Here is a 130,984-nt window from a genome sequence, read left to right as displayed (position 1 = left end):
AGGGCATGTGCCGTCTTCCTGCCTCAAGGAAGTTGCTGCAAACCCAAAGCCCAAGGGAGTGGATTGAAACGCCTGTGCTTGGGAGCCGCTGAGCCCGGGCATGGAGTTTGCTCAGGAACAGAGTTAAAACAGCAAAGAAAACAGGCAGATGCTGCTGGAGGAAGAGCCTTTCTTCAGAGGGAGCTTGAGACATTCAGGACAGAAACAGGTGTGAAATGGAACTAGCATCTAATTCGGAGGCTGCGCCAGGAGAGAAGGGGAATACCTGTGCTCAGGCTGCTTGCAGATCGAGAAGAGAGGGTTGGGAGACTGGCACGAGTCTGACGAGCAGGGTGACCTCAGGGGAGGAGAGCCCCGAAGGTCGCATCCCCACCTCAGGGCAGAGCCAGGAGCCAATAAGTGCAGGTGAGCAGCTGGCCCTGGCCCGAGAAAGGGCAGTTCCTCTAGGGCAGGGCAGGGGGCGGGTGGATCTGAGGGCGGAGACCAGCAAACTACACCCTGTGTGTAGTCAAAGGTAGAAAGAGCCCAAATGTCCGCAGAGGGCGGTCAGTTGGCCCAGCTGTGGTGCATCCATACAGGAGCACTCCTCAGCTGCTCCGAGGCTGGCGCGCTGATTTGCGCTGCAGCATGGGTGGGCGTTCGGTGAAAGCAGCCAGACACAGAAGCCAGTTACTGTAGGGTTCCCTTCATAGGACAGATCCAAAACAAGTCCCTGCGTAGAAACAAAGCAGATTGGTGCTGCCAGGACCAGAGAACGGGGAGCCAGACCTCCAGCGTGAGTGCAGCTCTGAGCTTCCGGGAGGAGATGTGCTCAGAGTGGCCCAGGTTGGCCCTGGTCTCCCTCCGGGCCTGGGGGCAGAGAAAGGCTCCCAGTTGGGGCAGCTGGGCTGCTCAGCAAACACCACCACAGAGGCGGCTTAGAGGCGGCAGTGATCCCCACAGTTCGGAGGCTGGGAGCCCAAGGCCAGGTGCAAGGGGGCTGGAGCCTCCCGGCCAGAGGGCCTTAGCACATGAATGGCTGGGAGCACGCACCTGCGTCTGCAGCGCAGGACAAGCTCCTCCAGAGGGAGTAGCACGAAGCGCTCATTACCTCCATCTGTCATCTTGGCAGCTACAGGCTGGGCCCTGTGAGGACAGCCCCATCTCTGAGTCCCGGCCCATCTGCGGCCCTGGGTTGTGGGGGGCAGGGAACAGAGGTGCACAGAAGGGGGAGGAGGCAGCATTTGAGCGCGTTCTCCCAGTCACAGCAGGAAAACATAATATTTTTGCATTTTCCCGAAGTTAAGCTTTCAATCAGGAAACGGCTTTTTACATCCATGGCCATGAAGCTGAAAATCACCAGTGGTCGTTAATGAGCGCTGGCGCCTTAAGTGATTTCTCAAGTTGATAGCAATGCTGCTTCTCCGCCCGTGGTTGCCAGCGGGGATCAGGGCTGGGAACAGGTGGGAAAGGCGACGGATGAGAAGTACAGATTGGTAGACGCAGAAGAGTCCCGGGTGCGAGTGCAGCATGGGCAGATGGTCAACGATATCGTAGTGAGCACGTGCGGGGCAAGGGGCTGCTGGGCGCACCAGGAGGAGCGCCTCATCAAGTATCTGATTATCTAGCTGCTGTGCTGCACCTGGAACGAACACAAAACAACGACAAATGTAAACTGCAATTGAAAAGAAAGTTTTAAAAATACCAATCATGTGTTTCTCTGATCCTGGCGTGATGTCAGAACCTTTCAAGCTGACCACAGCTGGGTGGGCCGTCGGACAGCGTGCGCTACGGTTCGCGTTTGGCTGCTCTTGTTCCTGTTGAGGAAAGCCGCCTCGTGTCTAAGACACGTGGCAGGGAGTTCACGTAGCGTGCACATGGCACTGCCCACGGTCCTGACCCTTCCTGGCGGCCCAGGGGTCTGCCGGGGAGCCCTTCCCCATGAAGCCGGTGGCCTCGGGTGTGAGAGGGAAGGAGCCGATCCCAGCACTCGCCGCCGGCCTCGCCTCGCCTTCTGGTTAGAATGTCCGCCCTGCTTCTGCCCCTGACGTCGCGGCTCACGGAACCTGCTTAGAGCTGAGCGACTGGGTTTCTCCGGGGGCCACCAGCCTCAGGGATAGAACCAAGCTGTCTGGATTGTGCCACCAGCACAGTCTTTGCCTCCTAGCACAGCTTCCTGTGAGGGCAAGGCGGGGCTCTGGATTGGGAGGGAGCACCCCCCAGCGCTGGCGCTGCTTCCTGCAGCTCAAGCAGGGGTGCCTGTGTTGTGCCCAGATTTCAAAGTTCCCAAGACCCCCAGGGAGCCAGTCAGTCCGATGCAAAAGCAAAGAGTCCTTTATTATGCAAGCCGGCCTGCGCTCCCCGTTCACCAGACCCACCGACACAGCGGAAAGTCCAGTGGCCGAGAGAGCGAGGCCTGATGGGACAGGGGGTTTTAAAGGGGGGTGGAGTGAGGACAGGAGAGGGCACTGTGGGCCCTGCCGATTGGCCAGGCGCAAGTCGGTACAGGATGTGGTCATAGTGATGGCGTGCACTTCCCTTGATCACCATTGGTTAATTCAGAGAAATCCTGGGTGTGGCTAGCAGCGGCTTGTTCCCGTGAGGAAGCACATGGTTCTGTCCCAAGATGGAGGACCCAAGGCAAGATGGAGGGCGCACATGGTTCTGTCCCAAGATGGAGAACCCAAGGCAAGATGGAGGGCGCAGTCCTTGTCCGGCTCCTGCTGCTGCCGCTGAACTCGCCACAAGGCAGGATGGCCCCCCACATGGGGCCCGGCGGCCGGCCCACGCAGGCCCCGGTCCCCCCGACCGGGCCCCGAGGGCTGCACGGACCCTCGGCCTCAGCGCGGGCAAGCGGGGAGCCGACCACGGGGGAAGGGAGGGAAGAGCGAGGCGGTGAGGCCTTCCGCTCCCATGACCTCCCCCGTGGTCGGTCGCCGCCAGGCCCCCACCCCTCGGCCCGCCGCCGGCCACCACGCAGCCCGTCCGGAGACTCGGACCCGCTCCGGGGAGGCCAGGCCCTACGGCGGGCGCGGAGGGATCTCAGAGCCAGGCGGCCAGACTCCTCCCCCCGCACCGCCCGGAGAGGCGGTCGGTGCGCCTTTCACCTGCAGCCCCCGTGGAAAACAGCGTGGAGGGTCCTCAACAAACCCAACCGGGCTGCCTGGCGCCCAGCCTCCCGCTGCTGGGACACATCCGACGGAGCCCAGGCGCAGCTGGAGGAGGCCTCCCGGGCCCGCGCCTCTGCCGCAGCCAGGCCTGGGGCCGCACCGGCCAGGAGGTGAGCGGGCAAGAAAGTTGTGGTACATTCACACCGTGGAATAGTGGCCATACAGAAGAACGAAGTCTTACATTTTCCGCATCATGAATGGACCTGGAGGGTTGTGCTGAGTGAAATAAGCCAGACAAGGACGCATACCCTATGGTTTCACTTACGTGAGGAAGCTAATGAGCAAAATAAACCCTCCAACAAAACTCAGGAAGAAGAGTCTCTGGCCGTGCGCTCCGCCCCTCACACGCTCCTCAGCCCCACCCGCAGGCTTCACGCTGGGCTCGGCCTGGGCCTGCAGCTCAGGAAACGAGAGCCCTGGGGGTCACAGAAGGCCCCTCCTCCGACCCGGCGCCTGCCACCGCCCCGCCAGTGGGCTCTCCTGCCGGCTCCTCTTCCCCGCGCGCGGGCCTGCCCAGGCCCACGGGACGCCATGGGGACGACGCCAGTGGTGACAGGCAGCTCTGCACAGAGGTGCCACCCAGCCCAGCACACTCAGTCCTCACACCAGCTCTCACAAAGGTGCGCCCTACAGAACTGAGGGGACTGCGGCACAGACAGCTCCCAATGGCGGCCCCGTGGGCATCAGACCGTGGGGCCTCCTGGTCACCCCTGGCAGCCGGGCAGCCCCACGTGTGCCAGGCTCGTGCCTCGTGCAAACAGCCCCTGTGGGCTCCAGTCCTGAGGGGGCGAGGGTTAGACTTCTCGGGGCCCATCTGTTCCCCTGCCCCCAGGGGCACAGCCCGGGGCGGGGAAAGGCGGGCTCCTGCCTGACCTGGGAGCTGCACTAAGTCATCCCGCCCTCCACCTGCGGTCCCTGCTGCGGCAGTGCTGTCACCAAGAACAGCAGCACGGAGCCCAGGGAGAGGCTGCCCCCCCCCCCCAGGGCCTGGTCCCTCCAGGAGGGGCTCCCCAGGGACACTGGACTCAGGGCCTGGTCCATGAGGGCTCCGCCGGGCTTCTGCCCCAGGTCCTGGGCAGAGTCCTCCAGGGACAGCCGGGCCCGCTCTGGCGTCCGGGGCCGCAGGCCTTCCCGCCCAGGTCTCCAGGGGAAGGGGAACCGCACACCGCGGGCGAGGCGCCTGCCCTGCTGGAGCCAACCCCCAGGAGGCAGGGCTGAGTCCTCGCTGAGCCTTTCTTCCCGTCCTGCCGGCAGCATGGGAGCAGCAGGTCACCCTGGAAATTCTGCTCTGACCCCCTCGCCAGCGGCTGGTTACATACACACGAGGGGGACAGCTACCTGCAGCTGCTGCCAGTGTAAGGGGGATGGGGAGGGAGGGTCCCCAGTCGGCCTTCGGGAGCTCAGAGGCCGATAACAAGGCGGCTAATGTCCGATGTTACAAACACTGAGCCGTGCCTGGGCCCAGGATGGTCAGTGCCTTCCTCCCTTTCCCACCCTCCTTCCCCCCTCCTCCCCCTCTACCCCTCCCCCTCCCCCTCCCCCTCCCCCTCCTCCCCTTCCTCCTTCTCTCCTTTCTTTCCTCTTCCCCTTTCCCCTCCTCCTCTCTTCCCCGTCCCCTCCCCTTCCTCCTCCTCCCCTCCACCTTCCCTTCTCTGAGGCCAATGAGGAAGGACTCACAGAGCTCCGGGTCAGTGGGGAAGCGACCAGAATGCCAGCCGCACAGTGCTCAGGCCAGCACCCCACTTCCCTCTGGGCCGCCTGCCCCTCACGTGTTTCTCCGACCAGCTCATCCCCCACCTCTCCCTCCTGTTAACTGGTTCTTCTCCAGGAAACCTCGCCCCCACACAGGTGGGTTCTGGTGGTGCTGCCTGATCACATGTTGGCTCAAGCCAGGCCCACCCCACCCCATCCCCCACCCCAGGCACACTTTCACCATCCTCCGTGGACAAACAGCACCATCTGGGTGTGCAGAGGGCTCAGGGAGCCTGCTGAGAACGTTCTAGAACTAGGCAGTATTGTGACTGTGCTGGAAGTCTCTGAATTGCAGTTTTCAATGGCTGACATGGTAAGTTCCACTTTAGATGAATGTTACCACTTTAGCAAAAAAAGCAATTAGGCTGAGTGGTAACGAAGGGCATGGTTTGGCCTGAAGTTCCTCCCGTAAGTGCATAACAATGAGTCACATTCAGAAGAAGATCTACTACATGTCCTGCCTCGGGCAATGGCAGCAAGCCAGACGGAAGGCGGCACAGCTCCCAGCGCGGCAACACCTGCCATGACCGACGTGGCCCGTGGAGCTGTACCTGAGAGAAGCCACGTGCACACCCCGAGGCAGGGTCTGGGGAGTAACTACCCTTCTGGTTAGGCTGGTCATGCCATCTGCCGTGGAGTCCTCAATGGCCTTGGAGATGCAGGATGTTGCGGCCAGAGGGGCCGCCTGGAGGTTGCACAGGTACCAGAGTGGAAACAAATGCAGCATCAGAGAGAGGCAGGCGCCTGGGTTCTGGTGGAAACTCGGGCAGCGGGTGGGTAACTGCCTCTGGGACGTTACGGGAGGTTCCGCCCTGCTCTGAGGGAAAGCAGGGCCACCAGACACAGGGCCTGGGTGACCCTCAGGCAGAGCGGGCACGGGAACAGCTGGCTGTGGGCTGTGCACCGCGGGGCCTTCCCTGGCCCCACCCTCACACCCTGAGCTTCAGCTCTCCCCTCGCCTCTCTCTTGTCTGTGCTGCTTTCCCTGCAGTTCTCATGGGCTCCTGGAGGAATGTCCAGGTGCAGGTGCAATGAGCTGTGAGTTTGCTGTATGGTGGCCAGTGATTGCCTAGACCAGTGGTCGGCAAACTGCAGCTGGCGAGCCACATGCGGCTCTATGGGCCCTTGAGTGTGGCTCTTCCACAAAACACCACGTGCGGGCGCGCACATACAGTGTGATTGAAACTTCGTGGCCCATGCGCAGAAGTTGGTATTTTGTGGAAGAGCCACACCCAAGGGGCCAAAGAGCCGCATGTGGCTTGCCAGCCGCAGTTTGCCGACCACTGGCCTAGCTAGACGTTTGGCCCAGGGGCAGATGTGTCCATGGCAGCAGAGAGGGTCCCAGGTGTCCAGGGAGGGCAGCAACGTGCATCTTCCTGGTCTCCCAGGGCTTCCCCAGCAAACCTGCGCTGCTCACTGTGGCCCTGACCCGACTCGGGCCAAACACTCCAGGAGCCAAACATTCCAGGACAGAACTTCAACCTGTGCTCCTCCCAGGTCACCCCACCTGCAGGCTGACGTCTGCCTTCGTGTGAATGTATTAACATTTTCGATTTACATATGAAGATGAAATACTTATACTTTTGCCCTTTACAATTTATTTAATCATTATGATCAAACTAGTGGCCGGGTGCATGAAATTCTTGCACATTTTTAGAGGAAATATTTTAATATGGCTATTTGCCCTTTCTCTATAATAGAAGTATCAGAGATGAAAGAAAATTAGTAAAATGTATATGAAAATCTCCCTCCTGTCAGAGTCTGGGGTGTGCTGCGGGACCCAGAGTCAAGTCCCCACCCACCACCTGCACGCACTTCGAAAACGCAGGAGACTCAGACCCAGCCGGCCCCACCCCCATTGGGTGAGACCCAGACCTGGCCGGCCCTGCCCCTGTCAAGCCCCTCCAGGTGGGGGGCCCAGTCTCAGGTCCCCCATTAAGCCCTGCCGGAGTGGGGGGGTGCAGCCTCAGGTCTCCCGTCAAGCCCCCCGGGCGGGGGGCGCGGCCTGAGGTCCCTTGCCCCTGCCAGGTGCCATGCAGCCTCAGGTCCCTGCTGTTCAGTCGACATTGTGGCATCCCAGCTAATTTGCATATTCCTCTATTATTATATACTAGGGGCCCGGTGCACGAAATTCGTGCACTGGGTATGGGGGTGGGGGGAGTGTCCCTCAGCCCAGCCTGCCCCCTCTCACATACTGGGAGCCCTCAGGCGTTGACCCCCATCACCCTCCAATCGCAGGATTGGCCTCTTGCCCAGGCCTGACGCCTCTGGCCTAGGCGTCCGGCCCGGGCAGCGGGGACCCACAGCTGCAGCGGCCCCGCGATTGTGGGCTTCGCTTTAGGCCCAGGCAAGGGACCCCTAGCTCCCGGGACTGCCAGCTTCGACCGTGCCCAGCTCCCATCGCTGGCTCCACCCCTACTTCCTGCTATCACTGGCCAGGGTGGAAAAGGCACCTGATTCTCCGATCATGGCTGGGGGGCAGGGCAAAGGCGGCCCCAGGGCCGCCTTTGCCCTACCCCCCCCCACCCCCCCCCCCACCCCCCGCTCTTAGCTCCCCCCTGGGTTTCTGATCACTGTCAGTGGCAGGGGGCTTCTTCCTGCTTTCCCTTTCACCTCCCTGCATTGTGCCTACATATGCAAATTAACTGCCATCTTGTTGACAGTTAACTGCCAATCTTGGCAGTTAATTTGCATATAGCCCTGATTAGCCAATGAAAAGGGTATCGTCGTACGCCAATTACCATTTTTCTCTTTTATTAGTGTTGAGGATTCACCTCTTCAGAGTAATACCTTCTAATTGAGAGATATCTATCTATCTATTCACTTACATATTTTTTAAACTTAAATGGATTTTCAGCTTGATAGATTTTCTAATATAAATAACCCTGGGTGACCTTCACAGCCTTTGAATTCCTGCTTCATTTTTCAAAATGAATGGCATGGAGTTGCCTGATACCATCACCCACAGCCCCTCTGAGAGCCCACGGTCTGCGCAGCTCACTGCAGAGCCGCGTGACCCCCTCAGCGAGCATGGAGACGCGACAGGCTTATTCGCTTAGATCTTGTGGGAACCACGCCAGGGTCCCCGGATAGTCAAGGCCAATGGGAGCACAGTGGCCTTGTTGTCAAAACACCAGGATGGCCAAGGCCGCTCTGAGCATGAGCCTAACTGGGCCAAGATGCCATGAGCGATGCCGGGACACAGGTACACTGTGCCCTCCTGCAGCCGAAGGGTGGGCGTCACTGTGGGCAACTAGACTTCTTTGTCTTTGGATAATATACAGGCTACTGGCGAGAGAGCGGCTGGAGAGCGGCTGGCAGAGCGGAGGAGAGAGCCCGGAGAAGCAGAGGCGGGAGGTGCGGAAGATGTGCAGGAGAGAGGAGAGCTCAGACAGCTGAGAGCTGGTGCTGCTGCGGTGCAAGGCTCAGAGCTCACCGAGAGCCCAGATACCGCCGCCCCGTTACCCAGCCAGTGTGCTGGGCTGCAGAGGCTGCAGTTCTAGGGGGAGTGCAGGCACGATTGCTATGTAAAGCTAGGTCTTGGGGGCAGCGTGCAGCTGCTCAAATAGTACCTGTGGGTACAGGGGTTGTGGGAAAGATGTACGTGTTCACCAGCCGGTGTCCGCCTCCTGCCTGTGCGGGACTGCTGTGCCACTCACTTTATCCACCCACAGCCTCTCACGGCTCCTCCGTCCCAGGAGGTCCCGCCCCAGGCGGGGGGCTCGGACCCAGCACCTGTGACTAGTGAGCAGAGGACAGAGGAGGAACGTGGACTCAGCTCCCAGCAGTTAGTCCAGAAGGACCCGCCCTGGCACAGCGGGCAGAACTGAGAAGAATGCGGGACTCCGCGCAGCAGTGCCGTGCAGGGTCCGGCTGCTCTGGCAGGTCGCGCCTCTGGTTCCTCGGAAGCTTTCCCCGGTTCCCAAACAGAGGGGTTTGTGGTTGGGCCACGCCGAGCAGGGCTTCTCACACGTCCGTGTGCCCAGGAGCCACGAGGAGAGCTAATGAGAGCCACAGACCCGGGCCCGCCCCACAAGCAGCGAGCGGAGGCCGGGCGGGCAGGGACCCGCATTTCTGCGGGCGCTCCAGGCGGCTCTGCGGGCGCCTCTGGAGTTAGACTGTGAGAAAGACTATCCCTGCATAACGTCACTTACCACATGTGCTGGAGGGCGGCAAACAGTGCTTCTGAGCAAACACTTGAGATTTTACCCACCTGTACAATCAGCACCCACATGAACCACCTATTCACATCAGCAGCCACAGGTGGGTATCGTCTAAGAGAAAAAGAACTTTTAAAGTAAAAACAGGTAGAGATTTTTAAAACTTGGTTTGAAAAGGGCCTGCGATGGTGTGATTAAAGAATGGAGGGAAATCCGTGACCGAGTGAAGCTGGAGTCAGGATGAGAGGGACGTGCTTGCCAGGTCCATGCTGCTCCGACAGGTGAGCGGCTCCCACGGGAGGCGAGGCGCTGAGCTCCAGGGCGAACTCGGAGCAGGAACCTGCAGGGGCAGGAAGCTCCTGCACTGGCTTCCGGGGGTTAACTCCTAGGCCCTGCCATCGGAGAGGGAGGGACATTGGAGAGGACTTGGTTTCCCCCCTTTTATGTGGAAAAATATGTAGTATAAATTGTGGTGGAGGATCGTGGGTCATTAGACGTGTGAGCAGCCCTGGGGGACACTGAGGTGTTAATTATGAAACTCTTTCTCAAGTATCTTGTGATCTGTCTTTGGAAAGTCCCAGTGTCCCCTGCCCCTCTCCACAGAGAAAAGGCTGGTGGGGTTGTGCTTCATCACTAATGGGTTCACCAAAACACTCCTGCCCATAAGGCACTGCTGGGGTGGTTCTCCCTGAGCGCCGGTGTTGGTGGTGGACATTGAATTGCTTTGGTCAATACTGAAATGTGAGTGAAAGTGACGTGTGTCCATCCTAGGAGGAGGCTTGAAGAACCAGGACATCATTCACCTCTCTCTCTCTCTCTCTCTCTCTCTCTCTCTCTCTCTCCCCCCTCGAGGCAAACAGAAATGCGCCAGATGGTGGCTGATCTATTAGCCTCACCTAATGAAGAAGACAGGGAGCAGAACCCCCAGCCAGCCCACAGTGGATATGTACACGCGTGAGAAATAAACCTCCTTGGTCTGCACCAGAGTCTTGGGGGGTTGTTACAGCAGCCTGACCTAACACAGCCTCACTGGTTCAGTGGAATGACAACGGTTCATGGATGGCCTTTTCAAGAACAAGGACCTCTTTTCATTTTAATATCCATTGACAAAGAAAATACTTGTTGTCTAAAACCTACTTGGGCCCTGGCCCGTGTGGCTCAGTTGTTTAGAGCATCATCGCGGACTCCAAGAGGTCGTGGGTTTGATTCCCGGTCAGGGCGTATACCCGGCTGCTTGTTCAATCCCTGGCCGGGGTGTGTGAGCATGCGGGAGGCAACTGATCGATGTTCCTCCCTCTCTAAAATCAGTAAATAAACATATCCTTGGGTGAATTTAATCTACTCTGAATTTAATAATATTTTTAATACATTTTTATTAATCATAACCTTTACATATATTTGAGAACTAGTACCAATCCATGGGTGGCAGATGTCAGTGGTAGACAGTTCTTCAAGAGCAGTTTGAGTTCCCCAGGGTTCAGGGAGCATAGCCGTCCCCTGGGAGACAAAAGCCAAGAGGTTCTTGGCAAGCCCAGCCCTGCCTTTATCTCACCCAGCGCTTGGAGACGGCAGTCCCCTCGCCATGCGGGCGGCAGCTGTCTACAAAGCAGCGACACGCCACCTGTCCCCTCGTTCCACAAGGGACCCCACAATAGTGTGATAGTAAGTAAGAATTTTGAAAACAGAAAGAGCTGTTTTAAAGTACATAATATCGCCCTGATCGGTTTGGTTCAGTGGATAGAACATCAGCCTGCAGACTGAAGGGCCCCAGGTTTGATTCCAGTCAAGGGCATGTACCTTGGTTGCGGGCACATCCCCAGTAGGAGGTGTGCAGGAGGCAGCTGATCAATCTTCTTTCTCATCGATGTTTCTGTCTCTCTCCTGTCCTCTCTGTAAAAAATCAATAAAATATTGTTTAAAAAAATAAAGTACATAATATTATTTTCGTTCCCAAGTTTGTGTGTCCTCAAATGACATCTAATTTTTGCCTTAAAAAAATACCCAGTTATCACCAATAAGGGTTTAATCTCCAACATCTACAGGGAACCCATACAACTTAACAAAAGGAAGATAAACAATCCAATCAAACAATGGGCAAAGGACCTAAATAGACACTTTTGAAAAGAGGACATACAGAAAGCCAAGAGACATATGAAAACATGCTCAAAGTCACTAGTCATCAGAAAGATGCAAATCAAAATGACAATTTGGAATCATCTCACACCTGTCAGAATGGCTATCATCAACAAATCAACAAACGACAAGTGTTGGAGAGGATGCGGAGAAAAGGGAACACTCGTGCACTGCTGGTGGGAATGCAGACTGGTGCAGCCACTGTGGAGAACAGTATAGAGCTTCCTCAAAAAACTAAAAATGGAACTCCCATTTGACCCTGTGATCCCACTTCTAGGAATATATCCCAAGAAACTAGAAATGCCAATCAGAAAGGATATATGCACCCCTATGTTCATAGCAGCACAATTCACCATAGCTAAGATCTGGAAACAGCCTAAGTGCCCATCAGCAGATGAGTGGATTAAAAAACTGTGGTACATATACACAATGGAATACTATGCTGTGGTACAAATGAAGGAACTCTTGCTATTTGCAACAGCATGGATGGAACTGGAGAGCATTATGCTAAGTGAAATAAGCCAGTCAGAGAAAGATAAATACCACATGATCTCACTCATTTGTGGAATATAGTGAACAACATAGACTGATGAACAGGGACAGATCCAGAGACAGAGAAGCAGTGATCAGACTGTCAAACCTCAGAGGGAAAGTAGGGGAGGGTGGGGGTAAGGGGGAGAGATCAACCAAAGGACTTGTATGCATGCATATGAGCCCAACCAATGGACACAGACAACAGGGGGATGAGAGCATGAGGCAGAGGTGGGGGTTAACGGGGGGATGAGGACACATATGTAATACCTTAACCAATAGAGAAATTAAAGATAAAAAAATACCCAAAGAACATGGCTTCACCTGACAATTAGATGCACGTTCATTTGTCCTTTCAAAATTGTGTCTCATGCATTCACAACCAATACCTAAACCTCTGAAATACAGACAGCTAAGACTCAACAGTATTTCAAGAAATGAAGGAAGAGAAACTAGACAAAGCCCAAGAATGAAAGCAAAATAATTGAGACATAAACATAGAGAATTCATGGACAGGGGTGGGCAAAAGTAGGTTTACAGAGTGTATTCTTGTAATATTTATTCTTGTATTATGTATTTGTAGTACTGTGCTGGGCTGCCTATCTGGTGCTTCGGCCAGGCGGGGCCCGCTGTGCTCTCTGTTCTAGAACACATGGATAGGAAGGTACTCACTGTACTGATACTGTACTGTGTCGGGAACAAATTGTGTAAACAAGGCTTTGCAACTAACCTGGTGGTTTTTGCAAATAAAAACGCTGTGACTCCTGTAGTCGGCACTGCAGTTCAGCCTCTGCTTCGGCAGGGTGCTGTAACTGTAGTTGCTGGCCAGCTTAATAAAGGCTCCTAAATCTTGATCTGAGTCCCTGGTGGTCGTCTCCGCGGGTCGCCCCATTACAGTACCGTAAACCTATTTTTGTCCACCCCTGTGTAAGCATCACACTAGAGTTTATCATTTCCAAGGGGCAAGGTCAACATCCGGGTACAAAGAAACATCATTTTTAGGACATTAGCCCGTGGCTCTCCAAGGAGGTGTGCATCAGAAACTCCTGGGGCTTGTCCAGGGACGGCGGGCCCTCCTCCCCCGCCCCCGCCCAGGTTTAGGCTTCAGTAGGTCTGGGTGAGCCCAAGAATTTGCATTTCTAATCAATTCCAGGTGATGCCAATAATACCGGCCCTTTGAGAACCACTACAGCCGCCATGGCCACCCTCCCTGCTTGCTTGGACCTGGTGTGCGGGCATCTGGAAGGTTCTGGGTGCCCCTCCGAGGCGCTCTGGGTGCAGACCCATCTGCTCACACTAGGGCTGCCTGCGCCTGAGCCAGCGGGCCTCTCCGTCCCCCCGGAGCGCCCCGGCTGCGCCTCGGGGAGGCAGGGGTCACTAGTCTGGAGTGGGCCCTGGGTTAAAAGCAGGTGGGGGCTCCAACGCCCGTAGTGAGGCAGCGGCTCAACCCTGGGTGCTCACATGCAGCACCTGAGCTCCTTTCAAAGAATCCCTAGTCCTGGCTCCACTCCAGGCACCTTATCAGAACCTCTAGGGGAGGCGGCCAGGGCTTGTCCTGGTTTTGTGGCTTTTGTTTTAATCAATAGACTTTATTTCTTAGAGCAATTTGATGTTTACAGACAAAATGAACAGAAAGTACAAAGCATTCCCAGACACACCCTCCCACACTCCGCCCCTCCTGCCAATAGCGCATTGGTGTGTGTACTTGTTACAGCTGCTGGCCACTCAGGAATCGGTGGACACTGGGGGGTTATGATTGACTAAAGCCCATATTTACATCAGCGGTCACTGTTGTGCAGGTCTGTGGTTTTGACGAATGCATGATGTCATGTATACACCTTGTGTATCACACACAGTGGTTTCAACCTTGCTGTTAAAAAACACCCCAGGAGGTTCAGGGGAACAGCCAGCTGAGAACTAGTAATTTAACAGTTATCATGAACAGGTAACAAAATAACTAAGCACTCCCCCATCTTTGTTATTTCTTTAAATTCCTCATCTGGTCCCCAGTAATGATGAACAGCAAAATCAAAAGGGACTGGAGGTCAATCAGAATAAAAAGCAATAAAGAGATGCACACCAAATAAAGCCACCCGGATGCCATTCTCCGGTGACTCGCAGCGGCCTAACGTTTGCTAAAGGTGCCGCTAGTGGGGTGAGAGCGGGAAAACCTCCTTGGGGGCACATTTTGGCGCTATCTACCAAAGTCCAACTGCACCAACCCTTGCGCCCACCAAGTCTGCTTCTAAAAACCTACTGTGTAAAGAGGCAGAGGTGCAAGGTTATTTGTTGCAAAATTGTTTGTAATAGCAGATTGATGATGATAAGCTAAAGGCCCGTTAGCTGCGACTGGTATAGACGACGGAACATTCATGAGGCGCTATGCAGCCTAACAAAGGATGCTCTTTGTGAACCATCACGCAAAGACCTTCAACAAATAAATAAGTGAAAAATGCAAGGTGCAATGCAGTTGATAATATTCTACCCTTTGGGGAAAAAAGAGGGATGAAAGTAAATATATAAATTAATTTGTTGTATAATTATGAAAGTAATCATATTGGAATAATCTAGAAGAAACTGATTGATTGCCTCAGTATGGGGTAGCTGGGACAAGGGTTGCAAAGAGTATACTATATTTGTACCCTTTGAACTTTAAATCATGAGAACGTATTATACTAAAAAGAATTGGTGTTGTTTTTTAATATGTTTGTATTGATTTGAGAGAGGAAGAGAGAGGGATAGATAGAAACATCTATCGGTTCTTGTTCCTCGATCCCCAGTGGATTGAGACTGAAACCCCGATTGGGAATCAAACCCAGGACCTCTCAGTTCATGGGTTGACACTCAACCACTGAGCCACACCAGTCCTGCAAGAATTTGTTTAAAGTGCCCATTTTCAGGTCCAGCAATTTCAATTTTAGGAACTGATTCTATGAGAGAAGAATCAAATGATTGTGCAACTTTTCATTGATAAGTATTATAAATTTAAAATATTATTATAAATGATAAGCAGAAAAATTACAATATATAAATTATAATACATTATAAATTATAAACAAAAAATTCTGTTTTTATTTATAATATGAAAAATAAGAAACAACTTACGTGTACAAAACCAGGAATTGATTATAAAAGCCGTGCTGCTTTCAAATGCTGAAATACCATGCAGCCATTTAAATGGTCGTGGAGAAGTGCCTTCATGGTATAGAAAAAATGTTCATGAAACTTTGCTGAGTTTTTAAAAGGCAAATTAAACAAACAGTATGCATTGTATTTTGTCATTTAAACAAATATTTACAGGGTCATAGAAACAAGACTAGAATGTGGTTTACCAAAATTTGATAGTATTTTTCTGGTATAATATGATATTTTTAACTTTCTTCAATTTATCTATATCTTATGGATCTTTTTACTTTTACAGTGAACATGTATTATTTTTATATATGTATATATATATATATATATATATATATATATATATATATATATATATATATTTACAAAACCAGGGCACAGACTGTAGCCTTTGAAAAAGCATTTTATTTTTTAAAAGAAGAAGAAGAAGAAGAAGAAGAAGAAGAAGAAGAAGAAGAAGAAGAAGAAGAAGAAGAAGATTCCCAATAGAAATGGCTGCTGGCCAGCCGACTTCAGAAAGCAAGGAAGACAGCTACGTAGCCCATTGGTGGCAGTATGTGGCCTCAGGAAGAGTAACAGCAAGGAACTGGATCCTTGGAGGGAGGTTGGGGATTCATTATTCTGAAAATGGATAAATAAGAGAATTAAACATTTAAATTTGCACTTCTATTGGTTGAGGGGTAATTTTTTTGTACAGTATTCCAGCTCATAAATGAAGAAGGAATGATAGAATTAGAATATCACTACTTTGCAAACCCTTAATAAAATAATAGATTTAGGTAATGACCATCAGTGGCCACTAACATTACAAAACAGAAAGGCACCTCAACATAATGTGCTCACAGATGGAGTGCCCAGCTCCACCTATGAAGTGTTCTTGCCAAAAATCTAAGCTGTATCAGCTCAGACCTCGACCTAACTACCAGTTCTCAGAAAATATAGGGAACAGAAGAATATGCTAAACTGCCATCAGTCAAAATATCAGCCAAATGCAGAAAGGGGAAATTATGCAGGATGGGATTGGAAAGGGACACAGAGCCCAGAAGATCTAGGACATGAATTGGTTAGGGGAGGGCCCAGTGCAGCCCCTACAGGCCTGGGAAAGTGAGGGGCTAGTTTCCAGAAGCACCTCGCCCTGCCTGGCCGCGTGGCTCAGGTGGAGCATTGACTTATGAACCAGGAGGTCACTGTTGGATTCAAGTCAGGGCACGTGCCTAGTTCCAGGCTGCATCCCCAGGAGGGGACAAGCAGAAGGCAGCTGATCCATGATTCTCTCTCATCATTGATGTTTCTCTCTCTCTCCCTCTCCTTTCCTCTCTGAATTCAATAAAAATATGTGTTTTTTAAAAAGCACCTAGTCCTTCCCAAGCTTAAAGCAGCCACCTGGGGCCCACAGCAGATCACATGGGCTCCAAACGGTGCCTAGGCACAGGGCCAGCCCAAGCGCCAGCAAAACAGAAGCTAAGCCAGCAGATGGGGACAGGGACTGGACTGGACTGAGCCTATGGCACAGAACTTCTGGACACAGGCCTTAGAGCACGACAGACAGCTGAGACCTGGGGACATTTATTTCAATCCCAATGAATCTTACCACTAAACCATGTCCTCCCATGTGTGGGTCACAGAAATGCTTTTCTTGCAACTCCGTGAAAAGACCCCATTTCCATCAGCAACAGAATTATGGACAAATTTTTTGTGTGATTATGTTTTTGCTTTTTAAAAATTGTGATACTATCGTGATTCTGTTTTGTTTTTGAACATTAAAATGTTTACAGATAAGATATGATGTTGTGTAGGCAGAGAAATAGTTTTCTTTTCTAAATTCTTCTGGCTGGACTAGTAATCAGATTAACATGAGACAGATTAACAGGATAAAATTACCAAATATATATATATAAAATATATTTTTATTGATTTCAGAGAGGAAGGGAGAGGGAGAGATAGAAACATCAATGATGAGAGAGAATCATTGATCGGCTGCCTCCTGCACACCCCCTACTGGGGATCGAGCCTGCAACCCAGGCATGTGCCCTTGACTGAAATTGAACCTTTCAGTCTGCAGGCTGATGCTCTATCCACTGAGCCAAAATGGCCAGGGCACCAAATATACTTTTGAATGGAGTTTTTTGGGTAAAATGGGAGTTTTTAGGGCTGAAATAGGCAAGTTTAGGAAATTTTAAAAACTTAAGGGGTCCATAAAAAACACACAAGGCCACAGAGTTGCAAAAGGGTACATTTCCATAAGACCAGGGAGCAGCAGAAGTTACATTTCCATAAGAGAAGGGAGCTGGGAGTAGCAAAAGGTACACATTTACAGAATAAAGGGAAGGAGGAAGAAAGCCCAGAGGGAATAGGAGAACAATGAGGGAGGAGAGCCTCAGGTGTCCCACATGAGGTTTCCATGTGAGGTTCAGCCTTTGCCTCAGGAGTTGCTATAGTGACCAAATCAGAAGGGATGGTGACCAATCAAAGGGGACATCAAGGCACAAAGACCTGCAGCCTTTATAGACTCAGTGCGAGTCTGTGCTTGTTCTCCAATGAATTTACACCTTTGCTATACCATCTTCGGTCTGTGGTTTCATTCTTCGACTCCAATGGACAAAGAAGTGGGGAAAAGCCATCCTGCCCAGGGAACACCGCGCGATCCAGTCCAAATTCCCGTCCCATTGTGTATGTACATATGAGACCCAGGACACATTGGGCAGTTGAGATTCACATGCCATTCTGGACAACGGAGAGGGAGGCAGGGGTCTGGGATTTCAAAGGGTCAGTAGGTAATTCACAGGAAGATGAGAAGGAAGCACATTCTTGCCAGGCCCCCCAGAAACAACAGGACACAGAGGGGGTTCCCATAAGACTTACTTGGGCCCTCCCTGTCTGCCGTGCTTGATTCTTACGTGGTGAGGTGAGTATGCTAAGGCTGTCTTCCTGAAGCAGGTCTTTCTATCTGAATTCCTTTGGGGGGCAGGTGGGCAAAGTTCCTAAGTCTTTTTTATCTTAAAAATAACCACCTTAAAATAATCAATATTCCCCAAAGGCATATTTTGGGATGGCAAACTCTGCTTCCCCTCAATATCTGGGATTTCCTTCAAAATAATATCTAATAGTGTCAAGTGGAAGTGACGGCGTGCACGACAGATGAAGTTAGCCATGATTGATCAGTGCTGAATCTAAGTTACAAGTGCATAGAGCTTCATTACACTAGCCCCTCAACTTTTAGAAACAGTTGATATTTTTCCATTATTAAACAATTAAAAGAAAGGTAATGATGCCTGCCTACCCGATCCCCCCACTCCCAGCATAAAGAGTGGTGGGGTGAGGCGACCAGCTTTGCTTGTGGGACAGAAGGGGAGGGAGCTGAAGAGACCGAGCGCACTTGGCAGCCTGTATTGGTGAGGAAAGCCGGCGGTCTGAGTCAGTGGTGACAGCTTTGGGTCAGGAGGGAACCAGCTGAGGTCTGAAGCTGGTCGTGTAAATAATAACCAAGGACTGGAGTGGGCCTAGGCTCAGCAACTGTAGGCCTGTTCCTACTCGCCTGCTGGTCTTCACTGAGCAACATGCCTGTCAACAACCATGAGTCCTTGGCTCCGAAACAGTCAAAAGAGCATTTTACAAGTTTTAGGCACACCTGACGCTCTGCTAGCTGAGGTAGAGTCATGAAAACAGCAAAGACCAAATCCCGACCCTCAGGAAACTCAGCATTATCAAAAGGCTAAAGACTGTACTGGAGAGCAAGACAACTTCAATGTGTGAGCATGGCCTACATGAGCAACATGGAAATAGGAGGAACCAGGGAAGGTCGCACAGAAAAAACAACCTTTGAGTTAAAACTAGAAGACTGCCCTGGCGGGTAGCTCAGTGGATTAGAGCATTGTCCACACCATCAAGCATGTGGGTTTGATCCCAGGTCAGGGCATATGCAAGAACCAACCAGTGAGTGCAGGGTAAGTGGATCAACAAATCAATGTCTCTCTCTCTCTCTCTCTCTCTCTCTCTCTCTAAAAATCAATAAATAAAGAAAATTTGGGGGGAAAAACCCACAAAACTGAAAGATTAAGTCGGTATTTGCCAGGACAAGAGCCAGGAGCAGGATTTCAGGAAGTAGAGAGGAATTTGTAAAACATAGCATGGAACTGCAAGGCTTGTCCTGGGAACTACAAGTATGTTGTTTTGCTGGAACACAGGAGGGGGTCCTAGTGATACCATGGTACTTACACAGCTATTAATTAACTAACAGGAAAGGAGCAAAGGGGAGGCCAGACAATACGGGCAAGCCACTCTCCAAACCTGTTCCCCAGAGCCTGGGGGAAGGGACTGGACAAAACGGAATAGAAGCTCGCCCAGTGAAGCCTGGGAGACAGGGGGAGGCTTGCCTGCGGGCCACGCCTGGGAACAGGGCGCTGGCCAGCGTAGGTGTATAGGCATGGTCACTGCCAGCACAGGAAGATTTGGTATTTAGGCCCCTGCCCTTCTCTCTCGCTGCTCCTGCCCAGCTCCTGGCGTTGGGGCTCTCAGGCTCTGCACTCGACCCTGGGCCCACCGCCGCGTGGACCGCACACGCCATGGACTAATGCACGACAGCTAGCCTGCTGCCCTGCCCACTCAGCTACTCCAGGGAACGAAACTGGACAGTGGCTTTGCTTTTAGCTCTGCTGACCCCCAGCTTCACCCTTCCCGGGACTAGTTTAAGGGAGATGGGACTTTGCAAATGGAGGAATGTAATCCCACTCAAATAAAGATCTCTACCACATCTCATCCTCCTCTGGGGGCCTCCGGAAATTCTTACGCCAGCGGCGCCCCAAGAACACCACTCGCACTAGCAAGGGAGAAACTCCATTCCACAACTCTCTGAGCGCTGCCCCTTGCCTCCCTATTCTAGGCGTGCGATCCTTTCAGCCTTTTAAAACTAGTCTCCTGATGGGAAAGGGAGAGGAAATTTCAACTTCAGGGAAACCTAGAGGTGTGGGCCAGGCTGCATTTTGGAGCACAGTTTTAAAACGCAGTCCAAGCCAGATTGATAACAAACAGAAAATGTGAGGGGGTTTAAGGCCCGACGGAAAGACCTGGTGGGAGTAGCAACCACCTACCTGGCCAGCATAGGGCCCTGTACCAAGGAGAGAGGCGAGTGAGAATCAACTTCTTTTCCTGCAGAGGTTATCAGGGCAGGTTTATTTATGCCCAAACTATTTCTCTTGTCTTTTTATTTATTTATTACTATACAATTTAAGTTTGATGCACTTATTTCAAAACTACAGATTATATATAAAAAACATAATAAAAGGGTTCTTGTGAGTATAATACTTGAGAAAAGCCTTAAGGAATCATTAGCATTACAAAATTGGTAGGAAAACGTTTCTGGGAAATGAAGCTTTGAATTTAATTGGACTTTTAAATGTAAGTCGTTTGCCACAGTAAATTCTCCATAAACAGCCCTGGCTGCTTTGGCTCAGTGATAGAGCATGGGCCTGCGGACTGAAGGGTCCTGGGTTCGACTGCAGTCAAGGGCACATGCCCAGGCTGCGGGCTTGATCCCCAATAGGGGGCAGCCGATCAATGATTTTCTCTCATCAGTGATGTTTCTCTCCCCTCTCCCTTCCTCTCTGACAGCAATAAAAAAATATTAAAAATAAGATGTTTTTTAAAAAATTCTTCATAAACATCCGCTGAGTGGTTTTACACAATCCCGCTCCCACGCCTGGCGGAGAAGCTTCCCGTTTCTGGGCAGTCACTTCCCCGTGGCGACTCACCGGGGCTTCCGCAGCCGCCCCGCCCATTGCCCCATAGCCCCGCCCATTGCCCCCATAGCCCCGCCCACTGCCCCATAGTCCCGCCCCCAGTCACCTGACCCCTGCGCTTCTCTGTAACCCCGCCCCTCCCGTCGCCCCGCCCCCTGCGTTCCACCGGGTGCGCGTGCGCTGCGCTCGCCCACGGTTCGCGCTCTCCGGCTGGCGGCGGACGCTCGGCCCTCTCTCCTCAGCTTCCTCTGGCGCCGGCTTCGCTCCCGCAGGCCCGGGGAGCCCGCGCGGCCGCTCCTCCTCCCGGTGGTGGGGCCATGGCGCGGCGGCCCGAGGCTGGCGGCGAGGCCCGCGGTGCGCTGGCGCTGCCGGCGCTGCTGGCGCTGGCCCTGTGCGCGCCGGCGGCGGGGGGCCAGGCGCTCGAGTGGTACTCGGCCGTGGTGAGCCTGGAGTACCTGGATCGGCAGACGAACCGGACCGTGTGCAGCGTCTCGGAGAGCGGCCGCTTCGGCGACAGCTCCCCCAAGGAGGGCGCGCTGGGCCTGGTGGGCGTCCCGGGCGCCCCGGACGGCGACCCTGAGGGTTGCGCGCCCGACACGCGCTTCGTGGTGCCCGCGCCGGGCGGCCGCGGAGCCGCGCCCTGGGTCGCCCTGGTGGCGCGAGGGGGCTGCACCTTCAAGGACAAGGTGTTGGTGGCGGCGCGGAGGAACGCCTCGGCGGTGGTGATCTACAACCAGGAGCGCCACGGGAACATCACGGCGCCCCTGTCGCACGCGGGTGAGCGGGCGGGGCGCGGGCGGGCGGGCGGGCGTCGGGGACCCCGGGAAGCCCTGGATTTGCTGGCGACCCCCGGGGTGCTGTCAGGAGGGACGCCAGCCTACCCACGGATCACACCTTCGCCTTGGCCCTTTTCCCAGGGTCGTGCCGGGGGGCGAGAGAAATGAAAACCCACAGGGGGGGCGAGTGATTCCAACCTGGAGAGTCTCATGGTTGTTCCTCGCGGGTCCCTTTCCACGCCCCGTCCCCCAGAGCCGGCGGGGCAGGAACCTGAGCGTCCCGCAGGGCACCGCGGGCTGGCGGCCCCGCCCCGGGGAGAGGGGCTTGGTGGCGTCGGTTTCTGACTTTCTGAAAACATGTCTGAGCCGGGAAATCGGACTTACCTCTGAGCCAAAAGGCCTGGATTTCAGTTTGGATATGTTGTCTCACTTTCTGAATGTAAAGGTCATGATACTGGCTTGACTGCCCATCAGATTCGTTTAGCCTTGAGTTTGGATGAAATTTTTAATGCCGCGTTGGTTCAAGAAAAGATCTTGCTTTTTGCCCGGTGAGCCTTCCTACATACACGCATTCCCCAGGGCAGCAGGTTGCGTTTTCAGGAAGTGGCGATCGTTTAAAAGGCTCCTTTTGTGAGGTGTCTTCAGACCGGAGTCCCAGTGCCTTTGACCAGTGCGCAGCAGAAATGTCTTTCTGTTCTTGCAAGATCATGACTCATTCTGAACTTACTGGTATTAAAATCTTTTAAAGTTTCTGCTGCTACTGCGAGTACTTTTGTTTTTCATCCTATTTTGGCTTTTTGAATGCAAGTTCAGAGCCTGACTGTAAAGTGAAGACAGGAAAGTCTTTGGATTTGTCCTATTTTAGAGGAGTGATAGGAACAGAAGTCCGTGGAGAGGTGAGGAAGCGGACACTGAGGCTGCCTGGAAGGGCTGGGGGGGTGCTGAGAGGGCAGGAACTGTGGGGCCAGCCGAGGATGGTGGGAGGCATATTTGAAGCGGGAGGACAGAGGAGGGGAAACCCGCAGAGGAAGGCCTTGGAGAGATGGCGTCCAGGACGCTGGCGGGGCGCTTGGCCTAGATGTAGAGGCACAGTTCCTGTTGCCACAGCAAGGAAGTGGGTTTGGGGAGGAAATGGAGATGTCCATTTAGATTCGTGTTGGGCCGTTATTCCAATGATTACAGGTCTACCCAGTTGTCATTGTACCCAAGCCACGCTTCCCAAGACTCAGGAAAAGCCTGCCCATCAGATCGCACATAACGTTCCAGGTACATCCGATCCACGGTGCTTCCCGTTGGGCGGTTGGGTCAGGATTCTCTGATTCTGGGTCCTTTCAATCACGTCTAACATCCTAATGTAGCCATTTTCTTTCCAATGGCAGGCTCATCCACCTGCAGTTTCCTAAATCTGCATTTTTTTGAAAATATGTTTTCATTGATTTCAGAGAGGAAGGAAGAGGGAGGGAGAGAGAAACATCAATGATGAGAGAGAATCACCGATCTGCTGCCTCCTGCACACCCCACACTGGGGATCGAGCCCGCAACCTGGGCATGTGCCCTGACCAGGAATCGAACCATGACCTCCTGGTTCATAGGTCAGTGCTCAACTACTGAGCCACACTGGTGGGACTTAAATCTGCACTTTCTTATAAAGACACTAACATCTTTCCAGACTAACAGGACTGGTCCTAACCATGGTTCAGCAACCTTGCTTGTATTATTGACATACAGTTTATCCAGGCCCAGGAAAACACTTCTTATTTTAACTCTTCTTGTAAGCATTTGTTCCCATTATCAGTGTCCATTCCAGCCTTCTTGCCATGAGAATAATTCTGTTTGAGAAAAATGAAGAAAGGAACAGCAGTTTTTTAATGTGTGAACGTACCCAGTGCTTAGCATACTGCTCAGTGTTCTCTAGACCAGCAGTCGCCAACCGGTGGCCCGCCGACCACAGACTGCTGGTCCGTGAGGTCCGAAAGATTGGCGACTACTGTTACACAGCGGCTCACATAATCCTCCTGACAGCACTTTAAGGTGGCACTTTAACCCCATTTTTCCAATGAGGAAACTAACATACAAAGAATTTAAATGACTGGCCCAAAGCGACAAGGTGATAGGCCAGGGGTGGGCAAACTTTTTGACTCGAGGGCCACATGGGTTCTTAAACTGGACCGGAGGGCTGGAACAAAAGCATGGATGGAGTGTTTGTGCGAACTAATATAAATTCACAGTAAACATCATTACATAAAAGGGTACGGTCTTTTATTTTTTTTAGTTTTATTCATTTCAAACGGATCTGGCCCGTGGCCGTCATTTGCCCACGGCTGCGATAGACTGTCAGATCATTCTTTGTTGTGGGAGGACTGTCCTGTGCATTACAGGATTTTTAGCCGCATCCCTGGCCTCTATCCGCTAGTTGTGACCACAACATGTCTCCAGATATTGCCAAGTGTTGCAGGGGGCGGGGGCGGGCGGGGAGTGAGGAGACAGGATGACTAAATCATCCAGCTTTTTGAACCACTGACTTAAAGGGAGATGAACAGTTTGGTAGCAGTGTGACTAATGGATTAAACACAAGAAAAACTGGAAGTAGAGAATCCAGTTAGACTGTTGGCGAGTCCAAGTAGAAATACAAGGGCCCAAATGGTGGTGGCTGTAAAGATGGAAAAGCAGGACCCGCACAGAACTTGACCCAGCTGGGGGTAAGGGTACAAATGTATCATGACTTTTTGAGAATGGGATAGAATTAAAACAGTGAATGTAATGAAGTCAGAAGAACCAGTCTGACAAAGGTGAATCTGAACTGTTACACACAGCCCTGAAGGCAGTGCAGACTTAGGCGTCTAGTATTGTGTCAGAATCAGGCTAGAGCCCGTGAAAACCTGGGATGCAGTGCTCCTGTGTAACCCTGGTGTTAGACGCAATCGGTGGAGACGGCCGCTTCTCAAATTGAATCATGAGAGTCTCAGGGAGACTTTCTCCAATTTTTCTAAACCTGTTGCTTGATTCTACTAGAATCCAGTATAAGATATTTTGGGTTTATATCAGTATTACATTGTGGCTCTAAAATAAATCATGACTTTAAGATAATTATCTGTCAGAACAGCTATAAGAAGTGTTACACTAATGCCCAGAGTGGATGCCCTTTAGCAAACAGGTACTGAGCCAAGTATTGTATCTTCTCAGAGACAAATACATAAGACATATACCTGCCTTTGAGGAGTTTGCGCCTAGTGAGAGCAATAAGCAACAATGAAGATGGCTAGAAATTAGTTTGAACATGATCAGTAAAAATTGATACAAGTCAAATAATTAAAATGAAATCTTTTATACAGTACTAGAGGCCAGATGTGCAAAATTCGTGCAAGAGGAGGCCTTCCTTCCCCCGGCTGCCGGCACCCTCACAGAGGGAGGCCCCACCCATCTACCGCAGCCCGCCTGTTGGTGGCCTGGGCCTCACTCTTTGGGGCAATCATGGAGCCTCCCAATCGATCACCCCGTCGGCTGGTGGCCTGGGCCTCCCTCTGTGGGGTGATCATGGGGCGATGGCCGGGCCCCCAACCAATTGCATTGCACCTGCTTTGGCTGGCCTGGTGCCAGTGGCTGTCAGCGTGTTCCCGGATGGTTGTCCGGAAGGTCGTCTGGACAGTCGTTCTGCTGTTCAGCCGTCCAGTCTAATTAGCATATTACGCTTTTATTATTATAAACTAGGGACCCAGTGCATGAATTCGTGCACCTTGAAAGGAACTGTTTGCTGCGAGGCTGCGGTGGGCACAGGGGCAGGTCTCGGCCTATCCTCCATGCCCCTGCCCAGCCCCTCCCACCGCAGGCCCCAGTCCTCTGTCTGCCAGCAGCCCCGCTCCCACCACCACCACTCCCATGCACTGATGGCGCCGGCCCTACTCGCACCCGCTGATGGCATGGACCGGCGCCAGCAATGATTGCAAGCGGCAGCGATTGCCACTCAGGAGCAGGGGAAGGTGGAGAAACCCTCAGGGGCGATCAGGGCTGGTAGCCGCCGCTCACACCCACTGACAGTGCCAAGTGATTGGGGCTGGCGCCAGGTGCCAGCAGTGGGTGCAAGCGGGGCTGGCGCTGTCAGCAGATGCAAGCGCTGGGCAGGACTGGCACTCAGGAGCAAAGAATTTTCAGTAACCACCAGAGGCGCGCCCCGCCTTGGCCTGGCACTCCCGTTCACCTGCTCTACCATCCTGCTGCAGCTGAGGCCCGCCATGTTCGGTGTGAGCCCCCTGGTGGTCAGTACACATCATAGCAACCGGTTGTTTGGTTGTTCCACTGTTCGGTCTATTTGCATATTAGGGTTTTATATATATACTAGAGGCCTGGTGCACAAAAATTTGTGCACTCGGGGGTAAGGGGTCCCTCAGCCCGGCTTGTGCCCTCTTGCAGTCTGGGACCCCTCGGGGGTGACCACTTACTGGCTTAGGCCTGCTCCCTGGGGGATTGGGCCTAAGATGGCAGTCAGACATCCCTCTGGCAGCCCGGCAGCCCTCGGAGGATGTCCATTTGCCAGCAGGGAGCAGACCTAAGCTGCAGTCGGACATCCTTAGCGCTGCTGAGGAGACAGGAGAGGCTCCCACCACCACCGCTGTACTGGCAGCCATCAGCCTGGCTTGTGGCTGAGCAGAAATCCCCCCTGTGAGAGCGCACTGACAACCAGAGGGCAGCTCCTGCATTGAGCATCTGCCCCCTGGTGGTCAGTGTGTGTCATAGTGACCAGTCATTCCCAGTCTTTCTGCTGTTAGGGTCAGTTTGCATATTACCCTTTTACTATATAGGATAGAGGCCTGGTGCACGGGTGGGGGCCGGCTGGTTTGCCCTGAACGGTGTCCCGGATCAGGGTGGGGGTCCCACTTGGGTGCCTGGCCAGCCTGGATGAGGGGATGATGGCTGTTTGCAGCTGGTCGCACCCGCTTCAGGGTGGTGGTCCCCACTGGGGTGCCTGTCCAGTCTGGGTGAGGGGCTGAGGGTCATTTTCAGGCTGGCACGTGACTGAAGCTCCCAGCCTCTTTTTTTTTTCTTTCTTTTTTTATTCTGGGATTTATTTACCTTCTATGGCTGTCACTGGAACTGAGAGCCGGCTCCAGCTCTGAGGCCTTGGCTGGCTGAAAGCAGGTTTCTGGGTTTGTTTAGCTTCTATAATTGCAACATTGTTGCATCTGGAGCTCAGAGCTGGGCTGCGCAGGTGGGGAACCTTGGCTTCCTCCATCGCCGGGGCAACCAAGCCTCATGTTTGCTTCAGCTGCGTGGCTGCCGGCTGCCGTCTTGGCTGGCGATTAATTTGCATATCTCACTGATTAGCCAATGGGATGGGTCATGAAGTTACGGTTAATTACCATGTTTTTCTATTATTAGATAGGATAGATTAGCCTTAGTGTAGTTACTGTTGGCTAATAAGTTGGATGATTCTTTAGCTGAAATCTTGGTATGGCCTTTTAGGAATGGCACTTTCATTCTGTTGATAGTTGTTTACTAAGTGCCAAATATGACAAGGCTCAGAGCTGTGAGCTGTGTTTGGGGAAGAGGCCATAGTTGGGGGTGGAGGGAGATGACAAAGATGTGTAAGAAGTCCTTGACCTTGCCCTGACTTGCTGGCTCAGTTGATTGTAGCATCATCCCATAAACTGAAAAGGTTGCAGGTTTGATTCCAGGTCAAGGCACATACCTAGGTTGTGGGTCCATTCCCCGATTGGGGCATGTATGGGAAGCAACTGATCAATGTTTTGCTTTCTACATCGATGTTTCTCCCCTGCTTCTTCTGTCTCTAAAATCAATAAACATATCCTCGAGTGAGGATTTAAAAAAGAAGTCCCTGACCTTAAGAGAGATGTGCATTTTGTGTTTGCAGAGCACAGTAGTCTTTTATGAATAACACTTTTTTTACTTTATATAATTCTTATTTTTCAATTACAGTTGACATACAATAATGTATGCATTCCAGGTGTACAACCCAGTGATTAGAAATTATATAACTTACTAAGTGATCATCCTGACAAATTTCATACCCAGGTGACACCATACATAGTTACTAGAATATTATTGACTATATTCCCAATGCTGTACTTTACATCTCCATGACTATTCTGATAGCTACCAATTTGTACTTCTTAATCCTTTTACCATTACATCCATCCTCCAAACATCCTCCCTGGCAACTGTCAAAATGTTCTCTTAATCTCTGAGTCTGTTTCTGGTCTGTTTGTTTGTCTGTTTTGTTTTTTAGATTTAAATGTTGATAGATACATGTTTGTTGCCATTTTATTCTTTTTCTTCTTCAAGATGACCCTTTAACATTTTATGTAATGCTGGTTTCGTGGTGATGAACTCCTTAAGCTTTTTCTTTTCTGGGAAGTTCTTTATATGTTCTTCAGTTCTAAATTATAACTTTGCTGGATAGAGAAATCTTGGTTGTAGGTCCTTGCTTTACATCACTTTAAACCACTCCTTTCTGGCCTCCAAAATTTCTGTTGAGAAGTCAGCTGACAGTCTTATGGGAGCCTTCTCGTAGATAACTAACTGCTTTTCTTGCGCTGCTTTTAAGATTATCTCTTCGTCTTTAACCTTTGGCATTTTAATTATGTGTGTTGGTGTGGGCTTCTTTGGTTTCATCTTGTTTTGGACTCTGAACTTCTTGGACCTACATATTTATTTCCTTCACCAGATTAGGACAGTTTTCCAACATTATTTTTTCAAATAGGTTTTTAATTTCTTGCTCTCTCTCTTTTCTCCTTCTCGCATTGTCATTTTGTGAATGTTAGTATGCTTGAAGTTGTCCCAGAGGCTCCTTATACTATTCTCTTTTTTTCTTTATTCTCTTTTTTTGGATTCTTTTTTTCTGTTCTGATTGTTTTCTGCTTCTTTGCCTTCCAAATATCTGATTTGATCTATTGTACTGTTGATTTCCTGTAATATATTCTTCATTTCAGTTCTTTTTTGTGTTTCTAATTCCGTTTTTATGTTTCCTATATCTTTATTGAAGTTTTAAGTTCATCTGCTATTCCCTAAGTTCATTGAGCATCCTTATAACAAGTGTTTTGAACCCTGCATCTGGCAGATTGCATGTCTCCATTTTGTTTACTTCTTCTGGAGTTTTGTCTTATTCTTTCATTTGGAACATGTTTCTTTGTATCCTCATTTTGGCAGCCTCCCTGTTTGTATCTATGTATTAGGTAGAGCTGCTGTGTCTCCCGTGCTTGATAGAGTGGTCTTATGTAGTAGGTGTCCAGTAGTAGAGTCCAGTGTCACAGTCTCCCCAATCACCCAAGCTGGGCACTCTAGGTGCACCCCCGTGTGGGCTGTGTACATCTTCCTGTTGTAGTTGAGCTTTGATTGCTCTTGGCATGTCAATGGGAGGGATTTACTCCCAGGCCAGTTGGCTGCCAGGACTGCCTGTGACCACCATGGAGGATCAGCTGTGCAGGAGCTGGCCCCACAAAGTAGGACTTACTTCAGCAGGGCTCTCATGCCCGCTAAGTCTGCTCCTACAGTGTGGTGCTTGTGGAGGTGGTTGGGTGGTACTTCAATGTGGTCTGAATCTCGGACCTCCCAGGAGTTGCAGGCCAAGGTCAGCCGCCACCTTTGCCCTGCTTAGAGCCACCCATCAGGACCTGCAAAGCAGTCTGAAGATGGCTGCTACTTGTGCTTGACTTGGAGGTGCCCAGGAGAGGCCAGACTACAAACTAAGGCCAGCTGCCACTATTGCCAGGTCTGGGGCAATTTAGTGAGAGGTATGAGGCACACCAAGGCCAAATGCTGCTTGTTTGAGAGATTTTAAGAAAGCATGAGCCAAGACAGGCCATTCGTTTGGAAAAGCCAATAAAAATAGATTGGGTAGACCCACAAGTTGGATGGGGCGGGGCTTCAGGGAATCACCATGGTGGGGCAATAGTGTTAGCTAAGTTGATGGAGGCTCAATTATGGTGCCAACCTGCCAGCTCTGTCGGGGAGGAAAGCTCATCAAAGAAACAATGGCCTCTGCCAGCATTTCTGTCTGTAAGAAAGCTGCCCCTCCAGCTTTCACTCTGACGCTGGCCAATTTAGTTTCTCCCTGTATTTCCCTGATACCTCTTGAGCTGCTGCCCCAGCGCTGGAGCTCAGAGGGAGTGAGTCCTAGTAAGTCTGTGTGCTGGCCCTTTAAGAGGAACTGCCTGGGACTCCAGCAGCCTCTGTCTCACTTAGCCACAATCGCTGCTGGTTTTTACAGCCAGAAGTTTTTGAACTTCTCTTCCTGGCATTGGAACCTTGGGCAGGAGGGGCCTAGTGTGGGGCTGGGACACCTCACCCGTGGAGGGTGGGGGGGCACCGCTGCACCTGAGCTATCCCTCCTGATTTTAACGGCCACACATGGGTGTGGTACCAGCCCCTTTCATTCTGCATCTCTTCCCTTCCTACCAGTACTGATGTGGCTGCTTCTTTAAATCCTTAGTTGTAGGAATTCTGTTCAGCTAGATTTCAGGTGGCTCTGAATGATGGTGGTTCTGCAGTTTTGTTGTAATTTTGTTGTGATTTTGGGAAGATTCAAATATTGTCTCAGCTTAGATTGACAAAGTCTTGATGATCTTTAATGCTCACTCCCACAAATGATCTAAAAATTTAGCTTTGAATTTAGTACGTATTTTGGGGCAATAAGAAGACAGAAATGGCAGCTGGCAGCTTCATAGAAGGTGAAATTAACAGGACAGTTCCTAGAAAGATTGAGCCTTGAAGGACAAGTTAAGATGATAGAGAAAGTGTCTCTGGGGATGTGTGGTGTGAGGTAAGGGTGGCGAAAGGCTGAATGGCTGAAATAAAGTAATGCATTTAGGAAAATAACAGAGTTCTCAATAAGATTGTTAAGTAATATATTCAACAAATACAAAATATTTTTAAGCAAGCCAAATTATCGAAACATACTTTAACATTCCAGGAAGAGAATTGTATTTGTTTTGGGGTCCTCTACACTCTGAGCCAACCATAAAAGTGTAAAATAACTTCAAATTTCGGAGACATTTACATTTATATTTATATTTAGTGTACTATTTCCCCTTATTGGGTCGTTTCAACTATAATACCAGAAGATAAGCCAGTTTTTCAGATTGATTCATTCAGAAACCCTTCTCTGGATCATCACTGTTTGATGCTGGGCTACAAACTAATAAATAAGAACAGGTAGTACTGGTCTAGTGCGGGAAAGAGACCTATAAAGAAATTATAGTAGGTACATAAAAAGAAGCATATCTAAGAGGCTTTCACGCATTGCATACTCAAAGGGGTGGATGGTGCTGAAAACCCTTAGGATGAGCTGATGCTGAACCTTACTTAACCTGAAGTCTCCAGATTAAGGGGAAAAGGTGGAGAGGGTATGGAAGTTTTAAGTTTCTGTAAAAAGAAAACCTGAAAGTTCATGGGGTTTTCTTGGTAGAGCTTTAAAATGTATTTCTTGCTGCCTGGATTAGTTTTCTAGAACAGAAATCTGATCTACTACTTTAAATATTTCAGTAGTTCCCATCTCTTTCAACAGAATGTTAAGATCTACTTTAAGCAGTTTCCTTGGGAGGAGAAATGGCACGCTAGACTCGAAGGTAACCCTCTAGAATTTTGAAGCTATTGACTGCAAACCAGATTTTTTTTTTTCTTTTTAAAATTTTTTAAATTTTTGACAAGGTGGTAGTAAGAACACAGAAATTTGAAAGGAAATGGCAATACATCCAATTTTATTTTGGGCATAGAAGAGTTTTATGGGTAATTTGGCCTGCTAAAGAATACTTTATTTGGTATTTATTATTATTTTCAAGTAGGTTTTTGATTGTGTACTATGTGCAAAAAACTTGTGCTAACGTGTAAGACAAAAATAAAGCAAACTGCCTCAAGTTCTCCTGTCTGATGTTGATGTGTATAGTTTTTTGGGGGGCGGGGGGACGTGGAGGGTTGCACAGATGACTTTCTTAGTCAAATGTGACCAGTAGCAATGGTAAGGTCTCAGGAAGAAAAATAATTCTAAGGGCTTTTTCTCACCTGTCCCGCCTTTAGGTGTGTGTGCCTTAGTTTGAGGGTAAGTTGTGATGTGCTGTCATATGCCACTGAGGCCCCTTGGGAGTGAGAGGTGCTTCAGGAGAAGGGCAGGGCCAGCACCGTCGGGGCTGTGCAGGCAGTGACCCAGCTAGTGCATTTCACTCAACTGCCCTGCCTCCTTCATCCCAAAAATGTCCCAGAAAAGCAAATCACAGGACAGAATGAGTCTTCATTCTGAGTTTTATTAATTTAAAGTAGTTCTCGGAAGTAGTCTTGCTGATGTAATTACAGAATACACAGCAAGTGGGTTAGCCTTCATCCTAAGCACAGAATGCTTTTTAAGTTATTTCTTTTAACTCGCTAAACTAAGATTAATTCCCTGGGTGAAAATTTCAGGTTGCTTGACAAGTGTTTTCCGTTCAGGGGACCCTCCTCATGATGAGTGTGAGTTGCTTCCCCCTCCCCCACTTGAATGTAGGTGTTGAAGAACCTCTCTCCTCTCAGTTCCTTTTTCACCTCTCATTCATTCGTTTGTTTATTCAATAAACATTTACTAAACACTTTCTACGTGAGGCACTAGGGATAATGAGATTAACACCAGTCACTAACCAAACTGGACCAGTTACCATCCCAAATACGTTTTTATGATGGTTTCACAGCCTGGATGGTTTCACAATTTCCTTTGCTTGCTAACCTTTCCTGTCCTCCACAATGTAACTGAAATGCCTGTCACCCCAGATAAAATGAGCACCTCATTTCTGCAGCTCTGTTTTCCACTTCCTTATTAAACAAGTGACAGTTCAAAATAGAAAAATCCTCTCTCCATTTTGTAGCTGAAGACATCTTCTCAGAGAAGATGGATGCGCCTGACCGGACAGCAGTGGCAGAATGAGGTTGAACCCAGGCTGTGGCTCGGAAGCCTGTGTCCCCCATGACGGTATAGGTGCTGATTTTTCCAGAGCCAGCTTTTCTGGGGCTGAGCAACACTGAGCAGCTCTCGAGGTTTCCGAGCCTCCTCTGTAAGACGATCGCGTGGCCTCTCCCCGCTTCCGTGAGCTGTGAGTGGCAGTGCTCCGGAGTGCGTCTCTGCACTGTTTCACGAAGCGCCGCAGCGGCGCCAGGTGTGGTGTGGCCGTCAGCATGCAGAGACAGTTTTGTTTTCTGTGTGAAGGTTATGAACTGAGGCAGGTTCCTTATGTGGTCTTCCTACATTAGTGTGTCCCTGAAAACTTCCACAGAAAGGAGCTTTATATAAAGGCTTTCGGCTTGTGAAGTGCCTTGTGATCACAAGTGGTAGCGCTATCCTAGTTGTTTCTATACTTGTCTTTCCTAGCGACCAGATGTTTCTTTTCCCGAGGCTGGAAATGCCCGGTGGTTGTGGGAGTGCCGAGACAACGTCAGTTCTTTCGAAGTGATGCTTTAGGCCCAGGGCACAGGATCAGCTTCCAGACAGAGCCACTTAGAAGGGTGCCCTTCTGGTGTTTCAGTAACTAAATCCCATGGCGAGGGTCACAGTGGATTTGCAACAGATTAAATTTCTCTCTTAAGATAAAATGGTGTTACAGTGTGGTTTTGGTGTAATGCTGGAGAACATTATATATGGATTTTTAAATTAATTTTTGAGTAGTAATATGTGCACACAGTACAGAATTTTTCCTATGCCAACTCCTCTCATAGAGGCAGTAGGCTGCAGTCTCTGGGGCCACCTTCCAGAGGCGGTCTAGGCCAGCGGTCGCCAACCTTTCGGACGTCACAGACCACCAGTGGTCCGCGGTCTAGACTGGCACGGCCATGTGGGTCTCTGGTCCACACAGTTTTACATGATGCATCGTTTCTCATCTGTGTAGCTTGAGTACTGTCAGTATTGACGGAGCTGCTGCCTCCATCTGTGTGCATATACTGTTGTTATATGTATTATGTAGCTGCTTTCTCACTGATGGATGTTTAGATTGTGATAGCAAAAACAGAAGACATTGGCGATCGGTATGCATATGTGCATATGTATGTATATCTGTGCCATTAAGTTCTTGGGTGTGAAATCAATGGGTCAAGAGACGTGTTTTAAAAAAGTGTTGATACCCATTGGCCTCTACCCCAGATTGTAACAATTCACTAACCCTCAGTGTGTAAGGGTGCGAATTTGTGCGCACTCTTGTCAGTACAGTGTATTGCACAAGTTTCTTTTTGGCAGTGTTACAGGTAAAATGTTTCTATCTCTTCCACAACTTTTCATATGTCTAAAATCCACTTATTGGAGAGAAACTGTACAGTTTCTTTTTGAGGTGATAAAAATGTTATGGAATTAGACAGTGATGTTTTCATACTTTTGTAAATATACTTAAAATTACAGGACTGGACCCATTAAAAAGGGTGAATTTTATGACATGTGAATTGTATCTTGCTAAAGCTGCTATTTTAAAAAATAAAACCCATTTGTATTTTCCTTTCTGCACACTGACTTCATTTCCCTTGTTTCTCTATTGTTCTTTTTCTTGTAGGAAATTAGTTTTGTTTTTGTTATGTTTCATGTATTTCTCCACAGTTGCCCATTTTCTCTTTTAATCTTGATTCCTTGATTTTGCTCTTTAGACATGTAGAAATTTTTCATTGTTATATATGGTTAGTCAAATCCTTTTTTTTTTCTTTTAAGAAAATTTGACGTGGTTTTTCATACTTGGAAAGGTTTTTCTTCAATATTATATATATTTAAATTCCCATGTTTCTTCTACCTCTTTTATATTTACTGTTTAAATATATTTAAATCTTTGCTTCTAAATCTTTAGAATTTCTTTTGGCCTAAATTGTGAGGAAGGGATAATAGCTTTTTTTCTTCAGCTGATACCCAATTGCCCCCATACTTAAAAAAAATAATAATAATATACATTTTAGCCCATCGATTTGAAATTCCACTTTTTTTTATTTTTTTTAAGAGAGAGGGAAAGAGAGATAAAACATCAATGATCAGAGAGAATCATTGATCGGCTGCTTTCTGCACACCCCACACTGGGGATCGAGCCCGCAACCCCGGGCATGTGCCCTTGACTGGAATCAAACCAGGAACCCTTCAGTCCACAGGCCGATGCTCTATCCACTGAGCCAAACCAGCCAGGGCTGAAATTCCACTTTTATCATTTCCTAAACTCTTTCATGTTTTGTGGTCTAAATTCTGGGGTTTTTATTCTGCCCCATTCTCATCATCTCTTATGTTACTATCACACTATTTTAATAACTTTAAATATAAAGACTTGTAAAACACTGTTTAAAAGTTTGCCTTATCATTCTTGATTATTTTTCCCTTAAGTGACATTTTATTGTTCTTGCATTAACTTATAGAGATGTTCATGAACTTGATTATTTCACTCCTTCGCTGTGTCTCTTACTTTCTTGTCTTACTGTCTGTTCATTGTCTGTCAGAGCAATCTATAATAATAAAAGTGTAATATGCTAATTAGACCAGGCAGCCAAACGACCTTCCAGACATCATTCCAGATGTCCTTCCGAATGAAGCCGCGGTGGTGGGGGCTGAGGCAGAGGCGGTTAGGGGCGATCAGGCAGGCAGGCGAGTGGTTAGGAGCCAGTTGGTCCCGGATTGTGAGAGGGATGTCTGACTGCCAGTAACTGGCAGTTGGACATCTTCCGAGGGGTACCAGACTGTGAGAGGGTTCAGGCCAGGCTGAGGGACCGCCCCCCCCCTAACCCCCCATGCACGAATTTCGTGCAACGGGCCTCTAGTGTTAAATAGTAGTGATCACAGGAGACATTCTCAGCTTGCCTCCCTGAGTTTAGTGCACATGCTTTAGGAATGAGGTAGTAGTATTCATACATGAAATTGGGCTGTGTGGTTCTTTTACTTGTTTTTTATTACCAAGTTTGGTTCTATTGTCATAGAACTAATTTTAAAATGTATTTTTTAAGTCTGCTGTGGAACAATTTAAATGTCATTGGTGTTGCTCACCCTTAAGAGGTTTGGTGGCAGAATTCATCCATGAACCGGAGTGGGGCTCTTGTTCTTTGGGGAGGCAGTTCTTACTGATTTATTCTACTTCCCATGTTGTCAGTCTATTTTCTTTTGGGACCACTATGTTTTCCTTAAAAATTACCCATTTTATCAAAGTTTTTGGATGTATATGCATGGATGAGTCATAGTATTCTTAAGTTTCTCTTAACTTTTTATCTTATTTTGCATTCTCTATATTGATTTCTTTGTTCTTTCTTACAGGAACGGGAAATATAGTGGTCATTATGGTTAGCTACTCGAAAGGAAAAGAAATTTTGGATCTGGTACAAAAAGAAATTCAAGTCAAAATGACCATAGGGGTTGGGACCCGCCATGTCCAGGAGTTCATCAGTGGCCAGTCAGTGGTGTTTGTGGCCATCGCCTTCATCACCATGATGATCATCTCATTAGCGTGGCTGATATTTTACTATATACAGCGTTTCCTTTATACTGGCTCACAGTTTGGAAGCCAGGTAATTATGGATAATTCTTTTTAATTTTGCTTTTTAAAAGATAGTTTGTAGATATTTTCCATATATATTGTTTGAAGTTGTATTGGACCCTATTCTTAATTTCATTTTCACTCATAATAGTTAGGTATTAATATGATGGTTTTTCTGCAAATAACTTTTAAATTAAAACATATTAAATTTCCTGTTCTGTGGGGAATCAGATATATTTAAATGCAGGTCACTTTTTGCATGTTTTGCAAACATAATGGAATGACAAAGGGGCATGAGGTAGAGGGGACCTGGTTCTGTTTAACAGGAGAACTCTGGGCCCTACGCTGAGGAAGAGCAGAGGGGCTTCCCTGTCTCCTGTGGAGCAGCTGCAGAGCCAGAGCTCCAACACTGACTTTTACACTCTGGCCTCTGGTCTCTGTCGTCTGGAAAAGTCGCCCTTCCTGACCTGTAGGCATTAGAGGGTCATTTCTGAGTCATCTTCTACCTGTTGGCTAGGAAGCCCCTTTCCTTTTAGGGAAGTTAATAGTTGGTAGCCCCATCCTTAGCTTACTACTTTATTGCCAATATTTAAACACTAGAGGCCCGACGCACGAAAATTCGTGCAAGAGTAGGCCTTCCTTCCCCCGGCTGCCAGCATTGGCTTCCCTCTGGCACCGGGACCCGGGCTGGCTTCTCTTGAGCCACTGGCAGGCACCCAGGACCCAGTCTGGCTTCCCTTGGGCCGCCCGCAGGCACCCAGGACCTGGGCTGGCTCCCTCCAGCCATGGCTTCATCAGGAAGGACATCCAGAATGACGTCTAGCATGTTACCCTTTTATTATTATAGACTAGGGGCCCGGTGCACGAAATTCGTGCACTGGGTGTGTGTGGGGGGGGAGGGGGAGTGTCCCTCAGCCCAGCCTGCCCCCTCTCACATACTGGGAGCCCTCAGGCGTTGACCCCCATCACCCTCCAATCGCAGGATCGGCCCCTTGCCCAGGCCTGACGCCTCTGACAGAGGACCCTCATTTCCCCCCATCACTGGTTCTGCCCCCAGCCCAAGCCTGATGCCTCGGCTAGAGGCGTAGACCCCCATCACCCTTCGATTGCCTGATCGGCCCCTTGCCCAAGCCTGACGCCTCCGCCAGAGGTGTCAGGCTTGGACAGGGGACCCCTATCTCCCCCTGATCACTGGCTCTGGCCCCCACCCAGGCCTTATGCCTCGGCCAGAGGAGTTGACCCTCATCACCCTCCGATCACCAATCACCGGATCGGCCCCTTGACCAGGCCTGAGGCCTCCGGCAGAGGTGTCAGGCCTGGGCAGGGGACCCCCAGCTCCCCGCGGTTGCAGGCTCTGCCCCTGCCCAGGCCTAACGCCTCTGGCCTAGGCGTCCAGCCCGGGCAGCGGGGACCCACAGCTGCAGCGGCCCTGCGATCATGGGCTCCGCTTTAGGCCCAGGCAAGGGACCCCTAGCTCCCGGGACTGCCAGCTTCGACCGTGCCCAGCTCCCATCGCTGGCTCCACCCCTACTTCCTGCTATCACTGGCCAGGGCGGAAAAGGCACCTGATTCTCCGATCATGGCTTGGGGGCAGGGCAAAGGCGGCCCCAGGGCCGCCTTTGCCCTGCCCCCCAGCTCTTAGCTCCCCCCTGGGTTTCCGATCACTGTCAGTGGCAGGGGGCTTCTTCCTGCTTTCCCTTTCGCCTCCCTGCATTGTGCCTACATATGCAAATTAACTGCCATCTTGTTGGCAGTTAACTGCCAATCTTAGTTGGTAGTTAATTTGCATATAGCCCTGATTAGCCAATGAAAAGGGTATCGTCGTACGCCAATTACCATTTTTCTCTTTTATTAGATAGGATAAGAATTGGAATTGGGTTCTTGTTAGGCATGGAATTGAAAATAGTACCTCCCCCCCCCCCCACTGCAGTTTACATTCAGTATTGTTTTATACAGCTTAGACAAACATATACTTTACAAAGTGGACCCCCCCTATATTTCCAGCCACCCACCTGGCACCATTCATAGTTATCTATATATATAAAAGGCTAATATGCTAAGTGTCTGTCGACCAGTAGCTATGATGTGCACTGACCACCCGGGGCAGATGCTCAACCCAGGAGCTGCCGAGCTGCAGTGACTTGGCAGCAGCGGTTCTCAGGTGATGCATCCCGAAACCAGAGAGGAGGGAGCCCGATTCCTCGCGGGGCCACGCGATTCCACCTTCGGCTGTGTGTTATGTTATTGCTGGGGTACTGTCGGCCCGAATCTGGTTAACTGCACACTTGGATTTGTGTTCCACACCCTGTATGACAGCAACTTTGCAGAGTGCCCTCTCGCACTCCGGGATCCCTCGGGGGATGTTGGAGAGCCAGTTTCGGCCTGATCCCCGCAGGCCAGGCCGAGGGACCCCACCTGCCGGAGGGACCCCACTCACTCCGCAGAGGCCCTTCGAGCCACGGCACCACCCCAGGTGCGGCCAGCCGGGGAGAGGCCATGGGATGTTGGGTCCAGGGCGTGTCTGGCCCAGTCCCGCCCCGCTGGCTATCTTCTAATTAATTTCCTTTCAATGTGCACGAACCTGTGCACCAGGTCACTCGTTAACTATATTTCCTGTGCTACACTTTGCATCCCCATGACTAGTCTGTAACTACCAGTCTGTACTTCTCAATCCTGTCACCTTTTTCACCCAGTCCCCCAATTCCCCTTCCATCCTGCAGCCATCGGTCTGTTCTCTGTAACTATGAGTCTGTTTCTGTATTGTTTGTTTGCTTGTATTGTTCTTTAGATTCCACATATAAGAAAATCATATGGTATTTGTCTTTCTGTGACTGACTTATATGTGACAGCATAGCTGGATCTGGAGGGTATTATGCTAAGTGAAAATAAGTATTTTGATCAAATAGTTCAAGTTATATGTGCTTATTCTGTACATTTAGACAAATGGTAATTTTAAAGTTATTTCATTATAGTCATTTAACTTTGCTTTGTAAATGAATTTCTTCTGTAAGCTTCCTAACATTTTATGAATTTTTTAAAATAATGATTTTACACAAATTTTCAATAATAATAATTGTTTTTTCTACCTAAGAGCCATAGAAAAGAAACCAAGAAAGTTATTGGCCAACTTCCGCTTCATTCTATAAAGCATGGAGAAAAGGTAATATTTTTGTGGTTTGTGTTTTCTGTTTTGTTTGTGGTTTAGACTAGACTGTACGTCTGTCTGTGTGTCTAAGTAAGCCTTTCCAGTCTGCTATATTCACAGTGTAGAACGCATGAAGTTTTAACTAGTTGAGTGAATACTAACTCATTTTATATGTGTTCATTTTAGAGCAAGGTTGTCAGAAATAATTCGGTTGCATATGTGATGAGCTTTTCAGACCTACGGTAGCCACTAGCCATACACAGCTACTTGAATTTAAATGAATTAAATTAAACCTAAAATTCAGTTCTTTGATCACACTAGCTACATTCCAATGCTCCAATTAGCCACAGTGGCTGGTAGCTACTACCCTGGACAGTGTTAGTATGTCCATCATCGCAAAGCCTCTACCTGGTGGTCAGTCTTAGGTGATGCTAAAGAAGATAAAGTCTCTACCACAGACCCTTGGAAATTTAAATTCATCTTTTTTGAATCTGAGACTGTTTATTCTCTCAAATTCCTTGGATATGTGAAGGAGGTGAGAAAAGATATTTTTAAAAGTACTCTTTTAGCCCTGACCGCTTTGGCTCGGTGGATGGAGCGTCGGCCTGCGGACTGAAGGGTCCCGGGTTCGGTTCCGGTCAAGGGCATGTGCCTTGGTTGCGGGCACATCCCCAGTAGGGAGCGTTCAGGAGGCAGCTGATCGATGTTTCTAACTATCCCTCTCCCTTCCTCTCTGTAAAAAATCAATAAAATATATATTTTTTTAAAAAGTACTCTTTTACAAAAGGAACATTTTTATATGGCCAACTCAGGACAAAATCATACTAGAGTTGAACCATTTTTAGAATAGGACAGATCCTGGATCTAGAACCTCAAATTTTGGAGGGTAGATTCCTTAAAAGGAAAACATTTGCTAACATAGCAGTGTTCATTCTTTTAATAGTCCATTTTTTGTGCCATGAAATGTTGATGACTATGTTGACAGCTGTAGGTTTGTTCAGTTTTGATCTCCGTTTTATCTCACTAAGTTGAGACTTAATCTATTTCACCCTCTAGTCTCTCCTTAAAAAAACAAACTGTACTTGTATTTATTTATTCCTTGGACCTACTTAAAGAATCAAAACAGAAATAACACATTAAATTATAGACCTTTGGTCTGAAAACTTTGGAATCTGATATTAATGATTTATGTGATGTCTTTCATATTAAGATACTAGAGGCCCGGTGCACAAAATTCGTTCACTCGGAGCGGGTCCCTCAGTCCAGCCTGAACCCTCTCGCAGTCTGGGAGCCCTTGGAAGATGTCCGACTGACGGCTTAGGTGGGAGTGGCCTAAGCCACCAATCAGACATCCTTAGCACTGCCGCGGGTGTGGGAGAGGCTCCTGCTACCGCTGCTGTGCTCGCCAGCCGTGAGCCTGGTTCTGCTGAGCGGCGCTCCCCCTATGTGAGTGCACTGACCACCAGGGGGCAGCTCCTGCATCAGTGCATGCCATAGTGACTGGTCAACCGGTCGACTGTCTGCCCCCCTGGTGGTCAGTTTACGTCATAGCGAGTGGTTGAGTGGCCTTAGCATATTATGCTTTGATTGGTTGAATGGATGACTAGACACTTAGCATATTAGGCTTTTATTATATAGGATTCCTGGAATTGTATTGTTCACTGCCATCCCTTTCCTAAAGCCTTCACATTGTAGTAGCAGTTGAGTTTTAATAGTTTGTGCAAGGTGTCTTACAGATGTACTGAACAGAAAAAGTTAAAAAAACATTTCCCATCTTAAAGGTTAAGGTTGGCCTCCGATTTATAAAGCAAGATCCTTGGAGAGAAAGTCTCCAGTGGTGAAGGCCTGTGACAGCTGCACCCTTGGTGCAGCCAGTGACCTGACAGGCACAAGGTCTTGCGTGCCTCTCGCACTAGGGCTTCCACTCTCCGTGGTGGGAATGAGAAGACAGATTTATATGTATATTTTACTGAGTTGAGTCTTTGAGCACATAAATAAATTGATAGTATCCTGTTTCTATGCAGAACATTTTGGAAAATATACTTCCATGGACTGGTTTTTGAAAGTTGTCAAAATAGTGGTTTAGAAAAGAGGATTCATAAATGTCCCATGATGAATTTTTTGACAATTTTATGTTTTAAACTTGTATGCAAAAATGTTGTTTAAATACACACACACACACACACACACACACATTCTATATAATAAAAGGCTAATATGCAAATTATCTCCTTCGGGAGTTTGCTTCCTATGACATGCACTGACCACTAGGGGCCAGCGCAGAACAAAGGAAGGCCCTGATCGCCAGCCAGACCTAGGGACCCTACTGGTGCATGAATTCGTGCATCTGGCCTCTAGTGTCTAATATATAAAAAGCCAGTGTTCCTAACAACCAAAACGACCAAACGAACGGTCACCAGGGAGTGCATGGAGCACCTCAGTCCCTCCCCCATGGCCCACAGGCTCCTATCACAGCAAGGCTGGCGGCTGGTGGGCAGGTGGGCGCAGCGAGGCAGGTGCAGCAAGGTCATTACACCTCCACCCTGGAGAGAGAGGCAGGGCCTGCTCCGCAGCTGCCCCAGAGGCTGCAGATCAGGCCCGGAGATAGGCCCAGAGAGAGACAGCTGTCAGCGGGACGTTCTGGATTTCCCAGAGGAGCCAATGGCTGCCTGGGAGGAGGAGCTTTTGATGCTGACTGGCATAGAAACCGAGCACTCAGAACCTAATCTCGGTGAACTGTGAAGGCAGAACCTAAGGTGGGGGCTCAGGAGGGGTTTTAAGGGCAACAGCTGTTTGGTGTAAGGTGTAAGAAAGCGGTTCAATTTTTTAATAACTGGTTTGTCAGTGTAGTGCATATGGCTGGCTATCAGTCCAGATATAGGGATTATGTGTTTTTGTCTGCCAAGAGCATCTCCTCCTGCTGAAAAAGGCTCCCCCCCGCCTCCATTTAAGCAATCTTATCCTTTATAATCTATCTATACCAATAAAAGGGTAATATGCTAATTAGACTGGGTCAACCAGCCATCTTCCAGACATCTGACTTCCTTCTGGACAAAGCCATGGTGGTGGGGGCCAAGGCAGAGGCAGTTAGGGGCGAGAACAGGCTGGCAGGGGGTTAGGGGTGAGGTCAGGCCACAGGGGCGGGCAGTTGGGGGCGACCAGGCCTGCAGGGGAGGGCAGTTGGGGGCAACCAGGCCGGCAAGGGAGGGCCGTTGGGAGCAACCAGGCCTGCAGGGGAGGGCCATTGGGGGCGAGGCAGAGAGGCAGGTGAGTGGTTAGGAGTAAGTGGTCCTGGAATGTGAGAGGGATGTCTGTGCAGGGATCAGGCCTAAACTGGCAGTCGGACATCCCCCGAGGGGTCCCAGATTGGAGAGGGTGCAGGCCGGGCTGAGGGACAACCCCCCCACCCCCGTGCACGAATTTTGTGCACCAGGCGTCTAATATATATATATATAAGACGGGAAAGAGACAGGGCGGGGGGGGGGGGTGGGGAACACTAGTTTGTTGTTCCACTTATTTATTCATTCATTGGTTGCTTCTTGTATGTGCCTGACCCCTGACTGGGGATTGAACCCACAACTTGGCGTATTGGGACAACACTCTAACCAACTGAGCTACCTAGCCAGGGTCTTCTTAAATCTACATCTTGGTCAGTTCCGGAGGCTAGTGTCTGTTTTCTAACTTTTCTTGCGGACTCATTCACAGTAATGTATAAGTTTTTAAATCACTAGGGACTTTAAAAATGATTTCATCACTCTTGCATGGCATATGATAAATAGTAGGTGATACTTACTTTAGTTGTAACATACAATTTTAAGTGTTGCTATAAAGTTCATTTTAATACAATCTTTGATAACTATCTACATATAAAATCAGTTTTTATTGCTTACTTGTTAACAACTGATACACATGGTGAAATATATTTTAAAATAATTACGGTCTAACCCCGCCGTGGGCAAACTACGGCCCGTTTGAAATGAATAAAACAAAACAAAAAAAAAAGACCGTACCCTTTTATGTAATGATGTTTACTCTGAATTTATATTAGTTCCCACAAACACTCCATCCATGCTTTTGTTCCGGCCCTCCGGTCCAGTTTAAGAACCCATTGTGGCCCTCGAGTCGAAACGTTTGCCCAGCCCTGGACCGAATTGCATACAATGAACTTGCCAGAGTCGGAGCTACCTGACTGACTGGTGATCCTGCACCCTCATCCCAAGAGCTTGGGATGAGCATCTCCTTGGTCTTCCTGGGTCAGAGGGCCCTCCGGCCCCGCCTGCCTTGGTCGATGGGGTGAGGCAGGTGGGCGGGCCCGAGGGGCCCAGGAGCGTATCTGGGTGGACTCTCAGAAGTGGGAATGCTGTCATTCGCCGCTTCTCCCCTGCAGCTTTTGTTTCTTTTTACCTTGGTTACTGTGAGAGGTGAGAAAATGGTGGCAGTGCAGTTTGTAGTTCTTTCCTCGCTGGCGAGGCCTTTCCTCTTTCGCAGGGTGTGGCTGTGCTTCAGCAAACTCTCATGAACCTGCTCTCGTTTGTCTTTCTAGTGATTCCAGAAAACAAGCAGCCTGCTGGATATTCTTTCTCTATAGATGTCCCTAAGATAATTAATTTTATCATAATAGAGCAGATATTTGCATTTCTAAAGCCCTTAAAACATGAACACTTAAAAAAATGAAAACCATGAACGCTAGCCTCGCATATAAACGCTGTTCGTGTCTGATTGGACAGGCAGTGACTTTACCTTTTCAGCCAAGTTCTGTGAGTGTGCTCCTGTCGGTGGTGCCAGTAAATGCCAGTAGGAACGGCATGTTTGGTTTCAGGCCGCACCCAGGAACACTGAACTGGAACTCGGCACGTTACCCAGGGTGCGGGGCGCTGCCCCGGGACGGGCTGCTGTGCCTGGTTAGTGAGTCCTCCTCTTTTCACAGGGAATCGACGTGGATGCTGAGAGCTGTGCCGTGTGCATTGAGAATTTCAAGGTGAAGGATGTGATCAGAATCCTGCCGTGCAAGTACGTTCTTTTACTTCCTGATTCGGGACTTAACTGACCCGTGGCTTCCGGTCCCACAGGAGTCTCCTGTCTCCAGGATGTGAACACCTAGCTGTCGTGATGCCTCGTGACCGCCGCCTCCTCTAGAAAAGATGGCTCCCTGTGTCCTGTAGCATTGAAATGCTTGCTCAGGAGTCTGGGGGAGACCCTGCTGTGGCTTTATCATGGATTGGCTCTTTCGGGGGTGCTGTGGAAGGAGAGGGAGCTGACAGGCGAGGCCCTGGCCCCGTGCTGGGATGGGGTGGCAGGAGGAGGGGAGGGCAGTGCTGTCGCCTGCACCCTGGGCCTGGGCTCTTTGGGGGTGGCATAGGTAAATGTCCCCCCTTACTCCAGGTACATTAGGGGCTGGATTTTTTTTAGCAACAGGAAGTTATGTTTCCTTTTTAATAATGGGATATTTGATACCTATTTTAAAAAATTGCTTTGTTAGCAAAAGGGTGTGCAAAATTTATATGTTTAAGTGTGACCAGTTTTAATTATACTTCACAGCTATTAGAAGCAAGTCAGGAGTTCATACAGGTGGGGCCAAAGTAGGCTTACAGTGTGAGTACAAGAAACACAGTTTATTCTTGTTATTATTTATTAATTATTGAAGCATTTCCCATGACAAACAACTGTAACCCATCATACTTTTGCCCCACCCTGTACATAATTACATGCTTTATGTTTGCAAAGTATTTCAATATATATACAAGTATTTTATAGTAGATTAAGTTCTCGATAATTGTAGAGGAAATGAATAAATACCAGAATAACAAAATAAAAGTTTCCTGAATAAAGATGTATAACTTTAATCCATAGGCATTTGTAGGGGGTTGGTGCGATGGGTACTTAATGAATTGGAGTCAGTATAATATGTTGCCCATGTCCTCTAGAAAATTTAAAATAATTTTTAAATATATTGATTTCAGAGAGAAAGGGAGAGGGGGAGAGAGAGAGAAACATCAATGATGAGACAGTCATTGATTGGCTGCCTCCTGCACACCCCCTACAGGAGACATGTGTCCTCGATCGGAATCGGACACGGGACCCTTCAGTCCGCAGGCGGGGCTCTACCCACTGAACCACACTGGCTAGGGCTAGAAAGTTACTAAAATAGAAAAGTATTTTAACTCTAGGCTGGTTTAGGACAGGTCTTCACAGAGAAGCAAGCTAAGGCTGATTTCCCGTTTGTGTAGCAGCAGATATATCCTGACAGTGGAGCTGGAGTTTTTACCTGACCCCCACAAGCAAACATGTGACGTGCACACATTTCCTGGTCTCTTTACTGAGATTCTTGGGGGTTTTGACTTTTTCCTCCATTTTCTCTGGTGCCTTATTTAGTGAATTTTCCAATGTGGCCAATGTGTTTCTTTTTAAGTTTTTGTAAAAATAATTCCTTTGGGTGAGTCAGTTTCAAATTGAAGGTGGAAAGGTCAAAAGCGAGGCCGGACTAGATGATGTGTAAGTGCGGTGGTTCTAACCGCACCAGCAGGCTGTGCGGTGCACAGCTCCGGTCTCGGTGCCCAGCACTGCTGCAGGCGCACTCCGTGTGCTCCTCGAGGAGCCGTGGTGCAGGTGCCCAGGCACAGCGCCAGGTCACAGCGCTGATGTTCGAGCCCAGCCTGTCTGATCCAGCGCTACCCTTAACGCCTCACTGTCATCTCATAAGAGCCAACTACGACAAATCAGTAAAAGAAAAACATGCGCATGCGATTTATTTTTATTCTGAAAGTGATGTGTTTGTTACAGAAAATGTTTGTTAAGCCTTCAACCCAAAGACGATTTGTTAATATTTTGCTGTATTTCCAATCATAGTAGGGGACTTTAATACACCATTGACAGCACTGGATAAGTCCTATAGACAAACAACCAGCAAAGATATAGCAATCCTAAATGATTCACTAGATCAGATGGACTTAATAGACATCTTCAGAACACTTCACCCCAAAGCCAGAGAATATACGTTCTTCTCAGGTGCTCATGGGACATATTCAAAATAGACCACATATTGGGTCACAAGCAAAGTATCCCCAAATTCAAGAAGATTGAAATCATAAAAAGCGTCTTCGCAGACCACGATGGCATAATATTAGAAATAAACTACAATAAAAACAACCCAAAATACTCAAACACCTGGAAGCTGAATAGCATGCTATTAAATATTGATTGGGTTACCAATGAGATCAAAGAAGAAATTAAAAACATCCTGGAAACTAATGACAATGAAAACACAACAATCCAAAACCTATGGGACACATTGAAAGCAGTCCTGAGAGGGAAGTTTATAGCTCTACAGGCCTATCTCAAAAAACAAGAAAAAATGGTAGTAAATCATCTAACTCTACAACTCAAAGAATTAGAAAGAGAGCAACAAGAAAACCCCAGAGTGAGCAGAAGGAAGGAGATAATAAAGATTAGAGCAGAAATAAATGACATAGAGACCAAAAAAACAATACAGAAAATCAATGAAACCAAGAGCTGGTTCTTTGAAAGGATAAACAAGATTGATAAACCTCTAGCCAGACTCACCAAGAAGCAGAGAGAGAGGACCCAAATAAATAAAATCAGAAACGATAGAGGCGAAATAACAACAGACCCCACAGAAATACAAATGATTGTTAAAAAATACTATGGACAGCTCTACTCCAACAAACTGGACAACCTGGAGGAAATGGACAAATTCCTAGAAAAATACAACATTCCAAAACTCAATCAGGAAGAATCTAAAAATCTCAACAGGCCAATAACTATGGAAGAAATTGAAGCAGTCATCAAAAAGCTTCCATCAAACAAAAGCCCAGGACCAGATGGCTTCACAGGGGAGTTTTACCAAACATTCAAGGAAGAACTAAAACCTATCCTCCTCAGACTACTACAAAAAATTCAAGAGGAAGGAACACTTCCAAGCTCATTCTATGAAGCCAGCATCACCCTAATACCAAAACCAGGTAAAGACAACACAGTGAAAGAGAATTACAGGCCAATATCCCTCATGAACATAGATGCCAAAATCCTCAACAAAATCTTAGCAAATCGGATCCAGCAGTACATCAGAAAGATCATACACCATGACCAAGTAGGATTTATCCCAGGGATGCAAGGATGGTACAATATCCGCAAATCAATAAACGTGATACATCACATAAACAAATTGAAAGAAAAAAACCACATGGTCATATCAATTGATGCAGAAAAAGCATTTGACAAAATTCAACACGCATTTTTGATAAAAACTCTCAGCAAGGTGGGAGTAGAAGGATCATACCTCAACATAATAAAAGCCATATATGACAGGCCCACAGCCAACATCATACTCAACGGACAAAAACTAACACCATTTCCCCTAAGAACAGGAACAAGACAGGGATGCCCCCTCTCACCACTCCTGTTCAACATAGTACTGGAAGTGTTAGCCATTGCAATTCGGCAAGAAGAAGAAATAAAAGGCATCCAAATTGGAAAAGAGGAAGTAAAACTGTCCTTATTTGCAGACGACATGATATTATACATGCAAAACCCTAGAGATTCCATCAAAAAGCTACTAGACTTAATACATGAATTTGGCAATGTAGCAGGATACAAAATTAACCCCAAGAAATCTGAGGCATTTCTATACACCAATAGTGAACTTTCAAAAAGAGAGATTATAAAAACAATCCCGTTTACCATTGCACCAAAAAAATTAAGCTACCTAGGAATAAACTTAACTAAAGAGGTAAAAGACCTCTACTCAGAAAACTACAGGACGTTGAAAAAAGACATAGAGGAAGACATAAACAGATGGAAGAACATACCGTGTTCATGGATTGGTAGAATCAACATCATTAAAATGTCCATACTACCCAAAGCAATCTATAAATTCAACGCACTTCCCATTAAAATACCAACAGCATACTTCAGAGATCTAGAACGAACTTTCCAAAAATTCATCTGGAATAAAAGAAGACCCCGAATAGTTGCAGCAATCCTGAAAAAGAACAAAGTAGGTAGGATCTCAATACCAGATATCAAGTTGTATTACAAAGCCACTGTTCTCAAAACTGCCTGGTACTGGCACGAGAATAGGCATATAGACCAATGGAATAGAATAGAGAGCCCAGAAATTGGCCCGAACCAATATGCTCAATTAATATTTGACAAAGGAGGCAAGAACATACAATGGAGCCAAGATAGTCTCTTCAATAAATGGTGTTGGGAAAATTGGACAGATATATGCAAGAAAATGAAACTAGACCACCAACTTACACCATATACAAAAATAAACTCAAAATGGATAAAGGACTTAAATGTACGACAGGATACCATAAAAATTCTAGAAGAATCCAAAGGCAAGAAAATTTCAGACATATGCCGAAGCAATTTCTTCACTGATACAGCTCCTAGGGCACTTGAAACTAAAGAAAAAATGAACAAATGGGACTACATCAAAATAAAAAGCTTCTGCACAGCAAAAGAAACCATCAACAAAACAACGAGAAAACCCACTGTGTGGGAAAACATATTTGCCAATGACATATCTGATAAGGGCCTAATCTCCAAAATTTATAGGGAACTCATACAACTTAACAAAAGGAAGATAAACAATCCAATCAAAAAATGGGCAAAGGACCTAAATAGACACCTTTCAAAGGGGACATTCAGAAAGCCAAGAGACATATGAAAACATGCTCAAAGTCACTAATCATCCGAGAGATGCAAATCAAAACAGCAATGAGGTACCATCTCACACCTGTCAGACTGGCTATTATCAACAAATCAACAAACGACAAGTGCTGGAGAGGTTGTGGAGAAAAAGGAACACTTGTGCACTGCTGGTGGGAATGCAGACTGGTGCAGCCACTATGGAAGACAGTATGGAGTTTCCTTAAAAAACTGAAAATGGAACTCCCATTTGACCCTGTGATCCCACTTCTAGGAATATATCCCAAGAAACCAGAAACACCAATCAGAAAGGATATATGCACCCCTATGTTCATAGCAGCACAATTCACCATAGCTAAGATCTGGAAACAGCCTAAGTGCCCATCAGTAGATGAATGGATTAGAAAACTGTGGTACATCTACACGATGGAATACTATGCTGCTGTAAAAAGGAAGGAACTCTTACCATTTGCAACGTCATGGATGGAACTGGAGAGCATTATGCTAAGTGAAATAAGCCAGTCAATAAAGGAAAAATACCACATGATCTCACTCATTCATGGACAATAGAGACCATTATAAACTTTTGAACAATAATAGATACAGAGGCAGAGCTGCCTCAAACAGATTGTCAAACTGCAGCGGGAAGGCCGGGGAGGGTTGGGGGGCAGGAGGTAGTGGGGTAAGAGATCAACTAAAGGACTTGTATGCATGCATATAAGCATAACCAATGGACATAAGACACTGGGTGATAGGGGAGGCTAGGGGACTGTCTAGGGCGGGGGGATAAAATGGATACATATGTAATACCCTTTGTAATACTTTAAGCAATAAAAAAAAAAAAAAAAAAAGAATCAAGTCAATGATTTGAAATGCGAGGAAGCAAAAAACATCCAACCGGAAAAGCAAAATGAAAAAAGAATCCAAAAATGCAAGGATAGTGTAAGGAGCCTCTGGGACAGCTTCAAGCATAACAACATCAGAATTATAGGGGTGCCAGAAGATGAGAGAGAGCAAGATATTGAAAACCTATTTGAAGAAATAGTGACAGAAAACTTCCCCCACCTGGTGAAAGAAATGGACTTACAGGTCCAAGAAGCGCGGAGAACCCCAAACAAAAGGAATCCAAAGAGGACCACACCAAGACACATCATAATTAAAATGCCAAGAGCAAAAGATAAAGAGAGAATCTTAAAAACAGCAAGAGAAAGAAACTCAGTTACCTACAAGGGAATACCCATACGACTGTCAGCTGATTTCTCAACAGAAACTTTGCAGGCCAGAAGGGAGTGGCAAGAAATATTCAAAGTGATGAATACCAAGAACCTACAACCAAGATTACTTTATCCAGCAAAGCTATCATTCAGAATTGAAGGTCAGATAAAGAGCTTCACAGATAAGGAAAAGCTAAAGGAGTTCATCACCACCAAACCAGGATTATATGAAATGCTGAAAGGTATCCTTTAAGAAGAGGAAGAGGAAGAAAAAGGTAAAGATACAAATTATGAACAACAAATATGCATCTATCAACAAGTGAATCTAAGAATCAAGTGAATAAATAATCTGATGAACAGAATGAACTGGTGATTATAATAGAATCAGGGACATAGAAAGGGAATGGACTGACTATTCTTGGGGGGGAAAGGGGTGTGGGAGATGTGGGAAGAGACTGGACAAAAATCGTGCACCTATGGATGAGGACAGTGGGTGGGGAGTGAGGGCGGAGGGTGGGGCGGGAACTGGGAGGAGGGGAGTTATGGGGGGGGAAAAAAAGGAACAAATGTAATAATCTGAACAATAAAGATTTAATTTAAAAAAAAATATTTTGCTGTATTTCCATGCGAGTCATTTTATAGACAGATAGAAGATGCTGTCAGTCTGGTGTTGGTTTGCTGTTGGTTTACTTATGCCACGTTTGTTTCCAAAGCGCTTCAGAAACACACAAATACAACCCAGCTTAATGTGAACGTAAACTGTGATATTTTTTGTAGCGTAAACGGGGAGTTTCTCTGTAAGATTCTGTTTAACATGGAAAATAGACTAGGTAAGAACTTAGTGAATAGACTGGAGTGTTGATTGCATTTTTTAAAAATATTTTTTTATTGATCTCAGAGAGGAAGGGAGAGGGAGGGAGAAACATCAATGATGAGAGAATCATGGATTGGCTGCATCCTGCATGCCCCACACTGGGGATCGAGCCCACAACCCAGGCATGTGCCCTGACTAGGAATTGAACCTTGACCTCCTGGTTCGTAGGTTGACGCTCAACCACTGAGCCACACTGGCTGGATGGGATGTTATTTAATTGTAATGAGAAGATACGTTGTTAGAATGTGTTGTTTCTTAGATAAGATGTAAACGTTGCTTGTAAAACATTAACACAACTTCCTTTTTCAGGCATATTTTCCATAGAACGTGCGTTGACCCCTGGCTTTTGGATCACCACACGTGTCCAATGTGTAAGCTCGATGTCATCAAAGCCCTGGGATACTGGGTTTGTTGCCTTTTGTTTCTATTCAGTCTTTGCCCCGTGCTTCCTGAGGGGTGTGATGTCATTACTGACCAGAGGCCAGAGGGACGGACTGCAGACTCCTTCTCTGAAGACATTTTCCTCTTCATTAAAAATGAATTCTTAAGATACTCCAGAAAACAGGGAATGACCTAAATTTGTGACGGTAGTAGAATACGCTGTTTCCTCAGAGAGTCAGGGATTGCTGAAAGCGGTGTCTTTTGGGATAACGCAGTGCAGAGTGTGTGTGCTGGCCAGTCTCGTACAAACAAGGATCGTGAGAGGTTGGCAGTGGGAGGAGCCTCGGGCGTCAGTGGCTTCAGGTGCACATCCTGCAGGTGAAGCCAAAGCCCGCGCTTCCTGACCACGGTTCCCGAGTCCGGGCCAGAGTCCGGTCCCGTCAGGGAGTGTGCTCTGCATTGAGTTTGCTCCCTCAGCCTGGTCCTTCGGGGGTCATGGGACCTTCCTCCGAAGCAGGCGTCGGGCGTGGTGAGAGGGCAGGTCAGGTACCAGCTGTGGCGGATGCGCGCACCGGTCAGGGGCCTCGCGGCCTCGGGGTGAGTACTGCAGGAGCTCTGTTTTGCTCATTAGAAACTCAAATTTAGGAGATGCTCAGTAGCTCACCAAGGGCACAGCTAGTGAACGGGGAGTCGCTTTCAGAAGCAAGTTTCCTCCATTCCAGGGCCCAAGCTCTCAACTACTGTCCTACCCAAAAGGGGCAAATAGAGGGAAGAAAACAGGTTTTTCCAGCTTGTCCTGTTTTTTATTGTTTTTAGAGTCTTTATATAATCAAATCAATGTTTCCAAATATTCTTGATTTGACAGTCATTAGTTTTGAAATAAAGATCTTTGAAAGAAGTAATATAAATATAAAATATATTTTTTTTCTTCTTGCTAAACATATTTTTAGAGTTGGGTGTTGTTGTTTTTTGCCAACTTTTTATTTTTCAAGTAACATAAACAAAAACCTAATGCCTATTATTTAAAGTAATTTCATAAGATAAAAAGATATTTTAACTTCCAAAATGCAAAATAAACAAGATACTCCTGACAGACAGCCTCTCCATTGATCACATAGAATTTTAGGAGGAACTCACATTGCTGATGGGGTGATCCTAGTCCAGCTGCATAAAAAGACGCCGCTCACGGGCACACACAGCCGTGTGTACGCGACCAGGACGCTGCTCTGCCGCGTGTGAAGATGCGTAGAGGCAGGCAGTCTGTGTTTGGTGTGGAGAACCCGTGTCAGTTACCCAGGCTCTGTTACCTTGCTGCCTCCTCAGTGGGGTATTATCTGAGGCTGCGGACACGGCTGATGAGCACGCAGCACTTGCACTCACACTGCGCGAGAGAAGGAAGAGTGCATTCTCAGCGAACGGGCTTCTTGGAAGTCACATGCTTCCCTGGCACAGTATTGGCTAGAATTTGTTCATACCGTCATATCCATCCGTCAGAGAGAATAAGAATTTTTAGAGTTTCTCGTGGCATTTATTGTACGGTTAGGAGCTACAGAGAGGTGTTTTGTTTTAAATAATCATTTATGCTACTTAACGCCATAATGGCCCTTAAGGCTGAAGGCCTGCTTAACGTGTTCTCTCATCTTGTAGCTTCGCTTATCTGCTGAAGACGGTTGAGAGACCACTACCTACATGGCCAGCATAATTTTCTATGAGTTAATCTCTCAAGTGCGAGTCTGGAAGGCCCTCAGCGTGGTGCGCAGAAGGGTCAGCACCAAGGACAGCTTTCAGGGAACTAAATCTCCTTTGCTTGGAAATTTGGAAAATTTGTTCTCTAGAATTTCTCACATTCATTTATTCATAGTTTTAAATGACGATGCCTCTGTTTAGCATGTCGTGCCCTGCTCTCCTAGTGAACTTGCTCGTCCCCTCTCTGCTCGGGCGAGAGGCTGCCCCGCCTGGGACAGCAGGGACCCGTGGGGTCCGGCAGAGGTCCCTCCCCCTTCCTCCGATGCACTCTGAAGCTCATTTCAAGTAACTTGTTTCATGAGTCAGTGATTTTTGACCTGCTTTGCATTTCTAAAAATTGGTAGAACAGGGGTTTCACTGACAATTAGTATTGAGACTTTAATCCTCACGCGTTATGGTTTTGGAAATATAATTCATATATTAAAAGTCAAGATTCTTCATGTTGCATAAGGTTGGGTTGCTTTCTTAGAATGTTAGCGTCAGAAAGCTAGACTGTATCCCCAGGAAGCTTCCTTTCTTTTTGAAGAACTGAAGCCTGTAGTAACTTTAAATCAAGCCTGTCGTTAACTTGTCTTGCCTTTAACTTTTTAAATCTTTTGACAAGTATGCCATTTCCTGTAGGTCATTGCCCATCCAGTGTTGGGTAGTCGCGACACGCTCTCATGTAGCAACTATAACTCGTGTAACTAGTTGTTTCCGAGGAAGTGTCCGCACAGGGAGCAGCCGCTGTCCCTCACGCAGGTCACGGGTGGTCTTTGGGTTACCAGCTGGCACCACTGTTCTCATTGACTCGGCAAGCGTTTATCAGAGGGGTGCGGGTTAGGGGCTGGGCCTGACCTGGGCCCTGGGGGGACAGGGATGACTAAGACACAGCCCTTCACTCTGTGTGGGCTGGTGGGGCGAGGGCATCACCCAGACCCAGCAGGACAAAGAGGTCCCAGGGGCAACGGGAGGGGGGACCACTGCCAAGCGCAGGGGGGAGGGACGGGGAGCAGTTTCTCTGAGGGGCCCGGGCTGGGTGTTAAAGGGCTTGTCGGGCCGATGAGTATATTGCAGGCTGTGAATATGAGGGGTTTGAGACTGGCAGGTAGTAGGGTTTTGCAGGTATTCAGAGAGATGCCTGGAAAAATGATAAGGATGGGCTGCGCGGGTCTGGCCAGGAAGGCAGGCAGCAGGGTTTGGCGTGAGGTCTCAGAGTCACATTCTGAGGTTTTCACTACTGAGAGCAGCCGTGTGCCACGCAGTGCTCGGGAGGTGGGTTCGAGAACACGGGTGGAGCTGCAGGCCAGCAGGCCCTGGGCCCTGAGAGCCCAGGCGGAGTAGAGGCAGGGAGCGCAGGGCTGTCAGCACAGGTGGCCGTCTCAGCCAAGGCTCTCAAACCCGCCGCCACCCTCACGTCAGAGCCACTTACCCCGCCGTTGTGCCAGTCACAGCTCAGCGTGGGCTCGGCGTCAGTCAGCCAGGTTTCTGGAGAGCCCCCAGGCGTGAGGCTTCAGTGTCATAGCCCTTCTAGAGTCTTGGCCCTCGTTTCCGTTATTTTATTGTCTTTAAAACAGCACATGGGAGGAGGGAGAGTTGGCAAATGGACAGCTGATGTTTTTAAGTGAACCCTGTCCAGTGCTCTGTGAGGAACTGCAGGTAGGGACGTGGCGGGAGCGGGCCAGGCCGGGAGTGGCCGCAGCAGGCAGCGGCCAGCCCCCATCATCTGTTCCAGAAGGCAGGAAAGTGTGTGTAACAAAGCTTCACTTCCTAGTCCACAAATAGTAAAAAAGGTGGCGTTGCTTGTATCAGGGGAAATGGTGGTTAGAATAAAAATGGCCAGATCTTGGGAAGCTGCTTTTTGAGAAGTAATTCACTGATGATGCTAAATAAAGTAGATATCGTGTGCTTTTTGCTATATTCTGTGTATAAGTAAACATTTATGAACAAAATACGATAAATGTGTGAATTATGAACAAAAGATGATAAATAAGCTTTGATCATTTGACTTAGAAAAGACGTTTCCTTTTGTTCTAACTCTCAAGGGAGAGCTTGAGGATGCCCAGGAGGAGCCCGCTGCTGAGGCAGCCCCTGGAGGTGCCGTGGCTGCAAGTGTGAGTGTTACTGTGCGCCAGGAAGACAGAAGTGTCGGGAGCCCCTCCCCGTCGCCCTCCACCAGTGACCCCGTGTCGCAGTGCAGCAGGCATCTTAAAGAAGACGCAGGGGAAAGCACAGCCTTACTCGGTGAGCAGCTTGCAGATTATAAAACAAGCTGATGCCCTAGCCCAGGGGTGGGCAAACTTTTTGACTCGAGGGCCACAATGGGTTCTTAAACTGGACCAGGGGCCGGAACAAAAGCATGGATGGAGTGTTTGTGTGAACTAATATAAATTCAAAGTAAACATCACTACATAAAAGGGTACGGTCTTTTTTTTTTTTTTTAGTTTTATTCATTTCAAACGGGCCGGATCCGGCCCGCGGGCCGTAGTTTGCCCACGGCTGCCCTGGCCGGTTTGGCTCAGTGGATAGAGCGTCGGCCTGCGGACTGAAGGGTCCCAGATTCGATTCCAGTCAAGGGCATGTACCGGGGTTGTGGGCACATCCCCAGTAGGGGGTGTGCAGGAGGCAGCTGATGGATGTTTCTAACTCTCTATCCCTCTCCCTTCCTCTCTGTAAAAAATAAAAAATAAAATATTAAAACAAGCTGACATTAGGCACTGAAAATGGGAGAAATACATAAAATGCAGAAAAACTAAAGGAATAATGAAAACCATCATCGCACACCTGGAAATACTATTTTAACATTTTGATAAATATATTTTCAAAGGTTTTTTTTGTGTTTAATGATGGGGAGAATGTCATTTATGTGCTGCTAGGTAACCTGTTTTTTCTCTTAGTGTCTGAATCTGTTTCTGTATCAGTAGATACATAATTTTGTACAGCTGCATAGTCTTACATTTTGGATTTACTCAAGTAATTTCTTCAAGCCGCACCCTGTGTGGCTTTTGTCAGTACGTAACACCTTCATACCACTTGTCTAATTTGTTTTCTGTCATTCTCATTGATAAAATAGAGTGAATTGCATTTTTAAAAAGATTTTTTTAATTGATTTTTAGAGAGAGAGGAAGGGAGGGGAAGAGAGAGAAACATCAACGTGAGAGCAAAATATTGATTGGCTGCCTCCTGCACAACCAACCTTTCAGTGCACAGGACAATACCCAGCCGGCTGAGTCACCCCGTCCAGGGTGGAATTGCGTTTTTTTGTTGTTGTTTTTTAATATATTTTATTGATTTTTTTACAGAGAGGAAGGGAGAGAGATAGAGAGTTAGAAACATCGATGAGAAAGAAACATCGATCAGCTGCCTCCTGCACATCTCCCACTGGGGATGTGCCCGCAACCCAGGTACATGCCCTTGGCTGGAATCGAACCTGGGACCCTTCAGTCCGCAGGCCGACGCTCTATCCACTGAGCCAAACCGGTTTCGGCGGAATTGCGTTTTTTATTATTCATGAGATTTCCTTCTTTTTGTATTTGTCAGTCATTTGTTTTTGTTTTTTATGAGTTATCCCCTTCATTCTTAGCTTATTTTTCTATAGAGAAACTAATCTTTCATACTGATTCTAAGCACTTTGGTCTTTGTCATATGTATTATATATCACCCCCTCCCCCAATTTCTGTATACTTTGACTTTCTGAGGTATTTTTCTTAGATACAAAATGTAAAATTATATCTAATATTTGTGGTTTTGTATTTTACATTTAAATCTTTATTCCACATAATTTAAGGGGAGATTGAGCTAACATTTTCCCCCAAATGTTTAACCAATTATCCTAATATTGTTTAGTGAGTAACAATTATTTATGAACAACATGTTTTGATATTTGCAAGGCAATGCAAATTCCTTCATCTTTCTTCTTCTTCTTCTTTTTTTTTTTTAATTTCTGGCCTTTTCTGCATTTTTTTTAAGGTTAATGTTGACTCTGATAACTGTTTTCTCCCTATTGGGGCCCTGCTGGCAGGACTGTGAGCCCTGGCAGTGATCTCATGGAGGGTAATGACCTGGTGAAGTTAATCTTCCTTCTGTTACTTGCCTCCTGAATTGGACCTAAGTGACTGTATTTCTTTTTCTCATTTTTAGTATTATACACTTTCTTTATCTTTAAAGTATAAATATGTACACAAAATGTAAGTAAATACAAGGAATTCGCTAAATGCCACCATTAACAATTACTGTGTAAATAAAACTTGTAAGCAGAGTAAGTGCTTGAAGTAAGTGTCCATTGCTTTGAGGACATCTGCTTTATTGAACCACATTTGGAGAGAAAAAGGCATAAACTTTTTTCTTGCCGGATTCCTCTTCCAATGGGTGCACTAGCCCTTCAGCCTCTGGAGACGGGCCACACTGGCAGCTCACACACCGTAAACCCCTGCCTGCCCTTGAGCCTCCCATTTGGGCATACGGGGTTACTCACGTAGTCAGGATAGGACAGTTTTTCTTTTGGTTAAAGTATATTTTCAATTTAAAAATAACTTTTCCTATAGTCCTAAAGATAATGTGTAACGTACCAGTATGCGGTGTTTCATTTGTTTGCATGTACAGTGTCTTTTAGCCCAGGTCTATATTGTATTAGTTAAGTGCTACCAGAAGGTAACAGTAACTAGCATAGTTTTCTAAAGTCTTAGAGCATAGTCCTAGTTTTTACTGATTTCATTTGCTTTGATGACCTTCATATCATGTTATTGGTTTGAGTACATTTGACTTTGCAAAGGTTCGGTAGCATTTGCAAAAGGGTATCCTGAGACTTCAGGATAACGGGTTTCATGGTAGCTTAGGGGCTCACACTATAGAAGTCACCGTTTTAGAGGCCATACTGTTGGAGGGAATAATCCTAAAGTATATGATAATGGAATAATTTATCTTCATAAAGCCATATGGTTTATTTTGAGTCATTTCCTTTTTTTACTTTTTATTTTTTGATTTAATTTTATTTTATTTCAATCTTTAATTTATTAATTAAGGTATTATTGATTTCAGAGAGGAAGGAGGAGGGAGAGATAGAAAGATCAATGATGAGAATCATTGACTAGTTGCCTCCTGCACGCCCCCTACTGGAGGTTGAGCCTGCACGCAGGGCATGTGCCTTTGACCAGGAATTGAGCCTTGACCTCCTGGTTCATAGGTTGATGCTCAACCACTTAGCCACACCGGCCAGGCTCTTTGTTTGGAGAAGATAAAATTATTTTGTATTTCCGTGAGCATAAGTCAAACAGCAGAGATTGGTATAAAAGAGGCAAAAAATATGTAAGTTAGTGTTGGAAAATCAGATTTTAATTTCCTTTAACTAGCTGACACAGTTCTCAGAAAACAAAGTCTGACCTCTGAGTGAAAAACTGATTTTTGTATTGAATTCATACTATTTTGATGTTAAAGCAGTGTCTAAAATATGAATTCACAAATGTAGTAAAATTCATTAATTAGAACTTCATTGCTTCACAGCATTTAAAAACAAAAGTTAAATAGAAGTTTTTAAAAGTTGTAGGGAAACTACTTCAGAGAGAGACAGAAGCCTAGCCCTTTAAAAATATTGTTTGCTTACTAACAGTGTAACTGCAGTGGAAGTGAGCTTCTTGGTGCTTTGAATGAATCAGGAGCATTTGTGTGGTTCTGTGCCAAGCAGTGCCTCTTACTCTTTTGATAGGCTACTGTTACAGCATCCTACCCTTCACATTGACCTTCCTTGGTTCCACTTAATGAAGTTTTACTATGTGCATTTCATTCTGTGGGTTGGGTTTATCTATATACTAGAGGTCTGGTGCATGAAATTCCTGCATGGAGGGGGGTTCTCTCAGCCCAGCCTGCACCCTCTCCAATCGGGGACCCCATGGGGGATGTCCGACTGCCGGTTAGGCCTGTGGGATTGGGCCTAAACTGGCAGTCGGACATCCCTCTCACAATCTGGGACCGCTGGCTCCTAACCGCTCACCTGCCTTCCTGCCTGATCGCCCCTAACTGCCTCTGCCTGGCTGCCTGATCACTCCTAACTGCCCTCCCCTGCCGGCCTGATCTCACCCCCAACTGCCCTCCCCTGCCAGCCAATTTGGTTCTGATTGGTCGGTTTCTATGCCATTCAGCATCTCCGGGCCTATCTCTGGGCTTGATGAAAGAAGGGAGGCCGATCAGCAGCCTCTGCGGAGGCCTGGAGAGAAAGAGAAAGAGGCGCAGCTGCTGGTGAAGCCCGGAGAGAAAGAAAGAGGCAACAGCTGATCAACAGCTGCCACGGAGGCTGTGGATCAGACCCTGCCTCTCTCTCCCGGCCTGATCTGCAGACCCTTCAGCAGTCAGTACTGGGTTGCTGTGCCCGTGGCGACCCAGCACTGACTACAGTACTGACTTCCAGTGTTCTGTCAAGCCTTCAGTCAGTCGTTACGGACCCTGGGTTTTTATATATCCTATCTAATAAAAGAGAAACATGGTAATTAGCATACGACCGCTACCCTTCCCATTGGCTAATCAGGGCAATATGCAAATTAACTGCCAGCCAAGATGGCGGCCGGCAGCCAGGCAGCTGGAAGCTAACATGAGGCTTCCTTGCTTCAGTGACGGAGGAAACCAACGTTCCCCGCCTACCTTGCCTGCCTCTGAGCTTGCAGTTTGAAACATTGTTACAAATATAGAAGCTAAACAAAACCCCAGAAACCTGCTTTCAGCTAGCCGGGATCTCAGAGCTAGAGTTGATACAGTGTCTCAATTATAGAACCGAAACAAACCAGATACCTGCTTTCAGCAGCAGAGGCCTCAGAGCTGGAGCCAGAGCTAAAGCTGGCCCAGAGTAAAAAAAAGAAAGAAAAAAAGGAGCAGTTGGGAGCTTCAGTCACCCGCCAGCCTGAAAACAGCCCTCAGCCCCTCACCCAGACTGGCCAGGCACCCCAGTGGGGACCCCCACCCTGAAGGGTGTGTGACCAGCTGCAAACAGCTATCATCCCCTCACCCAGGCTGGCCAGGCACCCCAGTGGGGACCCCCACCCTGATCCAGGACACCCTTCAGGGCAAACCAGCCGGCCCCCACCCGTGCACCAGGCCTCTATCCTATATAGTAAAAGGGTAATGCCTCCCATCACCAGGATCAGCAGAGCCGCGAGGCCTCCCGGCACTGGGATCAGCGTGACGGGGCAGCGCCCAAACCCCCTGATCGCCCTGTGGCTCTGTGTGTGACAGGGGGCAGGGCCACAACCTCCCTATCCGCCCTGCTCTGTTCGTGACAGGGGAAGGCACCCCAACCCCCTGATCAGCCCTGCTCTGTGCCTGATAGTGGGGAGCTCCCCAACCCCCTGATCGCCCTGTGGCTCTGTGTGTGACAGGGTGCGGCGCTCCAACCCCCTGATCGGCCCTGCTTTGTGGGTGATAGAGTGCGGCGCCCCAACCCCCTGATCCGCCCTGCTCTGTGCGTGACAGGGGGTGGTGCCCCAACTCCCCTATCGGCCCTACTCTGTGAGTGACGGGGGAGCTCCTCAACCCCCTGATGGGCCCTGCTCTGTGCGTGACAGGGGGCAGCACCCCAACCCCGATTGGCCCTGCTCTGTGCATGATGGGGTGGCGCCGCAACCTCCCCATCGACCCTGCCTTGAGTGTGACGGGGCGGTGCCCCAACCCCCCAATCGGCCCTACCGTGTGCGTGACTGAGGGTGGCATCTCAGCCTCCCGATCGCCCTGCTCTGTGCATGACTGGGGGTGGCGCCCCAACTCCCCAATCGGCCCTGCTCTGAGCCCGACCAGGGGCTGCACCTAGGGATTGGGCCTGCCCTCTGCCACCGGGGAGCAGGCCTAAGCCAGCAGGTCGTTATCTCCCGAGGGGTCCCAGACTTCGAGAGGGCACAGGCCAGGCTGAGGGACCCCCGCTTCCCCCCCTTTAAGTGCACAAATTTTTGTGCACCGGGCCTCTAGTTAGGATAAAGGCTAAGCGACCATCTGACCAGCCAGTAGGTATGACGTGCACTGACCACCAGCGGGGCAGATGTCCAGCGCAGGAGCTGCCGAGCTGCGGTGACTTGGCAGTGGCGGTTCTCAGGTGACACACCCTGAAACCAGAGAGGAGGGAGCCCAATTCCTTGCAGGGCTGTGAGATTCCACCTTCAGCCGTGGGTTATGTTGTTGCTGGGGCACTGTCGGCCCCAAATCTGGTTTACTGCCAAGCTGTGGTGACCGCAGACGCTCTTCGAGTAGTGGCGCTGCCCCAGGTGCAGCCAGCCAGGGAGGGACCGCGGGAGGTTGGCTCCAGGGCGTGTCAGGCCCGTCTCTCCCAGTCCTGCCCTGCTGGCCACCTTCTAATTAATTTCCTTTCAGTGTGCACGAATCCGTGCACCAGGCTACCAGTCTTCTAATAAACATCTAATAACATCAGGAAGAAAATTGGACTTTTTAAAAAAGTTGCATTGTAAAAGTATTTCATTTGTTGGAAAAGTAAACAGTACTTTCATGATTTTATTTAAAGTGAAAAATGACTTTTTGTACTATTGCAATTTATTTGGAAAATCACTTTGCAATAAAAATGTAAATGGTAGATATATATTCATATATAAAACTTACAACATAGGTGTAAATTTGTTCTCATTTTCATCTTCAGGCATAATATTATACACAATGGTATATTATAAAAGCAGAAAGTAAAACTTTAGCCCTAGCCAATTTGGCTCATTGGATAGAGCGTCAGCCTGCAGAGTGAAGGGTCCAGGGATTTGATTCCGGTCAAGGGCAGGTACCTGGGTTGCAGACTCCTGCCTGGCCCGGGCCCTGGTCAGGCTCGTGCAGGAGGCAACCAATCAATGTGTTTCTCTCACATCGGTGTTTCATTCAATCTTTCCCTCTCTCTTCCACTCTCTCTCAAAATCAATGGAAAAATATCCTCGGGTGAAGATTTAAAAAGAAAAGAAAGTAAAACTTTAAACTTTCCTAGTATAGGCAGTATTGATAATCAATATTGCAAGTAGATGATGTATTTTGCTTATCAGATCCCAAGCCTTTTAATTTTATTTTATTTATTTATTTATTTATTTATTTATTTTTTAAATGCTCAAACCTTCCATGAGAGGTTTTATTTTTTATTTTTTATTTTTTTATATATTTTATTGATTTTCCACAGAGAGGAAGGGAGAGAGATAGAGAATTAGAAACATCGATGAGAGAGAAACATCGATCAGCCGCCTCCTGCACATCTCCCACTGGGGATGTGCCCGCAACCCAGGTACATGCCCTTGACCGGAATCGAACCTGGGACCTTTCAGTCCGCAGGCCGACGCTCTATCCACTGAGCCAAACCGGTTTCGGCCAAGCCTTTTAATTTTAGCATCTATATTCTTTTTTTTTATTCAGGTGATTTTGAGAATACACTTATTACAGCTGGGACAGTGTAACAAGGAAAGAAGCAACAGGAAAGAGCCTGGGCGGGGCTGCTGTCAGCTCACTGAGAAAAGGGGGCCTTGGGGACAGGTTTAGGGGGGAGTCTGGAATGAGCTGTCATTGCTCAGCACTTCCCTGGTTGCAGGTCTCGTGGGGTCCTTTAGAGTTTAGGAGCTGCACGCCTGTTGGGGAAGAAGAGGGAGAAGGGAAAGACAGGGCTGCTCTGTGGAGGGAGAGAGCCAGCATCCATATTCTTTTTTTTTTTTTTAATTCTTTATTGATTTCAGACAGGAAGGGAGAAGGAGAGATAGAAACATCAATGATGAGAGAGAATCATTGATCGGATGCCTCCTGCACGCCCCCCACTGGGGATCAAGCCTGCAACCCAGGCATGTGCCCTTGACTGGAATCGAACCTGGGACCCTTCAATCCGCAGGCTGATGCTGTATCCACTGAGCCAAGCTGGCCAGGGCAGCATCCGTATTCTTAAGGAACTTTGAAAGTCAAGTATTTACTTGATTAAGACCTTTGTAGAATGTAAAAGGCTTTGAATACCTACCTGTGTTTAGACTTTACTTTGAGAATATAAACTGGGAAGTGTTTAAATGATAGTGTTTGTTCTAGTCTTCAATGAATACCCAGTGATTTCTAAATAAATTTTACTGTAATGAAAAAAAATTTCCTGGCCTGTTTTACATTTTTTTTAAAATAAATTTTTATTGATTTCAGAGAGGAAGGGAGAGGGGGAGATAGGAACATCAGTGATGAAAGAGATGCACGCCCCACAATGGGGATCAAGCTCACAATCCAGGCACGTGCCCTGACTGGAATTGAACCCAGGACCCTTCAGTCCGCAGCCGACGCACTATCCACTGAGCAAAATCAGCTAGGGCTGCTCTACATTTTTAGATTAATCTTAAAATCATTTTGCCAACTGAAAGTCCCATCAGAATTTTTACTGTCATTGAATTATTCTATAAATCGTTGATGCTTCTGGTTTTATTTGCCATCCTAGAAGGGGAAGTATAGTGAATCAGTTTCTCCATTTTTGCACATGTTTAGGCTCTGGGAGGCAAGAATAGAGATATTAGAGCTTAAGTGTTCAATGGGTACCAGAGAGGGAAGGCTGCTTTGTGGCAGAAAAGAGGACTGTAGTTGAGAGGAGCTGGAAGTGGGAGGTTGATCTGTGGGGCCATTCTTCTAACCAGCTCTGGCCTCCTGCTGGGACGACGCCACCTTTCCAGGCAGCGCTTCCCTTGCCCAAGCCCCTGCCTTGGGAATGCCCGTGTCTGCGCCCACTGCTGCGTGTCGCTGCTGTTGCTGCCAGCAGTCTGTGGGAGGAAAGGAGTTGCTTCTCTAATCCTGGGCCACCCGTGAGATGCTGAAAGACAGAGGACAGTTTTACCTGACCACAGAGCCTTCAAAGGCCGTCTCCAGGGTTCTCTTCTCTCTCGTTACTTGTAGTGCATTAGTTTGTCAGCATCTTTCCCAGATGCCCTCTTAAAATGAAGGTAGTTCCAAATGATGGATAGAAATAAAGGTGTGGAAAGAAGCCTGATTACAGAATAGCAAGGGTAGACCGCTCCCTGGAGAAGTAGTTTCCTGCTTGGTTAGTGCTCCTTCGTCCTGGTGGCCTTGCACTTAGCTCTGTTGTAGTGAGTTCCAAGTATCTGTTTCTCCTGTATGTAAGGAGGTGTTCTGTCTGTAAGAACCTTCTGTGCTCCTGTCCTCCTAACGTCAGCCCGTCAGGGTGTGAATAGCTGATTCTCTCCCAAGGTGTCACTCCGTTCTGCCTCCTCGTCTGTGAAATGGGGCGAGGACCTGTGCCGTGTCCGCCTCACGGGGTCAGCGTTGCCCGGGAGGTGCGCGCTGCTTTCCTAGGCGCATCATCGTCTTCGTCACCCGAGCCACTGCTTTACTTTGGAGAACTCTCACCAGCTCGGGCTGCGGCGCTCTGTAGTCCCACGCTGACCGAGTCCTGCCGCCCAGGCTGGCCCTGGGAGACCTCTCTGCGGAGGTGTCGGTAGACTTCCTGGCGGTCTGGGATGGGTTGCCATTTGGCACATTTCATTTTAAATTTTCTGTAATTTGTTGTTTGAATGAGTAAAAGCGTTCTCTGGGGAAGTTCAGAACGGGCCTTGGACTGACGCTGGCCTTTGTTGTTCCTTGCAGAGACGGAGACGGGCAGGAGCGACCCCCAGGGCAGAGGACCTGTCTCCTCGCACGGCCCCTGACAGCGGCCCGGGCGCAGCTCTGGACTAAAGGACATTTTATTTTTTTTACTTTAGCACATAGTTTATATATTTGAAAATAATGTACCTTTTGATGAATTATTTTGCCTTTCATGGTCTGATTTCATATACAAAGGGCTAAATATTTTATTCTTAAAGAGACTTGTTGATTACTGTTCATATATTTATCTACTGAAGCAGATCACTTACAATAAACAACATGTTGTTTCAGGTTGTTTCTGAGGAGATGGCTAGGAAGGCGCGCTGGTGTCAGTGTTTGTAAACCCGAGGCGAGCGCCGGTGGTGCTGCCTGAGCGGCCGAGTCCGTCTGCAGCGTGGTTAGACTCCGCACGTGAGCGCAGACTAGTCCAAGTGGAATTGTGTCATTAAATCCCATAAATGCTTTCCCTGGAAGAAAGGCATTTTTAGAACATTACACTTGTAAATGAAATGAGAGGAATCTACACCTTAGTATTATATAGTGAGATTTCAAAACCTGAGAATCTTTTTCATTGTTGTATCACTCAATTTCTTGTGACACTTTGTTGGGCAGTTTGCTCATTTTTTTCAACAATTAAAATTGCTCAGAATCTGTGTTTCTGTGAATATTGGGCCCCCATTGCCTGTGGGAAATCGAGTAGACAGCGACTGGTTTTCTTTGTAAGTGATGAATACAATATATTGGTTCCAACAACAATCTGATATTTAAAATTGTAAGGATGAAAGGTGGAGAATTTTTTTATTGTTGTAACAAAATAAGCAACCAGTTTCCTGATTAATTTTGAAGCAAACTAATGACCATGACCTTGTTTAATCAGCTGCCCTTTTTACTTTTGTTTGCTGTTCTTACTTGTAGGTGAAAGGAGCAGCAAATAAAAAGCATTTGGAGACTAAGTTTCATAAAGTGATTAAATAAACACACACACCTGCTCTTCTGTCACTTGTTGGAGGAGGAAGCTGAAGATAAGGGAGAGTTATTTTGTGTGGGTAAAAAAATGTTTAGTAAGAAAATATATTTTACAAAATTTAAGAGACTTTATTCTTATATCTAAGTTTTATAGATAACTTATTTTCTTCAAACTATTTACCACTCATAGTGAATTGAAAAGTACTTGGTGAGTGAACAGTTTTACTAAAGGAAACTGGCCAGATTCAGCTTGAGAAGCTACTAAAATAGAAAATTTGTCTCATTTGAGCTCTTTTTTTTTTTAAAATATATTTTATTGATTTTTTTACAGAGAGGAAGGGAGAGGGAGAGAGTTAGAAACATCGATCGGAGAGAAACATCGATCAGCCGCCTCCTGCACATCCCCCACTGGGGATGTGCCCGCAACCCAGGTACATGCCCCTGACCGGAATCGAACCTGGGACCCCTCAGTCCGCAGGCCGACGCTCTATCCACTGAGCCAAACCGGTTTCGGCTGAGCTCTTATTTAAACAGACAGCCTCAAAGTAAGTTTCTGAAGTAGTCATTATCTTTAAAATCGGCCTCTCTGGCTCATTATGATGAGGAAAGTAAGTCCTTGATTCTATACCAAGTAGATGGTTGCTTTGCATTTCAAGAAGCTTCCTGGAGCCCTGGGTGGTGTGGCTCCGTTGGTTGCTGCAGGCTCGATCCTGATGCTTGGTGAGGGGCGTGCAGTAGGAGGCTGATGGCTGTTTCACTCTCCCATCAGTGTTTCTCTCCCTCTCCCTTTCTAACAATCATTTTCAAAAGCTTTTAAAAAGAAAGAAACATACGAGGGAGAAACGATTGAACAGTTTTTCCCAGTAGCCAATGAGGCTGACTTTTAAAAGAATACTATGATGTCATAATCAGGTGTCAGATACAACTTTCCTTAATTCAAGTTTGAACACTAAATTATAAATAGAAGAAATTGTAAGAACTAGTCTCATCTCTTTAAGAGCAAATCTTTAATGGCAGAAAAAGAAAAGATAAACTCTTCAGTACATCAAAAGGAAAAAGTGTCCTTTGGTAAGCATTTTAATAAGAAAAGAGTCAGAAACTACCAGAATTTTGGCTGAAACATCAAGTTGATAGACTAGCCCCGGCCAGGTAGTCCTGTTGGATGGAGCGTAGACCGGCACACCAAAAGGTTGTGATTCAATTCCCAGGTTTGGGGGGGCTTCCATGTTTCTCTCCCTAAAAATCAATAAAAGCGTGTCCTTGGGTATGGATTAAAAGGATGCTGGAAATACGGGGGATGTAATTGAAGAAAGGGTATGCTAAATCAGGTAGTTGGGGTTATGATGTCAGTATGATCATTTTCCTAACAGTTGTCATAAAAGTCATTTGTTCGCAAATAATGTGTAAGGTTTTAACTTTGAAATTTTGCAGACAGCCTGGGAAGGAGGACTGGCCGCACCCCTGCCACCTGCCTTGCGCCCCTGAGCTGCGCAGCCTGCAAGCGGCACATCAGGTACTCCCCCCTCGCGCTGTGCTCTTGTGCAGAGCCTGTTACTGAGGAGTGATGACAGGAAAGGCCGAATCGCAGTGCTCGCCGGCAGTTTGCTCTCTGCGGCTGCACGATGACAAAGCCTCCTGAAGCGAACATGGTCTGACCTCAGTCACGGCAGGCAAGCCTCGGGCTGGGGCGCGTTTCCGAGAAGGGCTGCCGGGGCTCAGATGGTTTTAAGATAAAAGAATGACTCTTGGACAGGAATAGCCCTCAGTGAGGACTAGGTGCGTCTCTGTGTGCTTTCCCTGTACTTGCTGAAACGTGACCGGAACAGACGTTCGAGAACAGGTGTGTCCCCATCTGGAGGAAGGACCTGGGGTGACTGGTCCCCCATTCACAGAGCTTCGTTGAGCGTTTCTTGTGAGCAGACTCAGGTGCATTTGCGCATGGAGGCTGAGCGGGTCAGTCGGCCTTGTCCCTCACTGGAACGTGTGGCTGGCTGTGCTGGTGAGAGCAGTTTCTTCCCTCAGTGTAAACCCTGCTCTGGTTTACAAAGCACAGGGTGCCGGCCTGAAGCAAAGCTGGTCTCACAGCATAAGACACGTGGTGCTTCTGGGACGTAACCAGTTAGAAAACCCCGCACCGCGCGGAGCCTGGAGCTGATGGCAATAAAGTCTTAGCCCCTCATCTGGGCGCCTGCAAAAAAATAAAAAATAAAAAAAAATAAAACCCCCACACCTTTCCTGCTTAGTTTAGTTTTTGAAGTTTTAAAAACAAGGATTTTGTTTTCAAAAGTACTGATGTGTATTGTAAAAGTGAAATTTCTACAGTGTCAACATACAGCTAGAAATGTACTTATTCTAACGAATATGAAGTTGTGAATTGAGAAAGGTATTTGCATTAATTTAAAATTCATGTAAGACCAGAGAACCAGCCCATTCGTTTAGCTGAGCTGCAGCGTGTGTGTGGCCAGTGAGGACCGGGCACCGCTGCTCGTGCCGAGTGCAGTGCCTGCGTCCAGGCTGTGGAACTGCTTTCAGAAGCATCTTGTTTGTTCCCGAGAACAGCAGTGACCGCAGACAGACCAGACAGAAAATGAATCAGCAAAGTGTCTTGGGTCGAGGGTCGGGGGTGCAAGAACTTGAGCGGATATGTAAAAAGTTCTTCAGTGCATTGGTTTCCAGACCCTTAAAATGTGATCTTAATGGGATGTCACTCAAAATATTATTTAAAATACAGGGTGGGTCAAAAGTGGGTTTACAGTTGTTCACATGGAAAGTAAAACAGTAACAAATAATACAAGAATAAGCTGTTTTTCATGCTCAACTGTGAACCCACTTTTGCCCCTCCCTCCCCACCGGAAGACGGATCATCCCACAATGTGTAGGACAGCGCATGCTGCGTAGAATTACAGGAGAGTGTGTGCTCTCTAAGGTCGGGGAGTGATACCATTTCTTACTGCTTCAGTGAATAATTAGAGAAGTGTATTTCGAATAGTTATAATTTAGGGTCCCAAATATTCTTTTTGAAGTAACTTCTTTTGCCCTGTTGTCTTCTTTTTAACAGGTGCCTTGAAGACATTAAAGCAATGGAACTAGGAAATCCAGAGAATTCAAGATGATGAGTTTTGTTTTGTTTTTAAATAAGTTAAATTGAATTTGTCTGCGAGCACTTAAAAGTTGATTGTACCAAAAGAAAAAAAATGGGACATCAGAGGGCCTGCGGCCGCACTCCTCCAGCAGGCAGTGGTGGAAACTGCCATTTAAAAAGTATTTGAATCATGAACTTTTGTTCCCCCAATGCTAGTATGCAAAACCGTGATGCCCACATTTAGGGAGAGGAATCAGATGTCTGAAGGTGCTCCTGTCACATCAGCTTGGATCCTTAGTTTAAGCAAATCCTATCTAATAAAAGAGAAACACGGTAATTAGCCGTACCTCCGCTACCCTTCCCATTGGCTAATCAGGGTGATATGCAAATTAACTGCCAGCCAAGATGGCGGCCGGCAGCCAGGCAGCTTGAAGCGAACATGAGGCTTGCTTGCTTCAGTGACGGAGGACTCCAACGTTCCCCACCACTGCCGGCCTCTGAGCTTGCAGTTTGAAACATTGTTAGAAATATAGAAGCTAAACAAAACCCCAGAAACCTGCTTTCAGCCAGCTGGGATCTCAGAGCTGGAGTTGAAACTGTTTCGATTATAGAACCCAAACAAACCAGATACCTGCTTTCAGCAGCAGGAGCCTCAGAGCTGGAGCCAGAGCTAAAGCTGGCCCAGAATAAAAGAAAAAAAAGAAAATGAGCGGTTGGGAGCTTCAGTCACCCCCAGCCTGAAAACAGCTCTCAGCCCCTCACCCAGACTGGCCAGGCACCCCAGTTGGGACCCCCACCCTGTAAGGTGTGTGACCAGCTGCAAACAGCCAACATCCCCTCATCCAGGCTGGCCAGGCACCCCAGTGGGGACCCCCACCCTGATCCAGGACACCCTTCAGGGCAAACCAGCCGGCCCCCACCCGTGCACCAGGCCTCTATCCTATGTAATAAAAGGGTAATATGCCTCCCAGCACTGGGATCGGCAGAGCCGCGAGGCCTCCCGGCACCCACCGGGAGCAGCATGATGGGGCAGCGCCCAACACCCCGATCGCCCTGCGGCTCTGTGTGACAGGGTACGGCGCCCCAACCCCCCCCCTCCATCCCCCACGGGCCCTGCTCTGTGTGTGTCGGGGTAGAGCTATAACCTCCCCATCAGCCCTGCCCTGAGTGTGACAGTGGCGGCGCCACAACCCCCTGATCGGCCCTGCTCTGTATGTGATGGGGGGGTGGCGCCACAACCTCCCCATCGACCCTGCCTTGAGTGTGACAGGGCGGCGCCCTAACCCCCCAATCGGCCCTCCCCTGAGCGTGACTGAGGGTGGCATCGCAATGTCCCCATCCACCCTGTTCTCTGACAGGGTGTGGTGCCCCAACTCCCCAATCGGCCCTGCTCTGAGCCCGACCAGGGGCTGCACCTAGGGATTGGGCCTGCCCTCTGCCACCCGGGAGCAGGCCTAAGCCAGCAGGTCTTTATCTCCCGAGGGGTCCCATACTGCAAGAGGGCACAGGCCAGGCTGAGGGACGACCCCCCCCCCCCCCCAGTGCACAAATTGTTGTGCACCGGGCCTCTAGTATATTTATAAGCCCCTTTTATAAGGATATACCTGAGATCAAATTTATTATAAACCTAGGAGTATTACTTTTCAAACGTTATGAGATTGAAACTTGTACTTCACATCACTAGGCTTGGTTTTCTTGAACTTTTTGCTGAAGATTGGACTGGAACTGTGGTCGGCAAATTGCGGCTCGTGAGCCACATGCAGCTCTTTGGCCCCTTGAGTGTGGCTCTTCCTAAGCCTTAGGAGTACCCTAATTAAGTTAATAACAATGTACCTACCTATATAGTTTAAGTTTAAAAAATTTGGCTCTCTGCCAAAACCGGTTTGGCTCAGTGGATAGAGCGTCGGCCTGCCGACTGAAAGGTCCCGGGTTCGATTCCGGTCAAGGGCATGTACCTGGGTTGTGTGCACTTCCCCAGTGGGGGATGTGCAGGAGGCAGCTGATCGATGTTTCTCTCTCATCAATGTTTCTATCTGTAAAAAAATCAAAATATATTTTAAAAAAAATTGGCTCTCAAAAGAAATTTCAATCATTGTACTGTTGATACTTGGCTCTGTTGACTAATGAGTTTGCTGACCACTGGGCTGGAAGATAATCTATACTAATAAAAGGGTAATGTGCTAATTAGACCAGGAGACCTTCCGGACAAAGCTATGGTGGCAGGGCCGGGGCAGAGGTGGTTAGGGGCGGTCAGGCCAGGAGGGGAGGGCAGTTGGGGTCAATCATGCCAGCAGGGGGAAGAGTTGGGCGTGAGCAGGCTGGCAGGGGTGGGGGCAAGTAGGCCAGCAGAGTATGGCAGTTGGGGGCAAGAAGGCTGGCTGGCAGAGTGGTTAGGGGTGATCAGGCAGGTGAGCAGTTAGGAGCCAGCGGCCCTGGATTGTGAGAGGGATGTCCGACTGCTGTGATCGGGCCTAAACTGGCAGTCAGACATCCCCCAAGGGGTCCCAGATTGGAGAGGGTGCAGGCTGGGCTGAGGGACACCCCCCCCCCCCCCAATGCATGAATTTCATGTGCTGGCCTCTAGTCTATATAATAAAACCCTAATACGCAAATTGACCGAATGGCGGAACTGGTCACTGTGACGTGCACTGACCACCAGGGGGCAGATGCGCAACACCTCCAAGAGGGAGGCAACCGGCTAGCAGGCAGCACCAGGCTGCCAAGCCAAGATGGGTGCCAGCAGGGGGTCGCCCCACCCGCTGGTCACCCTGCAGCTGGCCCTGATCGCGGGTCAGGCTCAGGGATCCTACCCTATATATTGGGAACAGTCTCTTAAATTTAAAAATTGAAATCTGGCAAGGCTACTTACTCTGACACTGAAAAGACAAGATGATGCAGCGATGACATGCATGGACTCTGGCTTGCACATTTTCTGGTCAGCCCTGATTCTGACACACAACTGTGTGACAAAGCCAATGACTTGTCTCTGCTTCAGTTTTTCCACCCATAAGATGGGGAAAATGGTACCACTGCCTCAGAAGGATCATGTTAAAATCGGGGGAAAAATGTAGCTGCCAAAACATCAAGATGCCTTTCGCCTGCATGAAAAGTATGGTCACGGGTGCAGGCAGTGTCCCGGGCTGCGAGAGGGATGTCAAGGTGCCGGTGTAGCCCGACATCCCCCGAGGGCCCCAGGACTGCCAGCTGGTGCAGGCTGGGCGGAGGGGACTGCCCCCTGCACATGGATTCCGTGCATCGGGCCTCCGGTTTCCCTATACAGTGGGACCTCGCGGCTCAAACTCGCTTTGTTCAGAGGCTGTTGGAGAAATGACTTGTTCAAAAACCGAACCATTTTCCACATTAAAAATAATTTGAATTTAATTAATCCATTCCAGGCCCCTAAATCCCATTTTAACCTTCCTCATACACAGTGCATACTGTTTAATATATAAACAAACACGTCTTTTCTTACATTTATCAAACCACCCCCTTCAGCACTGGTCCAGGGGTGTCTTTCATGTCACTGCCTGGAAATGCTGCCGCCGGCGAACTGCTTTTCCTTCACCCAAATCAGCCAGTTTTCCTACCTCTTCGACTGCCTGTGGTCATGGCTTCTTTCACACCCTTAGCCTCAGTAGCCCTCTTGATGCCTCTTAATGTCTTAAAACTGCGCTGCTCATCCATTTCATGAAAATATTCACAGCTCAGCAGTCAAAAACTAAAGTTTGGTTCCACAACTGAGACATTTTTCCATTGAGAACTGAACTGCTCGAGATGAGAGACGTTTAAGAAACAAGGTTTGACTGTACATGCTTTGAAAATACCTCATTATATGAATAATTTTTCACAATTTCTTCAAGAAAAAAATACATTCTGATCATAGTTTATAAAAAACAACTTTAATATAAGGCACTGTTGTCCTGAGCCCACACGATGGCCTCCTGCTTCTCAGTCGGCACCTGCACCCCCAGCAGAGCAAGCAGTTTATTTTACATGGAGATTCCTCCCCAAAGTACAGACGATGTTTCTCCTCAAAAATTACTATCCTAGCTAGACTCATAACTGAACTAAAGAACATCTCGAGAAAAAAACAAAAAACAAAACCAGCTGTTATAACCCTGATCAAGGTTTCTAAGACTTCCCGTGTTTATAAGAGGCCCAGGAAATGAATTTATTCTTGTTATATCTGTTAAGTTCTCAAACAAGAAAGGATAAAGCTACAAGTATGTCCTTGGTTCAAACTCTGCTTAATGAGAAGAGTTACCTGCGTAATGGGTTCAAGGATCAACCTGTTTGCCACTTGACCCAAAAACATTCAACTGATTTCACCTCAAGGTCAGTATAGCGAAGTCTTAGTCGTCATTTTCTCTCATTAAATACGTTTAACATCGGAACTTTAGGAAAGCTGGATTCTTAATCAGAAGCCTGCAATCTATTTTAACAAAAACACCTTGCTTTTTAGTGCTAAGAACCTCACCTACTTTTTTGCAATAATCTTTCTTTGGATAACCATTCCTTCTGTAAGACACCTAAAGACATTTTTCAAGTTCTTAACAAAAATTCTTCTGAAGGAAAAAGTCACCCAGGAAAGTTAAACTGCTTTAAGTAGCTGAAGTGTTGTTTATAGTATTACAACAAAAAATCCACTCAGGGTTATAACAGTTAAAACTGAGATCACAGCACAGCTGAACAGGTGGTGCTGATGAGGTACTACTTTGACATTTTGGTCTCGGAAGGCGTGTCCCCAGTGTCCAATGTCTTCAACAACCGGAAAAGGCCGGCAGCTTCTCGGATCCTACTGAACTCAATGCAGAACGCCTGCACTTCTATAAACAAGTCCTGCACGTTGATGATTTTGTTACGGATCAAGGATTGAAGAAAGACACACACCAGACGCACCAAACGATTCTGAAAAAGAAAAGAAAAATTCAGTGTGCCCATTTTCTTGGCAGGTTATTTATAAAATTTACTAAAATTTCTATTGGTTACCTGCATATACTTATCCTTAATCTGTTCACAAGTAGAGATGCAATTTGATATGTAAAGGTGGATGAACTCAGGAGGTAGGTCAACAGCTGTAGTCAGTCTGTTTCAGAGTAGAAAAGTAGGGTTATTTTATATGCTCACATCAAAGAATATTGTTAACCATAAGATACCACATTTCCTTTGGTCTTTTCGTGTGAATTTCTGATGACCAATTTACCTAGTTTTAAATATACTTATGCAAATAAACCTAAGAGCCATGCCCATCTGTTAATAAATGACACTTGAATTTTCTGTCACTTGGCATTATGCATTGTAATCTCTCATTAAGGAATCAATTCTGTGAGCACCATGTCTCTGTTTTGGTGGAATCATAATTCAGTTATTTTTTCCAAGCTCTAATAACCTTGACAATGATTCCATTCATTTACTAAATTCTGATTACATATAAGTGCTATGCAAAGCAGTGTGTGTGAGGGAGGTGTAAGTTTAGTAGCTAAACTGCACAATATAACTTAAGTGCTAGAAAGAGTAATAATGTAAGTGAAAAGAGTTGGGCAAAGTCTTAAAAGGACGAATGACTTAAATTGACACTTCAGTAGAGGTGTCAATGGTCTGAGTAAAGCTTGGAGCCAGGGGTTCACAGGGTACTCAAGGCCTTCCCCTTCAGACCTCCTGGGGGAGGGAAGGGGACACCTGGCTGAAGGTTAACAAAAGGCAGGGTATGGGGAGATCAGTTTAGACCAGGGGTGGGCAAACTTTTTGACTCGAGGGCCACAATGGGTTCTTAAACTGGACCGGAGGGCCGGAACAAAAGCATGGATGGAGTGTTTGTGTGAACTAATATAAATTCACAGTAAACATCATTACATAAAAGGGTACGGTCTTTTTTTTTTTAGTTTTATTCATTTCAAACGGGCTGCATCCGGCCTGTGGGCCGTAGCTTGCCCACGGCTGGTTTAGAGTCTCAAAAGGGGAAGCTAGTATTTTTTAAAGGACTCTAGGGAATTTTTATGGAAAAATAAAAAAAGGTATGCATGCTAACTATACAGTATGCATTTCTGGAAGAAACAAACATTCCTAAGTCTAGAACTTTATCCACTGGGCGCTGAGGAACTAGGGTTCTGAGGAAACATCACCAGAGGCTGCTGCAGCCACAGCTGCTTCACACTCAAGGGTGACTCACGATCAGTGGGGGGTGGGGGGGGCACAAAGCAGATCTTGTTCGTGAGATTACCGAGTGATTCTTGGATTAAGTGCAAACGTCTGACAGTAACTTCCGCAAGAACGTGGTGAGGGGAAGAATGAGCCCTCGACTCGGTCCCCCCTGGACTTGACAGAACACAGCCCTAAGAGGAGTGGTCTAAGGGCACGGGACAGGCCTCAGGGAGAAGGCAGGTGAAGCAGCGTGTTTTAAACACGCAGTTCACCAGTAAGAAAGCACAGCTAAAACCTCATGCTGCCCTTCCCGCCCACAAAGAAACTCTCCTACTTGGGGTCACCTGGCTTCAGCTAGACTTTTTTCACTAGTTTATTAATTTAAAAGAACGTGTTCTTTTTTTTTTCTTCTTTAACTATGGAACGCTTCGCGAATTTGCATGTCATCCTTGCACAGGGGCTATGCTAATCTGTATCGTTCCAATTATAGTATATGACAGGCCCGGTACACGAAATTTGTGCACTTGGGGGGGCGGGGGAGGGTCCCTCAGTCCGGCCTATGCCCTCTCACAGTCCAGGAGCCCTACGGGTATGTCCAACTGCCATGGAGGCAGGAGAGGCTCCCAGCACTGCCACTGCGCTCACCAGCTGTGTACCCGGCTCAGGGCTCCTGGCTGAGCAGAGCTCCCCCTGTGGGAGCACACTGACCACCAGGGGGCAGCTCCTGCATTGAGCGTCTGCCCCCTGGTGGTCAGTGCACGTCATAGCAACCAGTCGTTCTGTCGATTTGCATATTAGCCTTTTATTATAGAGGACTAGAGGCCCGGTGCATAAAAATTTGTGCACTCGGGGGGGGAGGGGGGATCCCTCAGACCGGCCTGTGCCCTCTCGCAGTCTGGGACCCCTCAGGAGATAATGACCCACTGACTTAGGTCTGCTCCCGGGTGGCAGAGGGCAGGCCCAACCCCTAGGTGCAGCCCCTGGTTGGGCTCAGAGCAGGGCTGATTGGGGAGTTGGGGCACCGCCCCGTCATGCACAGAACAGGCCGGATCAGGAGGTTGTGATGCCACCCTCAGTCACACTCAGGGTAGGGCTGATTGGTGGGTTGGGGCACCGCCCCGTCACACTCAAGGCAGGGTCAATGGGGAGGTTGCTGCACCACCCCGTCACGCACAGAGCAGGGCCAATCAGGGGGTTGGGGCGCTGCCCCGTCACGCACAGAGCAGGGCCCATCAGGGGGTTGGGGCTCCGTACCCTGTCACGCACACAGCAGGGTCGATCAGGGGGTTGGGGAGCTCCCCCCTGTCACGCACAGAGAGGGCCCATCAGGGGGTTGAGGAGCTCCCCCCTGTCACTCACAGAGTAGGGCCGACAGGGGAGTTGGGGCACAGCCCTCTATCACCCACAGAGCCATGCCGATCAGGGGGATGGGGCGCCACCACTGTCACACTCAGGGCAGGGCTGATGGGGAGGTTATGGCTCTACCCCGTCACACACAGAGCAGGGCCTGTGGGGGGAGGGGGAGCGGTTGGGGCGCCGCACCCTGTCACACACAGAGCAGGGCCGATCAGGGGGTTGGGGAGCTCCCCCCTATCAGGTACAGAGCATTGCTGATCAGGGGGTTGGGGCGCCTTCCCCTGTCACGAACAGAGCAGGGTCGATAGGGAGGTTGTGGCCCTGCCCCCTGTCACACACAGAGCTGCAGGGCGATCAGGGGGTTTGGGCGCTGGCCCCTGTCACGCTGATCCCGGTGCCAGGAGGCCTCACGGCTCTGCTGATCCCGGTGCTGGGAGGCATATTACCCTTTTATTATATAGGATAGAGGCCTGATGCAAGGGTGGGGGCCGGCTGGTTTGCCCTGAAGGGTGTCCTGGATCAGGGTGGGGGTCGCCACTGGGGTGCCTGGCCAGTCTGGGTGAGGGGCTGAGGGCTGTTTTCAGGCTGGCGGGTGACTGAAGTTCCCAACTGCTCCTTTTTTCCTTTTTTTTTTTTGTTCTGGGCCAGCTGTAGCTCTGAAGCTTGGCTCCAGCTCTTAGGCCTTGGCTGCTGAAAGCAGGTATCTGGTTTGTTTGGGTTCTATAATCAAAACACTGTTTCAACTCCAGCTCTGAGATCCCGGCTGGCTGAAAGCAGGTTTCTGGGGTTTTGTTTAGCTTCTATATTTGTAACAATGTTTCAAACTGCAAGCTCAGAGGCCGGCAGCGGCAGGCAGGGAACGTTGGAGTCCTCCATCACTGAAGCAAGCAAGCCTCATGTTCACTTCAAGCTGCCTGGCTGCTGGCCGCCATCTTGGCTGGCAGTTAATTTGCGTATCACCCTGATTAGCCAATGGGAAGGGTAGCGGAGGTACGGCTAATTACCATGTTTCTCTTTTATTAGATAGGATTATATAGGATTAATGCTAAATATTTGAAATCCTACCCTCTGGGTTCTTTCCTGGGGATGCTAAATTTACATGCAGTGAACACTAAAGCTCAGATTATTTCATTTATTGGGTTTTCTCAGGCTAAGACCAGAAAAAACTTTGTGGTCATTTTTCCCTGCTGGCCATGTAATCAGGTGTCTACACCCCCCATCTGACCACGAGTAGGGACTTACCGGTTCACCACTTCCATGGAATGTAAAGACATATCCATATTGACCAGGACTGAAAAGTACTCGGTGATCTGGCTGGACTGCATCAGCTTCAGCAGCATCTCTATAGCGACGAGAGGGTTGTTCTCCACCAGGTCAGGAAGCTTGGCTGGCGTGAGGCCAATATGATAAACAAGTTTGGGGTCTTTTTCCAACTCACCAAGGAGCTAAGTTTAAAAAAAGAAAAAAAAAAAAGGTTCTTGAGTCAAAGTAGCATTCTCTTTGCTGCATACAAAAATACATATTTTATTTACAAGCAGCTACAAAATTACCTGCATTGAACCAACTTCATAAATTTCTTCCCTGAAATATATGATCATAACGACTGTATTTTTCAATTTACATCTGAATTATCTACACTAATAAAAGAGAAAAATGGTAATTGGCGTACGACGCTACCCTTTTCATTGGCTAATCAGGGCTATATGCAAATTAACTGTCAACTAAGATTGGCAGTTAACTGCCAACAAGATGGCGGTTAATTTGCATATGTAGGCACAATGCAGGGAGGCGAAAGGGAAAGCAGGAAGAAGCCCCCTGCCACTGACAGTGATCGGAAACCCAGGGGGGACCTAAGAGCTGCCCCCCTGCCATGATCGGAGAATCAGGTGCCTTTTCCGCCCTGGCCAGTGATAGCAGGAAGTACGGGTGGAGCCAGCGATGGGAGCTGGGCACGGTCGAAGCTGGCAGTCCCAGGAGCTAGGGGTCCCTTGCCTGGGCCTAAAGCGGAGCCCACGATCGCGGGGCTGCTGCAGCTGCGGGTCCCCGCTGCCGGGCCGGACGCCTCAGCCAGAGGCGTCCGGCCTGGGCAGGGGTGGAGCCCGCAACCGCGGGGAGCTGGGGGTCCCCTGCCCAGGCCTGACACCTCTGCCGGAGGCCTCAGGCCTGGTCAAGGGGCCAATCGGTGATTGGTGATTGGAGGTTGATGAGGGTCAACTCCTCTGGCCGAGGCATCAGGCCTGGGCGGGGGGCGGAGCCAGGGATTGGGGGGATATGATGGTCCCCTTGCCCAGGCCTGAAGCCTGGGTCAGAGGCGTCAGGCTTGGGCGGGGGGTGGAGCAAGCAATCAGAGGGAGATGGGGGTCCCCTGCCCAGGCATGATTCCTGGGCCAGAGGCCTCAGGCCTGGGCGGGGGCCAGAGCCAGTGATCGGGGGGAGATGGGAGTCCCCTGTCCAAGCCTAACACCTCTGGCGGAGGCGTCAGGCCTGGGCAAGGGGCCGATCAGGCGATCGGAGGGTGATGGGGGTCTACGCCTCTGGCCGAGGCATCAGGCCTGGGCAAGGGGCAGAGCCAGCAATCAGAGGGGTCTGGGGGTCCCCTGCCCAGGCCTGACGCCTGGGCCAGAGGCATCAGGCCTGGGCTGGGGGCAGAACCAGTGATGGGGGGAAATGAGGGAGGCCTGGGCAAGGGGCCAATCCTGTGATTGGAGGGTGATGGGGGTCAACGCCTGAGGGCTCCCAGTATGTGAGAGGGGGCAGGCTGGGCTGAGGGACACTCTCCCCCTCCGAGCCCCAGTGCACGAATTTCGTGCACCGGGTCCCTAGTAACGATTTTAAAATATAAACACCTCTATTATTACTTTCCTCACCTGAGGATACGTATTATTGATTTTGAGAGAGAGAGAGAGAGAGAGAGAGAGAGAGAGAGAGAGAGAGCCATCAATGGGTTGCCTCCTGTGTGCGTCCCAACCAGGGATCAAACCAAAAACGTAGGTATGTGCCCTGACTGGGAATCAAACCCACAATCTTTGTGGTATACGGGATGACATTCCAATGCACTGAGCCACCCGGCCAGGGCGATAAATTAAGACAGTTTATAAATATGCCAGTGATTCCTCCTGGGAATTAAGCCAGACTCAATATTGTCTGGTTGAATAAAGTAAGTGGATTGTAACAACATTGTCCTTAAGTCCTTTGTGGGTTTCTTTTTCTGTCAAAAATGATTTTATTTACCAACCAGTTCCCCTAAAAAACCTAGACCATAGAGAATTGAGTGACATCTAAAACAACTGCACAGCCCCGCTCCAGGTGGGAAAAGGAAGCTTGGAGAGGGAACAGGTTGGGGAGAGGGGGAGCAGGGTGGGGAGAAGGAGAGCAGGCTGGGGAGGGGGTAGTAGGCTGGGGAGGGGAGCAGACTGGGAAGGGGGGGTAGCCTGGGGAGGGGGGGCTTTCTTGCAATCCACCCCTTTGCAGTATTTATGGTTCAAGCCACAAGCATACTTGTAATTCAAAAACAATTTTTTTCCTGCCAAATAATCAATTACTTTTCCTTTAAAATTGTCTATGTTCTGTCCCCTATGTACTTTATGTACCAGAGTGGACTGTGCTTCTGGGCGGCCTAGTAAGTAAAGTGAACTACAAACAGCTGCCTCCCTGACTCTGAAAGGCATATTTCTGGTGGTAACTGCACTGGAGATGTCAGCAGCTCCTGACAGGGTCTAATGTGAATGTGCGACCTGAACAGGAGTCACCAACCAGACACCACCCACAGTGTGTCCTTGCCTTTCCCTCAAGGGCAGCGGGGCCCACTGCGAGCCTCAACCCCACTCCTACCCAGCGGTGTGACGGGGCGAGTTTACCACCTGCGCTTCCTCCTTCCTCCCCCATGACAGGCTGAGAAGTCGCTCACCCTCAGGAGATTCCTGCCCAGCCACATGGATTGTCTGGCTGGCACACAGCGGGAGCCAAGCGCCAAAAAAGCCCCTCCCCCTCTCCCAGAGTCACACTCACCCCAACAAACCTCGGCACATGATTAGTCACCAAGCTCCTGCCCCACCAGTGGGCGGGCAGAGCAGCGCTTCAGATCACCCTAGGGCAGTGATGGCGAACCTTTTGAGCTCGGCGTGTCAGCATTTTGAAAAACCCTAACTTAACTCTGGTGCCGTGTCACATCTAGAAATTTTTTGATATTTGCAACCATAGTAAAACAAAGACTTATATTTTTGATATTTATTTTATATATTTAAATGCCATTTAACAACGAAAAATCAACCAAAAAAACGAGTTGGCGTGTCATAGGTTTGCCATCACTGCCCTAGGGGTCACTTACCACATGATGAGAAAACAAAAATCAGTGCTTGACGGATTACAGAAAAGGTTTACCTGTGTTTGTTGAGGAGAAGATAAGGGGCTTTTGAAGGCTTTGGCCATTATTCGCTTGATCTCTACACCTGTGCTATTCTTAACGCACATGGATTTATCCCACTGAATGGAATGGTCGGGCTCTGTTGGGTTCAGCCAGGCCAGCTCATCCTCACAGATGTGGAGTGGAGGTGGTGGACGAATAAACTCTGGCCGAAAATGGCCTGTAAATGAGAAGTAACATGAGACTGATTCTACCAGTGAGTTCACACTGCACACATCTGTGTGCATCTACACGCGTTTCACTTAATGAAGTAGACTAACACCCTTTTAATAAGAATAACATGATAAAACTGTGGCTTCAAAACCAGAAGCAGAAGGGATATAGGTCAGGGTTCATTCATGATACAAAGAAGAAAGTGAAGCACACACATTATTATGCCAGAGACCAAATGGCTGTATTTCTGGAGAAGAGAGGCACCAGGAGCTGACAACCTTCATTCGAGCATGCTTACCACTCAATGCAAAGGACACAACCTGCCCTACTGGTGACAGTCTCTCGGGAAAACGAAACCCTATTGGATCGCACTCATCCTATTCTTAGTTACCACTATTCTATCCTGAGACCACTAGGTTGTGTACTAGTTCAGCCTTTGCATCTTACAACCTTGAAGTGGCAAATGACATGGAGATGAAATGTCAGGGGGGGAAAAATGTATGCTTGTCCAGTGGTTGAGTGTTGACCTATGAACAAGGAGGTCACGTGGCTCAATGGTTGGACATTAACCTATGAACTGGGAGGAAACAGTTCGATTCCTGGTCAGGGCACATGCCAGGGCTGCGGGCTCAATCTCCAGTAGGGGGTGTGTAGGAGGCAACTGATCAATGATTCTCTCTCATCATTGATGTTTCTCTCTTTCTCCCTCTCCTCTCTGAAATCAATAAAAATATATATATTTTTTAAATGTATGGTTGACTTGACATTTTCAAATGAATCTGGAGACTTCCATAAATTCACAAATACCACATTTTCATAAAACAATAAAAGTACAACAGGAAAATAAAGCAAATCAACACTTCCCCTATTTCATAAAACATGATTGCTCTCTAAGTTAGAAACCCACTAAAATAATGCTGGCTGGAACTTCTGCTAAACAAGTTCCACACCCTGGTCTCCACACAGGGCCTGAAGGCTCGTTCCTCTAGATCCCAGCCCCTGCAAAATCTGAGAGCATACTCTGGTTTACTGAAAATGTCTGTTTTCTGGCTAAGAACTAACACCGTATGTGACACTCTCTCCTCATTTACATCGCAGAACTAGCCGCTGAAGCTCTTTCCAACAGAATCAGTTTTTAACACTTCATGGGAAGCACGACACCGTGTGTCAGGTTCCCGCAGGAGGGACGCCTGGTGCCCTGACTGGTGTCTGTAGGTTTGCTGTCACCTGCCTCCCGTGGCCCACGCGTCAACGCTGGTCCTGGCACGTGTGAGCTACACACCAGGTGCATGAGCTTCAGGCACACCTGTGACCGACTGAGACTTCAGTATTGGCCACTGACGCCAGAGACGGACTGTAAACGGCACAGAGTCAGTGTGAGCCGCAGGCTCATGGGGACGCTGCGATCTGAAGAACCTGTTCTCACCCCTGAGCAGAAGGCGGGCCTTCCCCAGTAAAACACAGAAGCCTATAAAACCACAAGATGCCGCTCTAATACTTCAAGTTCAATGGATTTTTTTTGTAATTAAGAACTATAAGATCAGGAAAACTTTACAATGGAGAAAATAATGATAGTGATGAAATTAATAAAGAGGTATAATAATAAGCTACAAAATAGTCTCATTTCAGTAAAATCGGAGAATGTGTACCTTCACATGCGCTGATGACAGATACTGTGATTTCATTACAGAAGGTAAGTTTCACCAAGCGTCTCCACGGCCCTCTAGACACTCCACCGAGTTTCTCATTAGAGTCTAGTTTAAGCAGCAACGAAACTGACAATGTTTTAGAAAAGCAACTCAGGATGATGATAAAATAAAACCGAGAGTATGAAACATGTACCTACTTTCAATAGGCGGCTTCGGTCCACTGACTAAAGCTTCTGTGATCTGAGAGGCCACGGAGCTGTCAAATCCAGAATTAGAAGAGTCCGGGTCTGGGTCACTGAGAATACTGGGGAAGCTAGCCTTACTTTGGGTTGGCAATTCAGACTGGCGTTCTGAAAAGGTCAAAAACGGAGACATTTTAACACTGAGGGCACCTCAAGGAGAATGAAAAGACAGGCTACTAACTGCGGAAAGCTACCTGCCTCACGTGCGCAAAGGGCCAGATTCAGAATGCGTGTATTCTTCTTCAAAACACCTACAAATCAATTTTTAAAAATGGGAAAACATGGGCTAATGACTTCAACAAGAGTTTTATTTTTATTTTTATTTTTTAATATATTTTATTGATTTTTTACAGAGAGGAAGGGAGATAGAGAATTAGAAACATCGATGAGAGAGAAACATCGATCAGCTGCCTCCTGCACATCTCCCACTGGGGATGTGCCCGCAACCCAGGTACACGCCCTTGACCGGAATTGAACCTGGGACCTTTCAGTCCGCAGGCCGACACTCTATCCACTGAGCCAAACCGGTTTTGGCAAGAGTTTTATTTTTAAAAACCAAAAAGCCTGGACCTGGCTGGTGTGGCTCAGTTGGGTGGAGCAGTCCCATGCACCAAAAAGGTCAACGATACCATTCCCCGTCGGGGCACATACCCAGGTTGCGGTTCAATCCCTCGGGGTGCGTGAGGGAGGCAACCAATCAATGTTTCTCTCCCCTCCGCTTCCTTCCTCTCTCTCTCAAAACTCCATAAAAACATATTCTCAGGTGAAGATTAGAAATAATAAAGCCAAACAAAAACCATAAATCCTGAATGGCCGATGAACATCTGAAAGAAATTCTCAATCCCATTAGGAACCAGGGAGAAATCAGTTAAAACACAAGGTATTATTACACACCCACCAGATTGGCAGAAATTATCAAGCCTGACACTATCAAATGCAGAGGAGGTTGTCGGGTGACTGGCACACTGCTAATGGGCATGAAAACTGGCACAGCAATGTGAAAACCAAGCCCCACTACTTGATCAGTCTCCCGTGTGCTTATCGTCCCATCTAGCAGAAACTGCCACGAGTGCACCAGGACGATACACAACCATGTCCACAGCATCATTACACCCATCAGCTGTAGAGCAGATGAAGAACGTGTATTCCACTACATGGAACATATACTACAACTCACCAAAAAACAACCCAATTAAAAAATGGGCGTCCTGGCAGGTGGGTGTGGCTCAGTGTTAGAGCATCGTGGGTTCCCAGCCCTGGACATATACCTGGGTTGTAGGTTTGCTTCCCTGGCCCGTCTGGGTAGGTGCAGGAGGCAACCAATCGATGTGTCTTTCTCACATCGATGTTTCTCTTTCTTTCTTTTTTAAAATATATTTTTATTGATTTCAGAGAGGAAGGGAGAGGGAGAGAGAGATAGAAACATCAGTGATGGGAGAATCATTGATTGGCTGCCTCCTGCACGCGCCACTGGGGATCCAGCCCACAACCCAGGCCTGTGCCCTCATCCTGGTTCATAGGTCAACGCTCAACCACTGAGCCAGGACAACCAGGCTCTTTTTCTTGCTTTTCCTTTCTTTCCCTTCCTTCCTTCCTCCCTCCCTCCTTTCCTTCCTTTCATCCTTTCTCTCTCTCTCTCTCTCTCTCTCTCTCTCTCTCTCTCTCTCTCTGTCTCTCTCCTTCCCTCCCTCCACCCCACTTTCCTCCCCTCCACTCTCTAAAAGTCAATGCAGCCGAAACCGGTTTGGTTCAGTGGATAGAGCGTCGGCCTGCGGACTGAAAGGTCCCAGGTTCGATTCCGGTCAAGGGCATGTACCTGGGTTGCAGGCACATCCCCAGTGGGAGATGTGCAGGAGGCAGCTGATCGATGTTTCTCTCTCATCGATGTTTCTAACTCTCTATCTCTCTCCCTTCCTCTCTGTAAAAAATCAATAAAATATATTTTTAAAAATAAATAAATAAAAAATAAAAGTCAATGCATAAAATATCCTCTGGTGAGGATTAACAAAACAAAACAAATCCAAATAAATGGGCAAACAGTCTGAATACACATTTTTCCAAAAAGGACAGATGGCCATGAAAAGATGCTCAATGTAACTAATCATCAAGGAAATAGAAATCAAAGCCATGAGATATCGCCACACACATGGCAGAATGGCTATTATCAAAAACACGAAACCTGGTTAAATACTCAGTTGGTTAGAGCGTCATCCCAATATGCCAAGGTTGTGTGTTCGATCCCTGGTCAGGGCATATACAATAAGCAACCAATGAATGCATAAGTAAGTGGAATAACAAACCAATGTTTCTCTCTCTCAAAAAGATAATCAATTAAAAATAAAAGCTTGGCTGGTGTGGCTCAATGAGCTTCGACCTATGAACCAGGAGGTCACAGTTCGATTTCCCATCAGGAAACATGCACAGGTTGTGGGCTCAATCTCCAGTGTGGGGTGTGCAGGAGGCAGCCGATCAATGATTCTCCTTCATCACTGATGTTTCTATCTCTCTCTCCCTCTCCCTTCCTCTCTGAAATCAATAAAAATATTTTTTTTAATTCTTAAATTTCAAAATATATATTAAAAAAAGTTGAGATGATAAATGCTGGCAAGGATATAGAGAAAAGGGAACCTTCGTATACTGTTAGAGGAAATGTAAGTTGGTGCAGCTACTATAGAAAACAGTATGGAGGTTCCTCAAAAAATTAAAAATAGAGCTACCATATGATCCAGCAATTCCATTTCTGGTTGGATTCATACACACACACATCTCACTCACTCACTCACACCTTTGGTCCCTGGATCCCACTGAGAGATCAGAATCTCAGGCCTCTGCAAAGATGATCTGTGTCGCTAGTTCCAGGTAAGACAGGTGGACTTGGGTTTTTCTTCCCCCACTTGGGAAATGAATGGCTTGTGACATCTTAAACTTGGGCAGGGGACCGCAGCAGCAGGCTTGGCCGAACACTCGGCCAAACTTCTCAATCCTACTCTAGTCATACATTCCTTTCTGAGCTTGACATACTTTAAGACTTCTCACAGGCTGACTCGTCATCACAAGTTGAGGGATCAGATTTGATTCTCACATTACTGAATACAAAGCTAGCATCCTCAAGCTATGTATTACTTCTGAAGGTGAGGTCCTTGCAATTGTCTATCACCTCTGTACCCCGTGTTCATAGTATCTTTGGTTTTGGAAATAATCATTTTATTTCTGTTAATAGATTGTATCTGGCACTAGAGAATAATAAGCACTTCTGTGTACCTTCAATCTGAAAAGTCTGGAAACAATTTTTTCTGGATTTCAAAAAATAACCATTATTATACTGCTAATACCCAGCAGTTAAAAAAGGTGAGAATGTTGCAAGGAAAACGCAGTTTGCGGAAAGATGTCACCTTATATAAGCAGCCAATGTCACCGGTGCATTAGTCTACGACTGGGGCCCTGTCAGAATCCATGCTGTGGCTCATTTAATCACAAGGCCCAGGGTCCACCCATCTGGCTACACATCAGTTTCCCTAGCGATCACCCTCAAGCCTAAGGCCCGAGCATCTGCGTTTTTGCTTAGAGCAAGCAAGCAGGTGCCTCTCCTTCACTCCTTCTACCGTCAAGAAGGCCCCTATTTTCTATCACATCACACTTGTCTCAGCAGTGCCCATGCATTTGCTTATGTGTGTAGCACAGAAGTTGCCCCAACAATCTTGAAACAGAAGAACAAAATGGAGGTCTCGCACCTCCTATTCTCAAAACTCGTTACAGAGCCACTATGCTCAGAAGCGTGGCCCCGGAGTAAACAGACACATAAGCCAGGATACAGAACAGAAGTGCCAGGAATAAATCCTCCCGTACACGGCCAAACCATTTTCCACAATGGTGCCCGGAGAACACTGCGTCGGCTACTCGGCATCCCTTGAGATTCCATAGGAATTTTAGATGGGTTTTCCTATTTTTGCAAAACATACCTTTTATAGGAATTGCATTGAATGTGTGATCTCACTTTGAGCAAAACTGACATGAGGAACATTTTTTTATGTTTTTAACAATTTTATTCAGGGTTCTTCTTAAATTGAAAAAGCAATCCATCCAAGTGAAAACTCAAAATGAACCTAGATTATGAAGGGTTTTCCTATTCTTGTCTCTTGAATTCCCCTCCAATCCATGTATCCTACCCTCCAGCTGCACAAAACCTCTCAGCTTCTGATTCCAGATTTCAAGACATCCAATACTCCAAGTTCCTTTCCCTCCCCACCGCCACCTCGCATCAGTACCCAGCGAAGTACTGGAACCATGTTTTCAAGGAAAAGACTAACCTTTTAGCGCAGCCACAGACGGCACGTTCAGTGGAGTAACTTAAGAAAACCCCCGAATACAAGACACAAACGCCCAGGTCACCCATCCCTCCTCACCAGCCAAGGCGAGCTGAAGCCCGCTGATGTCCACAGACTGGCCCACGTTCCCAACGTCCATCAGGGCGATCTGCCGAGGCGTCTTTTTGAAGAGTTCCCTTGGGGGTGCCAGCATTAGCTGGGAAAGAAAAAACTTTTCTGGCGGAGTTATAGGAGGCAAAAATCCTGTAAATAAAGATGTATAACAATTTCTCCAGTGATTATTTTAAAAAATTAACATGAATCTGGTAAAATTAGCATTTGCTACTTGCCATCTCAACTTATGTTAAAAGACAAAATTATTTTAAGTTTCAGTTACTCAAATATATACATTTATGAAAATGTAATTCAATGTCATTTGAAATGCTATGATTTGTGGCAGTATCGATGAAAGTTAAGATTTCTGTAATTAAGAATTTTGTTTTTCACATGCCTCAATTCCTGCAAAGGCTAACGCTTCCGTACCGCGAGCGAAAACAAATGTAAAACTGCAACATTCAGCAATGCTTCTCCTCTGCTACCAGCCACTGTGGTTAGGACAGGAGCCACCGCCAGCAGTGCCCACGCGCTCCCCTCCTGGCCTCGCCCCTCCGGAGGCAGCGCAGCTCCCAGCTCCCATCTCCCAGCTCCCGGGCTGACGCCGCTTCCTCCGTCCCACCCTCAGCTGCGCACCCGGCCCGCCTCCCACCCAAGCACCGGCCATCCCCTGGCCTCCTCCCGCGGGACACACAGGACAGCCTTCCTGGTCTCCAAGCCCCCAGTTCTGACTCCTGCTGACCCAGTGCCCTTAGTCCACACCCCACTTACCTTTTAGTTACATTTCTAGGAACGAACCTGCTCACACTACTGAACCTGTTTACACAGAATTACACCCAGACTTCTGCACCATAAAACCTTCGTAATCGGGTCCTGGCCCACTTCCCTAACCTCCTGTCTTGAATTCCCCTCCAATCCATGTGTCGGACGCTGCACCTGCACATCTCTCAGCTTCTGATTCCAGATTTCAAGGTGCCCAGTACTCCACATTCTTTGGACCTGCAGGCCCCCTCCCTCCCCGCCACCACCTCCCATCAGGACCCAGCAAAAGCGTCCCTCCTGCCCTGGCCGGTTTGGCTCAGTGGATAGAGCGTCGGCCTGCGGACTCGAGGGTCCCAGGTTCGATTCCCGTCAAGGGCATGTACTTGGCAGCGGGCACATCCGCAGTGGGGGGCGTGCAGGAGGCAGCTGACCCATGTTTCTAACTCTATATCCCTCTCCCTTCCTCTCTGTAAGAAATCAATAAAATATTTATTTTTTTAAAAGCGTCTGTCCTGGGAGCCGGCAGGCCACAGGCGGCGTCAGGCACAGCCGGACCACACGGTGGACTGCGTCTCCCCAGCAGCCGCGGCCTTTCTGGAGTCCGGGGAAGCCTTCACTCCCATCCATTCCCGGCCGGCTCCGCAGAGCCGTGCACCGGGCAGAGCCGCGCACCGGGCGGAACCGTGCACCGGGCGGAGCCGTGCACAGGGCAGAGCCGTGCACCGGGCAGAGCCGTGCACCGGCGCACCCGCTGGAGGCCCCTCGCTGGGCACCTGGCCTGGGCCGCCCGCCTCGCAGGGATGTGAGCGCCACCCCAGCTAATTTAACAAAAGCAGGACTGATGGGGTAGCACTTACCAAGAGACACTTTTATTCCTCATAATAACTCTACCAGCTAGGAACTGTCTGCATTTCCAGATAAAAAACTGAGGTAGAGAGAGAAAATAAGCAACCCACGGCCGCCTTCCCTGGCAAACTTGTGCTTACAGCGAAATCTACCGTCCGCTCTCGGTTTAGGTTAGCCGCCTCCGGTTTGAGAATGACAGCATGGAAGGCCCTGGGAATTCAAAGGGCCTGGTGACCTGAACCCCAACCTGTCCGTCCCCGTCCCCCAGGCCCCGGGGCACCCCGGGAGCCAGCCCTGCCGTCCGGGCATCTCCTCCCGCAGGCCCCGGGTGAGCGCCCCGGGCCCCATAGGCACCCGCCTGCGGAGCGGCCTTCCCCCCGCGGGCTGCGAGTCGCCCAGAGCGGCCGCCGCTTAAGAAGAGCGGTGGCCTCGCTGCCATCTCCTCAGAGGCGGCCGCGCCGGCTGTCACTGCGCACTTTCTCGGCGCCCGGCCGTCACGCGTCTCCTGCCCGCGGCCCGAGCCGATCCCGCCCCGCAGGATGCGAGGGCCCAACCGCCGGGGGGCGGCCGCCGCGTCTCCAGACGCCGCTCAACGTGCCCTCGCGGCCACCGGCTCGGTTCGGCGCCACGGCCTCCGGCCCCCCGTCTGCGACTTAAACCGGGGCGGCCCGCGTCCTTCCACGCCGCGGCTCGGGCGGATTTCTGAGACGCTCAGCGCGCCGGGGCGGGGAGGGCGGACCGGTCGGAGGCCTGGCCCGCGGCGAAGGCCCGCGGCGCGGGCGACCCGCAGCCCCCTCCCGCCCCCGGCGGCGGCCGCGCACCTGAGAGCGGAGGCCGGTCGGGCTCCTGGCCGCCGCGGGCGGGCGGCGCGGGGTTGAGCAGGTGCGCGAAGCTGGCGGCGAAGGGGTTGGCGGCGAGCGGCTCGGTGCGGTACATCTCCCAGAGCAGGTAGAGCGCCGTGAGCCGCTGCGCCGCGCTGGGCAGCAGGTCGGGCTGCTGCAGCAGCAGCACCAGCACGGAGCCCAGGCGGAAGTGGTCGGCCTTGCTGAAGTAGTGGTGGAAGGCGGTGGACAGGCCCTCGAACGTGCTGCCGCCGCCCGCCTCCTCCGAGATGATGCTCAGCAGGCTCGACAGCTCCTTGGGGCTCAGGCTCATCCTGCCCGCGGGGCCGCCGCCCGGCCCGGGCCCGCTCGCCAAGCCGCGGCCGCCGCCGGAGCCCCCCGGGCCGCCCCTGGGTGCCGCCGCCGCCTCCCGAGGCCCGCTTTGTTCCGCGGCGGTGGAAAGCCGGCCAGACGCCGCGCCCGCCCCGCCGCCACGCATCCACCTCGCCCGCCGCGCCGCCCCGCCCGCCCCGCTCCCCGAGGAGTGGCTCGGTGCTGGCTCCGCGCCCGGCCGTAAAGCGCGCCACCTCACGACAGCGTCGCACACCGAGCCGGGAAGCCAAACCGCCACCACGGAGGGGGAGGAGCAGGACGGTAGGATCCGGAAATGGCGTCGGCGAGACCGGAAGTGCGTCGGGGCCTGGCGTCACCTCCCCCAGAGCACCTCCGGCCTGGCTGCCGCGTGAGCGAGCTCCCGGGGCAGATCCCGCCCCGCAGAGTCGCAGGAAGTGTTGTCAAGGGAAGAAACGTTCAAACCTTTTCAATGTTTTTATTGATTTTAGAGAGAGGATCACGGGCAGGCTGCCTTCTGCACGCCTCCCACCGGGGACCGAGCCCGCGACCTCAGTGCCCCGCAAGCGCCCAACCAAGGAGCCACGCGGTCGGGGACCCTAGAGAATTTTTATGAGTTTATTTCAACCAAACTGACAATTGCTGGGAAGCAAAACCTCAACGGATTGAGAACACGCTCCGAAAAACGGCACTTTTGAACCTTACTTTATACATTACAATCAGAAGACGGAAGATTGGCTACATAAAACCCATTGCTGATAGACTAGGGAGGCGGGAGAGGGCCAGGGGGCGCTGGGCCTGGGTGAGCAGCAGAGTGGTCGACACCGGCTGCTTTCAGTTGGCGGGTGCAGGATAGTCAACAGTCCGCAGTTAACAATGACAGAGAGGGCTTGTGGTCTGCCCGGGGTGCCTATGGCTTGAGGGGCGTGGGACAAGGGAAGATACTTAGTGACTGCAAAGGGTGTTATCAGTTCTGGTCTCCTAGGTGCATACACAATGGGCTCGGTTCAGGGGAAGATGGACCTTTGTTAGGGGAAAATAGCTTAAAAGTTTTAATTTCGCCCTAGCCTGTTTGGCTCAGTGGATAGAGCTTCGGCCTGCGGACTGAAGGGTCCAGGTTCGATTCCGGCCAAGGGCACATGCCCCGGTTGCAGGCTCCTTCCCCAGTGGGGGGCGTGCAGGAGGCAGCCGGTCAATGATTCTCTCATGGATGTTTCTAGCTCTCCCTCTCCCTTCCTCTCTGAAATCAATAAAGAAATATATTTTTTAAAAAAAGTTTTAATTTCACACCATCCTGTGTGGTTACTTCAAGTCTCTGAGTTTGTAAGGCCGCCATGCAGGTCCCCCCAGCTTGTCAGGTTTAGTTTGTGGCCCCTTTGGCATATGTGCTGTTACTCAACCAAAGTTAATTTCCAGTCTTATACTCCATTTTGCAGAAATGGAATCAGATTGCATGAGAGCTTTTGTACATGGTCATTTTAACAAGATTTCGGAGAAGTTTTCCAATAAATACTCATTTACAAAATTGTTTCGCAACTATTTTTTCCCCGACTCTTTACTTGGCCTGCCCTAGGGTGCTGACCCTGGGCCTTGGTTGCATGTTGAAAGCCCTGAGGTGTCTCAGTGCCTGGTCCCAGCCCCAGAGATGATGACTGTTGACTCAGGTATTCCTGAACAAAAAGCAAAAGCAAAACCACCACTGCAAGTGACTCTCGTGTGCACGCGGAGCTGAGGAATGCCAGTGGCACTTCCCAGACTTGCCCAGTTCCTTCCTGGACCTACAGAAGCCTGCAGGCATTTCACTCACCAGTGATTCATTTCCACCAGGCCAGTTTGGAAATCCAGCCTGCATTCAACAGTGCTCAGTAATTACCAACTTAAGTGCCACCTTCTAAAGTAAAATTGAAGGGGCGGAAATTGCTGGGTCAAGAGGTATGCATATTTTTAAGGCTTTTCAGTTTCTTGCTAGATGTCCTTCAGAGAGATCCTGCCAATTAACATTCCCAAAGCAGCTGTTAAAAAATTTTAATCCAGTGAATTTGAAGATCTAATTGGCTTTTTTGAAGGATTAATAAATTGGGCAATATCCCATCTAATCCTATGTAATAAAAGGCTAATATGCAAATTGTCCCTATGGGCAGGAGTTCGACTGACCGGGAGTTAGATGTGCGCTGACCACCAGGGGGCAGCATGGAACATGGTGGCACTGGCAATGGAAGCGCTGCTGGCCCCAATGGGCCCCAATGAGAGCGGGACTGGCGGGGTGGTGGAGCAGGTGAGTGGGCAGCACCAGGCCAAGGCAGGTGCAAAGGGAGGCTCTCGACAGCAGTTGCTAGGGATCCTACCCATGCACGAACTTTGTGCACTGGGCCTCTAGTCTATATATATAAAAGTCTAAGCGACCATTCGACCAGTAGCTATGACACACACTGACCACCAGGGGACAGATGCTCAATGCACAGGCATGGAAACGTGGAACAGACTGATGAATCTCAGGGGGGGAGGGGAGAGGGAAGGGCAGGAAGAGATTAACCAAAGACCTTATATGCATACTAGAGGCCCAGTGCACGGATTCTTGCACTGGTGGGGTGTCCCTCAGCCTGGCCTGTGGAGATCGGGCTGAAACTAGCAGTCTGACATCTCCCGAGGGGTCCCAGATCCATGCACTGGGCCTTTGGTAAACAATAAGAGAGGCTGCTCCACGGGCCTGTACAAAACGGAAGGTTTTTTCTAGGAAACTCAGTGGGACAAAAAGTTAAAAAAAAAAAATTGCTTCAGGCAAGGTCACCTATCTTTGGAGGAAAAGTGACAAGGGTCTTATCAACTAACGTTTTCAGTTCACGTTCCGGAGCTTGCATGGTGCTTCTGTTTGAGACATTACAAAATATTTGCACATTGTGTTACCACCCCTCAAAAAAAAACTTGTTAAAGTAAAAACTACAGTCTCACAATGCAAAATGGCATCACTCATGCTAAAAGCCCATGATACCAAACCTAGATTTAATACCTGACATAATTGTTATTTCACCCTCTCCCAGAAATATAATTTTAATTAACCCGTTGGAATTTTCTGGTCAAGCACTAGGAAGGTAATGTGTCACTCAGTCCTCTCCATCCCCCATGAAAAGAAGAGGCAATCTGCATGATACACACCTTTCCCATTCCTGCCCAAAATGAACTTACTTTCTTTTGTTAATAGTTGCCTTGCCCACTTTGCTTCCTGTAAAAACCTGCCATCTTGAATGGCCCCCGAGAATTCCCTTCTCGCTGCTACACGGGATGCTGCCCAACTCAGTAATCACTTAAGGAAGCTCATTAGACCTTCACATTTACTCAGGTGAGTTTTGTTTTTAACACATTAAGCGCCCTGTCAGTCACCGGTGGCTGACACTATACTTCCCATCCGGAAAACAAAACAGGCTGGGCGCTTAACGTGTTAATAAACAATACCTTTTTTTCTGTAGACGCGTTTTCAAAATTAAGATATCCAGAGCTTCCCGTGTATTCCCTGAGAACACTCAGGCCCCGAGTTAATTTCCTGGTGACCACACACTGGGTGGCTTAGCCCGGCAGAAATGTGCTCTGACCGTCTGGAAGCCGTGCCTCCGCAGCCCTAGAGAGAAGGCCTGCTAGTCCCCAGCCTCTGCTGGCGGCAGCGTCCCGCTGGCCCTCGGCTCACAGCTGCACGTGCCAGTGCCTGTCTCCGCATCACACAGCTTTCTTCCAGGCCCTTCCCATGAGCACACCAGTCAGTGGATTTGGGGCCCACTCTAACCTGGTGTGACCTCATCTTAACTAATTACACCTGAAAAGACCCCATTTCCAAATAAGGTCACATTCTGAAGTTCCAAGTGGACATGAATTTTGGGGAGACTCTATTCAACCCAGTAGAAGCCCTAAGCGCTCATGAACATATGTCTTGGTAGTTCAACCCCCCTCATCTCTGCCCTTATTTTATTAACCTAAAAGTAAAAGGCCAAAGTGAGAGGCAGCAGCATTTATTTGAGATCAAAAGCATAGCTATTTGGGAAGCACTGATTCAGGCAGAAACCCAAATGATGCTTCAAGTAGGAGATTAGGAGGAGGCCAGGGTCACTTATGACACAGGGAAGGAGAACAGTTACATCGATGAAGGAAGGTTCTCCCCAGGTGCAGATAAGCTAACATAGTGATGCTCGTTCTAAAGGGTGTTTCTCATTTCTAGTTCCATAGGTGTCATCCCTCCAATAGTCAGAATATCTGCTTTCTTGTTACCTTTGCAGACAGTCCTGCGGTCCTCTCTGCTCCACTGGTTGGCAGCCCTGACTTGAGCTTGCAGGTTCTCTCAGGTCTGGCTCTGGAATGTGGTTTCCTGTAGAGGTGGTCAGTTTTCCCCAGCAGGCTCCAGGCACATAGGGGAGAGCCTGTTGCAGTTCCCTGGACTAGAGCTATCCGTGTGTCCTGTGATAAGGGTTGGGTTGCTTATGACACTGAACACAGGATGACAGTAGCATCTTTGACCTAAAATGTTCAGTTGTGAATACTGGAAGGAATGTGGGTATTTCAGAGATCTTGGCACTCTGTGGATGAGCTGCCCTGGGGACTCTATGTTTACTCATGCCGTTAGCTGTTTAGGATCTAATGATGCCGCTGCAAATCAGTTGATTTAATTTAAAATGTTGGTCAGTCCTCAGGATGGAGCTCCCTGCTTTGGGGATGTCAGTGGCCTGCACGTCCGTGTCAGCCCCTTGTCGACTCAGGTCTGAACTTGTGATGCTCACACTTTCCCTTCTTTTTTTCCAGGGCAGCCTTCTGAGTGGTCGACAACAATCCAGGGAAGGCCCAGATTAAAGCATGCACAGCCCTAGCTGGTTTGACTCAGCGGAGAGAGCGTCCAGCCATGGACTGGAGGGTCCTGGGTTTGATTCCAGAAAAGGGCACGTACCTCGGTTGCAGGCTTGATTCCCAGCTCTTGGTTGGGGCACATGCAGGAAGTAACCGATCGATGTGTCTCTCACATTGATGTTTCTCTCTCTGTCTCTCCACCTCCCGTCCACTCTCTCTAAAACTCAATGGGAAAATATCCTCAGGTGAGGATTAACGTAAGTAAAGCATGCATGCACAGGCGTCCTGGCTGCTGCACCGCATGGTGTCGCATTTGGCCCCAGTCATGTTGGCCATGGCGGGCAGCACAAGAACAAGATAATTTTGATCACACTTACCAAACACGTCTCTGACCTCACAGGGCTCATTAACTTCTCTGAATACTGAGTCGGCTTTTGCAGAAATCAAGTTGCACATTTATTTTTTTATTTTTATACTAGAGGCCCGATGCACGGAATTCGTGCAAGAGCAGGCCTTCCTTCCCCCAGCTGCCAGCACTGGCTTCCCTCTGGCTGCCTGCAGGCACCCAGGACCTGGGCTTCCCTCCGACCCTGGCTGCCTCCAGAAGGACGTCTGGTCTAATTAGCATATTACCCTTTTATTATTATAGATATTTTTATTGATTTCCGAGAGGAAGCAAGAGGGAGAGAGAGATAGAAACATCGATGATGAGAGAGACATTGATTGACTGCCTCCTGCACGCCCCGCACTGGGGATCGAGCCCGAAACCCGGGTATGTGCACTTGACCAGAATTGAACCCAGGACCTTTCAGTCTGCAGGCTGACACTCTATCCACTGAGCCACACCGGCCGGGGCTGCACATTTACTATTAACTTTGTAATTTAGGAGGACCTTTAATCTTAGTCTCTAAAGGACTGGTGGGACTACATAGGATGTCCCTATATATATATACACACATACTTTGAATAATTATGAAGGCAGTGTTTATTAAAATACATTTCATTTTCAAAATTGAGCTATCAGGTGTTAAAGTGTAAAGTGTATACATTTTGGGTGTACATCATATATATATATATACCTTTCAGAAAAATAATGTGGTAATATGCATTAAGGTTCTAAAACGTTAATATACTTTTTCTAAATAATTCCACTCTGAAAGTCTATCAGAATTAGAAAGCCTCTTTTGTCCCTAGCTGGTTTCGCTCAGTGGATACAGCGTCGGCCTGTGGACCAAAGGTTCCCAGGTTCAATTCCGGTCAAGGGCACATGCCCCGGTTTTGGGCTCAATCCCCAGTAGGGGGTGCCCAGGAGGCAGCCAATCAATGATTCTCTCTCATCATTGATGTTTCTCTCCCTCTCCCTCTCTGAAATCAATAAAATATATATATATTTTTTTAAAAAAACCCCTCTTTTGGATGAGAAATTCAGTAACATTTCTTTTCATCAGCAACACCTAAATGTCCAACAATAAGGGGATAGCTACAGGATATCTGCCAGCAAGAATATTATGCAGTTGCCCCGCCGGCGTGGCTCACTGGTAGAGTGTCAACCTGTGAACCAGGAGGTCACGGTTCAATTCCTGGTCAGGGCATGTGCCCGGGTTGCAGGCTCGATCCCCAGTAGGGGGTGTGCAGGAGGCAGCCGATCAGTGATTCTTATCATTGATGTTTCTGTCTCTCCCTCTCCCTTCCTCTCTGAAATCAATAGAAATATATTTTTTAAAAAGAATATTATGCAGTCATTGTTAATGTTATTTACCAACCATTTAACATTATATGGCAAATCCATACATGGGATACTGCTCAGCAATTAAAAATGAATGAACTATTAGATGGATCAACTTAACGGATCTCAAGGGAGCTATGCTTGATGAAAATAAAAGCTAATATTAAAAAGTCACGTATTTATGATTCCATTTTTATAACATTTTGAAAATAGCAACATCTTAGAAATAAAAATAGACTAATGGTTTTTCCGGAGATTGGGGGTGCTGGGGGGCAGAGGTGGGAAGACTCACATGGGAGAAAGAATGATTTTTATTTGCACGGAATGACATCCCTGGGTTTCTAAAGTTCCATCTCCCTCCGTCCAGTCATAGAAGACGCAGCTGGAGTGTCAGGACGGCTAGAAGCAAAGCCAGCGAGCAGTTTCCATTCCGCGTGGAGCATCAGGCCCCGCTCAGCACCAGGCTGGCGCAGTCCATTAGTCCACTGTGTGTGGGGTCCACTCGGCCGCAGGCCACGGGGCGATGCAGGGGAGCCCCACAAACCCAGAGTCGCACGTGTCCCAGGAGTCCCAAGAGCAGCAAGAGCACAGAGAGCTGATTCCCCTGTTTAGGGGCGTTAATACCCCAACTCTTCTGCACTTGCAGCGGCCACGCCCATTCTGGCCAGGGTCCTCTGTTCCGGGTGTGCTGGACAGCCAGCGCCTTCCCCGTGTTGCCCCACCTTGACTGGCGTGAGTCTTCCCCTTTGTGCCCCACACCCCGGGGAGTGTAAAGTTGCCGCTTCCTGCTGGCGCTGCCCAAACGGCTGCCTGTGGTTCTCCGTCTCTGTTCCTAGGAGCTAGCTGAGGACACGGGCATCAGTGCCGTCCCGCTTTCCACGCGGAGCGCTGCAGCACGCAGGCAAGGCGGCGACGCCTTCCGGGTGCTAACGGCTCCTGCGGCGGCTTTGTTCCTTATCCCTCTCAAGTGATTCTTCCAGAAAAACTGGGAGAGGCCAGAGGAGGGAGGCGGCTTCAGTGGGAACGCATGGTCCTCTGCCCAGAGATGCATAGTCCCCTCCGGCCGGTGGACAGCGCGCGTGCGCAGGCAAATCCGGCTGCATCCGCACTCGGGTGACAGCGCGCCGGGGACGTTCGCGTGGGGGGAGGAGAGGATGCGAGCATGGAGAGCCGCTGGGCTGCAGAGAGCCTCCGGGCGGAGGGCGGCCTGTGCTCCCCACAGGGCCCCAGCGGCAGCCGTGAGTGCCAAGCAGAGCTTGCGGGGAACTGAAGTCGCACCTGCAGGCCAGTGCCAAGGAGTGGCTTCGAAAGTCCTGCCTCCTGGCCCAGAAGGTGCGCAATCGCAGGAGCAGCCACTGTGGCGGGCCAGATTGACGGCCTCCTGGCCTCACCATGGGGGTTTCTGTATCTGCGCAGCCGCAGGCCTCCAGTGCGTACATCCTCTCCTCCCCCACCTTGCGAGCGAACGTGCCCCAGTGCACTGTCACCCACCCGCGCCTGCAAAAGTCCTGGACCATGGCACGTGCAAGTCACCCTCCCCCCTTCGCTGCACTTCCATCAACCCCAGCACGCCTCCGTCCCCCACAGGACATGTGCACATCCCCTCTGATGCGCTCACGTCCTTTGGAGAGTGTCTGGGTGTTCTGGGTGCTGAGGGTGGGCGCCTGTGAGATGACAGTGAGAGAGCAGAATGGTGACGCCCTGTTCCCGCGGAGGCCAGTGCAATGACGAGATCGCTTCCGTGGGGCTAATGCAGGTGCTGAGGCAGGAGCAGGTGCAGACAGACACACCTGGTGGGCACGGGCGGCCCTCTCTGAGGTGCCTTCGGTCAGTGTTCAAGATCGGGAACCCAGGGGAGGCGAGGAGTTCAGTCCTCTCAGTGACACGGTGGGATAGTTGGGGTGACTGCAGAGGAGGAATGTGCACTCGGGGTGCCGTGCCGGTGCCCCTGAGCGAAGGCTGCCCTGACTAAGCCTCCCTCTTTTGGGTCCTAGCGCACTCCTTCCCGGCAGCAGGTGACAGGACGTGCTTTTCCGAGTTAATGAGAGAAAACATTAATTCTCCTGCTGCCCACGAAGATGGAAAGTAAAGTGGGGAGACATGTGGGGAATGAGCGAGGTTCCCTGTCTGGGGGTTCCAAATCCGCTGTTGGTTCCTTTCACCGCTGACTAGAGATATGCAGGGTGTCCCCCCAAAATGTATACACACTTTGAATACCTACTAATTCCAATGGGTTGAAGCATGAAAAGAAAGAAACAACAATGGAGCTGTCATCTGTTAAAAGTGCGGGCACAGCTCTAACCGGTTTGGCTCAGTGGATAGAGCGTCGGCCTGCGGACTGAAGGGTCCCAGGTTAGATTCTGGTCAAGGGCATGTACGTTGGTTGCAGGCATATACCCAGTAGGAGGTGTGCAGGAGGCAGCTGATCAATGTTTCTCTCTCATCGATGTTTCTAACCCTCTATCCCTCTCCCTTCCTCTCTGTAAAAAAATCAATAAAATACATATTTTTTAAAAAGTGCAGGCACGCTGAAACCGGTTTGGCTCAGTGGATAGAGTGTCGGCCTGGGGACTGAAAGGTCTCAGGTTCGATTCCGGTCAAGGGCATGTACCTGGGTTGCGGGCACATCCCCGGTGGGGGATGTTCAGGAGGCAGCTGATCGATGTTTCTCTCTCATTGATGTTTCTGAATCTCTATCTCTCTCCCTTCCTCTCTGTAAAAAATCAATGGAATATATTTTAAAAAAAAAAAGTGCAGGCACAAACAGGCAGTTGGACATTCCCCGAGGGGTCCCAGATTGGAGAGAGTGCAGGCCAGACTGAGGGGCCCCTTTTCCCCCTGTGCACATATATATATGGCAACTCATAAGCTCAAAAGGGTAAACAAAGAACAAAGTGGTGGTAGTTTCCATTTCCCTGTTGAAGCTAGCTTTGAACCCTTTGCCCTGTCTACATTGAATTGTGCTGGAATTCATTTGGCATGACCAAACCAACTCTGGGTGAGCTACAGTGCAGGAGCCTTGGGATTTGCAGGGCAATAAATAGTGAGGCAGGATTTCCACGAACCATCTCTGTTCATTAGGAAAGACACAAGAGAACTACTTGTGTCAAGAGTAGCATGATGTCACAGTTAAGAACATGGGCCCTAAATTCCAGGAAGATAGCTGCTGACGGGAAGGCAGACTGCAAGACAGTGTGAGAGTGAGAGAACGAAAGGAGAGTGTGTGGACGTACCGAGAGTGTAGATTTGTGGGTGAGCGATAGCTATACTCCAGGGGACTGTTGGAGACTGTTGGATCGGGCTCCCCTTACCGGGCAGCCTCCACTGCTGCTGCTATCTCTCCCCGAGCGGCCAGCTCAGCCGCGGAGACTGCGCCATCTTGAGTGGCTGATATTGGAAGCATATACATCCAGAGACCCTGCAACCACGGCACCCAGGGACCAGCTACAAATCCAGGAACACCGGATCTCAAGCAGCACGAATACGTGGACTCAGAGGAGCCCTGCTCCTCCTCACGAAAGGTCAGATTTCACCTAGATAAAGGTGCGGTTTGTAATTCAGGTTGGAGAGAGGAACGCGTGCGGGGGAAGTCTGTGCCCCACAAAGTCCGTGGCTGTTGGGGCCAGCGTGATCCACGAGTGTGGAAGGGGTCCCGCAGGGCTGCTGGCAGAAGGGAACTCTAAACATCAGCCCATAGCTGTACTGGGTGCAAAAAGGCAGCCTCAGATTTCGCCAGTTTGCTGGCTGCTTAGGGCTAGGGGAGAGAGGACGTGCAGAAGAGACTTTGGGAGAATTGTGCAGAGCTGGACGGGGGAGGGTTGTGAGCTTGTGCACTTACTCTGGCTCTTTTTTTTTCTCTTTAAATCTTTGCTTTTGATTATTAAACGCAATACATAGGATCGCCCAATTGGGCTCACTCACAGAGACTGCAGGGGAAAGTTGTTTTTGTGGAGCCTGGGATCAGTGCGGGGACTGACGACCAAGGAACCAGCTCCGGGGCAGTCGACTCTCCCAAACCAGTATTAAGTGCGACAGGGAAAACAACACCTAAATACTGGCTAGGGAGGACTTATAGCCTCGGAGGTCAATCCAGAAACACTGCCACCCAGGGGCTGAACCACGAATAGACTCTTCTGCAAACACAAATAAAGGCAGTCTGGGAAACAAATACTGCCGGCTTTACAATCAGGACTGTGGTCTACAACACGGAGGAACAGTGCATCGCAGGGAACTTCAACACTCTCCTGAATACCTGGCAGGACTAAGGCGTGCCAAGCAGAGGAGGAGAGGAAGTGAAGGACCTTCATTACTGCACATTTTTATTTTTTTTCACCTTTTACTTAAGAAACTAAATATTTTTTTCTTTCTTCCTCACCCGATTTTACCTTCTTAATTAATACATTTTTATTTTTAACCAGTATTATTACTACTAACATTTTACCTTTTTTTTAAAGTGTCATTTTATTTTCTTGTTATTTTATTTCGGGATTAGTGTTCTACACTCTATATTCATCTTTCCTTTAGCATCATTTTACTCTATTTCAACTTTACCTTTATGCCAAAACTCTCTTCCTCACTTTTCCCCTTTTGTTGTCCTGTTTCTCTTACCCTATTCCTGCTTTAGATTTTCCCTATTCCTTCTTTTTACCCCCGTTAAAATTTCACCGTACTTATATATCTAATTTCCAATCCCCTGCTCCAAGTCCATACACACCTCTCTCTTCTCTTTCTTCACTATCCAAATTTTTTCTCTCTCTGTCGTTTTGTTGTTGTTTGCTTGATTGTTGATTATATTGTTTTTTTTATGCTTGTTTGTGAGATGGTTTGACTTTTTCTTTTTCTTTTTTTTGTTGGGTTTTTTTTTTGGTTATTTTTTGCTTCTGTTTTCCTTCACCTCGCTTGATATTAGTTGTTGTTTGTACATTGCATCCATCTCTAGGGATCTGTTGTTGGAATTTGTTGGGATTAGTGGCTGTTCCATTGGCGTTTTCTCCCCATATAAATAGTTTCTTCCCCTCTTCTATTTCATTCCCTTTCTTTTCTCTCTTACTTTTTTTTCCTTTTCCCAATTTCATTTTTGCAGTCCCTTATTTTTCTTCTTTTTCTCTTCTTCTTTCTTTCTTATCCCCTAATAATCTTTTCTCTGGTGGTGACCTTTATTTGGGGTTATTAGTATCGTGAATACATTTGTGTTCAGTGCATTGTGCTTTGTTGTGTTGTATTTTGTGCCTTTAAATCAATGCAGCAGAGAGAGAGCTACATAACCAAACACCTGGAGAAAAGAGATCATGGGGAGACAAAGAAACAGCCCTCATATGAAAGATAAACAGGCATCACCAGAAAAGGAAGTAAGCGAAATGGAGGCAATGGAGGCAAGCAACCTGTCAGAGAAAGAATTCAGAGAACTGGTCATAAGGTGGATGAAAAGAAAGGAAGACAAATTCAACAATATGTGTAAGAACCAAGAGGAAATGAAGAAGAACCAAGAAGAAATGAAAAATGACATCACTGCTATAAAGAACTCAATAGAAAGCATTGACAGTAGACTAGAAGAAGCAGAGGACTGCATCAGTGAGCTAGAAGACAAGGTAGGAAAAAAATACCCAAGCAGAGCAGCTTCTAGAAAAAAAAATTGAAAAGCAGGAGCAGAACCTAAGAGAAATTTGGAACATGAAACGAACATCCGCATAATAGCGGTGCCAGAAGGAGAGGAAACTGGGCAAGGAATAGAAAACCTGTTTGACCAAGAAACCAGAAACACCAATCAGAAAGGATATATGCACCCCTATGTTCGTATCAGCACAATTCACCATAGCTAAGATCTGGAAACAGCCTAAGTGCCCATCAGTAGATGAATGGATTAGAAAACTGTGGTACATCTACACGATGGAATACTATGCTGCTGTAAAAAGGAAGGAACTCTTACCATTTGCAACGGCATGGATGGAACTGGAGAGCATTATGCTAAGTGAAATAAGCCAGTCAATGAAGGAAAAATACCACATGATCTCACTCATTCATGGATAATAGAGACCATTATAAACTTTTGAACAATAATAGATACAGAGGCAGAGCTGCCTCAAACAGATTGTCAAACTGCAGCGGGAAGGCCGGGGAGGGTTGGGGGGCAGGAGGGAGGAGGGTAAGAGATCAACCAAAGGACTTGTATGCATGCATATAAGCATAACCAATGGACATAAGACACTGGGGTATAGGGGAGGCTAGGGGACTGTCAAGGGCGGAGGGAAAAATGGACACATATGTAATACCCTTTGTAATACTTTAAGCAATAATAATAAAAAAAGGTAAGCAGTTAGCCTCAGGCTACCATGCAAAAAAAAAGAAAGCCTGTTTGAAGAAATAATGACAGAAAACTTCCCTGATATAGGGAAGAAAAAACTAACACAATTCCAAGAAGCTCACAGAGTCCCAAACAAAATGAACCCCAAAAGACTGACGCCAAGGCACATTATAATTAAATTGGCAAACTCCAACGACAAAGCAAGAATCTTAAAAGCGGCCAGAAAGCTACCTACAAAGGATCCCCCATCAGACTAGTGACTGATTTCTCAACAGAAACACATCAGGCAAGAAGGGAATGGAATGAAATATACAAAGTCATGCAAAGGAAGGGTCTGAATCCAAGAATACTGCATCCAGCAAGGCTATCAGTCAAAATTGAGGGTGAAATCAGGAGCTTCACAGACAAAAAAGGACTTTGGGAGTTTATTATCACCAAACCAGCAATGCAAGAAATGCTAAAGGGTCTGCTGTAAAAAGAAAAGAAATAGGAAATGAAGAAGGAACACAGGGGTAAAGAATAAAAATGTTGACAAACAAGTATCTATAAATAATAACTTTAAATGTAAATGGATTAAATGCCCCAATAAAAAGACATAGTGTAACTGAGTGGATAAGGAAACATGACTCGCCGAAACCAGTTTGGCTCAGTGGATAGAGCGTCGGCTTGCGGACTGAAGGGTCCCGGGTTCGATTCCGGTCAAGGGCATGTACCTGGGTTGCGGGCGCATCCCCAGTGGGAGATGTGCAGGAGGCAGCTGATCGATGTTTCTCTCTCGTCGATGTTTCTAACTCTCTATCTCTCCCTTCCTCTCTGTAAAAAATCAATAAAATATATTTAAAAAAAAAAAAAAGAAAACATGACCCATACATCTGCTGTCTACAGGAAACTCACTTCAGAAAAAAAGATGCACACAGACTGATGGTGAAGGGATGGAAAAAGGTTTTTCAGGCAAATGGAAATAAAAAAAAAAAAAAGCTGGGGTAGCAATACTTATTTCTGACAAATTAGATATCAAAGTGAAGGACATAAAAAGAGATAAGGAAGGCCACTTCATATACTAAAGGGAGCAATCCAACAAAAAGAAATAACTCTGGTAAACATATACACACCCAATATAGGAGCACCCAAATACATAAAAAAAACTTCTGGAGATCAAAGGAGAGACTGACAGCTATACAATCATAGTAGGGGACTTTAATACCCCACTATCACCATTGGACAAATCCTCTAAACAAAAAATCAGCAAAGAAACATCAATCCTAAATGACTCACTAGATCATATGGAATTAATTGACATCTTCAGAACATTTTACCCCAAAGCCACAGAATATACATTCTTCTCAAGTGCACATGGGTTATTTTTAAAGATAGACCATATATTGGGTCACAGGCAAAGTCTCTTCAAATTCAAGAAGATAGAAATCATATCAAGCATCTTCTCAAATCACAATGGCATAAAACCGAAAATCAACTACAATAAAAACAATCCAAAAAAATCAAACACATGGAGACTAAATAGCATGCTATTAAACAATGACTGGGTTACCAGAGAGATCAAAGAAGAAATAAAAAACATCATAGCAACAAACAATAATGAAAACACAACAATCCAAAACCTATGGGACACAGCGAAAGCAGTCTTGAGAGGGAAGTTTATAGCTCTACAGGCCTATCTCAAAAAACAAGAAACAATGATAATAAATTACCTAACCCTACAACTCAAAGAGTTAGAAAGAGAGCAACAAGAAAAGCCCAGTGTAAGCAGAAGGAAGGAAATAATAAAGATCAGGGCGGAGATAAACGACATAGAGACCAAAAAAACAATACAAAAGATCAACAAAACCAAGAGCTGGTTCTTTGAAAGGATAAACAAGATTGATGAGCCTCTAGCCAGGCTCACCAAGAAGCAAAGAGAGAGGACCCAAATAAACAAAATCAGAAATGAAAGAGGAGAAATAACAACAGACCCCACAGAAATACAAAGGATTGTTAAAAAAAATAATATGAACTGCCCTAACCGGTTTAGCTCAGTGGATAGAGCCTTGGCCTGTGGACTGAAGGGTCCCAGGTTCGATTCCAGTCAAGGGCATGTACCTTGATTGTGGGCACATTCCCAGTAGGTGGTGTGCAGGAGGCAGGTGATCAATGCTTCTCTCTCATCTATGTTTCTAACTCTCTATCCCTCTCCCTTCCTCTCTGTGAAAAATCAATAAAATATATTTTTAAAAAATACTATGAACAACTCTACTCAACAAACTAGACAACCTGGAGGAAATGGACATATTCCTAGAAAAAATACAACCTTCCAAAACTCAATCAGGAAGAATCTACAAATCTCAATAGGCCAATAACTATGGAAGAAATTGAAGCAGTCCCAGGTCTTGTCCCAGAGCAAATGGAGTAAGCAGCTGAAACTAATAACACCCACCCCAAATTGGCAAAATTACTCAGCTGGTGAGACAGTTTACAGCCGGGAAGGGCAGAGCTCCCCTGGAAAGGTAAAAAACCAGGGATCTGGGCAGGAAAGTTTGCCAGACCTCTGAGCCCAGAGGCGCAGAGGGAGACCGTGTGGCAGACAGCCGCGTCTCTTGGGACAGGCACAGCCCCTGACTGGGGAAAGGAGATCCTTGGGATTCCTGGCGCCGGGGTATTTGAGATCTGGGTTCTGTAATTACAGAGGACTGAGCCTAAAAGGGGCAGCCTGAAGAGCTGACAAGACCATGCAGTGCTGGTAAGAGAGGAGCTTACAGAGACTCAGACTTCCCTGTTCCTGCGGCCGGCATTTGTTTGTTTGTTTTCACTGAACCCTGTTCATAGGACATTTCGGATACAGATACTCACTTGGCTGAAGAGAGGGAAAAGGTGCGGACGAGTGGAATCTGGGGAGAGGCTGAGGAGAGAAGGGGGGCCAGGAGAGGGGGCAGCAAATTGAGTGCTGAGTCACCCCTGAGCCCAGGACTAGAGCAGCCATTCTCTCTGGAGGTTAGGATTCCTCCCCCCAGCCCTCAGGCAAGGAGCACAGCCACACCTAGATTCCGCCCTAAACAAGATGAAGGATTAAAATAATTTGATTAGTCCTTGGGAGTTAACAGGGCCTGGCCTATAGAGGGACTTTCAGTCCCAGCAACATGGATTAAAGAACCAGCTCTGGGCAGTGGACTTCCCCAAACCAGTTTTAAGTGCAATAGGGAAAATAAACTCTAGCTACTGGATAGAGAGGCCATATAGCCTCAGAGGCCAATCCAGAAACACTGCCACCCAGAGGCTGAGCCACAAACTGACTCTTAGGTAAATACAAATTAAGGCAGTCCGGGACACAAATACGGCCTGCTTTAAAATCAGGACCGTGGTTTACAACACGGAGGAACAGTGTATCACAGGGAAATTCAACATTCTCCTGAATACCTGGCAGGACTAAGGCGAGCCAGACTGAAGAGTAGAAGAACCAAAGGACCTTCACTACTGCACATTTTTATTTATTTATTTTATTCTTTTTTCACCTTTTAACTAAGAAACCAATTTTTTTCTTTTTCCATCACCTGATTTTACCCTTTTAATTACTACATTTTTATTTTTAACTAGTATTATTACTGCTACCATTTTACAATTTTTTAAACTGTCATTTTATTTTCTCTTTATTTTATTTTGGGATTAGTGTTCTCCATTCTATCTTCATCATTCCTTTAGCATCATTTTTCTCTACCTCAATTTTACCTCTATGCTAAAACCCTCTTCCTCACTTTTCCCCTTTTGTTGTCCTGTTTCTCCTACCCTATTCCTGCTTTAGGGCCGCGAGGCTGCTGTGGGCACAGGGTTTGGTCTTGGCCCATCCTCTGCACCCCCACCCGGCGCCTCCTGCCGTGGCCCCCGGTCCCCTGTCTGCCGGCAGCCCTGCTCATGCTGCTGCTGCTCCCACGGGCTGACAGTGCCGGCACGCTAGCATCCGCTGATGGCACAGAGTGATTGGGGCTGGTGGCAGCAGTGGGTGTGAGTGGTAGCTGCTTCCCTGATCACCCCTCACGAGCAGGGGGAGGTGATGAAGCCCTCAGGGGTGATTGGGGCTGGCAGCTGCCGCTCCCACCGCTGATGATGCCGGGTGATTGGACTGGCGCTGGGCACCAGCAGCAGATTCAAGCAGCGGCTCCAGTACCGACAGTGGGTGCCAGTGGCGGCTCCATTGCTGGTAGCAGGTGCGAGCAGAGCTGTCACCAGCAGCGGGTGTGAGAGGCAGCTGCTGGCCTGTATCACCCCTCAGGAGTAGGGGGAGGTGGAGAAACCCTCAGGGGTGATCAGGGCAGACGCCAGCAGCAGGTGGGAGCACTGGGCAGGACCGCGGCACGCAGAAGCAAAGAATTTTTTGTAACTGCCAGAGGCTTGCCCCGATGACAGTGACTGGTGCCCCATGTTAATCGGCACCCCTGCTCACCTGCTCCACCATCCCACCGCAGCCAATGACCACCAGGTTCTGCACTCTGCCGCCTGCTGCCAACACTACCATGTTCCATGCGCGCCCCCTGGTGCTCAGTGCACATCATAGCGACCAGTTGTTTGGTTGTTCCACCGTTCAGTCTATTTGCATATTAGCCTTTTATTATATAGGAATTCTCAGAAGAGAAACTACACAAATAATGCAATTTACCATTGCAACAAGAAAATTAAGATAATCAGGAATAAACTTAACCAAGGAGGTAAAAGACCTGTACTCGGAAAACTAAAGGACGTTGAAAAAAGATAGAAAAAGATGTAAACAAGTGGAAGAATATACCATGTTCATGGATTGGTAGGATTAACCTCATTAAAATGTCCATACTACCCAAGGCAATCTACAAAGTCAATGCAATTCCTATTAAAATACAAAAAGCATATTTCACAAATCTGGAAGAAATACTCCAAAAATTTATATGGAACAGGAAAAAGACCCAAATAGTTGCAGCAATCTTGAGAAAAAAGAACAAAGTTGGAGGAATCACAATACCAGATTTCAAGTTGTACTACAAAGCCACCATATTCAAAACAGTCTGGGACTGGCACAAGAACAGGCATATAGACAATGGAACAGAACAGAAACCAACCCAGGCCATTACACTCAATATCTGACAAAGGAGGCAAGAGCATACATTGGAGCAGAGACAGTCTCTTCAATAAATGGTACTGGGAAAATTGGACAAATACATGCAAAAAAAAATGAAAATAGACCAACAACTTACATCATACAAAAGAATAAACTCAAAATGGCTTAAAAGACTTAAATATAAGTAGTGAAACCATAAAAATCCTAGAAGAAACCATAGGCAGCAAAATCTCAGACATCTCTCATAGCAATATCTTTACAGATACATCTCCTAGGGCAAAGGAAACTAAGAGGAAAATAAACAAATGGGACTGTATCAAAATAAAGGGCTTCTTCACAGCAGAAGAAACCATCAGCAAAATGACAAGAGAGCCCACTGCATGGGAGAACATATTTGCCAATGATACATTTGATAAAGGTTAATATTCAAAACATATAAGGAACTCATACAACTTAACAAAAGGAAGACAAACAATCAAATTTAAAAAATGGGCAAAAACCTAACTAGACACCTTTCCAAAGTGGACATACAGATGGCCAAGAGACACATGAAAAAATGTTCAATGTCACTGATCATCAAAGAGATGCAAATTCAAACAACACCTGTCAGGATGGCTACCATCAACAAATCAACAAATGACAAGTGCTAGGGAGGATGTAGAGAAAGGGAACCCTAGTGCAATGCTGGTGGGAATGCAGACTGGGGCCGCCACTATGGAAAACAGTATGGAGTTTCATCAAAAATTTAAAAATGGAACTGCCATTTTACCCAATGACCCCACTTCTAGGAATATATCCTAAGAAACCTGAAGCACCAATCAGAAAGAACGTATGCACCCCTATGTTTGTAGCAGCACAATTCACAATAGCTAAGATCTGGAAACAGCCCAGTGCCCATCAGTCTTGGCTTTGAATTCTTTATTTTTTAAGTTTTAAAGTATATTTTTATTGATTTTAGAGAGGAAGGGAGAGAGAGATAAAAACATCAATGATGAGAGAGAATCACTGATCGGCTGCCTCCTGCACTCCCCCACTGCAGATTGAGCTTGCAACCTGGGCAAGTGCCCCTGCCTGGAATTGAACCCAGGACCCTTCAGTCCGCAGGTCAATGCCTTATCCACTAAGCCAAACCAGCTAGGGCTTGGCTTTGAATTCTTTAAAAACAAAACAACAACAATGAAAATGGCCATATATTCCCAAACAAAACACATTTCAGGAGAAGAGTGGCATTCCACTTTTACAAGTGCCTTTAATGCCTGGCTTAATGAAAAAGAACTCAATTCTCATATCTGCTTCTGTATTTAATCTGTTGGAATATGTTGCTTTGGTTCATGTATATGCAAACAATCCAGCTTTACTTAGATATCAGATAATGAACTTTTTACAAAACTGTGGCTATTCTCTGATACAACACCAAAACTTAACAAGTTACAGTTTGCTAAAGGTCCTTTATGATGTGAGATCTGAAGCCACGTCAATAAATTTCCATAGAAGGAGAACCAAGATGGCGGCATAGGTTAACGCCGGAGTTTGCTGCTTTGAACAACTACTTCAAAAGTGAAACCAAAAAACGGAAGGGACATCACCCAGAACCACAGGAACGCTGGCTGAGTGGAAGTCCTACAACTAGGAGGAAAGAGAAATGCATACGGACACTCAGAGGAGGCGCAGTGCTGAAGTCAAATTCTGAGGTGCGGAGTGCGCGGAGCGGGCTGGCGGCGGAGGGCGCGGTTGTTGTTTTCAATCGGGAGGGAGTCGCAGACTCTGAGCACCAGATCCGGGCGAGCCTTTAGGGACCCAGACTCAAACGGGAGAAGCGGGACTGTCTGGCTTCGGTCAGAGCGAGTGCAGCTTTCTCTCCGAGCTTTGCAGTGGGTGCTGGGACTCAGAGAGGCAGAGCCCCTTGGGACAGGACTGAGAGCCGCCATAACTGCTCTCTCCGGCCCACCCTGTTGATCCTGTGCGACCCGCCCTGCCCAAGCCCTGCACAGAGGCATTTGCTGGATAGCCTCAGGCAAAGGCTAGATTAGCACCTCCCTAGAGGACAGAAGTTCTCTCACTGCTGACACAGCTGATTCTCATAGCCACTTGGCCTGGAGGTCAAACCCTCCCTGGAATTAGCTACAACAATCAAGATTTATCTATACGACTGTGAACAAAGACCACTAGGGGGTGCACCAAGGAAGCATAACAAAATGCGGAGACAAAGAAACAGGACAAAATTGTCAATGGAAGAAATAGAGTTCAGAACCACGCTTTTAAGGTCTCTCAAGAACTGTTTAGAAGCTGCCGATAAACTTAATGAGATCTATACGAAAACTAATAAGACCCTCAATCTTATATTGGGGAACCAACTAGAAATTAAGCACACACGGACTGAAATAACGAATATTATACAGACGCCCAACAGCAGACCAGAGGAGCGCAAGAATCAAGTCAATGATTTGAAATGCGAGGAAGCAAAAAACGTCCAACCGGAAAAGCAAAATGAAAAAAGAATCCAAAAATGCGAGGATAGTGTAAGGAGCCTCTGGGACAGCTTCAAGCGTACCAACATCAGAATTATAGGGGTGCCAGAAGATGAGAGAGAGCAAGATATTGAAAACCTATTTGAAGAAATAATGACAGAAAACTTCCCCCACCTGGTGAAAGAAATAGACCTACAGGTCCAGGAAGCACAGAGAACCCCAAACAAAAGGAATCCTGTCGGGGTCCGACCCCAGCAGGTCCAGGGGTCCCCAAAGGCGTAGACGGAGTCGGCAAAGAAGGAATGACACGGAGACAGCGTTCAGTTGATCAGCAACCTAGCCAGGATCTCTAGCCCGGATCTCCAGAGAGGTTCTGCTTCGGATTTCCAGTGAGGTTCTGTAGCCATGTTCCCTCGCTAGGTTCTCCAGCCAGGTTCTGTCCAGGCTCTCCAGTCAGGTTCAGTGTCCAGGTTCCAGTCAGGTTCTCCTGCCAATCTCTGTAGTCAGGTTCAGTCCAGGATCCCTTGCCATGTTCTCCCGCTAGGCTCTGTCTCTAGGCTCCGAGGCCAGTCCCTGTCCAGGATCCTCCGGCATGCTCTCGTCAGCGAAGTTCTTCTGTCTCTAGGCCCCGTGTTCTAAGTTCTGAGTTCTGAGTGTTTCTGTCTTGTTACAACTGTATTTATACCAGTTGATTCAATCCTATCAATCTCTATTACAAAGGTTAGGGCGTTTCTTATCTCCATTCCAGGGAGAAAAGATTATGTAGTTTAAGCATGATTGTTCGTAGTTAAAGGGATTAATTACCCGCCTGGCACTTAGTTGAGGGGTTTTATTCCCTCCCTAACTTCAGGGGAAAATCCCTACCTGGGGATTCAACCTTTCTCGGAGAGGTGACTTTGGTTAAAACACAGCGCCAAGAAGGTGAGCAAACATATTAAGAACCGTATGCCATATATGCCAGGTCCCTTGAAACAGCAAGGATGGACCGGCTCCCGGCAGAATCCAAAGAGGACCAAGACACATCATCATTAAAATGCCAAGAGCAAAAGACAAAGAGAGAATCTTAAAAGCAGCCAGAGAAAGAAACTCAGTTACCTACAAGGGAATACCCATATGACTGTCAGCTGATTTCTCAACAGAAACTTTGCAGGCCAGAAGGGAATGGCAAGAAATATTCAAAGTGATGAATACCAAGAACCTACAACCAAGATTACTTTATCCAGCAAAGCTATCATTCAGAATTGAAGGTCAGATAAAGAGCTTCACAGATAAGGAAAAGCTAAAGGAGTTCATCACCACCAAACCAGGATTATATGAAATGCTGAAAGGTATCCTTTAAGAAGAGGAAGAGGAAGAAAAAGGTAAAGATACAAATTATGAACAACAAATATGCATCTATCAACAAGTGAATCTAGGAATCAAGTGAATGAATAATCTGATGAACAGAATGAACTGTTGATTATAATAGGGTCAGGGACATAGAAAGGGAATGGACTGACTATTCTTTGGGGGGAAAGGGGTGTGGGAGATGTGGGAAGAGACTGGACAAAAATCGTGCACCTATGGATGAGGACAGTGGGTGGGGAGTGAGGGCGGAGGGTGGGGCGGGAACTGGGAGGAGGGGAGTTATGGGGGGAAAAAAAGGAACAAATGTAATAATCTGAACAATAAAGATTTAATTTAAAACAAAAATAAATAAATAAATAAATTTCCATAGTCTGTTACATTAATATCCACTGTGTGCATCCCTCACCATGATGATTTGGGGACTGCCATACATTAGTTATCTGGAAAATACTACTCACTGCAATATTTAGATCTTCTAAATGCTGACACATTTCATACAAAATAAAACATCACATTTATTATATCATCACTGTTCTCATCAGCAAAGTATTTTTTTTTTATGGGCTTTTTTTTTAATTAAATCTTTATTGTTCAGATTATTACATTTGTTCCTTTCCCCCCCCCCCCATAACTCCCCTCCTCCCAGTTCCCGCCCCACCCTCCGCCCTCACTCCCCACCCACTGTCCTCATCCATAGGTGCACGATTTTTGTCCAGTCTCTTCCCACATCTCCCACACCCCTTTCCCCCCCAAGAATAGTCAGTCCATTCCCTTTCTATGTCCCTGATTCTATTATAATCAACAGTTCATTCTGTTCATCAGATTATTTATTCACTTGATTCTTAGATTCACTTGTTGATAGATGCATATTTGTTGTTCATAATTTGTATCTTTACCTTTTTCTTCCTCTTCCTCTTCTTAAAGGATACCTTTCAGCATTTCATATAATCCTGGTTTGGTGGTGATGAACTCCTTTAGCTTTTCCTTATCTGTGAAGCTCTTTATCTGACCTTCAATTCTGAATGATAGCTTTGCTGGATAAAGTAATCTTGGTTGTAGGTTCTTGGTATTCATCACTTTGAATATTTCTTGCCATTCCCTTCTGGCCTGCAAAGTTTCTGTTGAGAAATCAGCTGACAGTCGTATGGGTATTCCCTTGTAGGTAACTGAGTTTCTTTCTCTTGCTGTTTTTAAGATTCTCTCTTTATCTTTTGCTCTTGGCATTTTAATTATGATGTGTCTTGGTGTGGTCCTCTTTGGATTCCTTTTGTTTGGGGTTCTCCGAGCTTCTTGGACCTGTAAGTCCATTTCTTTCACCAGGTGGGGGAAGTTTTCTGTCATTATTTCTTCAAATAGGTTTTCAATATCTTGCTCTCTCTCATCTTCTGGCACCCCTATAATTCTGATGTTGGTACGCTTGAAGCTGTCCCAGAGGCTCCTTACACTATCCTCGCATTTTTGGATTCTTTTTTCATTTTGCTTTTCCGGTTGGATGTTTTTTGCTTCCTCGCATTTCAAATCATTGACTTGATTCTTGCGCTCCTCTGGTCTGCTGTCGGGCGTCTGTATAATATTCGTTATTTCAGTCTGTGTGTGCTTAATTTCTAGTTGTTTCCCCAATATAAGATCGAGGGTCTTATTAGTTTTCGTGTAGATCTCATTAAGTTTATCGGCAGCTTGTAGACAGTTCTTGAGAGACCTTAAAAGTGTGGTTCTGAACTCTATTTCTTCCATTGACAATTTTGTCCTGTTTCTTTGTCTCCGCATTTTGTTATGCTTCCTTGGTGCACCCCCTAGTGGTCTTTGTTCGCAGTCTTATAGATAAATCTTGATTGTTGTAGCTAATTCCAGGGAGGGTTTGACCTCCAGGCCAAGTGGCTATGAGAATCAGCTGTGTCAGCAGTGAGAGAACTTCTGTCCTCTAGGGAGGTGCTAATCTAGCCTTTGCGTGAGGCTATCCGGCAAATGCCTTTGCCTGAGGCTATCCGGCAAATGCCTCTGTGCAGGGCTTGGGCGGGGCGGGTCGCACAGGATCAACAGGGTGGGCCGGAGAGAGCAGTTATGGCGGCTCTCAGTCCTGTCCCAAGGGGCTCTGCCTCTCTGAGTCCCAGCACGCGCTGCAAAGCTCGGAGAGAAAGCTGCACTCGCTCTGACCAAAGCCAGACAGTCCCGCTTCTCCCGTTTGAGTCTGGGTCCCTAAAGACTCGCCCGGATCTGGTGCTCAGAGTCTGCGACTCCCTCCCGATTGAAAACAACAACCGCGCCCTCCGCCGCCAGCCCGCTCCGCGCACTCCGCACCTCAGAACTTGACTTCAGCACTGCGCCTCCTCTGAGTGTCCGTATGCGTTTCTCTTTCCTCCTAGTTGTAGGACTTCCACTCAGCCAGCGTTCCTGTGGTTCTGGGTGATGTCCCTTCCGTTTTTTGGTTTCACTTTTGAAGTAGTTGTTCAAAGCAGCAAACTCCGGCGTTAACCTATGCCGCCATCTTGGTTCTCATCTCCCCTCATCAGCAAAGTATTTTAAGCATTTAGAAGCTGTGAAGCTCATAGGCAGATACAAGTTTTCCAAACTCTAATTTCCACATGAATGCCCTATTTTATCATTTGCAACAGGTATCATTAGTAGTTTTCCTTGAAGTAACAGGGCTCACATCGTTCCTTTCCAGAAACATTTGTCAGCTGTACTGTGGTTCGTCTGCTGATGGTCCTTCAGGTAAAATGCTGCTCCACGGAAACATGCTAATTCGGCTCAGAATCCAGTCTCCAAAGTGCTTTCCTTTGAGACAACAGCAGAGGCAGTAGAGAGATTTGTGTCCTTCCCATTTCAACAGACAGAATAGGAAACACACATGTGCTCGAGGGGTGAGATTTGGTGACAGTAATAATGTCTGTTGCTTCATCAAACTTCTTTCTTAAGTGGAACTGGCCTTCGTTACTTTTTAAAATATTTTTATTGATTTCAGAGGAGAAGGGAGAAGGGTAGAGAGATAGAAACATCAATGATGGGAGAGAATCATTGATAAGCTGCCTCCTCCACACTGAGGATAGAGCCCACAACTCAGGCATGTGCCCTGGCTGGGAACTGAACTGTGACCTTCTGGTTCATAGGTGGACACTCAACCACTGAGCCACGCCAGACGGGCTCCATTACTTTTTGATGTGAGTGCACAGCACTGGAGACTAGATGGCTAGAGTGACTGTGCTGCTGCCTTAATCTATAGTCCAGGACTACAATTCCATCTGCTCCAGGACTACATGTCCCAGCATGGCCACTGTGCCATCTGCTCCAGGACTACACTTCCCAGCATGGCCATTGTGCCATCTGCTTCAGGACTACACTTCCCAGCATGGCCACTGTGCCATCTGCTCCAGGACTACAATTCCCAGCATGGCCACTGTGCCATCTGCTGCAGGACTACACTTCCCAGCATGGCCACTGTGCCATCTTCTCCAGGACTACACTTCCCAGCATGGCCACTGAGCCATCTGCTGCAGGACTACAGTTCCCAGCATGGCCACTGTGCCATCTGCTCCAGGACTACAGTTCCCAGCATGGCCACTGTGCCATCTTCTCCAGGACTACAATTCCCAGCATGGCCACTGTGCCATCTTCTCCAGGACTACACTTCCCAGCATGGCCACTGAGCCATCTGCTGCAGGACTACAGTTCCCAGCATGGCCACTGTGCCATTGGTGCAAAGGTCAATGGAATGAAAAGGAACTAGTGTCTTACTGTTGTTATGAAGAGTAGAAGCCTGATGCACAAAGATTTGTGCGAGAATGAGCCTTCCTTTCCCTGGCTGGCAGAACCGCCTTTGCTCCGGCCAGAGCCACCTTTCTACTCGCCATCTTTGTTGGGTTAATTTGCATACGCACTCCTGATTGGCTGGTGGGCATTGCGAAGGTACATCAATTTGCATCTTTCTCTTTTATTATGTAGATAATTTTAACAACACTGACGTCCTGAAAGCATCTCAACTACCCTTGTCAAGGTTCCTTGGACCACACTTTGAGAACTGCTGCCTAGACCAGGGTCAGCAACCTTCTTCTCAGAGAGCCAGCTAGTAGATATCTCAGGCTTTGTGGGCTCGTCCCCTCCTGCAATGCCAATCACCAGCTCCGGGACCGATTGGGGGGCCTCCTGAGGAAGAAGCCACACCCCGCTGGTCCAGAGCAGGGTCAGCCTTTAGGCCCAAAAGGACAAGTGAGGGAAGGATGGTCAACACCTGGCAGGAGGGTCCTGAAGGACAGTGGCCTTCACCTGAGGTGTGGAAACCAAGGCCTCAACACCCTCGTCTCCCACCCCCAAATCTGCTGGGAAGCCCCACTCAAAGCCCTCCTGGAAGCCGAATCTGGGGAGCCCAGCTTCCCGCGTAGATCGGGGGGAGACAGCAGGTCTGTGGCCCAGAAGGTCCTGGACTTGCTGCTGGACCAGCTGCATCATCAACTAGACTCCCCCCCCCCCCCCCCCGCACACAGCCCCCCCTCCCTCCCGCACACAGTCCCCAACCCCACCCCTTCATGCTGGACCACAACTGACCAGGGCTGGGACCACGCAGACTCAGTCCAGTAAAGGTTTGCAGACGGGGAAGCTCTGCAGAACCAAGGAGCACCCCCTCCTCCCCCCTCCTCCCGCCTCCCCTGTAAGTTGTCAGTCAAACCTGCCACGCAGGGGACCACCAGCACCCAAGGTGCCCCGTGATGGGTGCCAGTGCTGAGCAGCAGCCCCCCAACCCCGCCCAGCGCCTGGCTTGGAGCATGCGCGGCTCCTCCCGCCCACACACCTGCCTGGGCGCGGAAGCCTCCGGGTTTGCAGACCTGCCAGGAGCAGGTGCAGAACCTCTGAACCACACTCTTCCCCGGAAGCCCCGCCCCTGCCCTGCCCCCCCAGGCGCTCCCTGCCCCCCAGGCGAGCTCCCCGACCCCCCTTTGGCCCCCAGGTGCGCTCCCCGCCCCACCCCTTCCCCGAGCCCCAGAGGCGCCCGGTGCTCCGGGCCTTTCGGCTCACCTCCACACCCCGCCCTGTGGCCCTGGTTTTGGTGATAACTTTTTGAAATAAACAAGCGGTGCCCAGGTGGCAGTCTCCGGCTTGTCGCCACACCCTGGCCGGGAGGGGTGAGCGGCTGCAGCCACAGGGGGAGACCACAGGGTCTTGCAGCTGCTGTCTCTCCTGGGCGGGGTCTCCCAGGCGGGGTCTCCGGGTGGGTCTCCTGGGAGGAGTGCCCGGGCAGCCCGCTACGCAATAAACCGTAAGTGCGAGATACATGTTAACTGCTTATTAAAGTTGAGTGTTCTGTCTTCCTTACATTTCATCTTAAAATGGCATTGCTGTTCAGAGTTCTTCACCCTGACTCTCATCAACACGTACCTACAGAAACAGTCTTGAATACGATACCCCTGAGAAGAATCTGATGGGAAAAACCTCAATTTTAAGACATGTGAAAGTATGTTCCTAGCATTTTACTTATTTCAAATAATTTTTAAAATTGATTTTGGAGAAGGGGAGAGAAGCACTGATGCCAGAGCTAAACTTCGGCTGGCTGCCTTCGGACAGGGAATCGGACCGGCATGGGTGATGCCCAACCTAGTGTTTTAGGTCATTTGCTACACGGCTTAAAAGCCAGGGGCTTCTTGGTGAAGTTGGAATAAAGCCCTGGCTCCTTCCTCTGGTTTACAAAGGTAAACTCTCTGGCCTCCCGTGTGGCACTGTCTCTCCTTGCTCCCTCGCCTGGGTCTCTCTCCTCCTGCGGTGGTGGTGGGGGGGGGACTCATTCCGAGCCCCCGCCTTTGTGCCTGCTGTTCCCGCCATCAGAAGAGCTGCTCTTCTTGTCTTTCCATCCTTAGCCTCTCCCGGAGGTCTCCCTGACCTGGAGGAAAGTAGCCCGCACACCCAGCTCCCACCATCGCCCTCTTTGAAGTCTCCGCAGAGTACTCATTGCCTGATCAGGGTCTTCGTTTTTATTTATTGATTCATGTCTTTCTTCTTTTAATAGAATATACATTCCATAGGGATCTATGGATCTTTAAAAAAAAATATATATATATATATATATTTCATTCATTTCAGAGAGGAAGGGAGAGGGAGAGAGATAAATAGAAACATCAACGATGAGAGAGAATCATTGATCGGCTGCCTCCTGCACGTCCCCCACTGGGGATCGAGCCCACAACCGGGGCATGTGCCCTTGACTGAAATCGAACCTGGGACCCTTCAGTCTGCAGGTTGATGCTCTATCCACTGAGCCAAACCGGCCAGGGCGGGACGTATGGATCTTGAGTGTCTAATTACTTTGCTCTTCTAGGACATAGCAGAGTGCCTGGCATATAATATATGGGCTCAATAAATATTTTCTGTGTGAATGAAGGAAAAAAGAAATGATTTGTCATTTTAGAAGCATTGTAGAAGTTGAGTTTCTCTCATTTGTTTTAGGTTGGTGGCTCTCAATCTTGGCTTTGCATTAAGATAACTTACAGAGCTTTCTAAAAACTCCAGAGCCCAAACCACACCCAAATTAGTCAGAATCGCTAGGGGTGGAGCCCAGATATCAGTATTTTTTTAAACCTGGCCATTTTCAAGGCTGTCTGTATGGCTACACCCAAAGAGTGTACCGTCGTTACCACTTGATGGCAGTAGAAACTCTTCAACACCACCAGCCAATGCTTGAGGCCCTGTCTCTCAGCTAATGATGGACCCATTATTTCACGTCCTTTTATTCTAAAATTAAGCAAACGCAAAATAGAACTGAAATTAACAGTTTTATAATTATAAACACCAACCTTGATCTGGTGAAACAAATACAAACATATAATAGATGAAATTATTTTTCTGAATTAATTTTGGCTATTTCTAATGGCTTTCCCTTAACGAAATAATTATACACATTACCATAATAAGCACCTATATGTCTGTCAGGCTAATAAAATAAAAAATACAAATACAATTATAACCCCCGGAATATGTTTCTTTCCTCCCTGCTCCATCCCTCCCCCCAGGTTTCCTATTCTAAAAAGCCTAAACCTGGCCTGCCAGTGTGGCTCAGTGGGTTGAGCATAGTCCCATGCACCAGGAGGCCACCGGTTCGATTCCCAGTCAAGGCACCGGCCCTGGTCTCAGGCTCAATCCCCAGTAGGAGGTGTGCAGGAGGCAGCTGATTGATGTTTCTCATTGACGTTTCTCTCTTTCGCCTCTCCCTTCCTCTCTCTTAAATCAATAAAAACGTATTTTTAAAAATAAAAATAAGGGAGAAACCAAGATGGTGGCATAGGTAAACACTGGAGATTGCTGCCTTGCACAACCACTTCAAAAGTACAACTAAAAGACGGAATGGACATCACCCAGAACCACAGGAAGGTTGGCTGAGTGGAAATTCTACAACTAGAAGGGAGAAGGAAAGAGAAAAGCATACCGAGACTCAGAGGAGGCACAGTGCAGAAGTAAAATACTAAGGTGCGGAGGTGCGTGCGGAGCGGGCTGGTGGCTGAGGGCACGGTTGTCGTTTTCAATCGGGAGGGAGTCTCAGGCTCTGAGCTCCAGTTCCGGGCGAGTCTCTAGGGACCCAGACTCATATGGGAGGAGCAGGACTGTCTGGCATAGGTCAGAACTAGAGGGCAGCTTTCTCTCTGAGGGGCTTGCAGAGATTACCGGGACATTGAGAAGCAAAGCCTCTGAGGGCAGGACTGAGAGCAACCATAACTGCTAGCCCCACCCTGTTGATCCCGTGAGACCCACCCCGCCCAAGCCCTGCAGGGAGGCTTTTGCTGGATAGCCTCAGGCAAAGGCTAGATTAGCACCTCCCTAGAGATCCAGGAGCCAGGAGCCACCCAGAGGTCAGAGTGGGACCATCCAGTTTGCAGCTCCGTGGAACCATAAAGGACACACTCAGGGGGCAGACTCAGTGAGCACCAAAGCCCCATTGAAGCAAGTCTTGCCCCAGAGGGGTGTCTCCAGCACAGAAGTTCTCCCACTGCAGACACAGCTGATTCTCACAGCCAATTGGCCTAGAGGTCAATTCCTCCCAGTGATACCTACAACAATCAAGGCTTAACTACTACAAGACTGTGCACAAAGCCCACAAGGGGGTGCACCAAGAGTGTCCATCTCAGGTAATTGGGGAGGCTGAACCACTGGGCCCTAGAGGACACTTAGCACAGAAAACCACTTTGTCAACACAGGGAAGCATAAAAAATTCGGGGACAAAGAAACAGGACACAAATGACCGAAATGGAGGAAAGCAAACTACTGGATATAGAGTTCAAAACCACACTTTTAAGGTTTTTCAAGAATTTTCTAGAAACTGCTGATAAACTTAATGAGACCTACAAGAAATCTAATGAGACCCTCGAGGTTGTGATAAAGAACCAACTAGAAATTAAGCATGCACTGACTGAAATAAAGAATATTATACAGACTCCCAACAGCAGACTAGAGGATTGCAAGAATCAAGTCAATGATTTGAAATACAAAGAAGCAAAAAAACACCCAACCGGAAAAGCAAAATGAAAAAAGAATCCAAAATACGAAGATAGTGTAAGGAGCCTCTGGGACAGCTTCAAGCACACCAACATCCGAATTATAGGGGTGCCAGAAGAAGAGAGAGAGCAAGATATTGAAAACCTATTTGAAGAAATAATGACAGAAAACTTCCCCTACCTGGTGAAAGAAATAGACTTACCAGTCCAGGAAGCACAGAGAACCCCAAACAAAAGGAATCCAAAGAGGACCACACCAAGACACACCATAATTAAAATGCCAAGAGCAAAAGACAAAGAGAGAATCTTAAAAGCAGCAAGAGAAAAACAGTTAGTTACCTACAAGGGAGTACCCATACGACTGTCAGCTGATTTCTCAACAGAAACTTTGCAGGCCAGAAGGGAGTGGCAAGAAATATTCAAAGTGATGAATGCCAAGAACCTACAACCAAGATTACTTTATCCAAAGCTATCATTCAGAATTGAAGGCCAGATAAAGAGCTTCACAGATAAGAAAAAGCTAAAGGAGTTCATCACCACCAAACCAGTATTAGATGAAATGCTAAAAGGTATCCTTTAAGAGGAGGAAGAAGAAAAAGGTAAAGATACAAATTTTGAACAACAAATACACATCTATCAACAAGTGAATCTAAGAATCAAGTGAATAATCTGATGAACAGAATGAACTGGTGATTATAATAGAATCATGGACATAGAAAGGGAGTGGACTGACTATTCTTGGTGGGGAAAGGGGTGAGGGGGATGCGGGAAGAGACTGGACAAAAATCGTGCACCTATGGATGAGGACAGTGGGTGGGGAGTGAGGGAGGAGGGCGGGGTGGGAACTGGGTGGAGGGGAGCTATGGGGGGAAAAAAGAGGCACAACTGTAATAATCTGAACAATAAAGATTTAATTAAAAAAAATAAAAAGAAAAAGCCAAAATCTATGAGTACGCTCAAATATGCCTCGAATCCCTCTACAGGAGCAATAGCTACACCAAAAACCGTAACCTTATATCTGGGTTTTAAAGGAATCGGTCTTCTCTTTTTACTAACCTGACTTGGTGAAATCCTTCAAAAATATTTAAAATCCTTATTTTATTATTATAACAACTTTATGGAGAGAATTCACACGCCACACATACACGTCACCCATGTCCAGTCTGCGGTTCAGAGGTGTCAGTGTGGACGTCTCTTTGGGAAGCTGCCTCGCCTGGTGGGCCTGGCTTCAGGAATGCTCCCCGGCCCTCTGCACTGGCCTGATGACGCTCACACCGCTGCCAGGGCTTTCCTTCTGAGCCATCCACATCCTTCCTCATCTACACCCCCTCCCCAGAGGGACCATGGGCAGGCCTGCTGGGACCCCCAGCAGACGGGGGCGCTGAGAACGTAGATGGCACCTTTAATAAACTTCTGTAAGGTTTGAAAGTTTCCTGAGTGGCATGTCTCCTATTTTAATTTTTTTCAAAAGTTTCCTTCACATTTTCTCTCCCCCCAGCCTTTGCCTAGTTCTCATCGTCCTGTAGGAAACGCCAGGAGGAGCCACAGAGCAGGCTCAGCTCGGAGCTCTCTGCAGGCCCAGGGCTCCACTCCGTGTTGCTGCCCCTGCTGTCGCCGAGGAGGGAGGTCCCCGTGCTGACTCATGTGCGAACAAAGATGGGCTACTGCCTTCTGGCAGAGAGACTTCTAAGTCACAGGATTCCTTTTAACAGAAAAATGTACTAGATAAAGACCAGTCCACTGGCCTTCAAAACGTGGTAAACTAAGTGGAACCGTGTTAAATCCCACTGATGTTCCCGGCAGCAGCGCAGCACCGGCCACTCTGGCGGCGCGGGCTCCGCGTCCCTGCCGCTGAGCGGGGTGAGGGCCTGGAGCACATCGTCCGAGCTGCGGAGCCTGGTGAACAGTGGCCTGCCTGCTGTTTCCCTGGGACGGTGCCATCTGGTGGAGAGCCGTGATGGCACTCACAGCCAGCCTGCACCGCTTCACGGCTGCTGGTGAGGAAGGGGTGGCGGTGGGCATCCTCCCAGCACCAGCGCAGCCAGTGCGTGCGCCTGGGCCTCAGCTTCCAGGGACACCACACCCGAGTGGTCACATTGCAGGAGGCGGACGGGGCTGTGAGCCCACACCCTTTCTGATGGGCAGCAAGCATGCTGACCTCGCTCGGAGAGGAGCACCCTTAGGCCCCTCCTCCCCCAGCTGCTCGTGGTGCCCAGGGTCCCAGCAGGACCTCCAAACAAAGGCAGCCAGTGCCCGCTCCATAAGGACCAGAGAGAATCGTCTCTCAACAACTCGAGCTGCTAAATAAAAAATACCCACCATTATTAGTTGCATTTTAAATTAAACAGGGTGCTTTAAAAAAGTATCTATATACCAGTATATATAAAAGCCTAAGCAACTGTCTGACCATCCGACCGGTGGCTATGACACACAATGACCACCACCGGGCAGACGCTCTACACAGCAGCTGCCGAACTGTGGTGACTTGGCAGCTGCAGTTCCTGGGTGACGCACCCAGAACCAGAGAGGTAGGAGGCTGATCCCGGGGTGTGTCACCTGAGAACTGCCCTCTCGCAATCCCAGACCTCTCGGGGGATGTCGGAGAGCTGGTTTTGGCCCTATCCCCGCAGACCAGGCTGAGGGACCCCACCTGTGCATGAATCCATGCACTGAGCCTCTAGTCTTACATAAAATTCAACTCTGTATTTCTTTACTAAGCTACTTAGCATCAAACAAAGGCAAACTTAATTTCACTTTAGACATTTTGATTGTTATCTCTAGGCTGTGGCCTTATGGGAGAGAAACAGTGAGTAAATTCATTTCCCTAAGCAGACAGATCTTCCTTTTCTGCTACTTTGTTACTAGAAAGGAGAAAAATAAATCTTAGCAAACGTGCTTAATGTCAAAACGATTTCAGATGAATTTACCTTGTGACTAGGAAAACATTAGCCCCTGATTGATTGCTCCTGTTCTGCCTTCCTGTGCTACAGCCTGAGGTGAGAGCCTGGTTTTCCTGAGTGTGGTTTGCAAGGGGATCCAGATGGGCAGAGACGCCGAGAGACCTGGGCAGGGGAGGGGGGGGGGGGGCAAGGAGTGTGCAGGAAGAGGGGGGAGAGAGGGAGGGAGGTCTGGACAAGAGGAGATATGAGATTGTAAATTGGTGCAGCCACTGTGGAAAATAGTGTGGAAATTCCTCAAAAAATTAAAAATAGAGCTACCATGTGACCCAGCAACTCCACTTCTGGGTATTTATCCAAAGAAAACAAAAACACTAATTCAAAAAGATAAATGCACCCCTATGTTCATTGCAGCATTATTTACAACTGGAGGCCCAGTGCATGAGATTCGTGCACTGGCGGGCCGGGGGGGGGGGGCGGGGGGGCGTTCCTCAGCCTGGGACCCCTTGGGGGATGTCTGCTTGCGGCTTAGGCCTGATCCCCCCAGGTATCGGGCCTAAGCCAGCAGTCAGACATGCCTCTCACAGTCTGGGGCTCTCGCAGTCCGGGACCCCTCACTCCTTACTGGCTGCCTTCAGCAGAGGCGGGAGAGGCTCCTGCCACTGCTGCTGGGCTTGCCAGCTGTGAGCCCGGCTTCTGGCTGAGTGGTGCTCCCCCTGTGGGAGTGCACTGACCACCAGTGGGCAGCTCCTGCATTGAGCATCTGCCTCCTGGTGGTCAGTGCGTGCCATAGCGACTGGTTAATTTGCATATTACGCTTTTATTATATAGGATAGCCAACATGGAAGCAACCTAAGTGTCCATCACTAGGCAAATGGGTAAAGAAGATGTGGGACATGTATAACAAAATATTACCCAGACATAAAAAATAATGAAATCTTGCCACTCATGACAGCATGGATGTACCTAGATGGTATTGTGTTAAATGAAATAAGTCAGACAGTCAAAGCAATATGATCTCACTTATGTGTAGAATCTAGAAACCAAAATAAATGAACAAACAAAACAGAAATAAACTCATAGAAACAGAGATCATTTTGATGGTGGCCAGATGGAAGCCGGGTGAGTACGGTGAAGGGATTAACAAGTACAATGCCAGCTATGAAAACAGTCACGGATGTAAGCACAGCCCACGGAATGTTGTCAACAATATTGTAAGATACCTGTGGTGTCAGATGGGTTCCAGAGGGGCCAGTGTGGCCACTGTTAAGTTATGTAAGTGTCTAATCATATCATATCGTGAGTCGGCTGTGATTGACAAACATTTTTAACGAGGAGATAGTGAGCACCCCAGCAAGTGGAACTTTGGGTGAGAGACGTTATAGCAGAGTTTTCTGATGTTTCCTGGTGTGGTGTGTTGGAACCTTTTCCTTTTCCTCTCCATAAATTTTATCCACATTATTTGGGGGGTTTTTCAGTAGTTTGGGGGTTTTAGAAACCATGGCTGGCCCTGGTCAGAGTGGCTCAGTCTATTGAGCATCGGCCTGTGTGCCGAAAGGCTGCTGGTTGCATCCCCATCAGGGCCCTTGCGGGTGGCAGGCTGGGTGCCCAGTGGGGCATGCAGGAGCCCGCGACGGGGGTTGTGCTCTGGCACACTGATGGCTCCTCTGGGGAGCCAGATCTGAGGCCCCCGGGTCCGCCTGGGCAGTGCCTGGGGGACACCAGGGAAAGACTGCTCCTCCGCAGGAGGGGCTCCCTGCCATGTATTTGCGAGAAGAGAAGCTCTATCTAGAAGCACCTTCTTCTCTCCTCGCAGCGCCCCTGCTGGGGGGAAGTCTGCCCCGGTTTCTCCATGTTGTTTTTCTGTCCGTCCTCATACTGAGCGGATCAATAGCCACCCGTTCCCCACCCCCCCCCCGCCCCCCCATCCCATCTGAAACTCCCTCTTCCGTTAGCGTTGGATCATTAATCAATAATCAATAATAATAAAAGCATAAGATGCTAATTAGACCAGACGGCCTTCCGGAGAAAGGCAAGGCCGCGGGAAGCCAGTGCGGGCGCCTGGGGAGGCGGGGAGGCGGGGAGGAAGGCGTCCTCCTGCAGGAACTGCGAGCCTCGGCCTCTAGTAAGAACCGAGCAGCAACGTCAGCGTCTGCGCGCGGTGCGCTCACGCTCCAGCTGCACCGGCCCAGGAGGGGCACCGCGCCCTGGCACCGAGCCACGCTGCGGCTGGAGGCTGGGTGGAGGCGGGCGGAGAGAGACAGGTGCCAGGCAGGAAAACCAGCGCCAGCCCCGGGCAGCACTGTTTCCAGGCCTCACCCACAGCGGGAGGCGCAGGCCCTGGGGGGGTGCACAGGGTCACAGAGGGCAGACAGGTTTTGGCTCCAAAGTGGGTGCTCTTCGCCCATTACCTCATCCCAAACCAGCCTCCACCCCACAGCCGCCTGGGGGCTGTGCTAGTCTGTCCGCAGGCGGCCCGCCCCGGCCTGCGCTCCTCCCGTCCAGGCGCTCGCCTGTCCGGGTCCCGCCGCCTCGCCTGCTTCCGCGCCCCAGCTCCGCGGCTTCCAGCAGCACCTGCCGGGGGGGGGGGGGGGAAGCCAGGGCCTCCCAGGAGCGGAGTAGCTAGCGGCGCTCGGCGGGAGGTACTGGCTGTTGGTGTGGATTGTTAAAGCGTCTACAGGCTATTTATGTCCCGATGCTCCAACCGCACGAGGCTGCGCGCTCTGGGAAGGGATGGAGCACTTGCCACAGCGCCACCCGGGCCTTCTCTCCGCGTAGTGCCTGCGTCCGGGGCAAATAGACCCGGCAGGCTGGTTGGCACCGCTGCGCCAGCTGCAAGGGTCCCGGGCTGTGCCCACCCAGCCACGGCCCCACCCGCACCCCGCTGCTTTCCAGGGCAGCGACCTGCTCTCAGATTCTCTAACCATTGAGCAACCAGCCAGGGAGTAATATTCCATTGTCCCACACCTTTTATTTTTTTATTTTTATTAAATACTAGAGGCCCGCCAAACCGGTTTGGCTCAGTGGATAGAGCGTCGGCCTGCGGACTCAAGGGTCCCAGGTTCGATTCCGGTCAAGGGCATGTACCTTGGTTGCAGGCACATCCCCACTGGGGGGTGTGCAGGAGGCAGCTGATCGATGTTTCTGTCTCATCGATGTTTCTAACTCTCTATCCCTCTCCCTTCTTCTCTGTAAAAATCAATAAAATATATTAAAAAAAAATACTAGAGGCCTGGTGCACAAAAATTTGTGCACTTGGGGGAGAGGGGGCTCCCTCAGCCCCGCCTGTGCCCTCTCGAAGTCTGGGACCCCTCAGGAGATAACGACCTGCTGGCTTAGGCCTGCTCCCGGGTGGCAGAGGGCAGGCCCAATCCCTAGGTGCAGCCCCTGGTCGGGCTCAGAGCAGGGCTGATGGGGGAGTTGGGGCATTGCCCCTGTCATGCACAGAGCAGGGCGGATTGGGAGGTTGCGATGCCACCCTCAGTCACCCTCAGGGTAGGGCCGATTGGGGGGTTGGGGCACCGCCCCCTGTCACACTCAAGGCAGGGTCGATGGGGAGGTTGCAGTGCCACCCCCTATCACGCACAGAGCAGGGCCCATCAGGGGGGTTGGGGCTCCGTACCCTGTCACTCACAGAGTAGGGCCGACTGGGGAGTTGGGGCACTGCCCCCTGTCACACACAAAGCAGGGCGGATCAGGGGGTTGCGGTGCCGCACCCTGTCACACTCAGGGCAGGGCTGATGGGGAGGTTATGGCTCTACCCCGTCACACACAGCACAGGGCCCGTGGGGAGCGGGGGGTTGGGGCACCGCACCCTGGCACACACAGAGCAGGGCCGATCAGGGGGTTGGGGCACCGCAGCCTGTCACACACAGAGCTGCAGGGCGATCAGGGGGTTGGGGAGCTCTCCCCTATCAGGCACAGAGCAGGGCTGATCAGGGGGTTGGGGCGCCTTCCCCTGTCACGAACATAGCAGGGCGGATAGGGAGGTTGTGGCCCCGCCCCCTTTCACACACAGAACTGCAGGGCAATCAGGGGGTTTGGGCTCTGCCCCCTGTCATGCTGATCCCGGTGCCAGGAGGCCTCTCAGCTCCACTGATCCCGGTGCTGGGAGGCATATTACCCTTTTACTATATAGAATAGAGGCCTGGTGCATGGGTGGGGGCTGGCTGGTTTTTCCTGAAGGGTGTCCTGGATCAGGGTGGGGGTTCCCACTGGGGTGCCTGGCCAGCCTGGGTGAGGGGATGATGGCTGTTTTCAGCTGGTCACACACCCTTCAGGGTGGGGGTCCCCACTGGGGTGCCTGGCCAACCTGGGTGAGGGGATGATGGCTGTTTGCAGCTGGTCACACACCCTTCAGGGTGGGGGTCCCCACTGGGGTGCCTGGCCAGTCTGGGTGAGGGGCTGAGGGCTGTTTTCAGGCCAACTAAAGCTCCCAACTGCTCCTTTTTTTCTTTTTCGTTTTTATTCTGGGCCAGCTTTAGCTCTGGCTCCAGCTCTGAGGCTTCTGCTGCTGAAAGAAGGTATCTGGTTTGTTTTGGTTCTATAATCGAAACAATGTATAACTCCAGCTCTGAGATCCCGGCTCCCTGAAAGCAGGTTTCTGGGGTTTTGTTTAGCTTCTATATTCGTTACAATGTTTCTTAAACTGCAGGCTCAGAGGCCGGCAAAGCAGGTGGGGAGCGTTGGTTTCCTCCCTCACTGAAGCAAGCAAGCCTCATGTTAGTTTCAAGCTGCCTGGCTGCCGGCCGCCATCTTGGCTGGCTGTTAATTTGCATATCTCGCTGATTAGCCAATGGGAAGGGTAGCGGTCGTACGCCAATTACCATGTTTCTCTTTTATTAGATAGGATTTTTTTATTGATTTCAGAGAGAGAGAGAGAGAGAGAGAGAGAGAGGGACAGTTAGAAACACAATGATGAGAGAGAATCATTGATCGGCTGCTGCCTGCACGCCCAGCACTGGGGATCAAGCCCACAACCTCCTGGTTCATAGGCTGATGCTCAACCACTGAGCCACACTGGCCGGGCTGTTCCACACCTTTTATACCCACTCATCTATTGACGGGCATTTGGATTGCTTCCATATCTTGGCTATTGCAAATAATTCTGCAATGAACATGGGATGCATATATTCTTGCAAATTAGTGTTTTGGGTTTCTTGGAATATATACCCAGAAATGGAATTGCTGAGTCATAAGGCAGTTCATTTTTAATTTTTTGAGGAACCTGCATGGTGTTTTCCACAGTGGCTGCACCAGTCTGCGTTCCCACCAGCAGTTTGTAAGAGTTCCCTTTTCTCCATGAGAAACTTTTGTTTAGACTTGTTCATTTATTGCAAAATTTCTCAGAGGTTTTCTTTACTTTTTTAAGGCTTTTTTAAAAATATATTTTATTGAATTTTTACAGAGAGGAAGGGAGAGGGATAGAGAGTTAGAAACACCGACGAGAGAGAAACATCGATCAGCTGCCTCCCGCACACTCCCCACTGGGTATGTGCCCACAACCCAGGTACATGCCCTTGATCGGAATCGAACCTGGGACCCTTGAGTCGCAGATCGACGCTCTATCCACTGAGCCAAACTGGTCAGGGCATTTTTAAGTCATTTTAAAAAATATTTTTATTGACTTTAGAGAGAGAAAGGGAGATGAGAGAGACAGATAGGCTGCTCCCTGCATGCCCCTACCAGGGACTGAGCCTGCCACCCGGGCATCGGACAGGGAGGCAACCTTCTGGTGCACAGGAGGCCCACTCACTGCGCCACCCGGCCGGGCTCTCGGAGGCTTGCTATTCTGCGTGTTGTGAGTTTTCTGGAGAGGGTGGGCAAGCTCTTGTTTGACCACAGGATCCTTTTCTGCAGGCACCTCACGGGAAAAGCGTTCCTAGAAGTCCACTGGGTGGAACACTGCACTAGAGACTCAGATCGGTAAGGCCTCAGAAACCAGACAGGAGGAGCTGACCCCACTTGGCCCAGGGCGTGTCCTTGGAGGTTTCTGAGACGGTGCTCTGGGGTTTGGACATGGTCATCATTACCCCCTTTGAGAAGAAAGACAAAAATTGTAATTACAGCAACACACATTTTAAAATGGCATTTTCCAAAGTTTTCAAGGCTCTAGCCTAGAACAAACCAAAACAATGTTAATCGGCTGGCTGCCTGGGGCATTAATTGGTACTAAAGTATCATTAGAAGCTCAAGCAATGAAAAAAATTTTTTTAAAAGGATAAACTGAACTTCATCAAGATTAAAAAGTTGTGTGCTTCAAAGAACACTTTCAAGAAAGCGAAAAGATGCCCACAGCATAGGAGAAAACCTTGGTGACTTATACATCTGTTAAGGGACTAGTATGCAGAGCACATAAAGAACTCATACAATTTAGCAATGAAATGACAAATAAACTAATTAAGAAATGAGAATCATCTTTCTCCAAAAAAGATATATAAATGGCCAATAAGCAAAGAAAATGGTCAGGCCATTAGTCATTAGGAAAATGGGTACCACTTCAGCACCATGGGATGGCTGTTCTAAAAAACAGGGGCAGCCCTGGCTGGTGTGGCTCAGTGGATAGAGTGTCAGCCCATGGACTGAAGGGTCCCGGGTTCAATTCTGGTCAAGGGCCCGTACCTTGGTTGCAGGTTTCCTGGCTGTGGTTGAGGTGCATGCAGGAGGCAACCACTTGATGTGTCTCTCTCACATTGATGTTTCTCTCTGTCTCTCCCTCTCCCTTCCACTCTCTCTAAAAATCAATGGAAAAAATATCCTCGGGTGAGGATTAACAACAACAACAACAACAAAAAGTCATCAGAGCAGAGTGGGTGGTTGCCACAGCCTGGCCTGTGGCCTCCGTTCGCAGGGCTGGGGGGGGGGGGGGTGTGGAGCTGAGCCTCTGAGTCCTGGGGTAGCAGAGAGACAGGCCCTGAGAAAGGGAGGGAAGAGGGACCGTCCGCTGTAGCAGAGCCAGCTGAGCCTCGAGCCCCCACTCTGGTCCTGGGCTGTCGTCTTTGGGTGGTAAGACCTTGGGCAAGCCCATCCCTTCTCGGGGCCCCTTTCCCTCCCTCTGCAAAAGGGACCAAATCACATGGTCTGGGAAGCCTCTTTCAATCCAGGTGTTGCTCATCCACCACTTTGGAAATAATGAGAGAAGTTTAATGACTAGTCACTTGTCTGGGTGATCGCTAGCTCAGTCACAGTCATTCTAGTGCAGCCCAGTGAGGACGGGGTTGCACTTGAGAAACACGTTGCTAGGTGAGGTCGTGGCAGGAACATCCTGGACCGCACTTCCACAGCCCGGACGCAGGCTGCATGGCACAGCCCATCGCCTCCAGGCTACAAGCGGCAGAGGCTGTTGCTGAGCTGAGCACGGTAGGTAACTGTGACACAGTGGTGGGCGTTTGTGTATCTGAATGTTGAAGAGGTAGTAAAAGCGCAACGTGGAAGATGACTCAGCATGGACGGCGCCTGCAGGGCTACAGGTTGCTCCGGGTGAGCGGCACACGCAAGAGGAAGCCCTTGGCCAGGCGTGAGGGTCCCGGGCTCCCCCGGAAGTCGCCTGGGTCGCGCCGGGACCGCAGGGTCTGGGTGCCACACCTCGTCAGGCACAGCCATGTGGCGGGACTCCACGTTAAGCACAGCTGCTATAATATGTGTTAACAACATTACAGTTTGGTGTTAGAAATAAGTAGTCACTTGATTTTGCCATTTTCTCTTCATATTTTGGAGCCCATAACGTTTTTTACAGAATGCAAACATTTTGAAGGGCCCTTAAACTGCAAGCAGGCGCCCTAACCAGTTTGGCTCAGTGGATAGAGCATTGGCCTACGGACTGAAGGGTCCGTGGTTTGATTCCTGGTCAGGGCACATGCCTGGGTTGCAGGCTCGATCCCCCGTAAAGGGTGTGTAGGAGGCAGCTGATCAATGGTTCTCTCTCATCATGGATGTTCCTATCTCTCTCTCCCTCTCTAAAATCAATAAAATACGTGTTTTAAAAAAATGCAAGCAGGCTCTGGGCCCGGCGGCTGCCCTCCCAGCTCTGCTACCCTCGCTGACTGGCTCTGATTGCGTCCACATCCGGGCCCAGTGAAATCTATCCGTGGTGTCTGATGGCGGCTGATAAAGGGGCCGGCAAGAGCCTGGCAGGCGCCAGGGGCCTGGAAGCTCACAGCAGACACACACTCTCCATGGCGCCTCCAGGGAGCCGACTTCAGCAGAACCATGCGACATGTCGGCTGCACTGTGTGTGTGTGTGTGTGTGTGGGGGGGTGGTTTCCTCAAAACAA

General features: G+C 48.5%; 2 protein-coding genes, 1 non-coding gene and 1 pseudogene across 7 annotated transcripts; 2 read left to right on the top strand and 2 right to left on the bottom strand.

Annotated features, from left to right (window-relative positions):
• The first annotated feature begins 20,763 nt into the window (after nt 1–20,763).
• Nucleotides 20,764–68,491, top strand: RNF149 (ring finger protein 149). 5 transcript variants are annotated; one of them, XR_009447877.1, is made up of 9 exons: nt 20,771–21,371; nt 35,598–35,848; nt 38,909–38,977; nt 43,890–43,972; nt 51,032–51,128; nt 54,874–55,072; nt 64,397–65,438; nt 66,798–66,875; nt 68,421–68,491. XR_009447877.1 is itself a non-coding variant. In XM_059658847.1 (8 exons), exons 1-8 carry the CDS (start codon nt 20,912–20,914, stop codon nt 68,473–68,475), a joined length of 1,296 nt encoding a protein of 431 aa, XP_059514830.1. In that variant the 5' UTR covers nt 20,768–20,911; the 3' UTR covers nt 68,476–68,491. The 5 variants fall into 5 exon arrangements, 2 of the variants coding, with proteins under 2 accessions (XP_059514832.1, XP_059514830.1); XR_009447875.1 differs by having other exon boundaries at nt 66,794–66,875; XR_009447876.1 differs by having other exon boundaries at nt 64,397–65,442; nt 66,794–66,875.
• On the top strand, nt 66,916–67,024 carry LOC132214113 (small nucleolar RNA SNORD89). Its single transcript, XR_009448206.1, has one exon. It is a non-coding gene; the product is annotated as a small nucleolar RNA SNORD89 (small nucleolar RNA).
• Nucleotides 68,492–72,324: 3,833 nt separating the features above from the next.
• On the bottom strand, nt 72,325–89,795 carry CNOT11 (CCR4-NOT transcription complex subunit 11). The gene is made up of 7 exons (XM_059658846.1): nt 89,256–89,795; nt 86,812–86,976; nt 82,364–82,516; nt 80,322–80,524; nt 77,184–77,386; nt 73,434–73,530; nt 72,325–73,352 (listed from the first exon to the last, which is right to left on the bottom strand). Exons 1-7 carry the CDS (start codon nt 89,752–89,754, stop codon nt 73,155–73,157), a joined length of 1,518 nt encoding a protein of 505 aa, XP_059514829.1. The 5' UTR covers nt 89,755–89,795; the 3' UTR covers nt 72,325–73,154.
• Nucleotides 74,998–75,088, bottom strand: LOC132213991 (U6 spliceosomal RNA; annotated as a pseudogene).
• Nucleotides 89,796–130,984: the final 41,189 nt, after the last annotated feature.

The sequence above is a fragment of the Myotis daubentonii genome, chromosome 12, assembly GCF_963259705.1.
Source record: "Myotis daubentonii chromosome 12, mMyoDau2.1, whole genome shotgun sequence".
Lineage (NCBI taxonomy): Eukaryota > Metazoa > Chordata > Mammalia > Chiroptera > Vespertilionidae > Myotis > Myotis daubentonii.
This window is presented reverse-complemented; position numbering and strand designations above follow the sequence as displayed.

Coding starts and splice junctions, on each gene's coding strand:
- RNF149 (XM_059658847.1), top strand. CDS start 20,912: ATGGCGCGGCGGCCCGAGGCTGGCGGCGAGGCCCGCGGTGCGCTGGCG. Junction 51,129..54,873: donor TCAAAGCCCTGGGATACTGG/GTTTGTTGCCTT, acceptor CTAACTCTCAAG/GGAGAGCTTGAGGATGCCCA. Junction 66,876..68,420: donor GCCTGCAAGCGGCACATCAG/GTACTCCCCCCT, acceptor TCTTTTTAACAG/GTGCCTTGAAGACATTAAAG.
- CNOT11 (XM_059658846.1), bottom strand. CDS start 89,754: ATGCGTGGCGGCGGGGCGGGCGCGGCGTCTGGCCGGCTTTCCACCGCC. Junction 77,387..80,321: donor CTTCTCCTCAACAAACACAG/GTAAACCTTTTC, acceptor TTTTAAACTTAG/CTCCTTGGTGAGTTGGAAAA. Junction 73,353..73,433: donor TTAAGGATAAGTATATGCAG/GTAACCAATAGA, acceptor TTTCTTTTTCAG/AATCGTTTGGTGCGTCTGGT.